Raw genomic sequence first — 113,846 nt, 5'->3', positions numbered from 1 at the left:
TTTATATACCTGTTACCTTCATCGTATAGGTCTTGAAATGCTGATCAATAAAATGTATAGGATCATGTACTTTTGACAAACGGTTACGGAGATATTAGGGTTTGGAGGATTTTTGATGACGTCATTAACCCGTTCATTCCGAAACGGATTTGGGGACCCAGGTTTGGAAAATTACTCAAATTGGTCCTAGGTGGTCCTTGTTACCCACGCGGTTAAAAATCATTGACGTCACCACCTCGTTTACAAGTTATTTGGCCTCAAAATTTTAAGTGCACTGTAGTGGCTTCATTAATTTAATATAGGATATTGACGTTAAAGTAGTGTTATTGACGTCGCGCCGTAACGTCATAAGATTTAACAAATAAGACATGCATTTTTCGGCTACATCAAAGGAAAATGAACACATCCACTTTGCCTGTCACAGACACACAAACAGACACACTTAGCTTATTATTATATTGACTAGTTGATAAGGCCCGTGGAGAAATCCACTTAGGCAGTTGGACAATGGAAAAATATGTTGTTTTAGATGTTTTGCTGACGTCAGCAGTAAAAATCAAAAAAAAAATTTGAGAAATTTATTTTCTTTCTTGATTGCAATGTGTAGATGTTGAAACGCTGATCAAAATAATGTATAGGATGATATGTTTTCGAGGAACGCCAAAGGAGATATAAGGGTTTAAAAATTGTTCTGACATCAGCAAAGGCCCGTGAAAACACAAAAAAAGTTTTTTAGAAATTTATATACCTGTTGCCTTCCTTGTATAGATCTTGAAACGCTGATCAAAAAAATGTATAGGATCATGTACTTTTGACAAACAGTTGCAGAAATAGAGTTTAAAGGCTTCTTGATGACGTCATCAACCCGTCTATTCCGAAACGGATTTGAGAACCCACGTTTGGGAAACCTATCCAACTTGGTTCCAGGTGGTCTCTAGTTACCCACGCGGTGAAAAATCATTGACGTCACCACCTCGTTTCCAAGTTATTTGGCCTCAAAGTTGTAGTGCACTGTAATGGCTTCACTAATCTCTATAATAATACGCTAGGTGTGTCTGTCTGTGTGTCTGTGACAGGCAAAGTGGATGTTTGCAGAAATATTAGAGTTAGCTAGCTCGGACTTTATACCTAGCTAAGTCTCCACTTTATACTCAACTGACCAGCTATTAGCTGCTGTAGCTAGCGTATGTTTGCTTCAATTTTGTGGAGAAAAAGTGTATGCAATATCATCAGAATAACTGATTTTGTTGTAAACTGTTTTTCTTTTTCTCATTTTGAAATATTGTTATAAAGGGCATATATCAATAGACATATGTATATACCAAAATATTTAAATTCTGCAAACTTTGATTTTATCGTTCACCTCTCATCTTTTGTATTTTGATTAAACTTTTGAGAAAAATCGTAGGAATTATTTAGAATTTGTATTTTGTGTTGCAAATTTAGTGCAAAAATTGACGTAAAATGAACTGTTAAATTGATTGTTGTTGTTTTAACATGAATTATGACTCAAACTTTGTTTTTGCATTTCTAATTTGACTAATTAGCCTAAAAAATTTGCCAATTGGTTTTACACTCTGTCCTTTTTATATATATTTTATGTGAACATAGATGTACAAAAGTAAAATTAAAAGCCACAAGTAGTTACTTCAAAAGTGAAGAGTGGAGCTAGAAGTAGTAAAGAAAAGTTAGAAGTATAAAATGAAAGCTTCGGTTTAAAGTAGATTTGGATTCACAAACAGTAAGAACTATTTAGACGTTATGTTTTTATGTCGCTAGAGTTACGTGTCAGGCAGACTCGCATTTGCCAGGAAAAAGTCACTTAAAAGCTTCAAAGTCTTTATATTTTACCGCGTTTTTTATAAAAAAATCTAGCATATTTTTTTGCACTTTTTTTGCATAATTAATGTTATCAAACAAATGTGTTGTTGACATCCTGTTAAACTTCTGTGAGCCCGCATGTAAATTACAAGGTTATATATTTTTACAAGAGTTGTGGTTAATATTTTTAAAAAGGTTGTTGACATTTTTTGGGAATTTACTTGGGTTTTTAACATTTGTGGTTAAAATTTCTCAGCAGAGAATAGTATGGTTGCCGATTACATTGTTTGTGTTGCTAACTGCTGTTTCTTAAATGCTGTGTAAACTTTTGTGGAAAAAGACCATATGCAAAATACTGAAAGAACAAATTTTTGTACAATTAGACTGTGAGCTGTTGTGTAAGTTGGATTTTTTTTATATTTTGTTTTATAAACTTTTTTTAAACTTTAAACTAACTGTAAGTAATGTAATTACGGGAATAAATATTTGGTGATGATAAAAAATTACTGAATGTTCAGACTGAAACTGTTTAACTGTTGTGAGGGAGGACCATATGCAAGTATATATACTAAAAATAATAATTTGATATTTTACACTTTCCAAGTTAAAATTAAAACTTAAATGACTGCTTTTTCTGAGTTGAATTTGATGGGTTTCATATTAATTTTGTGGAAGATTTTAGGGGTGAAAACAATATAAAACATGCCAATTGAACTGATTTTTGTTCATATTTTGATTTGCTTCTCATAAACCTTTGTGTTCTACATTTATTGTAAACTTTTGTGAGGAAGGACCATATATATATATACAATGTTTTCAAAATAATGATTTTTGTTGATTTGAAATTTACTCCTTGCTCATTGCTTTTTCGACATTTCAGTTTAAAATGTTAGATAAAGTCAGTACGGATCATTAGACAAAAATATTGTTTTGTTTACTGGTTAATTTTTACATTTTGTGCATATTTTCAAAGTTTAACTTTTGTTTTTTGGTGTTTTGTGTTTGTTTGTTTTTGATATTGTTCAGGTTGTATTGTTGTAAAAGCATTTAGGGAAAAGACAATGTTTAAAATGCATAAAGAACTTATTTCATAAATCTGTGCTTACTGTTGCAAGCCTTTCTTTTTGACATTTCAGATTAAAATATTGAAGGTTTTTCACATAATCACATAATAAGATGTATACATATTTGAGATGTGTTATTTCTGACATTATTATTATTGTTGTCGTAACTGTCTGGGTTGTTACTGTCAATGTTGTAACTTTCTACTAACTAGATTTTACACCTTGCACGCCGTCGTTTTTCATATTTTGTCTGAAGTTTTGTTTGGAGGATTTTCATGCGATTTGACATTTGATATTTTGTGTTAGATTTTAAGAAATTTTTCTTAAATTATGACTTATATACTTTCTTTTTATGCATTTTCAGATTATTTTTTTTAGTAAAAGGCATATTCAATATACTAAAATATTTCATGATGTCATCAAAATTCAAATCAGAACTTTTCAATTGTTTTTCTGCTTAAGGGGATTTTTCCACGGGCCTAATCTACTAGTCTCTTATAATAATACGCTAAGTGTGTCCGTCTGTCTGTGACAGGCAAAGTTGATATCGTCATTTTCCTTTGATGTTGCCGAAAAATGCATGTCTAATATGTCAAATTTTCTGACGTTACGACGCGACGAAAATAACACTACTTTAACGTCAATATCCTATATTAAAATAATGAAGCCATTACAGTGCATCTAAAACTTGGAGGGCAAATAACTTGGAAACGAGGTGGTGACGTCAATGATTTTTCACCGCGTGGGTAACTAGGGACCACCTAGGACCAATTTGGGTAATTTTCCCAAACCTGGGTCGCCGAATCCGTTTCGGAATGGACGGGTTGATGACGTCATCAAAAAACCTTTAAACCTTAATATCTCTGCAACCGTTTGTCAAAAATACGCAATCCTATACATTTTCTTGATCAGCGTTTCAAGACCTATACAATGAAGGCAGCAGGTATACAAGTTTCTAAAAAAAAATTTTTGTAATTGCACTGCTGACGTCAGCAAAAAATCTAAGACAACCTATTTTTCCATTGTCCTTCTGCCTAAGTGGATTTTTCCACGGGCCTTATCGACTAGTCTCTATAATAATAGCCGTATTTTGTGTGTTCAAAAGGGTTACCGATATTCCTTTGATCTTTCCGCGAATTTTTAGAAACCAGGGGGTTGTTTAATTGGAAATCTTATGATTTATCAAAATAAATTACAGAAATTAATTTATTTCCTTACATAATTTAATTAATTTTATTGATAAACCTCTAATTTAAAAAACAAATTAAGTGATTAAAATGAATTCATTATTTAAATGCGCCATTTTTAATAATAATTTACCCTCGTGACCTTAATCGCCGATTCCGCTCAGGAGCCACAGAAAACAAATAGCATGGTTTTACTGACAGTTTAACTGACTTTGTTTTGACCGCTCGCACGTGTATCCAATCAAAACGCCTGATTCTTTGAAAAACCAATCAAGACTTTCGCGGCCTAGACATGCCAACGAAGAAACATGATGGCCATTTTAGTTTTTAAAAAGTAATGGTGGTTAGTGTTGTTTCTAAGTCTGTTTCACCTTTTTGTTTTTTTTCTGTTCTATAATGTGAAGATAAATATATTGTCACGTTTTTTAGCTACGTACAGATCTTAAACGCCCAGTTTTAGGATTTTTGGCTAGGAACGAATATTTTGAAGGCTAGCTAGCTAATAGCCTTACTTTTTACTAATTTTGTTTGGTATAAGAGGTTTTTCTCCAACCCAACATTTAATTTTATGTCGAGGATATAGCCATTTAGCTATCTCATATATTTACCTAAAAAGTGGGAGTATAAAAATTCAGTTTGGCTATCAATATCGCAATATTCTCAGCAAAATCTTATGCTAAATGCAGTTTAGCTAGGTAGCTACATCTTTAATTATGTTTCCTGTGTTGTCATTTAAACCGAAGTTGTGAATTTTTTTGGAGAAGGGTGTACTGTTCACATCTGTTTAACTGTACTAAACGGTCAGCTCAGTGTTAACAATAGCCTGTTTTTTTGGAAAAGACTGTTACGCCTATGCGGGTCAGCCCACTGTGACAATTAATTTTTAAACTTTCTTGGGAATCACGCCTGTACGAATGTCCGACAATGTTTACCTGGACTAACCGCTTAGCCCTGTGCAAGAATCGAAGGACTGTTTCTTGTGTTTTCATTTAAATAGAGTCTGCAAGAAAGTTTTTTTCAAAAGGGTATTATCGCTTGGTGCGTATGGGGTTCGAAGGCTATATTACACCTATCGCGGCAACGGCCGGGAGGCTCGTGAACGATGTGGAGCAGATCAAAGCAAAGGGTGACACTATCGAGATGGAGCTACTGCTCGGGAAAGTACTCGACAGTATGGAGAACCTTACTGAAGATACTTCGTTTGGAGGACCCGAGATCTTCACGGATCGCGAGAGATCGACGGCGGGATTCGAACGATCCGGGGTCAGCTGAGGATGCTGGAAAGCAAGATACTCGTGAAAGATGGAGAGGCTTGAGAGTAAGAAGAAGAAGACGCCTGGAATAACCAAGAAACAGATAAAGATTGAGGACGGAAATATATCGTTGGCTAAGGAAGAATTAAAGAAACTGCGGGATGAGAAGAAAGCCGTACGAGAGCAACACGGTGTATTGTCCTCCATGATTCAGAGCCAACTGCTGCACATCAAAGACACTCTGATGAAGATCGCAGGGGATGACACATCACTGCTGGAAAAGCTCAAGATCTTGTTCAAGGAACAAGGCTTGACTATCGCGAGCATCGTTTCCACCGTTGGCTTGCTCGTATCCACCATCGTGCTTGCCGTCACTGGAGGAGGGGCAGGTGCCGCCGGAGGAAGTGCCGCTGGGGGTGGGAAAGGCTTCGTAGAGAAGCAGCTTGAAAGACTCGGGAAATTTTTGAAGTACCTAGCTGCCAAAGCGGGTGCCGCTTTACCAGAGATCATTGGCAGCGTGGTGTCGTTCTTTTTCAGGGTTGCGGCGAGAGTCGTCGCATTCGCAGCCAAGCACTTGTACATGACCGCTGCCACCATAGTCGCGTTCGTCGTGGCCTATGTCGGGAGGGCTGGGAAGTAGGGATCGCTGAGAGTCTAGTATGTTGATAAAACACATTAGACCTTTACTTCAACCAAATATAGACTAGGATGAGGCCTACTGCCGCCGTAACCAATGTGGCCTTTGTGTCCCCATGGTTCGCGTCGTGAGTGTCTCAATCAGGGGTGGCACCACCTCTCACAATTTCTTGCCGAGGTGATGACCTGGTGGGTTTTAAACCCCGGGGCTGCGCAGCAGCAACGCGGAACGCGGTTCCAGTAGCAGGCTTGTTGTTCAGGTCGAGCCGTATGCCAATTATCGCACTCGCAGGCGCAATTAAGATGTTGTTGTTTTACCCCACGATTTTACAGCGCAGGTTCATATCGGATGGCAGCATGTACACGTAGTGCATTACGGCAAAGTTCACTGGGGTCCTAGCATATTGGAGCACCTTTTGAAACTCGGTGATATCTCGACCTACGTTCTCCTTACGTTGTACCATGGCTTCGAGTTTCTGCAGGAGTATCTGTCTCGCTGTGAAGTTGTCAGCGTCAGAGCCTATAATGGATGCTTTGGCATCAGCTTGAGACCCCAGTAGCAAGATCACGTAGACGCGAATACTCTCACTAAGCTTCGTCAGGCCTTTCGATGTTAGACCCTGGCTCGTGGACATGATAAACTTGGCCCAATCGCCATCAGCTTGAGGCCACAATCTACCATTCGTCAATGATGACATGAGAGCTTTGAACTTGTAGAGTTCGTGGGGGTCGGCCCAATATGCCCCACAAACTTGGGCGTAACCCGATGTGGAGTAGGGGTTCTCGTACTGAGAAAAGCCGTCATCTTCATTCTCGCTAGGATGCGACGCATGTGGTAATAGACGTGGAATTTAAAGATGCTGTTGATGAGAGGCACGGAGCCTTTTAGATGTTTGGCAGAGATCCCCAAGGCGGGGCTTGCGCAATGACAGGCAAAATTCACTTGAACGTTCCAGTAGTCCAAGGCTTGGCCCGCCCAATTTACACTCACGGGGTCGTTCAGCAGGTTAGTGGGGACTTTGATGCGATATTTTACTGAACTCTGGGAAGGCTATGGGGATGTGTGATTCGGTAGACACGTAGAGGTCCTGATGCTCCAATTGGAGTACGCCGAGAGGCCACTCACCTCTTTTTGTTCATGTTTCTTGTTAGAAGAAACATGAAGCAACTGTATATCACAGACATTGCGAAGCCTACGATATTCAAGCCCCATCTGGGGGAAATACGAGGATCGCGCTGAGATCTCTGAGTATCCGCCCTACGTGGTGGAATTTCTTCACTAAGAGTGAGATCAACATATATAAGGCGGGGGCCAAGCCGGATGAAGTCGGGCCGCTGGAAGTCCTCATCTCGATTGCGCCGGGTTTGTATAGAATCGAGGATCTCGCGGCCATAGTCAACAGTCAAGCGGGGGGGAGGATCAAGCTCTTCGTACTCAGGAACGGAGTCTGTAGGCTTAGGGTTAACAAGGGGTACAGTGTGATAATCGATCAATCGCTGCAGGACATTATGGGACGGGCCTTTGATAATATTACAACGTTTACCGCTGGTGACTACGACAGCTGCTACGGGACTGACGTTCACCAGCGGCTGAAACTCGTATGCTCTCAGCTGTATCCGGATTACTGTCTTTTTAATGGTGAGAAATCCAATATACTAGCAATGCTCCCCATCAAATAGTTGACTGCTTGGGGGGACATGCTTACCTGGAGTTTCGATAACCCCGTATACCTCCCCCTTAAAAGTTCAACATATAGGTTAGAGTTTATGCTCATAGACGAGTACCAAGACGAAAAGAACCCTTTCGCGGGATTAACGATGCACTTGCTTATAGCATAAAATGACAGAGATTGCTAAGCTTTACCCGAGCTTACCTTCTGCACTTCCCGATGGCACGGAGGAACGGGACAGTTCTCAAGTCTACAGACTCGGCAAAATTGAGGAAGTCGAGCATTACCTACGTGGTGAGATTAAAGAGCGGGACAAACTCGCTAGAAAGTTCAAGATGCATGGTACGTGGGTGAGGTATACGGACCATGGGTTACTAGCTGTATCTGTAATAACCAGTGGTGTTGGTATTGGTAGCATGCTCTCAGGGATCGGGGTGCCACTCGCTGTAGCAATAAGTGGTATCACGATCGCTGTAGGATTGGGGCAAGCAGGTCTAAGAAATACCGGGAAGAGACTCGATGTCAAGAGCAAAAAGCACGAGAGCATCTTGTCGACCTCATTAGCAGAGCTGTTGAGAATGGGGTGATTAGCGACTATGAGTTCAGCTTGATTATGCAGGAGAAAAGCAAATATATGATGCTCAAGGAGAAGATACGTCAACGAACGCGAAAGATCGTAAATAGTATCAATGATCGGGAACGACAGCAGCTTGTAGCGAAAGGGCGTGAAGAGGCGAAGGAGGAGCTTATGAAAAAACTTCAATCTGTACAGCATGTCAGCGGTATTTAGAAGAGCCGCCTGTTTACACAAGGGTCTAATGTGTTTTTGACAACATACTAGACGATTTCGAGCACTTCTCCTGCGTTTTGATCGATGATAAGGCCGCAGTCATGTATAACACGTTGCTGTCTTTCGGAGAGCTCTCTCGAATATTGTTCAAGATTCCTCTGCCAGGCAATCCTGTTGCAGGGCTCGCAATAGGGCCCGTCTGTTTGACTTGGGACGTCCTTGAACTTGGTCCTGTGGATCGCCTCCATAAGAGGGGTCCTGTTCATAGTTGAATAGCTCTTAACCCCCAGCGCTTTCGCTTCTCGTTTTAGATCTGGAACCCCCATGTTTGTTTGTATGGTTGGGAACAACCATACAAGCCTTGACAAACACCTACAGGACGGTGAAGCTGTCAATATCGTCTTCATCAGAGTCACTAAGGTAGCTGGAACCATAGACCTCGATATCCTTGTATTTGCACTCTTCCAAGTAGGTTTGCATGTAGTAATTTGAGCCTTGCCTGTAGATGCCTGCGGGCTTGATAATAGCCTTGCACTGGCAGCTATCTTTCGGCATCTTTTTCTTGTGGAAATTGGTTTTGATTCTACCCTCCCATTCCTTCACCTTGGTGGTGATGTATTTCCCTTTCTTCACAGGGGGGGGGGGGGGGGTTAGTAAAGCAGTGACCTTCCAAGGACTCCGCTTTGATCAGGATGTTCTCGTATTTCTCTATCCACTCGTGGTGGCTAGCAAGATCGAATGACATGGTGAGTGCTGAACCCTCAGAGTAACGTGAGGCACCATTGGAATAGATCTTTTTGGGTGTCTTGATCAGTAGCGGGTTTAGATTGCCATAATTTTTATAGGCGATGACGAAGCGTTCATCCTTACCCTTGTTTGCTGGAATTGGATCGCTTAGTACTATATTTTCAATGTTTACATCTTCGATATTTAGTGGAGTCGCTTTAACGTAAAAGTCACTTGATTTGACAATCATATCACCAAATTTGAGCATCTTTTTATTTGGTGATATGGAAGTTCAACTAGAGTTTGGCACATGGACAGCATCCGCCGTTTTGCGTGATGTACAAGTATTAGCACGACCAACACAGCATTTTGCCGTGTATCAGGAGTCTCCGTCGACATTGCAAGCATATGTCGTAGTCGTCGAGGGTCGCTTCACAGTCGTCGCATTGTTCCTTCATCGTTTATTTGAGTACGAAACTAGCTTGCATTTCATGAGTCATGAAACGTTTCGGAACATACCCAAGTACATCAGGATCCCCGTCAACCGCCATGTTACACATTTCCTGGGTCATGAGATGGTTCGGCACAAAACCGAGTAGCCGGGGATTCTCCTTAACCGCCCTTGTACACATGTATTGGGTCTTGAAATGGTCCGGAACACGATATAGCAGCCACGGCCTCTCTTCAATAAGCCTTGTTTTGAGGTCTAAAGGTGTCAAAGGAGCGATTTCCTACTTATGTTCACTCCCTATTACTACTAAGGCTGAGAATAATTAAAAAATATAAGAACAAAGTAAAAACAATTCCAGGCTGAACACAAGTCATTTTATTGGGGGGGCAATCTTCCAGGGCAATTCTCTGGAGGTAATTCTTCGGGGGGTAATCTTCCAGGGGGCAATCTTCCAGGGGGCAATTTACTGGGGGGCAATTCACCGGGGGGGCAACTCTCCGCCGGGCAATTCACCTAGTACCGTCAAAAAAGCAGTGTTTACAAACTTGAACTCATTTTTCTACTTTCATATTTTTCTTTTGTCTTTTGCTGTGCCAGTTGAAAATAAAAAATTATTATTAACATGATTATTTTTTCTTCACAATTGGAGAATCAAAGCAAATACTCTCCCGTAGAGGATGTAATAAATCAGTAATGCGCCGTAGAACTTCCTGCCGAAACGGCTGGTTTTTTCTTTTATAAGAATAGTCATTTACCCGTGGATAAATCCACGGCTTAGCCCGTCCTTTATTAACTGCATTTCGTGTCTCGCTACTGTTACCATTTTGCGTGACAGACGGACAGACTTTTACGGGTATTATAATATAGATATCATACTGGGATATCAGGTTGAAAACAATAGGTTTGTTGTTAAGATCAATAGAGAAATTAAAATAATGACCAGCCTGGTTGGAATTCTTATAAACAATATGTATATTGAATTTTGAAAAATTATTGTGTTAAAAATTATATTTATTTAAATCTTTTATCTTTATCTCTTTATGATTATATTGTTTTGTTATTTCTTAGAGGCTGTTTACACGTACCCGACATAAAACTCATGTCGGCATGAAATTTTTTTGGTGCACACAAAGCGTTCCTTCAAGTCTTAAGGACGAGCATGAAATCACGGCGGCATGAAATTTTATGTCGGCTTTGACATGTGAACAGTAATGGGGTTTCCTGAAGACGCTGAAATGAACTTATGCCGACAGGAGTTTCGTGCCGGCATGAAAAATGCGTGTAAACGGGGTCTTAGAGAGGGAGAGAATCAACCATATAATTTAAACCCTTTAACAAATTAATTAAGCATGACAAACCAGATGCGATGTCTAATTACAAATATTTCGGACAAGTAATATGCAAAACATTGTTTGGTTGCAGTTTTTACATTTTTACAGGTAAAAAGACCTGCCTTTTTTCTTCCTATTTATTTCTTCGTACAGAAAGTTTTCTATTATTTTTTTCATGCATTTCCAAGTCCTATGAGATAAATTAAAGGGGTCTTAATAAGTCTGAAAATTAAAGTATGTCGAACATATATCTTTTGTCATCGGTTTTTCGTGCATTCTTCTTTGCCCGTTAGCATGAATTAATTAACAGCGCAGCCTTTTATTATAGAGTTGTTCTTATTATAAACTTGGTTTTTATTTAATTTCTCTACAATTGACATTAACACACTAACGCAGTTGGAATGTTATTGCCAATGCAAATTAAACTTCGTGCAGCCAACTAAATTTTTGAAAATATTTTTGAATTTTATAACAAAAATTTTTCACTCATCTCTTTGTGTTCGCTATAAAAGGGTAAAGCAGAAGTAACTGTCGGGACTTTTGGGACTTTGGTCAATTTCAATCCTCAATCAAAAAAGGTTACATTATCGCGGAAAAAAACAGGGGAAGCGACTGATTTACTTTTTCCTGGCTAAAACTTTTTATGGACAATTCTTTCCGACGAACTTTAAAATGATGTTTCAATTTTGTTCTAACGTCGATCGACTGATTTTCACGAACTTTGATAACAGAACAGATAACAAAATTTCCCGATAAAGAATTCCTTTCTGCTTTCATCTATATGTGACCGAATTTCACAACTTCCATAACACATTGTCCAAAAAAATTTCTTGCAAAAACTTTAAATTTCTTAATTAGCGAAGTTTTATCTCGCAATAATGTCGTACTTGCAAAAGATTCTCTCGCAATTTCGCCAGTGTTGCGTGTTCTTAATGCCCAAGAAACTTAAATAGTGGGAAATTACATGACGAGGAAAATACCAACATAAAACAACACATTTTGAAAATCTTGTATTGTCGCAAAAATAACCTCACATAAATCCTTTGTATAAATATTAGCATTTGTATGAACCAAACATTACATCATTTTATACTAATTTCCATCTACTGTATGTATATACTAACAACTACGGACCTTGATTGAAATCGTTAAAACGAGCTATATACGTTTTTAAAGATGTATCGCGGTCAAGTCCTAACAATTCAAGCCAGGTTTAACAAAAAAAAGCGGACGCAACATTGTAAATTTAAACAATAAAGAAATTGCACTGACAGTCACATAATTCAGCTGACAAAAAAATCTTAAAATCATTCCGACCAGATAACTATTTATCTGTCTGGGTCGTTTGAGACGTATAAGATCCTACACTAGAGAGAAACTGTTAGACTCTAAGATTGAATGTGAAGTGAAATATTTACAAATGTTCTATTCGTGCAACCGTAGCAAAAAATAGCTGTTTAAAAATTTTTCCAATGCAAATTTTGTAAAATTTTTAAAAAATAAAATAACAAAACATGGACCATTTTTCCGACACTGAATGCAAGTCTTCGCATGTAAAATTAGCTACTTTGAAAAAAAACATCAGATGTCAGCGACTTTTTGAAAAAGATTATTTTTATCTTGGAGGAAAGTTCCCATACTCCAAAACGAGAGTTATTGTTTCGCAAATCGCAAATCGCAAAAAAAATTAATCATATATTCATATTTATGTAAAATTCGCAAAAAATGAGTACACGCGAAAATTAATACACGGTGGCTATAAAAATAGGCAAATATAATAAATGTTAATATATACGCAATCCGAAACAAACAGAACATAATACGACGAATTTCCAATGAATGAATATGTAGTAGGCTTAATCAGACATTTTTTTGTAAAAAACGAAGTGTCGAGACGAGTTTAATTGAGTTAAATTACAAAGTGATATAAATAGATTATAGAAATGATAGTTAATCATGTGTCTCATGCTGACTGACAGCTGCATGACAGAGGAGAGCTTGCGGAGAGATATCGACCTAAGCTGGATTTCCACTGTAACAAACCTTTCGCTGGAACCGGTGTGATTCTATTACCTTTCGTTCCAGTCCGCGGAAAAGAAAGATGGAATGGTTACAAGTGTTCGATTGGAACGGATGCTTACCTTATCAGGTTTTAAAAATTAAAGCTTTTGCGCGAAAAAAATAGCTGGGAGTGAAAATCCTGCTTTAGCCTAGATTAAAAAAAAAAGTTTAGCCTGAATAAAAAAATATTTAAACATAATAATTAAATATGCATAAAAAATATGCTGATAATAAACTAAGGAATACGCTGTTTTGGAGCTCAAAATTAAATTAAAGGGTCGCTCAACAGAACTTTGGTAAGAAAACTAGATGCGAGATGAAATTCTGTTAGGTGCCATTTTTTTGCTTTAAAGAAATACGATGTGCCGCTATTTTTTGTTAGTTTAAAAAAATATATAAGAACTGTAAAGATGTTAATTAAGTTTAAAAATAAGAAATCAAAGACTAACAACGAGGCTTTCCTCGATAAATAGTTTCATTTTAATAATAATTGTTAAAAATATGCATAAGTGGTCCGATAATATACCAAATAATAAAAAATAAAAAATAATGTATCGACAGATTTAAAGAGAAAGGAAGAATCCCTCACTCTAATCTGAATTACACTCTCCGTATCGGATGTTGAGTTCATGCAACGCAACATAACTGAACTGGACTTAATATTCGTCCCTTTTTTTCCGATGTGTATATATATGACCGAAAAGAATCCAAACACAAAATAATAAACAAAAAAATTATAATAACATATGCTAAATATTAAGTAGAATAAAAAAATCTTCTCTTTTTTTCTTGTTACTAAATAACATATGTTTAGTTTCCTCCGCTGAAATTATTTTAAATCCTTAATTATTAAAACAAAAGCGATGCGTAAAGTATTCGACAAAAGGCGAAACTTTAAATAAAGAAGGCAAAAACGTCCTACATTTACGCATTCTTTTTCACGAAAAAGGTTCTTTCGTATCGCAGCAATAAAAAAACTTTTTTGTAAAATTAGCGGATACCGTTTTTAACCCCGACTTTTTCGGGATTCTTCTAACTAATATATGTTTCTGTGTTGACAAGAAACATGAAAAATAAAAGTCTACACATACTACCACAAGAACACGTGACTAAATAATTGTATATACTAATTATCATACTAAGAAAAAATTAAATACAAATCGCATAATATGCGCTTTTCAACTGACAATTTTGTCATACGGCTCCTTTGGAAACCATAGCGAGGTCATCACTGGGCGTAACAATGGGGGTTTCTTGTTCATCCACGTACACATTATCCTGTGCAACGACGTGTGCGTTCGATTTTTCAACATTTTCTTCGCCGGGTTTATTCACAGAACCGGGCGAAGTTGAAAAGCGATTTCTGTCTGTCGCCATTGAGATATATTCACCAGGGTCAGCGGAGGAATTTTTACCCACCATTGACCTTCCCTCATATTTATCGTATGATTCTACATTACGATATTCCGCCCTGTCACCTCGACCATCCTGCATTTCAGGTGACCGGTCTGATCTTATCTGACTATGATCACCATAATTGACGCTTGCTTTGTCTAAAAACACTGCCCGGTGAGTATCTCTATCTAGGTGAGGCACTACAAATCTTCCGGTGTCAGATTTTTGCTGATGTTTTGACGAATATCTATTTATAAACGTTGCTCGAGCATCAAATGGTTCATCCCCTCTATAACCTGTAACATCTTCCCTCTCTGATCGCGGTTGGACGACATCATTGTCACGAGGAGAGCTGACATATTTCATTGTGTAATCCGCATCTACCATAGTCCGACGGTCAGGAAATTCATCAACATCGTCAGATCTTTTATGAACGAGCGGAACTTCAGAGCCACGGCGATTGGAATATTCATATTCATTAGGCAAGCGGTGTCTGTGTTCAGGGGGCCTGGACATATAACCTTGACTTCTGGAATCTATTGCCATTGATCGGTATTCAACTGGATATCTAGGATCAATAAATCTATGCTCTGGTGGTATTCGCGGATTGTTTAATCTTACAGCACGTTCTCTATCTTGAAAACGCATCTCGCTTGTTTCTCTCTCATGAGGTGGATGGGAGTAATATGCAACAGCAGAAAGAGGTTGATTCTTGTAGTACCTTGGTGATTCACTTGGAGGATAGCCTCCTCTTTGTTCCAGTCCTTTACGATCAGGGCTAGAAGGTCGCTCCACTGTCGGTGAACCTGGTCTTCGATGTATAGCATAGGGTTGGTTGCTATCTATCTTGGGTTGAAATGGATAACGTAGATCATGTCTTGTCACTAGATGTGGCGGGTAAACAGCCTGATAGGAAGGAACCTCCGGATGAAGCAGACGGGGCTGGTGCGAGTAACTTGCTGTATTTGCTTCTTCAGAACGACGCTGCTCCTGTCTGTAAGAAACGAATATGACATTTTACTCATCCCTTATAATTTAATATAATAAAAAATGATAATAACAATAATTACCGAAAAGCGTACCTTGTTTTGATGGATGTTGTTGTTTTCGTCGCAGATTTCGTTACAGCTCTGCCCAAAACTCGACCACCATTTCGTTCAGTCTCTGACAACGCCAAAGCGATAGCTACCTCTAATGGCGGCAATACAGTGTCACTTCCAGTTGTTTTTCTTCGCCTTTTCCGAATAGGTTCTTCAATATTTACGTAATGAGCGTCCTTGCAGTGTTTCCTTAAATTATCAGCACGTATGAACTGGGCCTTACAGAGATGGCATTTAAAAGGTTTTTCTCCAGTGTGACGAGTCAAATGGCGCTGCAAATCTATCTGCTGTGTGAACCCACGTCCACATACAGTACACCTGAAGTTGGGAAGTAAATGTAATATGTAAAAAAGAGCTCTTTTAAAAGAATCCTGTTTAAGTATTTCTATTGTTTACACAACGCGTAAAACCATCGTAAATGCCGCCATTTTGAAAGAAAAAACAATAAAATAAATAGATAGCTAACTCTTTAACGAAGTTAAGCTTCGAAATAACACTAAGCAAAAAGCAAAAAAATAAGTAAAAGTAAGAGTAGAAGAAACTTACTTGTATGGCTTAATTCCTGTATGAACTAAGACATGTCTTTGCAGTTTACTTTTAAATGGAAATATTTTAGCGCAGAGAGGACAGCGATAGACTTGTTTTGCATGCTTCCACGAAGCGTCTGCGCCTTGTGAACTTGGTTCTGTGATTAAACGTTCAACAGTTGATTCGCTCAATCGACGATGTTGTGGGAGATATGTTTCAGTAGTATCTATGCAAAGAATCAAGTAGTTAATTTGGACATACTTCACACAAGAATGTAGTAAGTATAGATTGAACTTGCACAATAATTCTATCATCAGGCATCAAGTATATAAAATGTCCACGCGACTTCAGATGCCAGCCTTATTTATATACACGTTACTTGACTGGGAAAAGCGCAATATGAAACAGCTGAAAAACTTAACAAAGAAATAAAAAACTCTAGTACTGGTATATATTTCGTCTAAAAGACAGCCAAATGTTTTTAATAAAATCCTACGGAACAATAGACAGAAATTTCTGTTTATTCTAAACTTTTTTAAGTTTTAAAGTTAATGTTTGATATTTTACTTGTTTTACGTTGTTTCATAAAAATGTTAACACAAGAACATGTAAGGAAACTTGAAACTCCAGCTCTCCTTTAAATCCCTACGGTGGTAGGCTGTTACTACTAAACAACTGTTATGCAACAATATAGAATTTTTGCAAAGGCAAGAAAATGTTGTCTATATTTCATACGGAAGGAGATAACAAGCGTTTACCTGGGAATGACGTCAAACAATGCATCAAACAGTCTGGAAATGAGAACACGAGTTCAAAACCCGACAGAAAGTAAAAGAAAATAGTATGAAAAATGCAATGTGCTAAAAGTTATCAAACCACTAAAGAGAAAAACCTCCAAAGGTAAGTTATAACGAGCTTGGTTTATTCCTGTTGTTTATAGATCGTAGCTACATACTAAGCTTTCTTTAAGAGAAAGATCATATTTCGAGGATAGGTTTATTGATATAACTTTCTCCACTTAAGTCGTAGTCAAAAATTGCATATTTTACAGGATGATTAGACTAGTATAGTTTGAGATCAAATATGCAAACCAATTGAAAGCTCTAAAGTTAAAGTCGGAAAAACTTGCTGCTTGAAAATTCAAGGTTGTCCGATTAAAATTCAAAATGGTAGCAAATTTTAGTTGTTTTTATTTCTGACGGCAAGCAGTTGGCTACTCAATCTTTTAAAATGATGTTATTTTGGTGGATATCTAGTGTGGATGGGGCATGTGTAGGCTTATGAAATTGTAGTCACTAGATATAACAAATCAAGAAAGTTTATAGAAACGCAGTCCTCGTAAGTATTGGTAAAAAAGAAAAATGAATTCCACTAGAGTTCAGTAGCTAGCTACATAGAAGGATAAAGAAATACTGGGTAAAAAATGCAGTTAAAAAAGTATAGATACACATAGCAATATCATGAGAGCTAGAAACAAAGCATATCTCAATGGTGTAAAATAGTCCTGCATTAGAAAATTGTACCTAGCTCATCAAAATTTTTTGACACCTAATAAAAATTTAAGACATAAGATGCAAACCTTCCCTTTCAGATGCCCTAAATGTAACTACATTTCTCAATCATGATTTGTGTAATTACTTAAATCAACAAGCCAAGTAACTTTGAATTAACAAAGGTCAGTTTCCAACTAAATCTGGAAAAGTCAAAAAATGTTACAAAAACAGAAGTCAAACAGAAGCCAGCAAAATTTAATCAAGTGTTTTTAGGAGCAGATATACAGGTATATCGCAATTAGAATTTGTCCTGGATTTTTCTAATTTATAAGAGAAGCTAACTATATTTACTTCAAAATATGTGAAAATATAACCCATTTCATACAAGTTGTAAAGGAATAAGCTTTAAATCACTTTGATGAAATTTCATTTAGCATTTTAGAGCCTCTATTTTAGATTTCTTGATTATACCCTGGTGAGGCAACTTTTTGCTTTACTGTGTTCTAGCTATACAGTATCCAGTCACTGCCATGCTAGTTTACCAACATTTTTAAAAGGGTTTAAAATTTTTTATAAATAGTTCAAGAAAAAGGCAGGGAAAAAATAGAAAAATAATTAGTAACAATTTAATTTTTAATTTTCGCTTATTCAGCCCCCGATTTACATGTTTGAAGTAATTTTTTTGAGAAAGTCAACTACAGTCATTTATGGAGGGGTTATCCAGGATAAGAGACAGTTTTCATTCACACTTGATGTATTTAGCAAAACAGACACCACTTTTTAATAATTGAAGGATCCTTAACTAGTTTCTCTAACTGGCTTGTTTATAATGATTATTTAAAAATTTGTGAAACTGACAATTTTTAACCTCAATCCTTCCTCTATACATCTGTAATTTTTTATTAGATATTACTCTTTTCCCCTTTTATTGCATTTAACCGATGCCTGTCTGTGCATGACTTCGTAAGCATTATGGACACACACAAGAGGACATTAGGGGAAATTTCCATTTTTTCAAAGAAATTGAGCATTTTAAGACTTTATAGGTAATTCTATAACTAAAGAACACCTTATCCCATTAATTTTGTTACAAGCAGAAGGTTCATTTCCATTTGGCTGCACATTCTATGGGGCATTTTTTTTCTCAAGAGCAGCTTATCCACAAGTTGAATTCATTTTACTTTTGGCAAAGATTTCTTTTCTCTAGTGGTAAATTAGCCAATTGTCAGTAATAATTAAATGCATAACAAAGTTGATCAACAATTTTCAAAAAACCACTAGTTCTAATTTTAACTGCATTAAGAAGTATTTCTGCTTCTGACAAGAATGTGAAATATATCTGGCCTAAATAGCAAAGGCAATATAATTTCCTGTTGATTTTCTGCAGACTGGTGTCTATATTATTATATGCTGCCTGTGTATAAAAAAGTTGTGCTACAGATACACAGAATTGGAAATATGATATATTTTATTTACTTTATTCTAATGCATAAATTCCCATGGAATTTTAAACACAAAGCCCATGGATTTTCTACAGGATAACAACTAGTCTCTATAAAAATATCCCTATCCTATGTGCATGGTCAAAATGGTTGTATATACAACCATGCTAAGTAAATACATTACTTTATGCAAAAGACAAGGATGCAGAAGGTATGCATAATGAACAAATGGCTTTGTATGCAAATCTGTCACCTAGGATTTATATCTATGATGATAATAGGAAGAGGCAATTCTGACAGTCACTTTTCTCCTTAAAAGTATGTGAGAAGCTATATCTTATATGTTGAACGACAAACAAGTTATATTGACGTAACGTCACAACCTTTGCACATCAGATTGAGTTTAGCTTTAAGGCCTTGCAAGTGGTGTAAAAAAACTGACATCATCTCTCGCATAGACAACTAGGGACCATCCCAGACCAAAATTACGGCATTTTCCCAAAGCTGGGTCAACCCACCCTTTTTGGAACAGACATGGTAATGATGTCAACAGGTATACTTCTAAAAATTTATTGGTACTTTGACAGGCCTTTGCTAACGTCAGCTAAAGTTTTAAACCCTCTTATCTCCTTAAACGTTCTTTATATTATTCTGATCAGGGCTTTAAACTCTTTATAAGACATGCAACAGGTTATAAAACTTTTAAAAAAAAATTGTGCATCTATGGGTCAATACTGACATTATTAATAATCAACGCATACTTTCCATTGTTCTTCTGCCTACATGGATTTTTCCACTGCCCGTTTAATATATTAAAAATAATTTACAACCTAGTGTTATTTACTTTTTTTGACCCTGCAGTTTTTTCAATCAAAGAACAGGGCCTGATTCAATTTAGTGGTCAAATTGTAGATGGTTGAAGACGACTATCATTAAGATAAATTTAGGTTATTTTTCCCTGAACCATCATGCTATCGTGCTATCTTGTATATATTTCATTAGCCCTATAGAAAACATGATCTATATTTATTAAATTTTTATTATCAAATCCATGGAAAAGTAGCTGGAAACATTTTTGTGTTTAAGAACTTTTTTTAAAGTTTGGCATTGTATTAACATGTTGTTATTTTTACTTGTAGCGCGTCTACATGAAAGATCCTTATGGGAGGATAATTTCACGACAAAAGCTGACTGTAAACATGGATTAGCAAAATGAATAGTTATTGACGTAACAGGAATGGTTCTTATATAAAGCTGTAATTAAGAATGTGATTATAAACAAACAGTTGCCATGACAGGCATACTATTTACTGGTTTCTCTGGAAAACAGGTAAAAATTAATTCCCTATTACAGTACTAATCATTTTTTTCCTTTTCTGTAATTTGGTGGCTAGAGGTTGCAATTTTTGATAAGTTGGAATTGAATTGAATTTCAAGGTCTGGGTCTAATACAAGGTTATTCAGCATGCGTCACTAGGAGTAATTATATGTGTGATTTATAGCTTCATGATGCATTTCAATTGTCGTTCCCTGTATTTCTGACAGAACCATTCAAAGTGAAAAAACAACTGAGAACTATAATAAATGATCAATTAACACACCATTTTTTCAACAATTGGGAAGTTAAATGCAAAACACAAGCTAACAACTTTTTCAACAACATTACTTAGTATCAGTTATGATTACAAATTTTTTTTATTTAAATACTTTATAAAGCATTCATTACGGTATTGTTTATGTTTCGCTTGATATAAATTATACACCCACTATCAATAAACATTTGTCATATTCTACATGTCATTGTATTACAGCTACTACTTTGAGTGGAAGTTGGCATATAGCAAGAAGTGCTTTATCATAACATGACAGTCATGTAACAGACCTTAGTTTTTATATAATGCACAATTGCAAATATTTTTAAGAACTTTTGGAAGTAATATTACGAAAGTTGCAAATTTATAGACATTAAATTCTTTTTGAAGCCATGCAACTTTTTTATTGTTGATGTTTTCGACAACATGCAATTCACAGGTTAACTGTACGTTTTGTGTTGTAAATAATATAGTTTATGAGAGGCTTAATTTTAGGGTGAAGTGGTGCTGTATGTATTCCATTTTCAGTTTGAGAAGTTTTTTTGGCCTAAGTTAAAACAATAAAACACCCTAGTTAAATAATAACCTAAGTTTCAAAACTACATATACCTGGATTGGTTTGCTCTTGTGTAAACTCTTCTGTTTCATGGCTATGTGCGCTGTCTACTGGGCTATTTGTTTCCTTTTCAGGTGATGATAACCCTCTGAAATAAAAGAAAACAAAAATTTATCAAAAGGTTAGTAATTTTGTAACTCTATGTCACACACATACCAATGTATGTAATTTAATTCTTTAAAGTTTTCCACCTTTGCCAACATTTGTCTCATTATATATATATATATAAACACTGCATGTTAATGTGCCTCATACACATTGTTATTGACAATTAATTAATTGGTTTTTGTTGTTGTTGTCATATTAACCACAATTAAAAGTTTCCAAGAAATCATGTTATTGTTTTGTTTTTGATAGCGTTAAGAAAAAAAATCAAATATTTCTTTTGTTATTATTGGCCCGTATTACTGTTAATGGCAGTAAAGAGTAGAATAGTAGTTTGTTTTCCCACAAACGTAAACAAACAACAATGCTTTTTTCCAAAGTATGAAAGCCTTTGTACTTTATAAACTTCCTACACACTTCATAAAAAACAAATATTTTTTTTAATAACAACATTGCATGTTTTTTAAATTTTGGTTTAACATGATTTACCAAGAACAATAAGTTGGATTACAAAGTACATTTTTGGTGTAACAAATACACAAATCATTATTTCTTCCTAAAAATTTCCAGATTCCCACCAACTTTGAAATATGTCAAGGCATTTTTTATAAACCAGACATAGCATCATAAGTTGTCTAATATTGTTATCAGCTAGACATATTACAATGTCTGTTTTTTTTGTTAATTAAGCCTTTAATTAGTTGTATGGACAATTAAGGGACACAAGTTAATTGTTTTTCTTACTGAACACATTTTAACAAACCTTGGGTTAATAAAAGGAAGAAAAAAACAACTTAAAGACAGACCTGGGTAAGAGTAACAAGTATTTTCGTACACTTTCTAGGGTTATTTGGAGTTATGACATCTTAATCAAGCAAGTAATTAATTGCTAATTACATGGCATGATAAATGAACGTTTTTTTGCATTCATATTTTTTTGAAAGAGTTTGTTATAATCCTTTCTTCAAAATAAATTGCTTTAAACATATTACAGAACACCATATATAAATAACAAATTTGATATTTTAGGTTTAATACAACGAGAAGTAATCAGATATAAAATCAAATAGGATAGGTGAGTACATTTTTAATATCTTACATGGTTTAAATTCAATGTGCTAAAATTGGTAAGCAAATATTTTAGATTTTTTTAAAAAAGAATACGAACATTAGGTTGCATTTTGTCACAAATAGGAAAAATATACTAAATATTATTTTAAATATCAAGCACTCTCACCTGAGCTGATATTTTATACTGTAACCGGTCAAAAATCAACCAATGTTTATGGTTTTCTAGTTTTATAAACACGGAATTACTTATGAACTTTACCCTCCTATTACACCATGTGATTGCAATTGCACTTTAAAATAATTATGCTGGATGTCAAGTTGATGCTCTATTAAGCAAAATGAGTGTATAGAATGATTACTTTTTGCAGCTTACAAATGGGACAGAAAGGCCACTTATACCGAAAAACTCATTTCAATTCTTAAAGCATGCAACAGGTGTTATTTTAATTCATATTAGTTGCTAGTAACTGCTTGGTTACAATGTTACATCATAACGTAGTTATTTTTTAAACGTTGTCATTGTGAATACTGTTGTACATTACATATCAAGGTACACATTTTTTATTTTTAAACACTGAAACTTACTGTTCTTGGATATTATCACTCTTTTCTGTGGTTTTGTCAGTTTGAACCTCCATTGACTCTTGCAGGCTATCATGACTTGCATCTTCTTCCACTTTTAAATTAGGTTCAACATAGACAGGTGTATCACATTTTTCTAGAGTGGGTGGTGATGCTTTATCTAAACTTGCTTTTTCTTTATCTGGTAATATGCGTACTAATTCTGGTGGTTCTGTAGTATCACCTGTAGTTTCTGTCTCAATAATTTTGCTTTCCTTTTGTGACACATCCATTTTTGAAAGTTCATTTGATGCTAATTGGGGATCACTTCTTGAAATAAAGGATGGTACTGCCTTAAGGTTCATATCAGTGCCATCCAGATTGGCCATTGTACGGTACTTCTCGTATGGTGAGTATTTATTTTGTCTACTACTTTTTGCAGATATCCATGTACTAGATGTATCTGTTTCATAATATGAATGATATTTAGGTTTGTGATGATCTGGAGTATATTGTTCATACTTTGATGAATATGGCATATCTCTGTAATCGTAACCTCCACTAAACCCATGTATTGACATGATTTGAGGAAGCTTAGGTGGAACTCTATCAAATTTACTACTTCCTACTTTACTAGGATCTACTTGTGAATAATAATGTAAATGAGAATGTTCGTTCGTGCTATCTAAACTTTTCGAAGTTTTTTGTGCAAGTGAATAAGCAGTTGGTGAAGAAAACGGAGGAGCTATGTCACTGGTATCTGGGGATTTATTCGGTATAGGATAAGCAGTTGTTAAAGATTTAGGAGAATATTCATAGATGTCTTGACTTTCTTCAGAAGTCTTTCCAGACATGTTTGCAACATCACATTCTGTTGTGCTTAACATCTTTTTACCATCAAATGTATTTACACTGCTCCTTTCCTTGTTATCATCCTGTTGAACTTGCTGTACAAACATGGTACCTTCTTCATCAGGGATGTAAACTTTTGTTGGTGACTCGACCTTTTCTTCCGAATTACTTGGCGGTTTTAAACGACGAACCAAGCCTTTTCTGTGTTTCCTAAAAACAAAATTTAAGGTGTTAAGTTTTACTGCACATAAACTCAATATTTATTTCAAAGTATTTTTAATACATGTGATGGCTGGATATGACATTTTTTTGCATAACATTTTCTTGCGAGACTTTCAATTTGTTGAAGTTAATTTTTCTGAAAATAAAATTAAACCTCTTAAACTTAAAAGTGTCTATTGAAATGCCCTAGAATTAATTGATCACAAATTCATAAAAAAACTAATATTTTGACACAAATAGTTTGTTTTTTTAAAACAGAATCTGCAGTGTGTCCACTTTACACAATTTGTGTGCATTTTTTCTGTATCGTTAAACACCTTGTTTTCTATAACATATCTAAAAGAGTTTCAAAAATTTCTTTATTCGCAAAGTTTATAACATGAAATTTTACCAATATCTTCATTCGCAAAGGTTTATTGCCGCATAGTTTGCATTCCTCAATTCGTGAAAGTTTATTCAAATTTTTTCTCACTTTGCAAAAGTTTCTCTGATTAAAGTATATCATTTTGTTTCTATTTCTCTAACGGTACTATCTCTTAATTTTCAGATAAATTCCACATGTCAAGTTCTTTATTTAGAGAGTTTTTTACAGGACCTTATTCTCAGATGTTCAGATCTGTGAAATACTGCAAAAACTATTTTCCTTAAAGATTTTTCTCAAAAAAGTATTAACATGTGCTTAAAGGGAACCCGAGATATAAAATGATGTTGGACTTTATAGAGCTTAAAAAGTTAGCTAACAAGTCTTTTTAAATTTTTTAAAAAGCTCTTTTCATTCTCAAGATATTCACATTTAAAGAATTTCAAATTTAATTATGCTGCATGAATTATGGTGTCATATTTCAGTAATAGCAAATTTAGACATTTTCTTTCATCCGTAATTTTAGACGTGTTAAAGGGTGTGCATTCAAACTTTGCCAAAATGACACTTGTTTGCTCGTCCTAGGCCTCTTAATTTTTTGCTGACAAGCTCATAACTTGGGATCTGCATGTCGGTTTGCAATCAAATTTTGTGAGTAAACATATAGGGCTTATAAAAGCTTACCCACAAAATTTGATTGCAAACCAAGTTGCAGTTACTGAGTCGCTTCAGTCTAACATTCCTGTAAATGTTGATTTACACAACATTTGCAAATATTGAAATGTAATTAAAAAATCCTTGCTTGTGACAGCTGATAATGTTTGTGGTTGGACCAGAGGTGGCTTTTGTAAACAGCGTGAAATCTGGTGGTGGAATGACACAGTAGCATCTGCTGTCAAAGAAAAGCATAAGCAATGGAAAGAAAGGTAGAAGCATGGTAATAAGGACAGGTATCTTGAAGCGAAGCGGACAACTAAATCAGAAGTCTACAAGGCAAAGAAGTCAGCAGAAGAAGAGAAGATGCAAAACCTGCAAACAAAAGAAGGACAAATTATATCTTCAACCTAGCAAAAGTTTGAAATTTGAAAGCCAGGACGTTGTCAGTGAAAGTTGCATAAAGAATGAGTGGTGATATATCTTACATTGAAATGGAAAGGATGAAAGCTTTAAGGGATCATTACAGTTGGCTTTTCAATGTGAAGTTTCCTTAGAACCCTGAAGCACTCCAAAAGCAGGATCCAGTGGGAGGGCCTTCAATATTAATCTCTGAAGAAATGGTTACCACTGCAATCAACTCAATTGAAAAGAACAAAGCAGCTGGCCATTCTGGAATAGCTGTTAAAATGATCAGAGCAGCCGGTCCTTCAGTTGTGACAATGATAACAAATCTTGTTAATCTCATCATCCAAACAGGTAAAATACCTGAAGAATGGTATCTGTCTTTTCACATCAATTGTTATAAGGGTAAAGGGGACTTATTTGAATGAGGAAACTATAGAGGACTTGAGATGCTAGATCAAGTGCTAAAAATCGTAGAACATGTGTTTGAAGCTATCATCAGAAAGCAAGTTGATATAGACTTAATGCAATTTAGTTTTATGCCAGGTAAAGGCACAACTGACACTATATTCATCCTCTGGCAATTGCATGAAAAGCACATCAGCAAAAAGAAAGACCTATATTTTATGTTTGTTGACTTAAAGAAGGCATTTGATCGAGTGCCCAAGGAGGGTACTTTGGTAGGCCATGAGAAAGGTTGGTGTTGAAGAATGGGCGATATCAGTAGTCCAAGGAGTGTACACTAATGCAAGATCAAAAGTGAGAGTTGGCTCGAAGTACAGTGATGAATTCAGCGTAAATGTTGGAGTGGATCAGGGCTCTGTCTTAAGCCCTTTGTTGTTCGCAATTGTTATTGAAGCAATTTTGTGTGAATTCCAACAAGGTTGTCCATGGGAATTGCTATATGCTGACAACTTGGTTCTATCTGCAGACTCACTTCATTCGTTTTTCGAATTATTTGAACGTTGGAAATCTAATCTTGAAAGGCTTGAAAGTCAACATTGAAAAAATGAAAGCTCCTATCAGCAACCAAGATGTACCTACTTAAGTGGACAAATCTAAGTGCCCTTGTGGAATTTGTAAAAAAGGTGTTGGCAGAAACTTTATATTTTGTACACACTGTGACCATTGGATTCATCGTCTTTGTACCAAGATCCCTGTTTTAAGAGAAGATCCAACTTTCAAATGTAAAAGATGGAGTGGTGAGACTGTTCCTTTACTGCCACAGATGACAGATGTAACAATTGAAAATGGAAGATTTAATTTCCTAAAATCACTTTCATAAGCTATTACCAATACTAACACATAGAAGCATATCACTGAGAAGTAGAGGCCACGCTTACGAGACGTGTGTCAGAAGTGTGCTACTGTGTGCCTCAGAAACTTGGCTGGTGAAGACAAAAGACGCCAACCGTCTCGAACAAAATGAAAACATGATGGTGAGATGGATATGCTCTTCTAATAGAAGTTGATTGAGAGAAAATCAATGTGCCAGCTGAGAAATACACTAGGCATCACAAACATCAATAATGCTCTTCGCTACACCAGGTTTAGATGGTTTGGCCACCTAGAACACATGGGAGACGATATGTGGTCCAAACAAATAATTGAATACAAGATACCTGGGACAAACAGTGAAGGTTGTCAAAAGAAAAAAATTATAAATTGTATAAAAAAGGACCTTCTCTGTTTAAATTTGGAAAAGGGGGAAGCTCAAGATGGAGAAAGGTGGAGAAATCTGATAAATCTAAGAAAACAGCATGCTGTCCAACCCTCATGCATGGGGAACAATTCAGTAGCCAGTTATTTCTTGTAAGACCAAAGACAGTTTTTTTGCTCATTTGAAAATACTGTAATTTCTAATTTCAAATTTTTAATCACAAATTGTAGTCATCAACAAAAATATATTCCACAAAATGAAACATTTTGGGACCACTTATCTGCAAACACAAGTTCTGCAAAAAATTTCTTCCAAAAATAATTTGAACCCCTATGGTACCATCTGTACATAAGCAGAAATTTAAGTAATTTCAAGATATTAATGTGCTTTTAATGTGTGAAATGTGTTTTTCACTACTTATTCAGGTCAAAGTTGTTGCTTTGTTATGGTTGCTTAATCAAGTTTAATCATCAGGAGATAATAACTTTGTCACAATTTAACTGTCTGATGACCAAAGCAAAGGCAAGTTTTTATCAATCAAAATAGCAGTTACTGGCTTAAAATACTGATGGTTCCTGAAAAGAAGAAGTCAATACCTTTAACACTGTTAACTATGTTATAGTTTGTGTTGTTGCTGTTTCATCTGCATGAGTGTGAAGACATAGGTACTTTATGCTTACTTACTAATTTTGTTTACATATTTTGCATGAGGCCTTTGGTCAGTGGTTACATGTTCAAATGAATCAGCCACCAATGGTACAAATATTGAAAAATGATAAAAATGTTTCTTGGGATATGTTTTAAATGAGTGATTTTTCAGTTACGAAAAATTTGTTGAGTGGTGTATTACATTGGTACAAAGAACTAGGTTTAACAAATCCGCATATGTTAAAGCTAAGTTTAAAGTAAAATTAATGAGGTCAATTAATGAGTAAAAAAATGTTTTCACAGCTTGTTTAGAAATTTCAATACAACTCTTTTTCTCTTCAGATATTCACAATTAAAGAGTTTCAGATTTAATTATTAAAGTATAATAATTCAACTTTACTGATGTATAGATCCCTCATATTAATCTATATTATAATACCCGTATGCGTCTGTCTGTCATGCAAAATGGTACCGCAAGTAGCAAGACACATGCATGTAGTGTAAAAAAGACGGGCGAACTCGTGAATTTTTCCATGGATCACCGACTAGTAGTCTGTACTGATCATAGTAGACTAAAAAACTAGATGTTATGGCACAATGTAAATGCATTTAGACTAGTGTCAGTACAACATCTAAGACGTATTAAAGCCATTACAATGTACTTTAACTATGTTATCTTCTGTGTGGGTAATTAGGGACCACTCAGGACCAAAATGGGAACAATTTCCTAAAGCTTCATAAACTTACTTGTTTCAAAACAGACAGGTTAATGTCATCAAAAAACATTAAAAAACAGATATTTTTTCTAAGTTTTGTATAAAGCCTAACCTATTCTTTATCAGTGTTTCAAAATATGCACAACAGAAGCAACAGGTGAAAAGAATTTCTAAATCATCTTGTGTGTATTGACAGCTGATGTCTTAAAAATTCAAATGGTGGATCTTTTTCATAGTGAATTCCTTAGTGACTTTTTGTGTGGCTTATTGTAGCGTAGTACTTTAATAATATTCCAATAATATTGCTTACACAGGTCAGACATTTTAGGTGTTAAGCATATCACTTGAAATCTGCACATCGGTTTTCATTTAGATTTTGTTTAAATTAATATACGAGATTCTTAATTATTTTATTATCACAGCTTTTAATATAATGTAATTTTTTGTATTTACGTTTTGTCTGTTTGTTTATTTGTGCGAAAATTTGCTTCAATGGCAATAGAAAATAAATGACCCCTGGTTTTACAATCGTTTCGGAAAAAATATAATCCCTGGTGAAAAGATAGTCTGGGTCAAGGCTGAGGGGCCGATTGACACTGCAAACAAAGTGGTAGACCATTGCAGTGAATGCAATGTGGTATGACGCAGCCTCCTCTTCTTTCAGCGCTTTAATGTAACCCTGCAGTATATATTTGCTATAGTTACTTCATACGACTTAGCAATGTGTTTTTTAATATATTTATTTCACTTTTAAACCACTGTAGACTCTATAAAGTGAATTAAAAATTAGTCTCTAATATGAATTTACATGTGCGATTTGTAGCATGCACGTTGTTTTCTTCCTTGGAATTCCCTGATAGGAGAATTCTCTGAAGTCATTTCTACTTGAAAAACTTTCTGGGAAAAAGTTTTGCAGTTCACAACTGAACTTACTTCTTTAGGCAATAAAACTTTTTTTCGCAAAAACAACAAACGCTTATTTAACTGATGGTCTTTAATGAAATTAACTGTCTATGGAAAGGCTTGCTAAAAAACTGCATAATTTTTTACAAACTGCTTAACTCTTTATCAATAGCCGCATTTTTTTGGCGTGTTTAAAATGGTTGCCTACAGCTTTATTTCAAACCTTTGTCTTTTAACTTTAAATTTACTACCTCTTTTGTAGATCTTGGTTCAAATTCTTCACCTTTATATTTGACTGTAGCTAAATAGAATAATAAACATTACAACTTATCACCAAACGAGCAAAATTTTTAATTGAAACAAAATTATTAAAATACGTAAGGGAATTTCTGAGAAAAATTGTTGCACAGATAGAGATTAATTTTAAGATACAAATGTTTGAAACAGCATAGCCTTGATTTTTCTAATTCCATAGAAATATAAGTTTTGAGAGGTAAATTTAAAAGGTAAAGTATTATGAGAAATTGGAAAATCAAAACGTTAAATCAACAGGACTCTCACTAAAAAGTTCCTGAGAAGTTGAGAGGTCTTAAAGTGAACAATACTATCTATCTAATAATGTAAAGCTTTTTTAAGAAGTTGTTTTATTATGCTGCATAAATTATAGTGTCGTTATTAGTACCTAACAAATTGTGACATTTTCTGCCCTTAATTTCAGACCTATTAAGGACTAACTGCCTTTGTAATTCAAATTCACACTACTACTACTATTCTTTAAATTGATGTAAAAAAATGCGCCAAAATAGTGCTTGCGGCAGACATTTAAAATTTTTTAGCAATGATCCCATAATCTAAAATTTGCATGTCCATTTTGAGAAAAAGTTTGTAAGTAAACATATAGGTGTTTTTAAAAAGATAAATGGCAAAATCTTAACTTCAAATTAATACAACCTACCAATTGCTCTATTTCTTCGTCAGCCTCCTCTTTTGTTGATGTTTCCGGTGATGATGAACCATTTCGATCAAGTGACCATGCTGGTTCCTCAGCTGTTGCATTTTCACTCCAACACACCTTTTGTAATTTGTGGGTGATGTACTTAGAGAGATTATTAAACATAAGCTTGCAGTGCCCACATTGATGCAAGTCTGGCTCTCCTTCATCATGCTCTTCATCTAAACAAAAAACGTTATTTTTTAACTTCCTACAAAAAGTACAAGTTTAACAACTTGCACAGCAAATTTGTAGAGTTGCGCATGCTTGATTTAAATCCTACAGTTTTACAGATCACAAAAAGACTATTATGCACAAAACAGTCCAGAAAAGCTATAAACTAAATTCTTGTTAACAACCCTTTACACCTTTAGCTGGCCAAACAGGCATAAGGTTTTTGGACAAAGGAACTCCCTTAAGCTTTAACATTTTTGTATAGCATGTCCTCATATCATGATTTGGTACCCAGCTTTAAAAGGTATGACGATTTGTTCATAGAGCGTGTTGTATAGTAATGAAAAACAAAGCTAAGGATTAATATATAGCGTTCTATTCAAAATGACAATTTTGTGATGTTAAAATGCAACTACAACATAACAAATGCATCTGATAGGATATCTATATAATAACATGACATTTCAGTGTGTCTGTAACAGGCAAAGTGGATATGTTTATTTTCCTTTGATCTTACCAAAATTTTCTTTGAAGTAACCGAAAAATGTCTAATATGTTAAATTTTCTGACGTTACGGCGCGACGTCAATAACACTACTTTAACGTCAATATCCTATATTAAATTAATGAAGCCGTTACAGTGCACTTAAAACTTTGAAGCCAAATAACTTGGAAACGAGGTGGTGACGTCAATGATTTTTCACCGCATGGGTAACTAGGGACCACCTGGGACCAATTTGGGTAAGTTTCCCAAACCTGAGTCCCCAAATTGGTTTCTGAATGGACGGGTTGATGACGTTATGGCAAAAACCTACAAACCCCAATGTCTCTGCAACCGTTTGTCAAAAGTTCATGTTCCTATGCATTTTCTTGATCAGCATTTCAAGATCTATACAATGAATGCAATGTGTGTACGAATTTGTGAAGGAATTTCTTTTGGAACTTTTGGTAGGGACTTTACTGACGTCAGCAAAATTTTTAAACCCTTATATCTCCTTAGGCGTTTGTCAAAAACATACGATACTATACATTATTTTGATCAGCGTTTTAAACCCTTATATTTCATTAATCGCTCATCAAAACCACACGATTATATACATTTTCTTGATCAGTAGTGTAAGCTCTACACAATGGAGGAAACATGAAAACAAGTTTCTCCATTTATTTATTTTGAATTTGCACTGCTGACGTCAGCAAAAAATCTCATTTTTTGCTGACGTCTCAAATCTTCTTAAGGAATGCTCTTCATAGCAAAAGTAATTGCAGAGGTATAATAAATTATAAAATCAAAATTTTGAGGAAATTCTCTGCCATTGTCATTTTGCTATTTTCTTATTCACGTTAAAATCTTTACAAAATGACAGGCAGAAAAATAAAGTAATACTGTATACCTCTCGCAAATAAGTCACCATACTCTAATGAAGTAATAAGTAATCCTGTTTTAATGACTCACGAAATTATTTTTTCCAACCTTTAAAATGCTTTTTGTATTGCAGAACTTTTTATTTGTATCATAATACCACTTATAATAGTTATTTTATCCAGATAAGATTTCCATAACAGCACATTAAAATCTTAATTATTGTTGTGGGAATATTTAAATAATAATAGGAATAATTCTTTTATAACAAGGCATTTTAAAATTATTTTATTCAACAGGTCTAAAAATATAAAGACAAGCTTTAACCCTATTAACATGAATATATAAATTCCAAGATTATATATATGTAGTTCTTTATATTTAAAAATATGCATTATTGATCCGTATTGTCTTTTCTAAAAAAATAAAAATATAATGTGACATTAATGTAGCTTAGTGTGTTTCCCTAATAGGAGTACAAACTTATAAAATAATTTCCTCTTTAAATGCGGTCTTTATTTCCATCCACCCGAATAAAATGTTGTATGGTTCTTACAGCTAATAAATTTCATTCTTTTGAAAGTAGAACAAGGCAAAACTACTGTAGATGATTTATTGCCAATAACTCAAAATGTTACCAAGAGCAGAATTATATAAGAACTGAACAGAACAATACAAACAGTGTTTACATCTGCTACATATATAATTCTCCAGAAATAATATATGTTTACATTTACAAATGTCTTTATGCACTTTTATCGAGTCAATTGTTTTTGGATTTATATTACTATAGTTATCCAACTTGTCAAGATTCCAAATAGATAGAACAAGTGTGAAAAAGGTGATTCTCTTGATGACTTACCTGTAGAATATTCGAGGAGTGGTGCTGCCACAACATGGTAGTTAGTACTAACCTCTAGTATAGCCATGAAGGATTTTTTTTGCGAAACAACTAACACGAATATTTTTAGTTAATAGCTAAGTTGAACTTTTAAAATTACTTTGACATATAATGGATTGATTGACATGGTTAAAAGATTTATTGGTATCATTTATAGCTTTCCTGGGTTTCAGTGTGGTAATCATGTCAGCCATCAAATTACTGTGACATTTCTCTAAAGTTATTATGTTAAAATGCCAAGAAAGCATGTCCTTGTGTACGAAGTCTTGTTGGTATGAATAATTAATGTCAAAACAAGTCTCTCCATCACAGTTTTAAATTAGATTCTTCTTTATCATCTCTTTACATTTTTTATAGCCACACTACAACAGAGTGTGTTTGTTAATGATACTTATCAAATTAGAGATGGAACAAGAATTTTCATGTAAATAATTCAACCAACAATAAAAGATTTGATTTCAAAAATCAAATCTAACCATAACATTCATTTTTAATGAATAGGGAGGCTAAGTACAAACTTATTTGTTAAATGCGTGAATCAAAGTTCCTTTTGGCTACCATTCACTCTGTAGTGTAAGCTATGACAACAAGTGAGTGCATGTTTCATGTCTGAGGATTAATTTCATGGAAGTTTGTCAAACATGTCAATAAAAAATTAAAATTAAGAAAAATTTGACCAATGATAAAGTGTTTCATACATTTTTTGGCACAACAACAGGAAATTTCAAACGTACTTTCCCAAAATTTTGTTTCTGGTTTGGTTATAAAAAAACAGAAAAATACTAAAAAAGATCCCCTCAAGAGGTCACATGAATTATATATCAATTAGCAAAATTGTGAGTAGTTTAAATATTTTGCTAAACCAAGGTCACATGTGATAAATAATATATTTAAAAAAAAATTGTCCCTTTTTATAATTTATGGCATTTATTGCTTGGAAATGGTGTAGGAAACAGGGTTACTCTGCGTCACAACATCTTGTGGTTGTCAGGAAAGATTATGTCTCGAGTAATGCAATTCAGAGGTCAAATTTTTTTAATGTAGATTGTGGGAAACCGTGATAATCACAATGTTATAACTATTGTGATTTAGTTAAGTTTTTCCAAATTCATAAAATTAAATCCAGTCAATTTTTTTTAATCTTTATAACAAGAATTGTATTTTGTCTGTGTGTCCAAAATGGCTGCCAAATTTACTGTGTACTAAAAACCTAATAAAAAAGCTTCCACACAATAGTAATACATTACCTGTTGCTATGATGAAACAAGGTGGCCAGTAAATTTTGAAAACAAAATTCCATGACTTATCTTAAGTTTTTCAAACAAATTACCAAAAATTCCAGTTTAATTTTTTTTTTCAAGGATATTATTAAAAACTTAGGCTGTAAAAGTATAGGGTGATCGCAGAAATTTAAAGAACAATAAAAAATCCATGCTTTTTTAGTTTCTTTGCAAATAGGGTTTCTTAGTGCCAATGGCAATCCTGTACTAAAGAGATTTTTCTTTGAATTTTAACAACACATTTAACACTATCTGCTTAGATTTAATTGTTCCCTTATGCCTAATAAAAGAATTGCACTAATTAATTTTGATTAGTAGATTGGAGCAGTTTTGATGTTAATGCTGTCCAAATAAACATCTGTATTACTGCTGACATTTAAATATAATCCTGACATTTGCCACTTGTTAACATTTTTTATTGATCAGTAAATATTACCAAATCTTTAACCAAATAATATACCCCAAATTTTTTTTTCTCCTTGTGCATAAGTGCTTGCCACTCAATTCCATGAAGGATTCTTTCACAGATGGTCGTTAAACTATTTTAAGAAGTGGAAAACTAAATTCAAGGATAATTTTGGTGGTACATATTATCTTTTTCATGTAATCTGTGCTTTATATTCAGCATAAGTATGGTCAAGTAATGGTGTAACCTTCGAGAATACAGAACTAATCAATGAGACAGTACTTACCATAAAATTCAAACGGAACAGCCTCTGCACTCTTTCTAGCTTGTACTTTTTGACGCATTGCTAAGTATCCCATTGATAGACATTATCATCTGCTGGCATACATTTTTTAATTTGTTTATTTCTTTACTATGTATTATACTTTTCATGTAAATAACAAAAATTGTAAATAAATAGCACTTATCAGAGTTAAGATATCAGGAACAGGGCACATAAAGTTAAAATAAAGCAAAGTGTACAGCAGTAAGAAAGTCATCTTGAAGGTAGATAAAGATAGATATACAGAGTTAAGGTAAAAAGGTATTGAACATTCTAACGTGGACATAAGAGTAAAACCCATGTAAACAAGAGTTATAAATCTTTATTTTACCATTGTGAATACTACTTATGATTTATCAAACAATTTTTCACATCTGTTCAGTGAGAAAACGACAAAATTAACTTTTTGTTCCAGAACATCACTATATTAAATTTGAATAACCTGTAAAACCAAATGTAATAATAATGGAAAAGCCTAAAAAATTGTTGTAAACTATTGTTTTATTTTGCAGGAAATATAATAAATTGTTTTCACCAAGCATTTAAATTCATCAATTAAACAATACCAAATTGTCTCTCAAACCACTGTTTGATTCAAATTTTTCAAGGCATGACATGATTGTAAGGTACTTCACAAATAATGTTTTTGGAAGGAGAATGATGTGATGCTTAAAATCCATAATATATCGATTTACAAATTTGAAAATTTTTAGACATCTTTGCAATTTAATATTATCAACTAGAAATTGCTATTGTAAAAACAATAACTGGGAGTAGAACAGAAAAATGGTCTAGGCATCAGTAGTATCCTAAAGAATCCAGGACAGAGTCCTCTTAGCGTATTTGAGCCTTGAAAAGCATTGACTTTACCTTAAATGAACCTTATTTCCGCACCATATATACTATGTACGAACTTTTTCTTGTTTTTCTTTTATACCAAAAAAAAGTTTTCGTCACTCAGTTTGTTTAGGCTGTGCCAATTAACGTTTAGAAAATTTTCCATCCTCTTATTTTTCCTATAAATGATGTTACAAATTTGTTCTGTAAAATATTATGTACACGGTGTGCAATTGCACGCGCATTCATCTTGTATGTTTCGTCTTGGTTCTACATATTTTTAAAACGATTACTGAAGTTGTTGTTATCATCAAATTTGTACTGACCCCTTGAACTAGACATGGATCTGTTGAAAATTACTTAGACAGCTTTGAGGTACCAAGAAACCATTTTTCTTTGCTTTTACTGGCATGCCAAGAAAAATATGATATTTTTTTGGTGGGACTTATTGTGCATATCTTTTTGTCCATACTTAAACTGCTTATTTTTTGAACTGTTATATTCATTTACAAAAGAGAACAACTTTTAACAAAAATTGCAACTCTTATTATAACCAGTATAAAATCTTGCTGGAAATTTTACTATGTTGTGTAGAAAAAAACATCATCATTAGTGCGATTAATTTTTGCACACATAAAATATGCAAATTAGGCTCATATTGCACATAATGGAGCATTAAATTTAGGCAGCATTAAATATTTTTCCAATTTGTACATATCTAGACTTTAATAAAGATACATTGTCTAGTTAGCTACAACCACCATGTTGCTATATGTTATGCTAAATTTTTACATGACTGACACAAATGGTATAAAAAATCTGATGATTCTTTTATTTAAGAGGTTCAAGTTTGAGCCTGATAAGGAATCATTTAAGTTTTTAAATGATTATACTGACAAATAATTATTTATTAATATGTTATGGGTACTTTAAAGGTGGCAGTAACCCTTTTTTAGCTGTCCAAATAGCTTAATTATTTACTCAGTGTTTTATTTATACCATTTTTTTACTATTTCCTGAAAATATAGGCCTTAATACATAATAAAATGATTTTAACTTAACACTAAAATTGCTGAGTCGGCAGAAACTTCTATTTAAAAATGTACCATAAACAAGAAAAAAATTGGCTTCTATGAACTCCAACTTTTTACAATCTCGTTATTTTTCATCAGCTTCTGTTTTTAAATGAACCTTGGTTTAACCCTTTTAAAACGGTGTGCGGATTTTTTTTGTTCATTCTTATTTTTTTAACAATAGCCTTTTGTTTTTTTCAAAAGATTCTTTGTAAGCATCCCCTGCTGCATCTAACGCTGTTAAAAGAAAAATATTCTGATTAAAAAGATTTCCGCACACAGTATCATGGCTGCATGATTCACCAAGCATGTCTAAGAATTTTAAAGTAAAACGAAAATGCTATCGAAAGTTAAGCTCGTGCAGTGTAGCATAATGAAGATCGTCTTAAATTTCTATATAATGCGCCATCTTTGTTGTTATTAACGTTTCTCTTTAATAATTACGTCATTTCTTTCTGTACAATTTCGCAAGCGCGTAAACTTAAACTATATTCAGCAGAACTAATTAATCATTCATGAATTTTATTTTAAAGAGGAATTGTTGAGGCTGAATATTTTTGGTGAAGGATAATAGTATTATAGCCATAAAATCGTGACAAGTGTGTTATAACAGAAAAAATATGGATATATAGTCTGAAAATAACCTTTCGTAAACTAATTATGTAAAAAAAAAATTTCCAATTTTAAAAGGGTTACTGCCACCTTAACAGCTAACTTGAGAAAGCTGTAGAAAATTAAATTGTATATTTATGAAACTATGTAATATATTATGCAAAAAAAGTTCTTCTAAAAAAATGCATATAATTGAAGCTAATTTTGATACATTTAAAATACTGCAACCGGTAATTTTTTAATTTTTTTTAGTAAACTTTTGTTCCAGACTTGTTACACAGAAAGTAATTTTAACGTAAGGGCCTATGAAATGGCTGCTGTTCATTCATTCTCTCAAGTTACATAAAATCTTTCAACTGTGTGACATGTTTAACAGAAAGTATGTAAACTTTTATGGAGTTTTGTAAATGATAACGTACATTTTTAACAATCAATATATTTTTTGTTTGTAAGAAATTCTACGTAAGCCAGAAGAAAAAAAAGATTGCACAATAGCATTTTTGAAAGTCTAAAATAAAAAAAACTTCAGTGGAAACAAAAACAATATCGAAGTTGTATACCAAAGATTGCCTGTTCAGCCTGTGCGACTCTTTAAGCACCATGTTCATTTGAATATGTGGGATGAGATTTTCAAATTATACTTTATTAGGAGGAATTGAAAACAACTGTGAATATCGCAGGTGAGCCTATTTTTCAATTTTTTAACTGGAATTACTTTCATAGAAAAATTGATTGATTTTTGATGCATTTTTCTTACATAATTTTTTCTTGTGCATCTTTTTTCATAATATGTGCCAGTGTTTTTTTGTGCAAGATAAAAATACTTCATTAAAATTAGTATAATGTAACCATACCCTAAGCTTGATTGTGTTTTGCGCATAAGCATATCGAAGCCTGATTCAGAACATCACAAGCTCCTATATTATGAAAAAAAACCAACCAAAAAAAGATAGCGAAAAAACTACAGATGCAATTGCATTAGACCAAGTTCAGAAAGTATCGAGTTAATTAGGTATCATTGTGTCTATTGGAAAAGAGAAGACTGTTTCAATACAAGGGAATTAATATTTCAAAGTAACTTTTTGAAAATTAAATTAAATTTTTGCAAAAACTAATTTTTGCACAGTTGGCAAGTCCTAATATTTTGCCAGAATCAAATTTTGTAAATTTCTAGAAAATAGAATTTGATAATGTTTTTTTCTCAAGTTATACTGTTGCAAGGTTGTTATGCAACAGGAGACATCAAATAAAAACAAGGTGCAATTCTCATATATATTAAATGCAGTTCTAGGTAAATCAAATAAATTGTTTTCAAAAAGGAAAAAATCTAAATTTTACAGGAATTAATTTTTACAAAGTTTGGGAATAGAGTTTTCCAATAATTTTTGCATGAACTTATTTTTTTCGAAATTCACTAAAATTATTTCCTGCAAAAATAAATTCACCTAAGGTAATTAAAAAACTCATAACACAAGAAAAAACATAAATCAGAAGAATTCAACAAGGCTGAAAATATGCTGAACATGTGCCTAAGAAATTCTAGAATGGCGGATTAGGAGGACATCCATGGCATATAGCCACACTCAGGCTGGAGAGGGGGTGGGTCAGACTAAAAGTGTACAGGTTGCCTACATGGGGGAGGGGGAAGAAAATGAGCAATTTAGTACATTCGCAGTTTATGAAATCCCTTTCGTTTGAAACTTAAATACACAACCTCTTGTTTACATGTGTTGTAGATAAGCCAACGATAACACCTCCTAGTGACACACCATAAGGTCGTGGTTATGTGCTCCTTGCGACATACCTTTTTACATGTACCAAAAAGATATTAATCCTTAGTAAATGTGATGTGAGGACACTTTATGCAACAAAGAGATTCAAATGAATCAAATATTGTGTCAAAATAGCCATATTATCATTAAGTGGCAGTTACAAATAAAACTTGTTGAAAGTACAGTAGCCACTGTTCACTTTTGATTTGCATTTGTTAACTTTTTTCTATGTTTGATTATTTTAAACACAGTTGCTTTTGTAGCAGGCAATACCTGAAAATATTGCTTGCTATGGCGTAATTTTCAGCCCATCACGTTGCGCAATTTTTGAAAATATTAATGCTGCCTAAGTCACATATGTCATATACGCACTGTACTTTCTATAATAAAGGCGGATTGACTGATTGACTGAAAATAAAGTGCTAGCAAAAACCATTCCAGGAGAAATATATACACAAACAAAGACGACACTAGGAAAATCATGCATTTGGGGTATTTTGTAAAGTATAAGGTCAAGAAGATTAAAAGTTAAAGATGTCTGATTTTTTTTTTATAAAAAGCCTTTATTTTGTTAAGGTGACAATAATATTTTTAAAATAATTAACAGTTTCTCAAAAAAAATCCTTTACCTAGATAATGACCTGTATGTATAGTGTGATTTTTTATACATAAAATTTATTATTTGTTTATCATTTAAATGGAAGCAAAAACAACATTTCCTGTTTGGGTTTAAAAACCACAATACATACAAAGATGATACTTCAAATTCCACATGCAGCGTTTTTTTATTGTTCTCATTTTTTTGACAGAAAATTGATATGTATTGACTAAGATTTTTTCTTGTTACCTGCTGATGTGTTTGTCAATTTACAAAAGCCTGCCACAAAACATGCATTTATTAAGCTGAAAGTTCAAGTATAATGTACACAATTAAAAAATTAACTTTTATAGTAAACGAATATTAAAAATTAACTTTGACATTGTTATCTTATTTTAAAGTTTTCACAATCAACAATACAGATTAAGAAAAGCCAGTTAATTTGATAATTGAAATTGATTTTACCTAGTTACACAAGTTTGCTAAAAATTCTTTAAAAAAATATATAAAAACATGTTTCTCAAGTGCTTATATAGTTCCATGGTTCAATCAAACCCTATCTATCTATCTGTGCTCTTTCATCAAATACCAACCTATGTCACAATATTTTCCCACCTACTGTAAGCACTTTTTTAAGATTTAATACATTCTCAGATGATGAGTAAAATAAACAGAAAAAAGTGTCATAATGCAGTTGCTGGCGCAATGTAAATAATGCCATAAAATGTCAACCCAATATATTCCAACAACACCCATACGTCATTGGACATGACACTATAAAATATGAATATTCAAATCAAAACAAAACAAAGCAATATAGATTATATAAGAATTGGGTTATAAACAACATCTTTAATAAATTATACAGAACAATGCAGGAAAAATCTTCCAAGAATGTTAGGCATAAATATTTGTGAACCAGCAGCATAACTGTTTAGTATACATGAATAATTAATGAACTTTTTTATCATAAAACAAATATGTTTAAGAAAAAAACAAACTTATGCTCTCTCACACATACACGTTTCACTGATTTATTGCCAATTAAAGGATTGACTTTGTAATATTACAGTACATCTATTACAAGCTGTCTCCCACTCTATTTTCAGAACACTTCAAAACATAATGTCACGCTATTAATTGTCAGCAAGGGGGTTGCTTGGTAAAATTATCTTTAGGACTGAAAATTATTTATAAGTTTAAAGTGCTAAAAATCAACAGTCCTTGAAGAGGCTTCACACTCATTTTTGGTATTGCTGTCCTGAACCAATGGTGCACCTCTCAACCATGAAGCTTTGTGTATTTTTATTAAGTACTCACTTGCTTCTCACTGAACCAAGACAATTTTTTACAGCTAAAAAACAAAGCTCTTGGAAGTTTTGTTTGCAAAACAAGTTTACATGCTACTTCTCTGGTCTCGCCTAATCAATTTTTAAAAAACTAATTACACAGCAGAGTATTCTGGCAAACAAGATAAAACTAAAATATGCAGTAGAATTCATATTAACTTAATTTATTTAGGAAGAAACTCTTTTTGAGATGAAATGAAGTGGAAAACTAAGAAAGAAAGAGAAAAATCAATGTAAAAAAATTTATGTAAACATAAAAAAACTGCAACTTTGTACAGATCATAAAAACAACAGCACAAAGCAATATCCTTAACTCAGTTTCATCAGATATACCCCCTTGTTCAATTAAATGAAGCCATTCTATCTTTTAAAAACCAAGAACCATTTATTTTAGAATGGTAAGAAATTATAATTTAACATCCTATTGTACATACTTAATAGAAACATGATTTTGAACAATACACTATTATTTTCGACAGCTAATTGAACATAAAAAAACACAAAGAACTTTTAAATAGAAGTTTTAAGGAATTAAAAATCAAACATGTATGAATAATTACCATGACCTGGTTTCTATTATGTTCAAATTGTAAAAGAGCATGCTTGGTTCTTTTCAGGATTGCACAACTTTATGTTGTAAAAAACAGCTCACCAAAACACTATAGAGTTGCAGCTGTATAATTAAAACGTGATGAATAAAAAAAGAAATAACTCAACATGGTTTTCTAAGTCTTCTTTTTCACTGTACACCTGTTGAAGTGAACATGTTTGTTTTTCTATATTTAATTTCTATAACAATGTTCTTACTATTTTTTTTTTTTTATTTTTTAAAATTCCTTATGAATATTTGCATAGGTATTTTTCAAGAATACTTTTCTCATAACAATTAAGTGTGGAATGCAAAATATACACATGCACATAAAGCAACCACTTTATAAGCAACTGTAAGAAATGTGCAATATTTCTAAGCAACTTTAGCATAAATAAAACCAGACTACCAGAATTAGATCCTTTTCGATAAAACGGCCCCTGTTTTCTGATTGTGAACTAAATAATTAATTAGTTCTGGTATTAATTAAAAATCTGGCATTAAATCTACAACTGTGGGTGAACATTGGTAATTTTTCACTGGAGTTTTGATAATTTTGGAATTTATTTAATGTTCTGCTAAGCAATCATTAAGCAAGTTTTCTATTAAGTTTAAAACAATTTTTTATCAAAAGCAATAGGTCAAAATTAGTTTTTATAAAAAAAATATATGTGATTTTTCGAAAGTTAAGTGTTGTTGTTGTTGTTGTTTTCACCATGACTTAATAGTAAAATTATCTACTAGTGTTCTATTAGGTTGTTTAAAATGATTGATGTTGTATTAGTGGGGAATGTTGCTATACAACAGCTATATTATCTACTTAAAAACATCTTATATCTAAAGTTATAACAACCTGAAACAAATGGCTTATTCAATGAAAAGGACATAAAAAAAACAAAGGTTGGATTGAATAGGATTTTTAAAGATTACTGAATTATCAACTGAATAATCTGTTACCTCGGTAACAGAAAAGAGTTATTGTAAACAAAACAAAAGTGTGAGTTTACTATTAATTCAAAAAGATAGGGAACACAGTTGTTGTACACCCATGAAGTGAAATATTGTTGTACTTTCAATTATTTCATAGATGATGAAAGCCAAGATTCAACTAAAATGATGATTATGAAATTTGAAGTTATGTTAATGTGCACATTAATTCCAGAAAAAGAAACCACAAATCACTAGCCATATTACATGAATATGCAACCAGAATATTCTAGTGTTCTTAATTAGTGCACCTTCTCACATCTTATTAATAAAACATCTCTCTGCCTTTGTTTTGTTTTGCAAAAATGTCGGGTTGTGCCGTAAAAGATTACATTAAAAGTTTTTTGTTTTAAAGGCAACTATTGCGTAAAATAAATTTAAAGTGTATAATCTCCATCCAACAAATACTGTAAAAAGATATAAATAAATATATTGTATCTACGAAATCATGGGAAAGTCTTTGATTACACTTACCTTAAAAAATCAGGAAACGTTAATTTGAAAAATCTGGGGGAAAACGTATGCATAAGTAATACAGCCAAGGTCATTCGACATTATTAGCGTAAATAGCACAAAATTTCACAATTAAATGTTGCAGAATGTATAAAAAAATGTTACTCTAAATTTTATATTGAAAAGGTAACAACATTATACTACCTCCTATATCATATTGCACACAATTCAAAATGATATCAATGATCGTTTTGGAAGAGTTTTTTAAGGCAGTATTAGTTCAGCAACTTTGAAATCTTATTATCCTGCACACTAGTTGCTTTTTGATGCAGATTTTTTATAGGTTTTCAAAATCACTCTATTCATGTTTAAAAAGGTTACAGAGTGCCAAAACATAAGAACATCAAGCAGGAGAATGTAGTAAAGTAATAGAATAAAGCTGTCTCTATAAATTCTGAAGCTCTTCAAAAATTTACCAAGAAGAAAAGAGAAAAACAAACGTGCAGGCAAGTCACAAAATTTATTTAAATTAAAGTATTATTTATAAATTGGAATCTGTACAATTTGCTTAAAATAGTGCAGGCAAAATGCATGAAATGTATTTATTTGTTTTTTCAATAATTATACTAGCCACATTTTTAATCCGTGCATGTTTTTTAAATATGTGACTTAAAACAGTAGACATAATACAAAAAAGTTTATATAAACAGGCTAAATCTTGAATAAAACTATGCCAGCGCTACAAAAAGCACCCGCTTAAAAAATTATGAGTGCTATGGTGTGCGAAAAATTGCACTCATCATCATCATCATCATCATCATTCTCGGCTTAACGTCCGTTTTCCATGCTAGCATGGGTTGGACGGGGTATATTAATGACCCTCTTCCAATCTGATCTAGACTGTGTTAGATCTAAACTCAACTTCCTCTGTATCAAGTCTGTCCTTATAACCTCCTGCCAAGTCTTTCTCGGTCTGCCTCTGGGCTTTGCCCCAGGAACTATCAAGTCTCTACACTTTCTTACCCAATTATCCTCCTCCATTCTTTCCAAGTGCCCCAGCCAGTTCAATCTTCTTATCTGGATAACATCTTTAATTCTACGGAGACTTAGCCTGCTTCTTAGCCCATTTAAACTCTTTCTGTCTCTCAGGCTGGCGTTACACATCCACCTAACCATTCTCATATCATTCCTTTCTAAACGGTGAAGATCTTCCTGCTTCACTGCCCATGTCTCACTACCGTACAACATAACACTTCTTACACAGGCCTCATACAACCTACCTTTTAACTCAATTGACAAGACTCTGCTAGTCAACAAAGGAAGTAATTCTCTGAACTTTTTCCAAGCAGAACCTATCCTGCAAGAAACACTTCTTGCAACACCCCCTTCACTGCCCAACATATCACCTAAGTAACAGAAGTTCTCAACTATCTCTAACGAGCCACTGTTGTACATCATTAAAGCTGGAAATACTTTATTCTCTATAATCTCACCTTTGCAACGCTTGCATACAAACTGTATGTCAGCTCTTAACCTTCCACTAATAGTACTGCACTTCTTATGTACCCAATGCTTGCAAGTCTGACAAAAAATTGAGTTACTACCAACCCCTTTCCTGCAAACTCCACAAGGCCACTTTCCAACTACAAGGTCACACTTGGCTGCAATGCTACTAATCATGACTTTAGACTTTGCTGTGTTTACCTTTAGCCCTTTCTCTTCTAGCCTTTCTTCCACTTCTCAAACTTTTTAACTAATTCTTCCATCGACTCTGCTATGAGAACCAAATCATCTGCATACAATAACTCCCATGGACAACCTGTTCTGAACTCCATCGACAGCGCTTCTAAGACTAGAATAAACAACAAAGGACTAACTACAGAACCCTGATGTACACCAACATTTACACTAAATTCTCGTAAGCAAAATTTACAAGTCCGATGTGAATATTTGCAAGTGTGATTCACACTAACTATTTTTTGTTTACCACAACGTTATATCGAGATCCTAGAAAGCGAAAAGATCGCCATAGATCATTTAAAAATCATAAAAATGGGATCGGACACAGCGAAAAGATCGCCGTAGATCGTTTAAAAAACATAACAACGGCATCGTAGAAAGCGAAAAGATCGCCGTAGATCGTTTGAAATTTATGAAAACGAGATAGTAGAAAGCGTAAAGATCGCCGTAGATTGTTTAAAATTCATAAAAACGAAATCGTAGAAAGCAAAAATATTGCTGTAGGTCTTTTAAAAATCATTAAAAGCCTTTTTCATTGTCGGTAATATTTTAGAAAAAGAAAAATCAGGGGTGCGATAAAAAGCACTCGTAAATTTCTTTACGTGTCTGCGGGCAAGTGCGCGTGCAATCGCACTTGTCTTAAGGAATGGTCTGTATAAATTACTTTATCTAAGGCAATCTAAGGCAGTCTAATACAACTGCATTTCCCGAGTAGAATTAATCTTTACAAATCGGTGATTTGAAGATTCCCTGCAAGCACTAATATTATGTTCACTCGAAAACCCCAATTCACTCAAAGTAGAAAAAACGTCTCCCTTTTTACCTCTCGTCTTTACGCAGAGACAGACATAATACAGCTATTATTATAGAGAATATGTAAAATAGATCATTTATTGACAGGAAGTTTGCACTTGTTTTAGAAATATTTTTGAACATGAAAGTAGTAACCAGGAGATAAAAAGTAGAAATTTGAAAGAAATTCACAATAATCTTCATCAATTAGCATTTGCAAACTTAGTTCAAAATCCCTCAGCATAGAAAAATTTAGTCCCACCAAAGCAATCCAATAAAATTGCTATAATTTATTTAATTTCCTTTAGAAATTGCATTAAAAAGGTCACTAAACAATCTACCACTTAGAAAAACATAACAAAAGCCAACATGAAATCTATTAAACTCTGTAAAACAAGAAGCACTTACATTTTATTCATTTTTAAATCAAACATTACAAACTGTAAAATTAAAAAATCTTTTGTACTACAGTACAGTATGGTCATGACTTCTATATGTCTGGCCACCGTATAGAAAAAAGAAAACTGTTTGAATACATAAAAACAAATAATTGGGTTTTAACGTATTGCCATATAACTTTAACCCTTGAACTGCTTCATGTTAAGAATCTTGAAATAATAAATAAATAAATTCAGCAGAATTAAGCATGCAGTAACTGAGGCAAGCTGTACTTTTTTAATAACAAAACATGGTTGGAAAATAAATAACTTCAGTCAAAAGCTGAAGAGAATTTTAGTATACTGGGCAAATATAGAAAAAAATGAGTGAAACAAATAAGAATCATAAGTGGCAAAAATCATATTTGCAATAACACCCTAGTGATTGTTATTTCAGAGCAAGGTGGTTAAAAACAACTCTTTTAATATCCTAGTAAATAAAACAAGTTAAGTAAATAAACATGTTGTTCTGTGCATGTAAACAAGTTTAATATTTTTAATATCCTTTCAAATGCCCTCCTGGTTTTGGTTGTGTTTTTTTGAAGCCCCAATTTGTATATGGTCAGTAATACTGATTGTGCAGTAAAAAAGTTTTTGTTTTTAACATGGTTATAAATTCTGTTGAGGATATGATTGGCATTTATAAATGGTGATCCTGAATTGTGAACTTTGGACTTTACAAATTTATCAATTACCATTATTTGAAAGCTTAATGTTCATATAAAGACAGCGTAGTTGATATACACATTAAAATTAGCGTTAAAATAACCAACTATTAAAGTGATGTGACTAATATTCTAAGTTTTTCATTTACTTTTTTTATACAAAACCATAGATCAAAACAAAAACCAAATCCATCCATTTAGTGCAAGTATCCTTGCAATAATTTATAAAAGATATGTTAAAAACATAAAAGAGAGTAAAGTTTGTTTTCAAATAAACATTGACATATAATATTCTTCTAGAAACCCCATGTAATGCCAATTGGATATTTTGTCACAAAATACAAACCAAAAGCAGCAACAACAACACCAAGTAAACTAATCTATACATCTAAAAAACTTTATAGCCATGAATGTTTTTAAATTACATCAACTAATTGTTAAACCCATTGTTATCTCACAACACTCAGTCATAATTAAAATTTGCCAATATCTAATTTTATGTAAATAATGGAGTCCCAAAAGGGACATTAAATATTACACAATTAGTGTGAGTATCCAAAAGAATCACTCTCAGTTTGATGCAAACACTTTAACCCTTTATAAAATCAGGTTCAAAGGAAGTGATCTTGTTGCAGGCCAACAAGGTATAAAAACCATCATAGGTTTTTGACTGAAAAATTGCTCATTATTATTAAGTACCATTTTCTTATTAACTCTGCTCAATAAATATATACAACAGGATCCATATTTTAAAGTTGTGAAAAATTAAATAACTTTGAGGCCAATATTTTGAGGCTGAAAATGTTGTGCTTTATTTTTAGGATGCAATTTTATTTTTGAAACATTGCTCCTGCTTTTTGAAGTTTTACTAGTTATAAAGGTCATTTTTATCCTAAAAGCATAACCACCTTTTCCTTTCAAGTGTCTCCTAAACCTTTGGCATATATTCATGCATGTGGCGCTTAAGTTAATTTTTAGTATTAAGGGGGGTTTCTGATATTTTGAAACAAGCCCTTAAATTAAACAATGAGTAAATGCATACAACCTGGGAATCGAAATTTTAAATGAAATTGTTTCTAATTTATATTTTTAGATCCATCCCCAGATACATACAAAGAAGCGTAATTTCTGTGAAATTTCAATGGCCATTTATATTGTTAGACACAAGAATAACGAAAATAAAATTGTAGAGTTCTTGTTTAAATACATGATCAGCTTTTAGTTTCCTTTATTTAAAAAATTGCTACAAAAATGTTGAAGAAATTGGAACATAAACATTTACCTGATGATGATAATGATAAGCATGCATTATTTGTCTCCGACACCTATTAAAACAATAACATAAAGATCAATGTGGAGGAGTGTACAACCATTCTGCATAAAATAAAACAATGGTAATCCTTTCTAAGTGCTTAGGATCGTGATAGGGTGTTCACCAGCATGTAAATGGCTTGATTTCTATGTAAAAGAATGTATTTACAAAAATAATCTTTTGGTTTCTTTTGTTTTTTTTTTCTTAATAAAATTTATACACTTTGTAGAGTTAGAAATGTTAAAAATTTAGAAGAAACATAGTTTAAAAACGTCCACATCAGCTTTCAAAATTGAAAATGCTTGTACACAATACTTGTGCAACTCATAATAAGATGCTTTAATCAAGAGTGTGCATCCCATAAATACAAAGAAATATCTATTAACTGAGAGAAATTTATGTAAAATTCATGCTAAATCTAAAAAAGTAAAAAATTAGCCCTTGAAATATTGCAAGATATACCTGTTTAAATTTTTAAGCGCATAATTTTTCTTGCAAGATTACAGTTTCAGTGCTCAACCAAAGAAGTATTTTCAACACCCTGTGTTTTAACAAATACTTTATAAGTCTATCTGACAAGCTCGAAATAAAAAAAAAGAATCAGCTAAATTTTAAAAAGATAAAAAACCTAGTTCTAGCAATTTTGAATGAACATATTCCTAAACATAAATCAAAGAAGGTAATTAAGTCTTCTTTTTTAACAATATGATTCTATCTGGATTATTATAGCAATATGCATATTTTAAACAAAAGTAGATATAATTTGCCTCCACTTCCATACATAAATCATGTAAAACAATAAACAAAAAATATGTACGACAATGCTTTTCGTAGTGAGCTATTTATCAGACTATATTAAACTTAAAAAACAGTCACACATAGCTACTTCTTCTACCTACAATAAATGTCTTCATTTCTTGATTGGAACTTATAGGTTTTCAACACCAAATTTCCCTTAAGCAAGCTCCTTTCACAGAATCAAGTTTTGCAAATTACCCATTGATGCAAGTTTCTGGATGTATTCAGCTCTCTGAATACATGAACAAAAAGATTTTAAGATGGTCCTTGTCATACAAACTTATAATTACACAGTGTATTTAGCCCTATATTTTTTTTCAAAAAAAAAGTGGTTCCCGCTCATGAGTTTATGTTTTTTTTTCAGTGAAAAAAAGTTGCAGCCAGCACAATGATTTTTCCGCACTACTCCCAAACCGTGCTATCAAAATTTTGCACTGTGTAAACTGAGGTGAAAATCAGACAGCGGTCATGCTGCATACAAAACGTGCTTAGGAAGTATTTTAGACAGTTTTTTAGTAAAGGATAAAAGTATGATTGTTAAATAATACCAATAAGAGTTGGCATGAAACAAGTACAATATCACCATTTTTTAAGCCAACTGCAATGTAAATATAAACTCTTCAAAAACCTTATGCTTCATTTAATGGCTTTTTATATATCTTAGGGAGTGCATATGTGTCTGTTATATTTTTATGTTTAACCAGTGACAATGGTAAATTTTATTTCTCTGCTATTAAAGCTCTATGATCCGGGAAACAATGTGGTTTTTTAGGTGAAGGTCAGTGTATTTTTAAGGCAGTCTGGGATTCCTAGGTTACTATTTATACTGCTGGCAAGGTTTATGAAATCCAGTTTTTATTATTTTTTCCCACTTCTGCACCAATAGAATACTTACTAGTATAAAATATGGAGGTTTGGTTGATTCTTCATTTTTTTTCATATTCAAATAACATAAAGCTGTTTTTGCTTTTACCAAAAACCATGTTAACAAAGTCTTTATGTCATCTTTACTTGCCATTCAGTTAAATATGTTGACTGCCCATAAGTGAAGTAATTAACAAAATGCATAAATAACTGCACTCCAGTAAGGTTTAGTTAGGATACAACATGACATATTTAGACAATTTAGTTAGGGTCACCATTACTTCTTAATTTTTAGATTTTAGTTTAGCTGCACTTTCATACCAAGCGGAATATCACAACATACTAGGTTTGATTTAACATGATAACTCAATTCAAATGAATTTAATTTAATTGGTCTTGAACCTTAATTCTTAGCATACTGTATAGAGGCCCACCCAATATTGTGTACTTGGCAGCACCATGTGCATTTTGCTACAGCATTTAAAACATCCGCTACTACTTGTTTTTGAGTGCAAAAAATATCTATGAAACAATAACAAACATGTAAACATTTGTTTAAACTTCCACTGACTAAACAGACTTTGAATTTTGAACTACTGTATTTATCTGCAAAATAAACTCCACCTGGGCAGTTTTTTGCTAAAAACAATCTATTTGAGTGTGTTATGTATGTATATATTGTTTGTTTTCTATTTGGATTTTTTAGAAGGGAACTGGAAGACAGCCAAGGAAAATAAACAAGATCTTATTAACCACACTAATGTGAATTGTCAGAGGTAAAGATCAAAGAATGTTTATTATTTGTTTTTCAGTTTGTGTTTGAACCAAAACAACAGTGACCTGGCCAACTATATACAGAAAAGTGTTTTATTATTAATATACAAGATTATATGATTCCAAAAAATATAACCAAGTGGGGACGCAACAAAACCAATGAAAAATTAAATTGAAAGTGTTACCTTGGCGACACAAAAATTATTTAGTTGGAATTGTTAGCAAAATGTCTTTAAACATTGCTCATAATTCTTTTAATAATACAAACATGGATTTCTTTGAAAGTGTGACTTAATTTAAAAACACTTTCAGTTTCGAGTCTAAAAGCTTCACGTTTTCTTGGCTGTGGTTTACACAACACAGCATTGAGTAGCAGACTTGTTTACTTACGTTTGTTCAAAACAAGTTATTTTTGCTGTTTGGAATGTTATTTTTTGGTTTTAATATGTTTTTATTTTTGTCTAAAACTACTCAACTACTTCGGTTCTGACACCAAAATATTGACACTTTGTCTGATCGAACGATTCAAAACAACATATTTAACATTATTGTAACAGGATCTAGGTGTCTACTTGTATGGTCTTTGTGTCAAAACAACTTCAAAATATAAATAACACAACAAACAAAAGTAGTAGGGAAACTTTTATATATTTGGATTAGATATGTCGTTATTTTTTTATGTTTGTGTTTTTAAACCCTATGCACAGGTTATTTCTGTTATATACAGTGAAAATTAATGGAGAAAAAAAAACAATCTTTAATTCAATTCAATTTAAATATTATTGCATACAAGCGACTAAAAAACATGTGTTACAACAGTGTAAAAATGAGCCAATTAAATTAAAAAAATATAACTTAAAAATAAATGAGGAATGAAGATAAAAGGATTTCAAGCAAAGAAAAAAATATGTCAATTATGGCAGTAGATTATTTATTCCTTAAATTTATATTATTTAATTTATTTTCATATCTATGGGTCAATATTATTAGGATAAATTTTATGTGACTACCTCAGTAACATATATTTTAATTCAAGCTTATAAAGAGAGGATTACAATAGAATGAACCCACTACATGTAAAATCATGTACATGTGTGCTGTCAATATCACATGCAATTAAAATTAGTTGACCTATTTATCAGACATGCATGGATGACTAAAGTATCTGATGTGTGCTCACTAATTTTTTTTAAAAAAAGCCTGAGCATAAAATTATACATGCAAAACAAACACAAGGAATAGCAGCATTTTTCAGGATACATAAACACAAGAATACATTAAGTTATGAAGCAAGGATATATATATATCCTATAGAAAAAGCAAGAACAATTTGAAAAAACTTATCTAAAACCTTCAGTAATTAAGAATTTTGAATTTTGAGCCGCAAGAGAATGATTTTTAAATGACTTAAAATTATTATTCTTAATAGACATAAAAAATAGACATAAAAAATAATGCTAATAGATCAATCCTGAATGATTTCAATTTTTTTAAAAAAGATGTAGGATTTGAGCCTGCTAATATTTGATACTGGTGACTTAATGGTAATAAAAAGTATGCAAATGTAAAAAAAGTTGAACTAGCAGAACACAATCTGTTTTAAATATATATTAGCTTTTAGTACAGTAAGTTTGTTTTCTTAACACACTTATTGAGCATTACATTGAGTATAGTAAATAAATAAATAAATAAAACAACTTAAATATATAGATATACATAAATTAAGTTTATCAATATAGTATTAAGGAGTACAAGGAGAATTAAGAAAAGAACTAAATGTAATTGATAGAAATAATAATTGATAAAAATAATTAGTGTTGAAAAATAGATGAATGCAGTGTAGAAGTTTCAAAATATGTCAAACATGCTGATGAAATACCAAACTAGAAAGCTTTTACACAAACAACACTGCATTATTAGGCTTTATGATTGTGATTTCAAACAGTTCTTGCACAATAACTTAAAACCTGGTTGGACAAATATTAAGAAATTATGACAAAATTAAAATATTAATAGCATAATCTTAAATCCTAATTTAAGAAATTAAACATAGTGAACCTTAGATTAAAAAACAATATGCCTTGAATAAAAACATTAATGCACCAAACTTAGCTAGCTACATTAACAGTAGCTAGCTACCTAAATTCACAAATTTGTCTTTTAGATGTGGTAAAAAGAAGAGAAGTTTTGTACCTGTTTCCAGTTGTTCACTGGGTTTAAATAAAATCTTCTTGGCATGGTATGTGGCCAGTGAACATTGTCATGATTTATAATTGCACTCACTGTCATCCAGGATGGTCACCATCAAAGAGGCTCCATACAATAAGGAAGATCTTAAACGTCAGAAGTGTTAGTTTTTTGGTTAAGCTAGCTAGTTAGCTACCTAAAGCTTATCTAACTACGATAATACACCACAAGAAAGCTGCCCCTCCAATAGAATGTACGGTTTGAATGTGAGTGGATTTTGATGAATACGTCGACGATCTTACTTGCATGAGCTAGCTAGCTAGTGACAACCACAAAAACTAATATATGGATGACGTGTAAAAAAAACTTGTTTCTTTCAACTCGAGCTATCCTTGAGCAAAATGCTGTTTCATCGTATATATATACTTTTAGTGAGAGATTTGATAGCTTAGCAATTACTTCTCCGAAGAGATACGATCCGTATAAACAAACGCATTCTGAGAAGCCATATTGAAAATCATTTTGTGTAAAGTACCGAACACGATTTTTTATGTATGTTATTGTTTAACACGTGTAAGACAATGTAAAACATACCGTACAAACTTGATGTATAATACACAGGCGCCTTGAAGGCGATTCAGCGATGTTTTTTGTCTAATCTTTTCATCTCGCGCGTGTACCTTGAGCAGTGGTTAAGAGAATTACAATTTTTCTACTTAAGAACATTTTCCTAAAAACTCTTAAATTGGTAGTAAAAAATATACTGATGCAAAAATATGGATGCTAATTTAGGGTAAAAAGTAAGCCCTTTTGCTAGTTGCATTTTTAGGAGACAAGACACAAGGAAATGAACTAAAATTGTAGGGACGTGGGATAGATCTACGCGTTACAGCAGCCAAAATGCATTTGCCTTTCCGCGTGGTGGGAGGGGTTAAGATCTAAACACTACATCATTTTTAGTATTATGATTATTATTATTTCTTTTTTTACAAAAGAGTTGTGTTTTATCCCGTTAAAACTCGCGTAGCTTTCGGTTATATTTAACCGCTTTCCGAGAACAACGAAACTGTTACTTCATTCACGACAATTTTCGGTTGTATGAAACCTTGACGAAACAAAAAAATAACCGAACACACAAACACAATTAGATGTCTTAACACAATTAATAACACTTTCTAATTTCATTTTTCAAAACATAATTCACTTATCAAAACGAGACCATGGATGTAACATTGCTGATTTTTTTAATAAATTAAAAAGTTCTCATATGTTATGGTTGATGTTACATGTTTTAGCTGGCTGACCTGTTATAAAGTTTTTAAATAAAAAAGGTTAAAAAAATGAAACTAAACATAATAAATATAAGGGATTATAATCTTGAAAAGTCATAATAAAATTCGAAGGGAAAAAAATTAGTCTTATTTTTATAGGAAAATAATGGCTATTTTTCTGAGATAGCAACTTTAAAATTAAGATTGCGCCAGGAACCTAACGACCTACAATAGAATACAGAATGAAGGGTTTGAAATAATAATAGCCTTTCTTATTCTTAGCCTTCGTGCTCCGGATTGGTTCATGTACTATTGTTTTGCACTAGACTGGGATGGTAAATTTTTAGCACATTTTTGTGTTCGGCTTTGTACTTTAGCAACTATAAAAAAATTATTAAAAATGAATAAAAAAATAGTAAACGAAAATTATAACATCTGTGTACTTTTGGTTTAATAAAAAGACTCACATAAACAACAGTTAAAATACTTTTAGTGCTGAAATAATAAAAAAGAACTTTAAGTGCTGGACTAAACCTTAGTTGTGTATGGAATGCATGAAAAACTTGCAGAAGCAAATTAAAGCAAAAAAAATAGAGTATCAGGACATCACTGACCATACTGCGCACAAAAGTTTAAAGGCAAAGCGCACGTTTGTGACAAATGTTTATGAATTAAAGTTGCATTTTTCTATTGCCAACCATTCGCAATTTTGCTGGGACCATAATCTAATTAACAAAAAATAAAAATCGAGCAAAAAAGTGGTGTGCCCCACCTGGCGACCCATGTTTCGTCAAATTTTTGTAAAAAAATAAAAAGTATAGTTATTCTGCTAACAGAAAAACGTACGTGCTTTTTATTCTCCTTCTCAAAAGAGTAAATGGTCCTGAGGAAACTGAATGAGTTTTGCAATTTTATTTTCTATCTTTCAATATAGCGGAGAAAAGAAAACGCTACCTTTTTCTAACAGATTTCAAAGAAGTGAAGTTTGATAGTTTTCAAAAAGTAGATCATTAGATTTCTCTGAAACAATTTTATTAATTTTCGAATTTAAAGAAAAAACAAACTTAAAAGTTGTAAGAAGGAGAAAAACATATATATAAAAAAAACAGACACCTGGCGAAGATATCGTTTGTTTAGCCTAAACCTGCTCTTTAGATTTTAGCCTAAACCTGCTCTTTAGATTTCAGTTTTGACTCTCAATACACGATTTTTTATAAGAATAATACCGAAATTTTAAGGCTGATCTTGTTTTTCTGTTGTTCTAAACAATAGACCTATTGCTTTTAACATAAAATACCAGCCTAATATTCTTATAAAGCGTATTCTTAAAAATCTTTTTTCCAAAAAAGTCCACAGTATACGGATTTATTCGCAGCTTGCTAAACGTAAATTAAAAAGACTGAGAAATTTATTTACGTGCTTGCCCGTTTTTTATATATAGGAATCTAGTTTGCAAGAACGTTGAGGCTTAGATTTTGGCTATAATTAAGAACATCAGAACGTAGCTAGTCAGCCTGAATCTTTTCTAGATTATAAAATCAGTTATTTAGAAAAGTTATTTCTTCCTTTGTGTTAGTATACATAATGTTTTTACAAATAAGATAACTTCAACATCATCTATTTCTTCCATTCCTTTAAATATCCATCATCATCCATAAATTTGGTCATATATATTTCCCTAATTTTTGGAAGAACAACGAGAATATTTAAGGCCAAAAAAAGACGCGTAAAGTGTCATGCAAGTGTTTCCACTTAAACCCTGGTTATCCCCTTTAAGAATTAAATGAAGCTGCTAAATAGACTAAACTATCGTATTTCTTAAAAGGAAGAAATTGGTGACCGTATCTTATAAAATCACAGATAAATTTTAAAATTAGGAAATACTTTAAGTTAGCAAAGATAGACAATGTTTTAATTAAAAAATAAAGGAAAATGTTAAGCTGGTCCCGCTAGTAATCACAACATATATTTGGTACCTAGTTTATTACACTTCCCACATGAAACATCATCTTGTGATGTTTACTGTGTCTGATTTGTCATTGATATACAGTAGTCTTACAGTAGACAAAACGTCAGATGGAAATAAAGTAAGATACAATGGAAATGAAAAAAACCCAACAGAAAAAAAATACGATTTTCTTATATGACCTACAAGACAGGAACTTTGCAACTACTTATAACCGTTTTAGTAAAATAAAAAAGAAGTTCTGTATAGCTTTTAAAAAGTTTAAGTTGGTATTTTTTTTTAAAAAGGTTCTTTAGCTAAACACGCAATAAGAATTATTTCAACCTCAATTAATAACTTCTTAGTGTATTGAACAATTTGTTTGAATAACATTGTTATAAAAAATTTGGATGTTTTTTTTAAAAAAACGTGCACTGGTGCTCCACCCACTTACAGCCAACCATACACACCAAAGAAAATACAAAGATCAGCTGGTTTGATTCTTACGCACTATTAATATTCGTGTCATCACACCCAAAATCCTCCTTGATATGGTTTATATACTAAATTCGAATTCCTTATCCACTCTCACGTCAACCACACCTTTCTAGGTACAACAAAATGTCAATACTCTTGATGCTTCGGAAAAGACATGCAATCAATTATGTATTAAAAAACAGCACGAGTAGTAACAACAACAACAGTTAGTAATTATCAAATTAGATTCGATTAATAATTGCATGTAAACTGCGACTAAGGTTTTGAGGAACTAATGTCACAAGTCATGCTATTAATAAGATGTAATAAAATTTCAAAATGTCGAACACCGCAACATCGTCACAAAAGTTATCTCTCGCGAAATTTTGCCAGTCAATCTTTTACGATCCTGCTGGATCCAAGATTAAAACAGTCCAAATGCACAATATAGCTTTTTGCATGCTATAAATTAACATAAACGAATTCGAAAATGGCGAAATTTTCTAAATACTTTCTTAAATTCAGTATTTTAACCAGAAAAAGCTGGGTAGATAAATATTTCTATTCTACTTCCACCTTGGTGATGCTAGAAGCACGTATTTTTTGTGCGATGTGCGAAGCAGACACTTAAGAAAAGTCAGAAACGCTTTTGAAAGATTGAACATAGCATAATTGAAATATTTTCGTCCAGATATTTTTGTCGCGCTAAATTTAAAACATGGTTCTCACTTCCGGTGTTTATTTACGAAACGAAAACCGAAAAGAAATGTCGGCAGAGTAATTTTGACGCATTCGTTAAGTCTGAGGACCAACGACTTCCGCATTCGTTATGTTTCAGAATATGTTTAATTTTCAGTTAAATTTTTTTCAGAAATTACGAGTTCAGACATGCAAAAGGAAAAAAGAAGTATTAAGTGAAAAATTCCCAGTAGTTTTTACTTTAAAAATGTCAAGTAAAAAGGTTTTCATAATATCGTTTTTGTCCTAGTTTAGCAAGAAGAATTAATTCAGGATAGCCAAAAACAGAAAGCTATCCAGTTAGCTAGCTAGTTAAATATGTAACCAAACAAAACAAAACTTTTTAAAACTTGCTTTTTCACTGCTCCTTGGTCCTAAATAATCTGTTTGATTTTCAAAACAAAGTTTTATTATACGCTTTGCAAAAAAAGTTGGCCAGCCAACTCGATTAGTTTACACGAATCCTTCGCTTCAAACTCTTTTTTATTTTTGCACAAGACATTAAATAAAACCAGAGCATAAAACATATAAAGAAAGGGTTTTTGAAAATAAATAAACTTAACCTACCAAAAAACAACAAGCACTGGAAAAAAACTTTAGCAGTCTTGCCTTACCTCTCCACAATTTTGCGCGGGCTTTTGTTAAGGAAATTGCAAAATCGAATTCTATGCTTCGATTCGAATTGCTGTCTACGTTCGAAAACAAAATTTACCGGTTAATCTTAACGTATAAAGTGAACTTTTTGTCCAAATTAAATAAGAAAAATTAATTATAAAATTAAATAATTTTATAAAAAAAATAATTCACTAAAGAAAAATTAAAAAAAAAATATTGTTTATAAAACGTGAAGTAGCTACACAAGAAATGACAATGCATAAAAATATTTTTCTTACAACTAACAACATAATCTTTACTTTTTCTTCCTACGCAGTATATAAAAGACTTATTCTAAAACATTTGACATTCAATTTTCTTATGCATACGATGTTCACGTTAAACTTTCTATTTTTAAAGCTTCGGAAATATGTAAAATTTCTTTTCTCACTTCGTTTGAACGTCCGCATTACTTTTATAAAAAATTTAGAAACCAGCGAAGCAGCAATTTTCAAATTTTTGCAGCCATAATTAAAAGCTGGATTGTATGTCTCATTTGCGCGCAAAGCCATTATTTGTAGAAACAAAAAAAGCTACACAGATAGTTTTGTTAAAAAAGATCAAAAGCCTGATAAGTGTATTTTCTTGCAAAAATTAATTATTATCCGATTAACTCGAAACCTTGTTGTATCCTTTATACTTTTACTGTAAGCCACCTAATATGACCGGATTAAAAATGCTTTATGACGCCATTACAAGCCAAACAACACTTATTTCCCATACAAAATAGCCAGTACATTGTTTTAAAAAATTCAATTAATGGTGTAAGAGTAACATGTTGTTATTAATGTAGTATAGCCAAAAGATAAATAATCACTAAACCGTTGTTAACCAATCGCATTCCCCGTTGAGACATCGCTTCCCGCCAAAAGTGGGCATAGTTGTTAGAAGCGATTATGTTTCTCAAAATAAAACATGCTTCCAGTGAAGCAATGCGTATAGATGATTTTAGAAATTAAAAAGATTCTTAAAAAACTATGCGACACGAGTTTCTTAGTTATTCTCAATTTTTTTAAAAATGATCTGTGTTGCTTCTTAAGAAACGGTGCACAGTATTGATCTACCAAATTATTTTAAATCAAGTTAAATTTTTTTTTTAAAAAAAAAAAGTATAAACTTTATGCAAATGGTATTTTCCTTTTTGTGTGGTGTGAAATAATTTAAGAATGAAAAAAAGTTAAATGTTTTCTCCCAAGTATCTATCCAAAGAAGCGAGGTGATTTTTTTTGCTGCTTTAATTTACTTGGCCGCTAACTTTTATTTATATTTTCCCGCCACAAATGTAACCAGCTCCAGTCCTCTGTTGCAATGCTAATCAGATTAATAACAAATCGGACTCTCTCAGTGCGTGAGGCAAAAATGCCTTTGCATAAAATATGACTCGAAATTGCCTATTTGATAAACCAAAAGTTCACAGCTGCCATAAGCCCCTGAGCACTAAAGTTGCTTAAAATTTACCATATCAGCACTAAAGTGACTTATTCGTTGGTTGCGCATTAAAAAATACCAGTCGTTAGCCCGTGGAAAGTCCAGAGTTTGCCCGTCACAGCAAAGTCGATAAAACTATATCACCTTTGATATTTGTTGCATCAAGATTTTGTGCGTAGTACAAACAGACAGACGGACAACGGCTATTATTATTATATTATTGTTAGAGAAGTGTATCCCTGGAGGTATAAAGTCTATTTCTCCTAGTGTATCATAGTATGTAATTCGTCGGACAGAATATTCTCTTAAAAATCACTATTTTTGTCCGACATTATTTTTCTTTGAAAAGGTAAATCTATGCTATTTTTGTCGCTATTCTCAACCATCCTGAATATTTTTTATAAACAAAAAGCTTCACGCTTCGCTGATTTTTAAAATGTGCAACTTAATATTTTTCTTTTTTAGTTTGTTCACTGGCTTGAATTTGATGTATGATTGTTTCTTTTTTGTAACCAGTCATCGCAAACCTAACTCTTACCTAACGTCAAAAGTTTCTTGAATTTTAGCGGGTCCAGTCCTAAATGAAATCGCGCCTGTCTGTTTTTTTATGAGAAAAAAATTGAATATGCAAAGGCTAGTACAACAATTTTAAATAAGGAAAACAAGTAAAGTAAGTTTTTTTTTATTTATTATGCTTTTCTCAGTACGTATAAATCAAAAAAGAAAAAAGTGATTTTTACTGGAGTCCCCCTTTAAACCTTTTTTAATTATGCAGAAATACATAAAGAACAAAGATAAATTTGATTTTTTATTTTTTTCTTAAACTTTTATTGTTTAATTTTTACTTTTAAAAATACCTATGCACTTTAAAAATCGAAGAATTTTGTTGTTTTGAAATAGGACAAATATTCTGCTATAATTGTTTACTTAAAATACTCAAGTGTGAGGCTAAAAGAAAGGATGGTGCGGTTTTTTTAAGAATTATTATTGCATAGGACAAAATTTCAAATATGCTACACAGACACTTCTTGACTATATTTTGATTCTTTGTTGAACTCGTGCCATTTTTTAAAGAAGAGTGTGAATGAATATCCGAGAGGATATCTTAAATCAGTTCAGATTGAGAACAACGATTTGTTTACGTTTGTTGATGTTAATGTTGTTGTTTTTCTTTGTGCACAATAAAATTATTTTGTCCAAAATCCATCTCTTTGTGTCTTAGCGGGCTTTTATAATTTATTAGCGAGAACTATCAGGTTACTTATATAAACGTTCGTATATTCGTCCTGATTTTACACAATTTCCACGCATGCGCGGTGATGCTTGCGTATTAAATTGGGATTCTTTTTTTAAAAAAAAATATAATCTTGCAAAATACACAAAGGTACAAGAAACAAAGAGCAAAAAAAAATCATGTCGTTATCGTCAATGTAAATTTGTTCCAATTAGACCAGTCTATCTATATTGTGGGCTGGCCGTAGAAAGCGAGAAAAAACAATCTTGCTTTATCGACAACGTTGCTAAGGATTTTTCTCTTAAAGTGTCAGACAATCCATTGAATCTGACATCTAACATCGGAGAGTGTAAAACACATGTGTATTAACATCAGCTTTTAGTCTCTATTGGGCCACAACATTGTGACATGTCCATGAAAGAAAGTTTAAAGTTTCTCTTTTCTTCATCCATTATGGAAAAGGTTACTAACATTTTTTATAAAAAAAACAAGTTACAAAGAAAAGCAATGAGTTATCAAGGCTTGAATGAAAGACTTTAAGAATTTTTATGCCCGTTCTTACTCCACGCCGGGTTTTTATAACACAGTGGACTCTCTCTATCTCGACCACGCTTTATCTCGGACAAAAGTAAATGGTCCCTTGAACATATGTGCACGCTCTAAGCTATTTTCCTCTCGAAGAAAAAGCCTGAATGGTCCTTGCAACTTTTTCTCTCTCTATTTCGAACTTTAAAGTCTAAGGACTTCTACACAATAGCACATAAAGGTTCAAAAAAAAAATCCAAGTGCACACAAAAATTGAAATTTAAAATTTAGATACAAACAAGGAAAACAGTAGGCTTTATTTGGCTCGATTGTCATTGTCAAAAAGAAACTTGAAAACAAAACTGTGGTTCAAAAGTGCGAAGTAATTCGAAGAAATATTTCATTATGTCGTGGAAAAGCCGTCAAGATCAGAAATTGACGACGAAAGTAGCCAGATAAAAAAGCCTACTTTTAGCTGGAACGGCTAGCTATGTGAAAACGAGAGATTGAAATCTTTCGTCTCAAGCAAAGAGATATTACAGAGTTTTTTAAACATTTTAACTCTATCTAATGTATTATATTTCATAAATTTAAAAAAAAGTATGAACATGAAGTTTAATGCACCTTCCATAAACAAACCTCTGATACCACCTTTTGCTTTGTTAAAAACAATTCCAATTTTATAAGAATTTTCTCAATCTTTCTCTATCTGGAAAAAATTTTTTAATCTATTGCAAGATGAGATAGATAGAGAGAGTCCACCGTATTGCTATCTGTTGTGAAATAAACACTAAAAAATTCCTCTCTTGCATAAATTGCTTTTTTCTGGACGTTTTTCCTGTTACTTATGCTCTTGGGTGTCCTACAAGTTATGCCAGTATTGATACTAACTGTGAAACTTTCACTTTCGTTTTTTTTCTACAAACTGTTACTTTCACTTTGAAGTGTGCAGTAGTGCACAAACAGTAGTTATCAAAAATATTAAACTACAGTTAACTCCAGGTAACTCGAACATCGGATAACTCGAACTTACATTATCTTGAACCATTTTCTTGGGTACCTTGAACTTTTGTTAATACTTTTTTATAAAAAACTGCGATTAACTCGAACCTCGGATAACTCGAACACTCGCTAACTCGACCCATTTTTCGTCCCCCTCTGACACTAATTTCTTTGGATAACTCTTTACACTTTAAACTTTTTACATATAACAGATTTTAATTTATTTTTATTTTTATAACTGATGTAATCTATAGGGATAATGTTGTCTTTCAAGAAATATTTTTAAGCAACCAATCCTTGAAAATACCAAAATAGGTATTTAACAAGCAACTCACTGGGGCGTAGTCAATAGGTCAATGAGGGAGGGGCGGGACTGTGGTTTACCTTCGCCCATCAAAATCAAACACTAAACAAAGTTATTTCATACGCAATTTATTGGCATATTTTCGTTTTCTTTAACGGAATTTTATACTTTGTTTTTAAAATTTAGAGTGCATTTCAGCTGAATTTTTAAAGACATAACTCACCAACAAAATTCGACTTGTTTTCCTTGCGTCGTTGCATATTTTCTTGTCTTTGGAGAGTTTAGAAATGATGTCGTCCAGACTTTGCCTAAGTGATGAAAAAAGAGTTTTGTTATTAATGAATATTTAGAATAAAAGATTCGTTTTATTTCTATAGAACCAAATATCCTCGTATGTTATTATTGACAAATGAGAAATTGATAAGGAGGTATACTAAACTACAATGTATTTAAATGCATCAATGATAAAATAAATGACGTATACCTAAACCTGGTTTAAGCTACTAAGGTTTTATAAGAAAGCGTTATACACACTGTGTTTTAAAAAAATCAGAAATGTAGTAATCTTAGTTAGTCAGTCAGTAACTAGTAGAACAATAAAATTCTATCATTCAATTCTTATGTTCTATTTTGTGTTTCTAAGTAGTGATAGATGTGCAGAATGTGTAGCTCAATGAGATATCTATGTATTTTTAATGTGTGCTTTAACCTTGTATGGTTCTTTAGGCATTCCAAGTGCTTGGTATATGTTTGACGGATTCTTTGTACAATGTCGAATATACTGATAAGGACGTTTATTTGTAGGGCGTAAAAGGCGTTTATTTAAGAAACCAGATATTTGTGTTTTCCAAACAAACGTCTATTGTTTTCATGCACCAAGAACATATTAGTTACAAGTAACAAGTAAGTTAAGGGAAGCTTAGTAAAATTTAAACTATTTTTTCTCTGTTTGACATTAGACTAAGCAATTATTCCTACTATGTTTAAATCTTGGTTAAGAACAAATTAAAATAAAATTGATAAAAATGATTAAAAACAAATTTTTGATAATATGATTAAAAAAATTTCGTTTTTATTTATAATTTAGAAAGATACCTTAATTCACTGTTCTTGCTGCAATCGTCAGATTGAGCCACCATATTTTCAAAAAGAACTCTCCCTATTACAAAAACAAACATCGAAGCAATTATTTCTTGTAATTATACAAATAATAAACCTTGAACCCATTGGAGATTAACTGGCGAATGGTTATTCTCCGTTTGGAGTATTGAGATTATAAGAATATTTCAAAACTCCAATTTAAATCTGGTTCAAAAGCAATTATGCTCAACTAAGAAAATAAAAACTTACAGACGCAATGCAATTTATATTTAAGGGCAGCTATCAATTGATTTCAATGTATCGTATAAAATTTCTCATAACTTAGTTACTAGTAAGCAGTAGTTTCGTAATTGCTAATGAAACCGAATTGAGCAGTCGCAATTCCCGCTTTGTTTATTGTCAATAAATATTGCGAGATTGAATTTTGACGAATTATCAAATATTTTAGTCAGCATTCAATCCATCAATCAATTATTTTTGTCAGTATTCAATCCATCAATCAAGCTAATTTAACTAGAAAAATAAACTTTGTAGAGGGAAAAATCAGCATCAGACTAAGGCCAGGTTCAAATATTTAAACCCAAATAGTCAGGGAGAATTGGGTACCTTAATGTTGGTCATGAGAAGGGAAAAATACCTTATTCCATGAAATTAACGAGTCAAGAAATTAATGCGAATTAAATTAACGGTCATTAAAGTAACGCGGTTCAATGAAATTATTTTGAAAGAGGCATTTAATTAACACGGTTGAGCAAGGTTGTTTTCAAAAATGCATTTAATTAACGCGAATTTGAGAATATGTGACATCACACGAAGCAAAAATTACGGCAACAGTCAAATCCACGGTAATGAAGCGGCCCTCTCTATTACAAGGCGGTTTGGAAAGACAATGTTAAAATTTTTGAAGAAAATGTGCTTTCAGTTAATTTTCCACTTGGATAAGAGTATGATGATGATACGAAAGCGATTTTAAAAAAGATCGCTGAGAAAGAAAACACCGTTGAGCTATCGTCCGATGAGGAGAAAATAGTAAAAAATTTGTAAAAGAAATGTTTTTTGGGCTTTTATATATTATAAAAAAGGCAACAAATTACCAGTATTTTAATTAACGAGTCATGAAATTGACCGTCTTTAAATTAATACTAGCTACATTTAATTAAAGGTCATTACATTAACGCGAATTTTAAAAAACCGCGTTAATTTCATGACTTGTTAATTTCATGGAATAAGGTAATACTTTTTAAATTAGTCTTTCAACAGTAGAAGTTAGTCGTTTTATTTGGTCGGCGGTCATCATAAAAACGCTCAAATATGCCATGTGTTAAAACTGTCAAATATGAAAATTTAAATTTCAAAAAAGGAAAAAAGAGTTCAGAGACATTATGCAGATTATCAAAATTTTGCCAGATAATGGCACATTTAGGGCGCAAAAAGAAGAAAAAAAACATTTTTCCTAATATTTCAAGTTAAAAATTCTGCCATTATCTCTGATGTATACTTATTTTGCAATTAGATGGCACAAATTATTCTTTATTCGGAAATTTCTTATTTATAGTTTTTGATGATTTCTGAACTCCATTAGTGTCACATTTAATAACATCTCCTTATAATTTCCAAAAAAAAGGAACGAACATAAAAAAAGTTGCTTATTCAAAATTTTTACGAATTAAAATTAACAGTACGCATGCGCATGTCTGATCTCAACAAGAGGTCAAAGCATAATAAAAACAGGAATTTGATTTGGGTTCTTATTTTTACGTATTATGTAGCTGATTTAGGCTTTTTTTCTTTATTGTATAGGGATAGGTTTAGTAAAAAAACTACTCATAAAGGTTAAAAAGAAGACTCCTCCTTCGTGTACTTTTTTAAACAGTCCTGTATAGAAGCAGCTAACAAAAAGCTTATTCACTTTTTTCAGCATTCCTTCTTTACAAGAGCCGCCACATATGTTAAAAAGAAACTATATAACTAGCTAACAGAAAATCAAAATAAAACGAACAAAGATTTAGTAAAACGTTCTGAAACAAGATGTAAGTAGTCGACATGCAAGAAGGGCTAATTCAAACAACCAAAAATTTCAAAATCAACAATTATTAATTTTTTTTCGAGGCGAAGAGTTGATTAAGGGGAGAATTTGACCTAGAAAGAGGGTCATCTGACATTATGCAAACCGTAAATGCCTTATTATAAAACTTTATTTATTTTTGGCAACGAGGACCGTTGCATCGCCTAACTCTGAATACTAAGTAAGGCTTTTACAACAGGTGCGCCTACCAAACAGAAATTCCAGGTAGCAACGAAAGAGGAGACTGTATTAAAAAAAATCGCTTGTGATGAGTCATCACTGATTTGACTACCATGTTTGTTTATCGAATGAATCCCACATTTTTGGTTAATTAACGATTCAAGTGAAACAATTAAGTTCATTGCACCTCACCATAGTAATGTATTTTGACATTAAAATTAGAAAGGTGTGTATGAACTTAAGGATTATTTCAAGCATTCTTCATCTATAAAAATTTAGCCAGTATTATGAGACGGAAACCAGGTGTGATTTTTTTAAAAGTTACTTGCATTTTCCGAAACATGCATTATAAAGTTGTACTTCCAAAGTAACATTAGTTTAGACAAATTTCTTGTAACTCAAAAATCCCTGTCGTAGGCCCTGGGAATTTATCATCAGCAAATGCAACTGATGTGGCTGGACTATCGCAGATTTATGTACACGTTTCGTTACAAGTACAGCTTTCATAAGCAAGGCAAGGCTGAAATCCGAAGAAAAACTCTCTACCTTCGTTTAATTAATTCGTTTAATAAAAGATGGATTGTAAATATTTGAAGGTTTTATTCATGCATGCAAAAAATGTATAAAAATAAAAGCTTTTAAACCAATTTTTTATATCGCAATTCCTTTGACGATATAAACAAGTCATGACATTCCTTTGTGAGCGTATGAGCTCTTCCCCGTTTTTTATAATCCCGGTTTATCCAGATTTTTTATGCAAGACTTGTTAATGCCTTTTAAGCAATAGCCTAGCCTAAAATTGCTTTAATTTTAACCAATGCTTATTGGACATAAAATAAAGTGTTGTTTGCTAAAAACGATGTATAATCATACTCCTTTATTATCGAGGTAATAAAAAATTACCTTTTCCACCCTGCACCCACACTGAAAACAATTTGTGGTCCGCCTAAGGTATTTTCCTTTCTTTATCTCCAAATTTCTCTATCTCGAACAAATTTTTTGGTCCCTTGCGAGTTTGAGATAAAGAGATTCCACTGTACTTATAACTTTTACAACTAAAGCCAATATGATGACCAATACTATCGCAACAATCGTTATAGTTTAGGCATATAGGAATAGTTTTAATTATCACGAGATTAAAGAATGTATTCTATGTGTTGGCTCATTTGTTGTCGTGGGAAACAACCACAATTATCGGACGAGAGAACAAGAAAAGAAAAACGCCAACGCCAACGCCTTTAAAAAAACGCCAACGCCTTACGTTGACAAAAAACAATTGTTTATGTTCACACATCCATAAAACTAAAACGATATTAGTATTTTACTTCATGTCACAAATCCAAGTAAAGTCAGCAAAAGAACTGTTAATAGAAGTATATGATTTTTTATAAGAAACACAAAAATTTTAATTGGTGATCAAAAGTAACAAAAAATTTCAACTGAAGCTCAAAGCTGCTTCAGTTTCTCTCTTTTACAGGACTAACTATTGCTTTCTTGTTGGCTATAAACTATCTACTTGGCATGAACAAATTCAAAAGTTGAAGTTCTTTTATAGATCATCATAATTTCTGGGTTTTTTTTTTTTTTTCATATAAATATAGCAAATAGATTGTTGCTTTAGTTAAAGAATTTAAGCCTAACGTTTCTAATAAAATGTTAAATAAAAAAAGGGTATTATAATTTTAAATGTTTACCAGCTGCCCTTTCGAACGTCCCTGACATCAAAAAAATGTAGAGAGGCCCTGGTTACAAGGTTGGTTTCTAAAGATTCTAGTCATAGCTATATAATCTCTGCGTCGTTGCTGCACCATGCGGCACTAACAACGGTCAAGAAAATGCTATTTTTATTGCGAAAGAGTATTTTATAATCTTGTTTCTAGTAAGTTTTCCCTTAGTGAGTTTGAGGAAGGACCTGGAAGTGAAAAAACAAAAACATCATTTTCGGTAACACTTCACTGATATCCCGATACTTTTTTGAATCGTGGGAAGTAAAGGAGCTTTGGTGTGAGAAAAACCGGCCTGGCCGGTTTTTATCAATGCCAGATCCCGGCAAACCAGGCTACTTTTCTATTATTGTGCATGTTAAAGTTATTGAATTAGAGAAATCACATGTATTCTGTACATTAATAATAAAAATAGTAAAGAACAAACTTTTATTAACAAATTTATTTTAACTCGTTGATGAAAATAATAGTTTATACATTAGGAACAATAAATATATGTAAAAAAAACTTTATCCCGGGCTGAGAAAACTTCACGTAATAGTGAGGTGGTTCAGTCCAAGCCAGGTCGGCTAACCGGAATCGTGTCCTCAAGTTACAGAAACACATAAATTATCAAAATATGTTGGTTAATCTAATTTTTCATTGATGTTGAAAAAGTATAGGAGGGACAAAATCTGTCGTTAATAACTAAAATATCTATCCAATAATTTTCCCAAAAGATAACCCTAAATAAATATTGTAAATTGGCACTCCTATCTCGTAAACCTCGTGTCGTATACCCTAATTCTAAACTCTAGAAGTGACTATGCTCAATAAAATGCGCTTTAAGGGTGCGTTTCTTTCAGAAGAAAGGGAAAATTAGTAAAAGCCTTTCCTTTTTTCTTTTCTCATAAATTCTTTGCCTCATTGTTCTTATACCACTTTACAGCGTTCATTCGCTCTCTGTAAAGCCGAATCTCCACTGGATGACATTCGCGACAATTTTTGTGACGAAAAGTAGACACCAATTTAACTTTTCGTCATGACGAAAATCGCGGCCAATAAATTCGAGTATTGATGACGATCGTCGTAAAAATTGTCCCGTGGAGATCCGCCTTAACACAAGATGCACACGTGGTATAAATCACAGGCTCCAGCAAGTGATTCAGAAAATTGCGCATGCTCAATATGCTGTATTGAGCAAGAAAAATAGAACTGTTTTGCCAATAAGTGGGTTTTTTCTTTTCCCTAGCAACTATACAATTGATAAGATTTGTAAAATAAAATTACCCTGCCTGAAGCATTTATTTCTTCGATTTACACATGAACAATCCAGAATCTCTCTAAGGTATTCCAAACTCATATGCTTTCCAAACTCAATATCATAAACACATGTGGGTACACGTGCGTTTCAAAAATATCTTAACCAAAGTTTTCAACGACTGATCACGTTTTTCTTTCTATGTAATAATCCAAAACGTTCTGCTTGGGTTAATCACACAGAAATAATTTCTTTCGCAATCTTTGTTGCAAAACATGTTACGCAAACGAAAGACATTATTTCCTAACCCAAACACATTCAAAAGCAAAAAAACATTTATTTCTGCACAACAATTTTCTATACTTCCTTTCGCGCCATTTGAAAAAATATAATTTAAACCAATCACATTTGACCCTTTAATCGAAAAGTCATGTTCATCCGGGACTTTTTTGCTGCATAACCAGTAATATTCTTTGTATTTAAAATATTATCAAACCTGATAAGCTTTTTGCACTCCTCCACGCAAGTTCTTTAATAATATTCTGGACGCGCATAATTTTTGTTTACATTTGAGTTTAGGCAGTAGAGGGAATCAAAAAGGGTCTGAAATTTAATTTTCCATAATTTTTTTAAAAAACAAGGCATATGTGAACATTGGAAATGCTGATTTGGTAAACAACTTTTTATTAAAAATTGAGATCTATTTTTCGCACATTAACACAACTTTGTTTATTTTTTTAGCAGACATTTTCGACGCGCTCTAATTCATAAATTGTGACATCATCACATCTTGTTTCTGCGTGTGAAGTCATATATTTTCGTGTTTGATGGGGGTAAACTAGCAAAGTTACGGGGCTGACATACAAAGCGCGGGGTGAAAGCTCTTTTAAAAACGTTCTCTAAGAATTACTGTAATTATTGTAAAAGATTTTTTTTTATTTACACGTAGGTAATTAGGTACTAATTATGTATCCCCGCGAGAAACAAATGTAATTAAACAAATGGAAGTCAACAGGGGGTCAAGAAACAGACTAGTTATAAATCTCCCAGCAAAAATTCTACCCCCTTTTTAATTCTACCCCCTCCCTTTTTTAAGTTATTTTAACAACCTATATTTATTATTTTGATGTGTTTTTTGTTTTTGTTTTCAAATTTCATTTTTTCAGAAACAAACTAAAATTTTAAAAATTACAATTTATAAAAGGAAGGAAAGTTTGAACTGGCAGTCCTAGCTTTACACAATTTTTTTTAGCAATATATAGTGCAGGCAAAGATGATCAAAGCTGTTAAAACCTGTTGCATAAAGTGAAAAGTTAAACACTCTAGCTGACAAACTATCAGCATGGTAAAGCTGGTACCCTAGATAGTAAAATTTTAAATTTAAAAAAAAACTAATAAACGGCTTATAAAGATATTGAGATTAGATATTGGATATACTAGCTACATTTGTAACAACATGGACATCTTTGGTAGCTTTTTGTGGGCTTTCAGATCGTTTACGCTTGTGCTGTTATCAGGTAAACATTTTTAATTTATCATATGTTTGTTCCAAACGTATTCATAGCAACATTATTGACGTTTTAAGATTTTTATGTTTTATAAAAAGCAAGTTAATCATTCTCATTTTGAAAATTCACCTAAAAGGGACGAAATAAGTTTACTTTTAACTCAATTTTTGCGCAGAAGAAAAACAGATAGAACTAATCTCAGAAAATCAGTTCTAGGTGCCATAACAATATTTAGTTCAACTTTGAATAACCACACAGAGGACATAAAATGTATTGTAGATCAAAATACTTCACGACGCCATGTTTGTTTTGATTCCACATCCAAACTTTCTTTCTTTTTGATAAACTTTTTCACTTTCCAAGATTAACAACGAAGTCTAAAGATCTCTAAATTTGATTATTGATAACTTCCAAACATGTAAAGGATGCATAAACTCGGACAGAACTGCTAAAGCGCGTAAACACTATTCGTGAAAGTTTACGAAAACCTCCATTTGCAATTTGCACGTTTTGTCCTGCTGAAAAACAAACCTCCCTCGGAAAAGTAGTTCCCAGACCTTTAAAAACCTTCTGTACGATAACATGATTTCTTCGTAGTAGAAAGTGTTGCATAAAAAACTTAAAATTTTGCGTTTTAATGTATTTCTTACCGGTTATTTATTGATCCTTCGTGATTGATTTCGCCATCTTGGTTTCCGTGTAACATGGTTGTGTCATTACCAGGTAGAGGCATGGGTACTAACCTAGAATTTTCTTCTCTAGAAAACATGTGACAAACAGGCCAGAGTTGAGAAGTTTGGAATTAAGAAATGAATTTATAACATTTTGTGCTTGATTTTTCACAACTTTTTTAAAATCGACCTCCTTAATTTATAACCATGTTTTTTGTATGTGTATCCAGTTTGAAAATTCCTAGCAGGGGCGTTTCTTGTCACATGACAAACCAAAATGAGGGAAGTTTGAGACGAGTGAGAAAAAACATGTAAATGGCGAAAAAATAGAACGTCCTTGTCAGAGGAAAGTGCTTAAAATTTTGTCCATAAAAGTTTAAATCACATTGAGCTATGGTTATATATATATATATATATATATTTATTTATTTCCATATCTGTTTGGCGATGCTGGAGTTACTTTAAACTATTTTATTTTTCTGTCAAGCGAATAAAAAAACCTGTAAACTTGGAAAAAAGATTTTGATAAATATGGGCTGGCTTTTTAGCAACTGGGAAAGATTTTCAAAGCTTTTCTACTAAAACATGAGAATACAGCCCACCTATTACAAATAATATCACATAAACATTTAGAAAATATATAAAAGATTCATGAGGATCGAAGTTTTAATTTTTATATATAATCTCATTCTGAAAACGAGGTTAAATTAGGACAATGAAAAAGTTCAGAGCTGTATATCCCAACTGTAAAAAATTAAACTGTAAGAAATAAAGTAGCTTTTAAATTTTTCTAATTCTGTCTTCTTTAAAACTGGTTTTTAGTTTAGCTATGTATATAAAAGATGTGTAGAGATAATTTAAAGTAAAATGATGTGTAAAAAGTCCTTCGTTTGTTGGCAGGAAAGATAGAAAACAAAAACTCAAGCTTGTAACTAAATTATAAAAACAATTAATGAACTAATAAATGGGTGAATGAATAAAAATGTCCTCTCTACTAAATTATCTGATTATTTTGATTTATTACGATTTGTAGACCTTCTTTTACATGAAAATGATTTAAGGACTGATTTTTGCCTTAAGGCATAAATTTTTATCAAATAAGTAGAAAAAGTATACATTTACATGGATTAAAAAGAAATTATTGAAAAAAAAAATAATATTTTTAGATTTTACTTTCGTAGGTAAAATGTTTTTTCTTGTTAACTAAATTTTATAAAGTTTAGAATTTAAGCGATTTTTTGTATATATTTTCTTTGGTGTTTAGCTATAAATAAATTCAATTTCCCTATTTAAGGAAAAAAAAGAAAATATATATCTATTCAGTCAAAATATATTTGAAAGGGGTTACTTTAATGAAGGAAAATTCGAACGTTTTAGGTCTGAAAGACTTTTAATAAATTAAAGAGTAACTGTGAATTTTACTGGTTGCCAGCTTTTAGAAAACGTGTAGTATGTGCCTGAATTCTTTACAAAAAAAACCCTCCAAGAAAAAGTAAAAACTACACACTTAACCAGTAAATTTAATTTTTAGGTTTCTTATCCTTTAGCTTTTTAAAAAATTTCTTTAAGGCTAAAAAATCGAGTAAGTAATTCCCCTCTAAATATTTTTTTTGTATGAAAAACACGTACTTATTAAAATCCAAAAATGATGTATGTAAAAAGAAAATATCTGGTAGAATGTTTAGTTTAAATATAAAATTAAAATAATCTTTATAAAAAAAATATATTGTTTATTACAGACAGGGGTCTTCTACATAGCATAACGTAAAAAAAACAGCAGAATAAAAATTAATGTATTATATACACAATTATTTAATATTCTTGTCTGGACACAAACAAACAAAAAATATATTGCCTAATATTTTATCCTTGAATTCCAAACAGTAAATAATTGAACAAGTTTTTTCAGTGGAAAAAAAATAGGTGTGTATTAAAAAGAGTGAACAATAATGTTGTTTTCTGTACAGTTTTTCACATCTTCTTTTATGATTTTATGATTTGTTTTGATATGTATATATATATATATAAATTTTTAGTTGCATAGTTATAAACTTGACATAACATTTAGGAACAAAAAACTTGTCGGAAATTGGTTGTCTCATCATCATCATTCTCGGCTTAACGTCCGTTTTCTATGCTAGCATGGGTTGGACGGGGTATATTAATGACCCTCTTCCAATCTGATCTAGACTGTGTTAGATCTAAACTCAACTTCCTCTCTATCAAGTCTGTCCTTATAACCTCCTACTCTTTCAAAAAAAACTGAGTATGTCGGTATCAACAGGAGTTCTACTAAACCTCCTCTCACTTAACGTTACGGTACTGTGTACTTTTATAAAATCCAGCATGCTCTGCTGGATGTTTCTAAGTTTCTCTAGAAAGCTTGACAACGCAATTTCTCTAGAGACTGTAAATTGCTGTAAAATAGACATATTTTGGGATAAAATTTGACGAAACATTGCTTTATAACTTGACGCGATAAATTCCCGGATTCCCTTTTTTCTTATCAGGGTTAAAACATGACAATAAAAGTTTGAATAATCGAAAAGCTTTTTTACTGTTTTACATTTTGACAAAATAATTAACAAAATTGGCGAGCGAACTAAGCTTCCTAAGGCATTTAAATTTGATGTGAAAAATGACGACCTATGATTACAATTTCTCGGGAGAATATGAAGACTTAAAAAAGATTCTGTGTTATTATTTTTTAGTTTCCAATTGTTGTCACATGATAGCCGCTTGTTAAAACAACACTCTTACCAATGTGCAAGGTGGTTTTGAAAGAGGAGGGGCCAATATATTAAAATAGAATATCTCACTATCGTTGGTACTGGCTTAGAAGACTTTTGAAATTCAAAACCTCCATATTGGCTCTATTCAGATTCTAAATTTTGAATTTACCACACATAACATGGGTTAAGCATTTGCAGTGGTAGCGACACTTGCTAAACACCTGTGATGTGGACCCATGTTTCTAACCACACAGCCACTTATCTTTTTTGTTAAGTATTTCAAAAAATATGCATTACTAACACTGATCCAAAATAATTCTGAATAAATTTGAATCTCCAAGAGGAGATGTAGAAACGGGCGATTTTTTCCGATGCGCGATAGCATAATATTGAAGCTGAAAGTAGCAGCGGAAGAAAATCGCTTCACGAGAAGTAGGAAACATTTTTACCTTTCGCTGGTCACTTAAAAATACAACCAATCAAAATTCACGAAATTGTAAACAAACTTATTTTCAAACACATTTTTTAAACTTATTTGAAACAAAGAAATAAAACTTTAAAAACTTTCAAGCATTCTAATGTTTTAAATGTCCCAAAATTAGGCCAACAAATCGTAAAATTAAAAAAATTTTTCGGGGCAATTAACACCAACGCTGATAACACCAAAACGTTTGTTTGAATACTTCAAAAATTTCGGTCGTGGTTGAATTCGTTACCCTGTCAAAATATCGTCAACATTCCATATTTTTTTAATGTGACACCCCTGATTCTCTTTCTTAAACGGTTGTCTACAAAACGATTGTTCAACCTTCGGAGGATAGAAATACCTTAGCCGGTTTTTGCGTCGACGTCAAGCAGAATACGTCACTCTGCAAAAAAATTTCTCACGTTGAAATATTAAAAGCAGGTTGACGAATAGAAAGCAACGAATTTAAAATATTTATGGATAGGTATTTTTATAACTGTTTGTACCAAGACATTTTTGTACTTTGCTCTAGAAAGTAGCTAGTAGAAAGAATTTTGAATTTATTTGTTAAAATTTAAAACAAGCGCAAAAAATAAATGCAAAACAAATCTGTAATTTCTATGTTACACAATGTGGAAAGGACTCTTGCATGTCACTCCTATCCTACATCTAAGTCAGTACTATTGACTGCTATCTATTATCTTAGGTTATCACGAAAGGACTTTAAAAAAAGAGGTTTTTAATAAAGATTGCACCAAGATTTATAAATCAACATCTGATTTCAGATAATACGGATAATTTTCTTTAGAAAAGCGGCTTCCCAGAAATGTAGAGTGATATTTGATTCGGCTTGAAATTACGATAATGTAAACAAACCCTTATCAAGAACACTCCTACCTGTCTTCTAGAGGTGTACTTACATTAGTATAATGTTATTTTGTTCTTCCACACCGTGCATTCCAGAAAACATGAGCGACTATTAAACATTTCTTTTTGTTACAAACAGTGTATTTTTCTCTGATTCGTAAAGTAAACAGCAGTTCCCACTACTAATCTACCATTTTTGACCACACACACACACATACGTGATAATATCTTAGCGACAAAAAGTTGTTGTTTTTCTCCAATTTAGTGAAATTATTTTGCGCGCTTAAATTTGTGGTGAGGAAAAAAATAAAAATAAAAGAAATATAGACACTATGGAATAAAAGAAACAAATAAATAAATGTCAATTTAAATGTCAGGGTCGCATAATTTTTACTGGAGACTTTTTCATTTCCGTGAAATATAGCAGTAGCTTTTACAGCACTCTCTTGACAAATTTTAAAATTAGAATGCTGGCCAATCAGTCAAAACTACTTGTTTGTACTTTAGTGCAATTTAGGAGGTGTAATCGAGTGTTTTCTATTAACAGTATCTATGGAAACGGGATGTCAACCGTTGTCTCGACAACCCTTTACACATTACGACTCTGACTCATTAGGGATTAATTAATACGCCTTTTCCAAGATTTTTTCTCGAAACATGAAGACGAGGCCCGATGTACTTAAAATGTAAACAAAACGATAGTTAGTGGGTAGAGCAGCTGCAAAATATAGATCTCGTTGTAAATTTTATGAATTCACCCGTAGTAGTTATATATTTCGGACTTCAGATTTTCGTCAGCCCTAATAGCAAATTTCGTGAATTTCCATGACAGAGCAACAGTTTGGCAACTTTTTAAACAAAATTGGGTATTAAAATAATCCAAATATATTTTTAGTTTCAAATCTAGCTGGTGCTACTTTTTGTGGCCATGTAATTTAGATAAAAAATAACAATTACAGTTGATCAATTATTAAAAATACAACAATAATATTTGGATTAAACCACAGGTCACGTGACAGCCTACATTAATATTTTATCAAATGGCATAACGTGGAGCCAGGGTCAATAAAAAACAAGTTTAGTTTCGTCCAATGAAATGTCAATATTTAATTATTTATTTACTTATTCATTTTGATGTTATTTTTTTTGATAGTTGGAACAATAAGAATAAAAACAACATTCTGAATGACAAATATTTAAGTTCTCACTTTCTGTTTCAATACAAGCCATGACGTCACAAAAGGGTTGTTTTTGTCCCTTTTCTTTCTAAACAAAGGATTGAAATTGGCCAAATATTTTGGTTTGCGATTAGTCCCAGTGCTTATCTTTAACCTGTGATCTTTGGTATTGTTTACAAGCAGCCACTTATAATCACTGTACTGAAATCAGCAACAATAATGTAAAGAATATTGTTGATACATGCAACAAAGTTATATTTGGGTTGCAGTTTTAATAATGAATTGCCAAGCTTACATTGATGTTGACATTGTGTAAATTGTTTTCGTGTCATCGTTTATAGTCTTATCTGACCTCATTTTTGATTTGAAATTAATAATAATACTCCCTTTACACTTAAGAAAATTTATCCGGATTCATAAGTCAGGTAAATGAAAATAGAAATTTGTACGGATTGCGCTTAATACAGATTCAGCATAAAAAAGATAAAAAAGAAAAAATGAAATGTTTTCGAAAAGTTTTTCGTAAACGCGCATATCTAAATAACTTTGGTATGATACAAAGGTGATAATTCAAACTTTAACGTTTTCGTACACGAGGGTGAACAGATGAAAACGGATTATATTTTCTTTTTCAAACTATTACGTTTTGTTTGAATACGTTCGTGTGTAAACGCAGTATGAATGAAATAATTGTGGGTATGGGAGATTTTTCCTTTTTCCGCTACAATTTTTCTATCAAAATTCAGGCAACATTTTACCATCAGAAATACAAGGTCGAAGTTAAGTTGCTTATATAACTAAAAAAATACGTGTAATTTCTGGAAGCTCATTTTAAATAAGCTAAGACGGTACCAAAATTTTCGTATTCCAACAAATGCTGGAACTAAAAATCATCTTAATCTTATTTCAAGTATTTCCAGGTTGAAAACTAACCTAGTCTGTTTAGACAATCCCTATGATCTCCTCTTTACTCTTTATATTCTCTCTGTTATAAATTTACCTAAAAATTAAATTGATACTTGGTACCAAAATTGATATTCAAAATGTATTTATATTTACAGCTTGGTGTAATGTCGATTTTTATTTATTCTTAGCATTAAATTTGCCTCGCATTTACCTTTTTGAGATATTTAAACTCGAGAGTTTTCTTGTTTATTCTTAGCATAATACGTGTAAGAAATGTCCGAATTAAAAAGAAAAAGATGGCGGAAAAAGTGATGACGAAACGACGTGAAAAGCAAACGATGTTGCATACCAATTACAAATTAGAAAAAAAGCCAGTCCTGCACGACTAGTAAACAATAATGGAATACTGGTTGATCAAGTTGTTGTCGTTAGTATAAGTACCTTTTTTTGTAAGAACAATTTTATAAGAACCTTTTTATGAGAACAATTTTATAAAAACTTTTTATGAGAACAATTTTATAAAAACCTTTTTTATATTATAAGAACAATCAGAACAATTTCTTAAACAGGATCGACGGAAATCAAGGAGTTGTCCCCCCCTCCCCTCCTCACGACATGACAATGCGCATCTTTTTTTTCATTTAAAATCAAAGTCTCATCGAACTAATTGCAACAAAACCATATTCTAAATCTTCTGTTATGAGTCTTGGATATGTAGCATTTTTATTTACTTATTGATTTCATTTCATTGTTTTGTATATTCTTGATGCTAATTAGTATAAAGACACTTATTTCTTTGATTTTTCATAAATAGAATAGCCTCATAACAATTGAATTTAGATCATCTTTAACAAAGTAGAGCAGCGTAACTTTAAAAAATTTTCTGGCTCGGCAGCGGCAACCATGGTGGGGACTCCTTTGTCACCGCACATTTTAACCCCTTACTTTCAAAACTAATTCACCGACCCTGATAAGAACAATTTTATAAGAATCTTTTTTCCTCCTTGTTTTTTAAAAACACGATAAACAAAGGGAAGAGAAAAATTTTCTACGAATCAATTATTGCGATTTTCTCAAACTTGTATACTATATATGACAGATTAAGCACCCCATGCCCAATAAGCGCCCATGTCGAATAAGCGACCCGGGGTTAGGGAAATACAGTGGAATCTCTCTAAAGCGGACATGGTCTAGGGCGAACACCTCTATATAACGGACACTATTCCTTGGAACGGACGGATTTTAGGTCAAACTCTCACAAGAAAATCTGTATAGGACGGACAGTTATAAGGCGGACACTTTATAAAACAGACAATTCTTTTCGTACTAAATAACATTTTCCTTTGAAAAAGCTCTGTGTATAGCGGACACATAAAAAACCACTTGTTAAATTTCGATTTTTATCTTTATTTCGCACATTTTTTAACTTTGTTATTCAAAATCTCTAAAATCTTTCTTTTAATTTTTTTTTCGACCAATTAAAGCTTTTATCGACATTAACAAACTCGTATAGAACTTGAATTTCCAGACCATAACCAGCCTCTCTGTTTATACGCTTTCCTGTGACCCGACATGTTATTTTGCAATTGGGGATTTTTGTAAATTGGTGGAATATTTTGTTGAGATTTTTAGGGACATGTACTACTGTACGTCCCTCAAAAATAATCGACATGGCAAATTCGTCGTGAACGTTTTCTTCTTCGTGAATCAATGAAAAGTTTTCATCTCCAATATCCGGGTGTCCATGTAGGCATGATATCCTCAAGCTTGAAAACAATATTTTACCAAGAGTATTTAATATTATGTTTCAGAAGATACAACATAAATATCCATCCAGATTTTCAATTAACAGTTTTTTTCAACCTAAGATAAATTATACACTCACAAAGTTCTCTGTAACTAGCAGAGGACCTAAATTATGGTATACATTTCTTGATAACGACATGAAAACTATTACATCACTTAACGAATTCAAACATAAACTAAAACATAAACTATTGACTACTGACATCTATATTTATTTTAGAACACACGACAGTTACAACGTACGACACATATAACACAACTCCTCATCATCTTCAATGCTAACCTTTTATATAGGTTCGGGGCTTGGTGATAAGGCTATTATAGCCTTCTTCTCGCTCCTGCCGTTTTTTACCTCTTTAGCTAATATTTTTAGCATATGCAATCCTATCTTTAGATTATACGATATAATAGCTAAAGATTTGTATTTTGTTTTTACGGAAAACTGTAAATTCTTCAACGGCAAAAAAAAAACAAAAAAAAAAACAAACAAAACAAACAAACAAAACAAACAAACAAAACAAACAAACAAATGAATTAAAGGCAAATCTTTGAACAAAAAAAAACCCGTATATAACCAAAAAATTTTGTTCTGAAAGTGATTTTTGGGAGCAATCTCTATAAGCGAATACCTCTATAAGACGGACACATTTTTTTGCACCAATGGTGTCCGCTTTAGAGAGATTCCACTATATTTGTAATTATTACCGAGTAAAAGGGCGGCATCAATATTTTCAAAAATTGCGCAATGTGATTGGTTAGAACTTACGTCATAGCGGGCAATATTCCACGGTAAAGTTTAAATATGGTAGCATTAAATCATTGGGGAATAGTTTCTATATGGTTTCTACTTCCTGCTTTTAATGTTATATTTTTTGTCGTAAAATGCAGTAACCTGATAATAATGCATATAATAACTTTTTATTTCGCACAATACTTCGAATATTGACCTCTGTCACGTACACGTCGGTCAATATTCTCCGGTATTGCCCTTATAAACAGTTATTATAGGGTTAATAAGCAACCCTGCAATAATAAGCGCCCCCACACACTATTATATATCTTTATTTTTTATTTGCATTTCTTTTTTTTATTCATAAAAGTTATGAAAATAAAGTTTAAAAAAATTGTTTTTTAAAAAAAAAAGAAATGAGCACTCCTGGTGAATTAACCGCTCCTGCTCAATAAGCGCCACCTGTCAAAATGAAATCTTTAAATAAGCCCGGGGCGCCTAATCCGTTATTTACGGTATATTTTAAATTATGATGACTCGCAATTTGAGAAGTGTACAATAAACGTCAATTATTAGAAAAGGACAACCTCGATCCCAGGACAAGTTGTCTCTTTTTGAATATCGGACGGCGAGACGAACATGGCCCTGGTGGAGGCTGGTCAAAAATCTTTGATTTTCGCAGATTTTTAATTAATGCACTCGTGTCTCGTTTATCAGGAATTTTATACTTCCTAGTCTTTGGTGAGCGAGTTTCAATTTAATTATTAGGGTCTGGATTTTATCGTGATCGATGGAAATAGAACTTTTTAGTGAAGACTGGACCTTGAAGGCTTTAGGTCGTGATGGCTCTAACGTATATTGATATTTTAAAGCGAATATCTTTCGCATTAAATAATTACATTTTTCAGTTTTGCCTGAAACCAAAGCAAGTCATATGTTTGGAAGCTTTGTTAAAGGGGAATGATGTGGTGGCAGTTCTGCCTACTGGATTTGGAAAATCAATTATTTTTCATTTACTTGCTGATCTCTTCCCAGTTAAAAATGAAAAGAATATTGTTTTGGTCATCAGCCCTTTAACTTCCATTATAAATGATCAGGTGAAATACTTGAATGGGATTGGTTTTTCTGCTGCTGTATTGAACTTGGAACAGAGGAAGTTTGAGGCAGATGAGAGCTTGTTTGGAAGTAATGATGCAGTGGAGGACGACCATGATGGTACAAATATTACAATTGATTGTGGTATTAAAAACGGAGATATTAAGATTTTATTTGCCCATCCAGAATCCTTTGTATCTGATCAAGGGCGTTCAATTTTAAAGAGCAAATATTATTATTGGATTTAAGCGCTGTTTCCAGTTTTAATTTTTGCATTGCTGGTATATTGTCTCCGGGAGAAACAATATTGCGTGGTTGCAGTTGTGTGGTAGGAACTTCAGTTAACTCCTTGTTTTCAGCAAAGTTAAGTTGCTTTCTAGATTTTCCTTTTTCGTTCTTTTTCTCACTTTCAATAGTTTGATTTTTCTCGTTATGCGGAGACAATATGCCACGTTTGACAGACACGTTTTGTCGTAACTGAATTTGATTCAGTTGAACATTTTTCCGAAAGTCTGACATTTTCTCGACAAAGGTGACACAAGACTGACATATAACAGTTGGAAGAGCATCCAGTTCCGTTGTTCTTAACCCACATGTTAGACTTATTTTGTTCTCAATGTTTTTGTTTTTTCCAATATTGCTGAATATTTTCATAAACAAAGATTTTTGTTTTAATTTGGCACATAACCTGCAGAAATTTCCATCATTGGAAGTGTTACGAAAGTAAATCTTCTTAGGAGTAGCTGGCTTAGCCATTCTTCTATACCTTGAATAAAAAAAGAAAATTTTTATATTTAGCAATATAGATGTATATATATAAATGTATAGATAGCTTTGTGTTTTTATCTTATATATAATCCCTTACCATTTTAAGAGTTAACAGAATTCTTGCAATATGTAAAATCTGCGTAATTAGCATGGAAAATACATCCAATCCTTTATCTGTTTTTGCGTTGATGTAGCTAACTGCGCTTACTTTGTATTCTGATGTTCAGTAGTAATAATAATAATAAATAACTAGTAGCTATCTATCTGTAACTATATATATGTCTACACTTCTTGTTTTATAACTAGCTAGCTCTAGACAATCTCTTGGTCAGTTGCTAATATTAATTTGAGCATAAGTAGCATGTAGTTACATACAAGCACATCTGGACTGAGAGTTAACTAGTTAAAACTAATTGAAGCCATAAAAGTTTCTTGCCAAAATGTATTTTTCAAATATTTTTTTCTGATACAAAACATGTATGCGAATTAACGGAAAGGCAGTCATTGCCCCATTTTTTAAATAACCTCTCAGATGAAGATATCGTTACACTCCGTTGTAAGTTTAATATCAGAACACCAAATATGGAATCAAGGGTTCAAAGTCATAGGCTTAAACATCAAAACAAACCCCACGTGCGCGCGGGAAAATCATATCATCCAAGGAAATTGAGTTAGTACATATTTGAAGCTAGTCCATTTTTTGAAATATTAAAAATTATATATAAAACGTTTATTTACTTTGTGCTGGGTGCTTGTTCTCGGCTAAACTATTTGTTGTAGATAGTTTGTGGAAGAATTAGTATGGAAACAGAAAAGACAGGTGAGAAAAACTGTATTTTCTTTATGAAAGTTGTCTCGCCAAATGTTTTACCTTTTTTTCAATGAGTGTTTTCTTGTTTGTAGAAGAATCAAGTTCGAACGTTATCGGGGAAAAGCTTTTATACAAAGCCATTATAAGGGAAACTAGGGAAGAATTAGGTAAGGTCTCTAAAATGTAATTTTTTACTTCATAGACACTGTCACAAAATGTTTTAGTCTTTTAAAAATATTTTTCACAAGGTTGCTTGAAGCAAAATATAAACAAAGCAAAGTACTCAATAATCGGTGAGTGAGTAAGATGAGTAAAGTATCCTCAATGTTAAAAAGTAATCGCCAAACTGTTTCCAATATACAGTATTATACACTTTTTTTTAGTTGACAGTTCTTCGGAAGATGAATGCAACACAGAGCTAAATAAAATATTTTCAGATGTTGAAAAAGAAGTTTCTAGTAAGTTATGTATGCACTTCCCAACTACCTTTCGTTTTTGTAATACGTCTAGAAAGTAGCGTCCTTGCGAGAAAATAAGTAAAAAATTCTGAGTTTTTAGGCAAGGCACGTTTTTATTATTTTAGAGCAAACTAAAAGATACAACCGCAGAAGAGAAAAGAAGCTTCAAGCACTTCAAGATGAAGTTATAATTACCCATGATGAAAGATCGGGTAAGTAAATAATACGATAAAGATAAATGTTTTAAATGATAAATATTTTCCTTTTTTTCTAACCTTTTTACTCATGTTTTCAGATTCACCTGCCGAAAAGCAAAGTGATGGAATTAATACGGAATTCCCTGAAAAGGTCATCACAGAAAATGTAACCACCTTTCAATGTGATGAATGCGACGCAAACTATACACGCAAAAATAAGTTAAAAGCGCATATGTTGAAGAAACATAACACTACGTTAACTGATCAGGGTAAGCGTTCAAAATGTACATTCCCTGGTTGTGAAGAGACTTTTTACCACAAAAGTAGAATGATATCACACCTAAACACATTCCATGGTACGAAGACAAACGTTCGTAACTTGGTATTTGAGGACGAACAGATGTTCATGGAATGGAAAGAAAAAGAAGAATTAGATAAACACATATATTTTTCAAAACAAAGAGGGGATGGCGACTCTAAATTTACGAAATACGCTTATTACGTTTGCCAGCATGACGGGGACGGAAGATCGCATAGAAAAGAAGGTGAACCAGCTCGAAAAACAAGCTGGCAAGCTAACTGACAAATGCGATCCAATGGGCTTTAGAAGACATATATATAAGACGATTGTCGGAAATTGTATTTCATCTGCACGTACATGGAAGAATATTCAGAAAGAACATTCAATGTGTCGGGTAAGTGCATTTATATTCATATTTATGAGTACACAAGCAATCAATTGTCGTAATTAGTTCGAACTTTTATGATTCTTCTTCTTGATTTCAGGCATGTCTAAAAAAACCCAAAGACAACGAAATTGACTGGGTGCAATGTACACGATGTCCGCAATGGTATCATTGCAAATGCGCTTCTTTTACGGCGGAACAAGCCGATTTATGATGACATTTATCTGTTATTTCTAGTTATTTCTAGGGACCTTACACTATTTTTAATTTTTTTAAATGTTTTTTAGATCATCATCATTTTGTTGCTTAACTGGAAATAAATCAAAATAAAATAAAGTGATCTACCAACTATCTAGTTAAACTTTTTAAAACACAATATAACACAAAATGCTTTGTTGCTTTTATATCTAAACCTATGGGAGTGCGGTGAAAAGAGAGATTCGTCTTATTATTATAAAAAGAAAAAATTAATTTTATTGTAAAATGTTTCAATTCCTTTTTTTTCTGTTTTTCTTACTACGCGCTACGCACGCATTTGTTTAAGGCCCCTAAAGCGCATCTGACCAAGCCCACGGTGCGTGCGTCCAAAAAAAAATTAAAAAAAAAATGGGGCAATGACTGCCTTTCCGTTAATTCCATGTATGCAGTGTCGGCCATCTTTATTGTTTACAGTTAGTTTCAGCGTGAATATTTCACGGACCGAGTGACGTTTTATCTTTCGCATAATTAGGTGAAATTCTCGACCAATCACGGCTCGGAATAAAACCAGCCTCCTCCAGGGCCTTTTTCGTCAGACCTATCAATAAGCGCAGCGCCGATGAGAGACAAAAAGCCCTGGGAACGAGGTTGAGAAAAGGAGACAGGGGTGGGGTGGGCAATTTATGTAAAGAGTAAATATTTTTTCATAGGAGTGAATATCTCGATCATGTACTCCGGCTTTTAAAATGATTATAAAAAGTAACAAACTTTCTTGATATAATTCGTGCTGGGAGGGGGGGGGTGCTTATTGTTACACCTTGATATTTCGTTACCTGTCCTAACTTTTATTTAGGGGACTTCTTAGTATTGCTCCATGATTTTACATTATTTTCTGTTTGTGACATTTGCGTGACTAAATACAAAAATTGTACAAATATTTTACAAATTTCAAATTTAAGTAAATTTTTATCCATTTCTGCAAATTTCATGACGTAATTAGCCAACTCTGACATCAGCATTTTTTGACAAAGTTATTACTTAAGGCCTGGGCAACACTTGGGGTAATTTTAATGTCTTTTGAACAACAACTTAAGAAAGTACGAAGGAGAAGCATCAGCCTCCCCAGCATTGAGAACCCTCCAAATAGCCCAGCAGGGTTGAAACATGGCATGGAAAAAGATGGGGAAATAATTAGAATTTACCTGGTATATCGAATCTTGCTAATGAGAACAACGGCAAAGAAAACCACCTTGATTAATAAAAAGAAGTTTAATGTCAAAGTTATGTGAAAAAAAGAAATACATTTTTAATACTTTCTTGTTATCTACGCCATGATTCGAGTTAGCGCCCAACACTAGTAAGCGCCCCTCTTAAAAGACTAAAGAGTGCAGGCAAATTTATGCAAGTGTAAATAAAATCAATTGCTTCATGCAACATATTTTATTTGTACAAGGACAGCTAATTTAGTGTTTCTTTTGTGTTCTGATTATATGCATCATATATATCCACATTTGATTCCCGTCACATGCTATGATTGATCCGCACCTTGGCAGTAAAATTTTTTAACTACTCAGCCACAAGCCACGTCAATTAGTTGTGTGTTAAACAGTTCAAATAAGGTGTACCTTCACGTTTTACGATTACTCTGTCAAAGTTTTTAAAGCGATTAACATCTAAACCTACGTTACGAAAAGGCGGTTTAAAATGTTTTCTGTTCATGCCTGGGCCGTCGACACTTGGAAATCATATTTTTTAGGATATCATTTATTTGTGTCATCAAGACTGGTAACGAAGTTTGAAACACGTGCGTTTGAAACTTCGCTGTGCGTCTATAACAAGATGTGAGTGACCTCCTAAGGTTGCACGAGTTGATTCATTGTGTGGTTGCTTATCATTTTTGTTTCCACAGGGATTAATCCGTAGCTTGGTAAATATTCACATGCAATAATTAGTCACGCAACACTGTGGTCTATTTAATCACAAACAACTTATAAAATGTCAACTATGCAGTTGTCATGGCGATGATAATAACGTGATTGTTGGAGGGATGGTCAGGAGAAGGAACTACGAGTTTTACCGGTTTTTATTTAATGATCATAATCCTTGACATATTAAACTTTATATTGTATACTCCGCTGACTCAAAGTCCCTCAACTTTCCAACGATTTAACACTTTTGCTTAGAACAGGGAAAAGTTCTTTATCACGGAATGATATTAGTTTTTGAATATTTAATTTTTTTGTTATATGAATTATATTATTCTTATAAAAAATGATACAATGAAACAATCAGACATATCCTACAGTTTCTTCATCAAACTTTCTAAGTTAACTTAATTACGACAAAAAGTATTTTACAATGCAAAAAGAAATAAATACGATTATGGGATGGATAATGTGCTACACGAAAGATTTTTTAAAAAAGTATTTTGAAGCCTCTTCAGGTTTAGTCGAATCCAACTTACCCTGTTAAATTTAAGTGACATTCAGTGGACATTTTTTTGTATATATATAGAACCAATATCATCAATCACTCTATACCTTTCGAGGACTTTTTTTGTGCCTTTTGATTTTCTGAAATGGGCAGATATTATGGATTACAAGCGTATGCGCTGATGTTGACGCTAAGAAGCCGTTCCTGTCAGACCTAAAATAACCCCTGGAAAACTTTGTTGTTCCACATTCTATTGGTGTAAAAATAACTTCATAAAATCGCTGTTACGTCTAACCGCTTAGCAAGTAAACAGTATGCCTATTTCATAGACATAGGGTGTCTTGTGTAAAGGTTAATTTTACGTGATCTTGATGGCATTATTGTATTCAAGAAGACAGAATAGTAGAAAAATAGAGTTTATATTCCACACCACAAATAAAGCAACAGAAAAGAAACATAATGTTATTAATCAAATATAAAAAGTAAATAAATTTATTGATTGAAATCTGTTTGAGGTGTCCATTAATTAGACAGTCGACTCCTAACTCATGATCAAGGCTAAAATTGCCAGGAATAGGGTACAAAAAATTTCATAAAAGTAGAAATAAGTAAAATAGGAGTGTTTTTAAAGAAGATTTGGGCTACAAAAATATTACAAAGCGAAAAAAACATGGGAACGAAATTGAGTAACTATAAAAACTTACATGTAGTTTGAACAATCGAGACAATCCATATATCTTGTTTGTAGCTCTTAATAAACGGAAATATCAACATTTCTTAAAAAACTTGTTCAAATTGTCCTTAATTAATTGCGGCGAAAAACAGGTTTTGGAAAGGCTATCTTTCTTCCTTAAACTAACTTCAGTCCTAGGACTCTGATATTTTTTTGATTCAAAGGTAGAAAAGGGCTTGAGAGCGAGGCTGATAATTAGTACTTTCAACATGCTAAGCTTACATCGCATAACGAGAGGAATTGAAAGATAAATATTTTAATTACAAATAACTGCAAGCAATTAACTTAAATAAGACTTGACAATAATTAAACATAATTATGTATTGCGAAGAATTTTAAATTATTTTTTTTTTCTCAAAAAAATAACAAAACGGAACAACTAGTACGTACGGTGATTTCTATCTGTCAACATCATTTACACGCACCAAAAAAAAATTTGCACACACTGAAAAAATATTTGCACGCACCAAAATCAAATGTAAATTCCATTTTACATTTGATTCCGGTAGGTTGTTTTATCTTGCAGAATTGCGAATTGCACTGTAGGTAATTTTATCGTGCAGAATTGCTCGATATGGAATTTACATTTGATTTTGGTGCGTGCAAATATTTTTTCGGTGCGTGCAAATATTTTTTCGGTGTGTGCAATTTTTTTTGGTGGGTGCAAATTATGCTGGCAGATAGAAACCACCGTACTCCTGACTAACAACAGGCGCCAGAAATCAATTCTGACAATTTAACTTTGAATGCTCACTAACACCCACTCTGGAAACAGTGACAGCATACCGGTAGTTCAAATTGAGACGGGGTATACAACAAAACTCAATCCAATTTTTTCAAGTGTGGGAAGGTAACTAACAAAATTATTATCTTCTCCCGGTTAAAATACAGCACCTTGGAAACGAGGTTGTCCTTTTTGTGAACCATGGTTGAGCAAACCGACGTGAATAATCTGATGGGAAAAAGTATGAGAACTTAAACAATAGTTTTTTTTCCTTAAGTTTGTAGTATTTACAAACGAAACTAATTTTGCAATAAAATGATGAAATGTGCAATACTGTAGTTATAGTCAGTAAATAAATAGTTCGTTGTTTTTATTTTAAATGTGCATCAAACGTACAGTCAGAATTACAATCTCGTTAAATTTGTTAGTATTCTACAAGGCAGATAATTTAGATTCCCTATTCTCCCTATAAAGGGACCCTGTTCTATTTATTCTAGGACTTTATCAAAAAAATTACCAAAAATTTCAATTAGTTTAGACTCGAACGGTGCTAAAAAGCTGTCAATGTGAAAGGGTTTAATAACTGATATAAGCAAAGCAGCTAACTTATTTTTAGAATCCCGCGAATTTAGCTACCTTTGCATGTAATGAATTTGAAACAGTATACCAGAATGCAAGAAGTCTGAAGAAGAGAACCAAGTGCTGCGGTGACATATTATTTAAATATAAACATAAAACAACCGTAAGTAACCATCCTTTCCATTTTCCACCCCTCAGCTGTTTCAACACTTAAATTATAAATTTTTAATACATTTTTTCAACCCACCCTGTAAATTTCTCTTCACCCCCTATATTGGGTACACAAAAGTAGTTACGTTTATTTGGTAAATAAACGAGAATTTTGAGAGTTTGATGGAAATACAACCTCATCCCCAGGACTCTTTTTTTCTTCTAGTCGTCCGAGATTGTCAGAGGGTTTTTTTCTGGCAATTCTGACAATCAATTGCGTTGTGGAAAATAGTCATTGTTCCTAGTCCTAATCTTGACTACCGTTACTGACAACTTAACTCTAAAACTCTGCCCATCTTTAAGCCCAATTTCTGGCCACATGCTACCCTAGAGGTGATAAACTTAAGCAAAGCTAGATGAAAAATTTAATTCTCTTTCATATAAGCCTGTATTTTGATATTACAACGGTGTGTGATCACGAGTTATGGGTCTTGTCTTAAGTCTAGTCGAGTCTAAAGGTTAAGATTTTAAAAAAGTTTTTGTGTCAATCTAAACTACAAGGACAATAAGAGATCCTTCTAAAACTGAATGGTAAAGAAATAAAAATTAAAAAATGTTTTTTACGAAAAAATGGATTTGTAAATTGGGGAAAGCGCGTTAAATACCCAACCTCATCCCTAGGGGGCTGCTTTTTTTTGGCTTTTTTTAATATTAGGGATAGAGCTGTCATCTTGGTTCTTTTCAAATTATCGCAGTCAATAATCACCTCTAATTAGTAATTTCCCATGAATACTATTTTCATCGCTTCACTGAAATTTTTAATTTTATATAGGCTACGTTTGTCAGGCTTTCAAACACCCGGAGAATTTCTTATAATAATACGGAGTGTATGTGACGGTCATAGTGGATATCGTCATTTTCCTTTGATGTCGCCGAAAAAAGTGTGTCTCAAATACATTTTCTTCATGAGCGTGTCGAGCTCTACACAATAGGGACAACGGATAAACTGAATTTCGTCAATTTTTTTCGCATATGCATATGCTGACATCAGCAAAAGGTCTAAAATAACCAATTTTTACATTGTCCTCTTGCCTAAGTGGATTTTTCCACGGGCCTTATCGACTAATCTATATAATAATACGCCAGTTCCGTGTCTCTGTGACAGGCAAAGTGGATGTGCTCATTTTACTTTGATCTTACCGAAATTTTCTTTGAAGTAACCGAAAAATCATGTCTAATATCTTAAATTTTCTGACGTTACGGCGCGACGTCAATAACATCACTTTAACGTCAGTATCCTATATTAAATTAATAAATTAATGAAGCCGTTACAGTGCACTTAAAATTGTGAGGCCAAATAACTTGAAAACGAGGAGGTGACGTCAATGATTTTTCACCGCGTGGGCAACTAGGGACCACCTAGGACCAATTTGGGTAATTTTCACATACCTGGGTCCCCGAATCCATTTCGAAATGGACGGATTGATGACGTCATCACAAAACTTTTAAACCCCAATATCTCTGCAACCGTTTGTCAAAAGTACATGATCCGATACATTTTCTTGATCAACGTTTTAAGACCTATACGATTAAGGCAACAGGTATACAAATTTCTGAAAAATAATTTTGTGTGTTTTCGCGGCAAAAATTTTAAACCCTTATATCTCATTAACAGTTCATCAAACTTTATCATGAACGAACAATAGATATCACTTCTGATGAAGTCTCCTTTCTTTAAGTGACAAACAACGATCTAAACTTTTTCCATGCACACTGCAAACTGGTCAACGGAATTTTCTGGCTCCATTACAATACAATGAGAAAAACCTTCGTATAATTCTGTAAATATATAAGCTGAGCGACATATAAAACAGCGATGAATTCGACATATTTTAACAAGGGCTTCCAAAAAAACCTTGCACATGAAAGGTCAAAACTGCACCAGCGGTAAGCACAGTAAATTCCGATGAACTGGAATGGCGGCTGCAAGTACAGGAGGAGAATTACAAATGTTTGTAATTATTAATTTGGTAAAGACAAGATGTTTTAAAAACGTCAAAAGTGCCGTTATCGATCGCAACAGAAATGTTAGATGAACAGTCGTAAAGTTACTCTGTTACGTTCCCTAAAAGCGAAATATCCTAAAAAGATCATTCAAAGGCTGATCAGAGTAGTATATATATATATTCATCAAGGACTACCATTGAGTTTCGAAATTTATATTTTTGTATATCATATTATACGCAATGCTTATGATATCTATTTCGCTTATTTATTTTTTTAATTTAAAAACAATACGTTCCATCAAAATACATACGATAATTAGGCAAAAATGAAATTTTATTGAAAACTCGTATAATCCAAACATTTTGTATTTCAAACGATTTTTAAATCCCCCTGGTAGAATTAGAAGAGTTATAAATTAAATTATATGTATTTTGGTTTTTAAATCTGTTTTATCGTGGTCAAACTCTCGTTAACAAACATTGAAACTGTGCGTTTTTAAATTCATTGCAATGCAGGGTGGGTGTTAAGCCAACAAATTATTAGCAAACAACCTCGTATCAAGCATCTGTTATTTTTACATCGAAATAAAATTGGAAAACACGACGAAGAATTCTAGGTACGAAATTGTCTTTGTTTTTTGTGTCTAAGTAACAAAATCAACACGCGTAAATAACTTGTTTTACTGATCCGTAGTACCTTGTTTATATTATAATCGATATCTCCTATCCTGCTTACAAAGCGAAGACATTTGCAATGCGTAACGAGGGAAAACCAAAAAATTACAAGGATTACAACATTTATCGTTATAAGAATAAAATTAAATCTAAAAATCATGCTCAATCCGGGTGTAAATGTACCCTCGTTGGGGTGGAATTTTTAACAGATTTATCAATAAAAGTATAGGGGAAATTGATAAGATCTATTCGGCTAAAATTGATACAGATATGTATATATATATATTAAATTTCCACCTAAGACCTGTCGTCTTTGTGCTCAAAATGGTAGCTGCAACAGTACTTTGTGCTCAAAATGGTAGCCGCGACGCTACTTCGTGCTCAAAATGATAGCCGCAACGCTACTTCGTGCTAGAATTGCACAGAATGAATACACCCGAAATATGTATGATGAGCAATAATTTGAGAATAAGAATGCATATGAGGACGCCCAGTGGATATTTTTGACGACTCAACGACTAGTCTCTATATTTATAATGCCGTTAGTCCGTCTCTCTGATTGTACCCGTGTTAACCACGCACGGAATCTTGAAGCTACAAATACGTACAAATAAGCGCCAATCAGGACCCTTGATTATTACGAATAAACGATCATCATTTTTTAGCGGCTTTGACATACTGAGGAATGAAGGTGAAACGACAGAGCTAGAGCAACAGCCATTTTGAGTGTTGTGGTGTTGAGGTTTACACGTCTTTTTGTTGTTGACCTTTTTATTTTTGTATTTCATGTTAAAATAAGCATACCATCGCATTTTAAGCATATTTTGTCTACACAAAATATTCGCGAGGGAACAGAACATATTTTGCTAGCTAGCCACACGGATTTTATATACGTGGTTTCTCTACTCTTAACGCAGTTAAGTTATTCGTCAAATTAAGAAAAACCTGAAAACTTTTTTTTTTTTGCTAGACGTGGTGAAAAACAGATTGTATAGCCTGTGTTCTTGTTTTGGGCGAAGTTACGAGTAATTTAATTTTTTGAAGAATATTTTACACCCACCAAACACTCATAGCTGTAAGCACTTTACTAGTTTTGCGACATCTGTATACCTGTACTAAAGCGCTCAACCTGGTTGTGCAACATGGTTTATCTGCATTTAAGCGCTCAACCTGCGGTTTAACGCTTGGTCTTACGGCTAGTCTATATACTAAATACCCGTACTCTATCCTCCTAGGTCGGAAAGAGACAGAGTTGCAGTTTACCTCCCCATGAACTGCTTTCTATTTGGACACAAATATTTCATCTTAAGGACTTATTTAACTTTCATTGTTGCCTCGAACTAACATGACTTGTTTCATCCTCCTCTTTCTTTATCTCCTTTCAAAACAAGATCAAACCAATATGTCAGGTTGCGTGAGATTAAGCGTAAATAAAAAGATGAGATAGTTAAGTTGATGGTTTTTGTAAAATAAATGTCCTTCAAAAATGCGAAGTCAGAGAAACCTTTAGAGGTCACATGACAAAGTACACATTGTTTTGAAAATATAGTTGTTTCGAATTCTTTGTGGTAGAGTTTAAGCAAGGAGGTTTAAGAAAGTTATTGCGACTTTGAGAAAGTCATTTCTCATTTGAATTAAGTAACATCAACCACAGAGTTTAATCATTATATTACCTCAGAAATAAAATCTTCTGCGGGTACTAATTTCGCAAATTTTGCAAAAGTATATTCCTTCTTCCTAAAAATCCTTAAGCCATTAAAATATTTTTTGAACCTCCAGTACAACAGGAGTCGCTTCTAGCTGTTATAAGCTGTAAACTGTAGCTTTCATAACGCTCTATTTAAGATCTGCAGGCTAAACATTTTGACACGTAAAATTTCGGAGATCTTTTCCCCTAGTTTTTGTTGAAAAAAGCCATTGGAAGTTTGTATCTCTTTCGCTATTTAAAGCCATAAAAAAGCTAGTTTCTCTAGTTTTAATGCTCTTACAAAACAGCCATGCAAACCCGAGAATGTCCTAAACTTTGAGCGATTGACCGATTGATTAACTTTTAAACAACAAACCTTTTTTTAATAATATAAGTTTAAGTTCCGTCTAGTTCCAGGCAAAAATATTTCAAACAGTAACATTAAAACAAAAAAACAAAAACAAATATATAATATACCATATACCTTACTCTCATGTTTATCAACTAACTTTTTGTCACTCATATGCTTGTAATTTCTGCGTTTTAATATTTGGTTTTGACATGTTGAAGTAATTGCATATCCAGTACTCCCAAAAGAAAAAAAACTACTTAAAAACAAATTCGTGCGCCTTGAATTCGTGTAACATAATTTCACCCCTGATAATAATCAACACACAATATAAACAAAAGCTAAAAACCAATAACCCATGCGATAAACCAAACTAAACGACATCAAATATAAATCTTTCTAACTTAGTTATAAAATGCTTTTATTTCTTTCATAATGTTATACATTGTATCTCAGTTTTGTAAATGTCATATGTCATACGGATGGAATGTAATAAGTAGGCTTATAAAATTTTTACCGATAAGAAAATAAAATTCACGCGATTTGTTGTATACGATTAGTTTTTTTTAGGTGAAGTCTCTTTATTGGATCATGACCTTTAGAATGTGTTTTTATAATAACTTTCATCTTAGTACTCAGGTTCTCCAGGCCTAGTTTCCAGGTCACTTGGAAGTCCTTTTGGAAGTCGTTTTCAGATTTCTTTTTTTATTTTTTAGGGAAACAGACTTTGGACTTACATTAAACCCTCTAAAACTAACAATATCACTATTTGAATCAGAGAAATAATAATATATATTTTATTGCACTCTTCAACACTGTTCAATATGACATTATTTCTCCCAATACGTTGACTGTTATTACATACTTGTAGGAGATTGAAAAATTGAGAAATATGCCAGATAGGCTGTTAAAGTGGAACTGGCGTAAGCCAGGTGTAGTGACTTTTTATTTTATAGGGACAGAAAAACCTCCGAAATTGATTAGTATATAAAGTAAAAGCAATAATTTTTTTACGGTATGGAGAATTTTAAATATGTTTTTTAATTTCAATACCGAATTGTTGTTTATGATTTACACAATTCATCCACCAAAAAACTACGAAGTCGTTTTGTTAGAAGGATTTTGTCATTTTTTGCCACAGCACCACGTGGTGCGTCAATCGCCTCGAATACGGTGTTTTGATTTACAAAATTCTAATTGATTTATGATATGTGAGGCTGTACCATAAGATGTCGACACTAATCGCTGGTTAATAGTTTCCCTTGGCAGGGAGGTGGCTAGCAAAACTGGAACGACTAAAAGAAACTTTATGTTGCGTGACGTAATCCTGACAAAAGCAGGCTAAGGGTAAACTATCACTCACCCAAGGTGACCACGAAGGATATTAAAAGTCAGGAGTCACCCTATGTCTTTATTCTGAACCTAGGCTTGACTTCAGTCACTGCCCAATTCTCACATATTCTCTTTATAACTATAAACTCGACTAAAACTTTTCTCTTGATCCCAGAAAACGTTTCTCGAATTAAGTCTTCAAAACTGACTACCTGGTATTAGAATTTAAAATAATTAATTATTAATTATTTTAAACTTATTGTATCTAATAGAATCCAGAAGGCGCATAAAAGTTACCTCACCCTGTCAACGTCTTTTCAGGAACAAAAACGTTTATGATTTAAGGTGGGCCTAAAGGTACCAGGAATGGGCAGTTAAAATTAGTTTAAGTTTTATTATAAATCCAAGTATCAGTATAAAGAATGACTCAAAAAATATCCTATAAAAAATTCCATTTTTTACGACACGCAGCATATGATGACGAAGCAATAACAATAATTGATTTGTCGATATTCTTTTATACATAATATTTTTGTTATTTATAAAACATATTACCCTATTCAGTCAGGGGTGTTTTGAACTGTTCTTGAAACAACTCACCAAAATTAGAAAAAACTGTAGCAGGAACGCCATGAACATGAAACTAAACCTCACGACAAACCATCTTACGAATATTAACATCAAGATTCTCCAATCATGGACTCCTGTCTTATTCTTCCTTTTTGTCAAATACAACAGTACCTCTGAATTAGTTCAACAAACAAATTCATCAATCCTTACCCGCGCAAACAATGTTCGCTTCACATTTTTAAATACCTTCACAATCAAAACACATCCAAGCGAGAGAAGCTATCTTCGACGTTTAAAACAAAAGTCTAACTTTACTCTTCATAATAACTGAAATAAATATAACCGCACAATAAGAATGCATTGAGCTGTACAAAATGCATGAAGTTCAACAAACAAAATTTCCCTAGAATCTACAACACAATCTAGAACACAGTTAAATTTCTACTTCAGTAAATTTTCAAGCTTCTCAAAAAATCACACCACACGCTTTAAAAGACGAAAGGACTGTAACTTTTCTCGCGTGACTGTTCGCTTAAAACTTCGCTCCAAAAACAAAAATCTTGAAACACAAAAAACAAAAATGGCCGCATAGCTAGCCCACGTGACCTGAAACAATTAATTGTTTTTTTCTGAATAAATTTACACACCCTCTTATCAGAAATTACATTTTCCCGGTCAGCTCTTCCTGTACAAATGGCCTAAAAGATCATCTTAATCTGAGCCGTAATTGGTGACATAACACTAAGAGGGTCATTTATAAAGCTGACAAACTAAAATGTTTCTGAAAACTTTTTATGTTTACATAATTAAAAAGTCAAGAAACTTATGGGACACGACAATTGTCCAACTACCACCACATACCAAATGTATTGCAAAATTTTACAAACTTTGTGTTTAAAAAACAAAGTAAAGCGTGGTTAGACTAACTTTAAATAATTATCCTTGAGTGTTTTTGCAATGAACTTCAACTTTCCCATAGTAAATTTCGCTAATTTTGTGGCGTTTCTTCAAATCCGAGGAATAATTTTTTTGTGATCATTTGCTAAATTAAGCCCCCAAATTCCCTTAAAATAGTTTTTCCATCTCCTTGATCCTGTAACTAAACTTTTTCATATATAAGGCCATGTAGGAAAATATTGACTGTCCAAAACAAAAATGTTGGATATAAATGTTGTAGCACGTAACTACACTATGCAAACTTCAAAATATAATCTTCTGCAAAAATCTATTGCAAAAATGCGCATTGTTGCAGTGCTTGTGCAACTTTTTTTGGTGTAATTTTGTTGCATTGCATGTAAAAAAAGTGGTGTAGTACATGCTCTTTTTTTAAGGGGATGCAACGCAACGTATAGCATTGAATCTCCATGAAAAAAATTGCTCACGTCTTCAAGTGTTAAGATATAACTGATCAGAATACTTATCCCTTTTGTAATTGTCCTTGTTAAATGCCTTCAAGCAAAAGTAAAATAGCCTTATCCTTTGATTACTAGTTTGTTAAAAACCCAGCAAGTTTTATGATATGTGTGGCCTCTTCATAAAATTTAGTAGGTTTCTCAAATGTTTGAAATACTGTAATTGAATACAAATTTTTTATGTTATTGCTTTACAATTTTTATAAAAATCAAGGATAAACCTTTTATTACCTTTCTAGGCCTAGACAAACTAATTCCTATAATATGAAAATACCCAGCTTTACCAAAGTCTTACCATAGAAAGTATAAAAAATTCAGATGTTGTGAGTGAATGCCAGTTTTCAAAAGTGTTTAGTGGTCTGACTCCTCTCACAACAGCTCTATAAGGAAGTTAGTGCCTGAAAATCAAAACTTAGAATGGTACGAAGTTGAAGAAACTTTATTATACTGGTATCACTCCATTCAACTGGCTTAGCCAGATTGTTTAAGGTTGGCAAAAATCCATTAATTTGAAAAAGGTACAAAATTCTCTTTCGAATGACACATTTTATATTCCATGAAAATATTTGGAACTTCCCATTTTTCTGGAAAAAGCCTTTTCAGAGGTGTTATATCCTTCACACCTTCGAGAAAATATGTGCAAAATGAGTTGAGCATATTTTTTGTAAACATTATGCATGATACGAAACTACCGTATAAATATATGCATAATAATATTTTTTAGATAGTTTACTTTCACCATCGACATATATATATATATATATATATATATATATATATATATATATATATATATATATATATATATATATATATATATATATATATATATATATATATATATATATATATATATATATATATATATATATATATATATATATATATATATATATATATATATATATATATATATATATATATATATATATATATATATAAATCTTGTCGTATAAAAAATCATTAAAAAAAAATCAAAGTTAAGGAGTATGCATATAAGCTTTCTCTTGTAACCCTGACTTCTGTCTGTTAATAATTCTGAACGCGTGCACGCATATTCAGCATAAAGAAAAAGTTCACACTTCCATCATCTTTCTGCATACTAAGTTCACACAATTTCATAACACCTACGAAAATTTTTAAAAACAAATATCTCGTTAGTAAATTTTTGCATACATGCCTTTACGTTTGTGGTCTCTTTTTCCGAAAGCTTCCTATTGGCTCATTAAAATTTTCGGTAATGGAAAGCTGAATAAATTATGCACAAAAGGTTCCCGGATTTTTTTGTATAAATTACTGATTAGCGAATTATGACGACAGAAAGAAAAAAATATGCATTTTTTTGAATGATTATATATAATTACAAATAATTTCATAACGACGTTGTTACAAAAAAAAAAAACCGGGAACCTTTTTAAATTTAATTTATGCTGAATATAATAGTGCAAAAACGAGAAGTCTGCGACCACGCGTTCGGAAAAAGAAGCGATTTTAAAACGTACGGTGAGAAAAAAATGGTGTGTGTTTAATTCATTATATTTTCTTTTTGGAAAATTAACATCTCACGAAAATAACACCATCAAAAAAGTCTTTCATCAAACATTCAGAAACAAAAAAAAATAAGAAAAAATATAAAAGTATTGATAAATTATAAGGGTTTTTCTTTACAGTAACCTTAAAACCAAAATTAACGGCAGTTTGCATTGAGTTCTGGTGATAAATTATATGGGGTATTGAAACTCTATTCCCAGCAGTTTTAGAATTCGTAATTTAATGAACTTAATGAAGCTATACCCATGATAGTCTTTCGCCTGAAGGAGCGTATGTTAAAAATAGCCCCTTTTGAGAGCACGTCTTACCATAGAAAATACTTTTGGCGTTGCAGCTGCTCGCTTTAAAATACTTCGACGACTGACAATTGACAAGTGAGCCTTGTGATAAGTGTCAGAAAAGCTGTACCACTGCAATACTTTCTAATGCTTTAAAGATTATTCGAAAGAAGAAACAGTTTTGTCCGACAGGGTACACTAAAAAAGAAACCTTTTCCCGGGACAGCAAAGGAAGGATGCAGATAACATAGTTGGTTTAATCAATAAACAAGGTTCCATTTTACGCTTCTACAGAATAAGACATTTGAGTATCCCTCATCATTTGTTTTTCATTCTCCACGTCCTTTTTACTGGTTGCGATGACTACTTCGTTTAAAAATCTGCAACTTCTTTTTATCTTTTTTTATCTTTAAACGATTGCGGTGTTTCTTTATAATAGAGTTTAATCTTGACAATCGTGCTGACATCCAGACGGCTGGGGGTGTTTGCTATTGTGAAAATACAGATTTTGGTTACATTTCAGCGAATTCTTATATGATCCGCCTCTACATTTGATACTAAACAGACGAGGTGGCCGAGTTGTTAAGGCAATGCACTGCTAATCCATTGGCCTCTGCAAGCGTGTGTTTGAATCCTATCTTCGTCGCAACTTCGGTTCTATGGTTTAATGGTTAGCACTCTGAATCTAGCGATCTGAGTTCAAATCCCGGTAGAACCCGACTTTCTTTTTCAACTCTGATTTAATCTTTTGTTTAAGAAAGACGTGAGGGAAGGGATGATTTATTTAAAATTGACTAAGCCATAATTTGGATGCTTTCAAGTCATTTCTGTCACTTTTGCCGGGTTTACGGCAGCACTCATGCTTATAAGGAAATTTTGCGATTTCCACGGCGCGTTGGTAATGCAATCCAAAGTCTATCAGAATACGCCCAACGTGGGGCTCGAACCCACGACCCTACGATTAAGAGTCTCATTCTCTAGCGACTGAGCTACCCGAGCTGATGCAATTTTTGGTGCCGCCACTAAAGCCGTCTTAGACTTACGCGATAATTGACCAGAATTAAGATTACTTAAAATTGGGTCACTTACGTAATCCTACTGTTTGGGCCGGTAAAAGGTTACGTGACTCAAAACAAGTTTAGCAATGTAAGCATTTCTATAAAGTTTATTGTAAAATAAAAAATTGCACAGTACCTTGATATTCTTTTAAAACATTATACATGACATTCGATTACTTTAATGGGATAAATTTTCGCGGAAATTAACTTTTGTGGTTGAGCTCATCTGCGAAATTTTAGCATTTCGCGGGAACTTAATTTTGCGGATGAGGGATGTTCTAATTTTTCGCGGGGACTTAATTTCGCGGATGAGGTCATGATAGCAATTTTTAAAGAAAGTAAAAGAAGTTGTCAAAAGGGTTCAGGGACGAATAGCACTGTCTTATCGACCCTCGTTACACCTGTCATTTCCACACCGACCGAGACAAAATGTAGTTTTGCATTTTAGTTCAAAGCTTCTTCAACACAACTATAACATCAGGTAGATTAACACAATTAGATAAAAACGAATCGAAATTCTAATTGAATTAAAAAAAAACTGATTCTTTATTCGTTACATCCACTACTACTATTTCATTTCGTGGGGATGAAGAAAACTTTCAATTGTTCATAGGTAAGGCTGGAAAGAGAACTCAAATTCGGTTGATCATCTGCATTAAAAGCTGGGAGCAAAGGGTCGATACCCTTAAAAGGGTCGACTGATTTGAGACCTTTGTCAGTTTTCCCTTATATTTTCATCTTCAGTGCTAGGTTGAAAAACTGGACCTACAAAAAAGGAAGCCTCAGACTTTGAAAACAAAGAAAAACAAAAATTTAAAATTTCGCCGATTGAGCAATTTTCCCAAATTTTCGCGGGGACACATTTTCGCGGATCGCCTGTTTCCAAAGTTTTTGAAGTGACATATTTTCGCGGATAGTACCCAAATCCACGAAATGCGTGAAATTTAATCCCTGCGAAAATTTATCCCATTAAAGTAATTGATTCGAAGATTTGAAAGAAAAAAACATTTTTTTCAACAAAAAAAGAAAGTTAGAACACGACGCATGCACTTTAGAGTAAACAATAAAAGAATGTTTATACAGTACACATCTGTTAATTCGAACACGCAAGGTACCAAAAAATTTGTTTAAATTAGCGAATGTTCGAATTAATAGGGAAAAATAAGAATTTTGGTATAATTTCTTAAAATTCTTTACTGAAGACTAAGATGTATAAGAATTTGTTACAAATTCCAAAAACAATAATTTATCTTTGATTGTTTCTTCGCCTAGACTAAATGCCTGTCGAGAATGCGGCCAATGTTATTTGTATATGATTGAATCATCCCCCTCTTCATTTAAAAATCTACCATTGGCAAAAGTTCACGTCGGTCGGGGCACTTGAAGTAATCTTCTTCAACTTTGACTTCGCAATCATTTCCATCATCATCTCCATTGCCCAGCATCTTCCTTATCCAATACATCTGCTATGATTTCAGTGTCTGGAAAGAAAATTAGCTGCACAGCTCCAACTCCATTAACAACGTCAGTGAAGGAAGCGACATCAATGGTGTCAAACAAGATCAGGTTGGACTACACGAAGATTCTCTACTTTCAATTCTTTAAACGGGTTACCATCTTCAGCAATAGCAGCGTTTGATTGATATCTTAGACCTTTGAGCACGATACTGTCTTTACCGTCACTGCATTCTAAGCCGAAACTAAAATTTGCATTCCTTGAAGTAAAGAAACATTTAGAAGTGATTTATTTTTTTGAATAGATTAGATGATCTCACGAACAACATGTTTACGATAAATTGCTTTAAGAGAGCGAATCAAGCCCTGGTTCATTAGCTGGGTCTGGAAAGTTGTGTTTGGTGTGGAAAAGAATAATTTTGTGGCTTTTACATTTTAAATTTCCGGATTTGCTGTCAATTGCCGATAGTCAATTCAACTTGTATTCCTTCCGCATAAAATTTCTTGCCCTCTCTTCGACTCACTCTTAAAAAAAGAAATCGCATTCCATCCAGCTTTTGCGTTGATTTCTGTAGCGGCATCGTAAAAACTTGATGTTCTTGAAGTACCGTGGATTTCTGGTCCTTCCAATAAGGGGAACATTAGTAACTTATCTCTAACTGCATTAGTTGCTGCCACCCCAGTAACGCGAATTTTACTCCACTTTCCACCAGAACATTTTTCAGACTTGAATTGATATGTCTTATTTGGAAGGCATTGAGAAAACAATTTAAATTCTTCTACGCTATAAATGTCCTTAAGAGGTTTTCAACCGAGGGTGATCATGTCTGGTATAACTGATTTTCATTAACCTAATACGGTCTTGAATGTAATGTGCTTTTACTCCTTTCAGCGCCGTAGCCAACCATCTGATGCGTGGATTTTTTAACGTCCAGTTGCTCGGCGAATGCAATCGCTTTTTGTTGGGTTATGGCTACAGGTAACGGGACATTTTCATTTCGCATGTTCTTCTTAAACCAGTTCAAAACAGCCTTATTTACCAATTTAAAGCTACCTGTTCTCAACCTCTGTCGTTTAGCGTTGGCTCTCATTCTCAAGTTTCTTTTTGTTCTTGACCCAAGTTGACAAAGTGTTTTTTAGTACATTAAATTTTGCAGTGTAGAACTGAATATTTAGTAGGACGAAATATTAAATCGGTACCGTAAAACTCGGCAAAATCGTCCAGACTCGGCAAAGCACTTAGAAAGATGACAATAACAATAAATCTTAAATCTCAATTATGACGCGCTTGCCAATGTGTAAACCAGCCCCTGCGTTACTATAAATCGTCCACCATATTTGTTCTTCTTGTTTACTATTTTAGCAGGGCAATTGACGTGCATAATTTATTTTGTAAGCATAATTTTCATAAGTTATAAGCAATCATGGGCGAGCGTTTCCAGCTTTTTTTCGATGTTTTCAGATTCTTAAAAAATGCAAAATGCCCCCGGGAACAAGGTTGGTTTTTTAGTTTTTTTTGGTTCTGTCAAGGAACAAGACCAGCTTTGTTTACAGACACATGTCTTGAGGTGCATAGTAAAAGTGAAATTAGAATCCTTTTTGGGATGTAGCTTGCTTTACAGTGATTTATTTGAAAAAAATTGACTTATAACTTGACGTTAAAAAATAACCAAACTGCCTTAAACGTCACTCTACAGTTTAAAAGTCTACATGCGAAACAAGATTTGAACATGATGATACTTAATGGTAACACACAATACATAATACAACAATGAAATAATTGATCAAAGAGAAGTGACCGCATAATATGCACAATGACCACTTGTTATCACAAAAAAAAATCACAACTTGTTTTCATAAAAGAAACGAGTTGCTCCAGTTACAAAGCGATCTGGCAACACCGAAAATATTTTATGCTACAACTCAGTACCGCAAAACCGGATTGAAACTGCGAAATCAAACCTTTCAAATTTCACCCACAAGACCTCAAGCCGACGAAAATGAATTGTATTTTAAATTAATTTGTCGTTTTACGGAAGCGTATGTTCCAATGCTTTTAATTTCAAGTAATGAGGATGCTAAAATATTTTTATTTTTTAATTTTGATCTTAACATTAGATTAAGTTTTAGCGTAGACTTTTTGATTTGCGGGTAATCCCTAAAGTCTTCGAGAAAAACAAATATAAAAACACTACATTAAAATATAAACATTTGTCACGTACTATTTTTAGCCTCGTGGACAAAAAATTATTACAGCAAACTCGTTTTAGTCCGGTAAAACGAGTTTTAGTCGGGCTAAACAATGCATGCGGCAAAGTATTACACGAAAATTATATACTTGAGTAAAAATAAACACGGTGGTAAAAAAATCAAGAGAAAAAAGACAATCTTTTTAAAATTTTAACATCGTACTTTCAAACATTAGGTATTATGCACTAATTCTGTAGAGCGTCGACCAACGGGATGGCTGTCAACAAAGTGTAGCTACACTTTGTGAGGTAAGGCAAAGTTTTGATATAAAGTTTTTGCATGTAACTAATTACTCTGAAGTACTGAATTTACGTGGGGGAGGCGGCTAAAAAAAAGGCACTGGAAACGGAGAGATAGAGAAATGTTCCTTCTGGCACAGTCCCTAAAACGCACACGCGCACGCCCACGAACAAGTCCCTAATAGTCACCACCTAGCCAGCACAATCCCTAATATTCACCACAGTGACGTCATCAAGGTTCTAGCACAATTCCCTAGTAATCAACGCGTATATCAAGGGGGAATTCCCCAATGATACTAATATTCATCAAAAATCCAACGGATGCGCAGTAAAGAATAAAATTGTGTTAGTTCAGCAGAATGAAATCTTCCGACGATGTTAAAAATAGTATATAATAAAGAGAGAAATGGAATCAAAAACTGTCAAACAATTACGTGATATTGCAAAAACCCGTGGATTAACCGGGTATTATAGACTACGTAAGGATGAATTGGTTGCCCTATTGGAGAACATACCACAGAGGCCACCCAGAAGGGCCGGACAACGAAAGCCGGTCAAGTCCGTAACTATACTACCAACGCCAGAGGCCATGGATATTTTTGAGAAACAGGAGCTGTCAAAAAATCGCTCGATTGTTAAGACCAAGATGAGGGGATGGTACAACTGGCTAGTTAATGCTGTCCCCAAACCCATAATGGAGGGGATCAAGAGGACCTATGCGGCCTTCAAACGTACTGTTATGGGACTCTATGGCAGGGCAGCCGGCGCGAAACCTACACTGCATGATGAAGTCGAACAGGAGGCCGAGGAAGACTATTTGGAAGATATCCAAAATCTATACAATCGGCTGGGACACGAATTCACACCCCAGGAACATAAGCATGCTCTCCACAGGACCTTCCGGAGTATCCGAATATCTGGTATGGAAGGTGCCGACGTTTGACGGGTATATCGGGATGGTGCGACCAAACGTGAAAACCTTGGTTGAGGGGCAGGTAGAAGATATGGGGTCAGCGAAGGTACAGCTGTCACTATGGATCATGTGGAAGAAAAAGAAGATGAACCTGGAGGAGGCCAATGATGAGGAGTACATTGAGGTTAAGAAAGTTTTTCATAGCAATATGGCCTCGGTATTTCAGGGTAACGATGTAGATGACGTGCTGGATAGGATGTTTGCCCAAGTTAAAACCCATGTGGAAAATCCAGCGTTACCCCAAAGTGGCTTTACAATATCTCAGATACTATACCTCGACGTAGACTTTCACAAATTGAGACTAACAAGAGGCTCATCGTACATCGAATTACCCAAATGGGTAACATCCAAAAAGGCCGTCATTAATCCGGTAAATGAGGATGAGGAGTGTTTCAAATGGGCCATTATAGCATCACTGCATCATAAGGTTATAGGGAAGAATCCAAATCGAATATCTCAGATGAAACCCTACGTGGACTAAAAAGTTGAGTAAGCACATATCGTCCGGCTGGTGTACCTATAGTACCTTTGCCTATAGGGATGTACCAGATCCCCTAAAAGTATACAGGCGAGAGGCCTGCGTAACCCGTTTTGTAAACCGCCTAGAGGATGAGGTGAAACGTCTCTACCATACCTACCCGCAGAAGAACATGCGACCTCTAACAGAGGTCATAAAAAGAGAACATAACGAGGCATCGAAATGCCATGTCTGCCTAAAACCCTTTGATAACTATGAGAATAACCGTAAGTTTAGGGACCACTGCTACTATACAGGGCAATATAGAGGTGCGGCACATAACAGCTGTAACCTCAAATACAAGATACCCGGTCACATACCATGATATTCCACAACTTGTCGGGGTATGATGCCCATCTCTTCATACAGGAATTGGGCGAGAAGTACGACACACAGGACATTGAGTGCATCGCCGAGAATACAGAGAAATATCTAAGCTTCAATGTCAAAATCAAGGTACCCCTTGGAAGTATGGGATATGGTGATGGTGAGACCTAAAAGACCACAGAGATTAGGTTCATCGATTCCTGCCGACTAATGCCTTCAAGCCTGGACAAATTTGCAAGCAACCTCATTGGTACAAACGCCGCAGGTATGAAGTGTAAGCAGTGTGCAGATACATGCCTGGAATTCCAGGGCATAGACGCTGAGTACATAGCAGTACCACCGACAAGTACCACCAAGTAGCTTCATCGGGACAAGGTAAAGGCAAATATACCATCAATGGCCAAATTTATCGACATAGATGATACCTTCAGGCTGATGCTGAAAAAAGGCGTGTACCCCTATGAATATATAGATGGATGGCAGCGATTCGAGGAGCTGGAGCTAACTCCCAAGGAGGCCTTTTATAGCAAGCTGGATATACAGGGCATCAGCGATAGGGACTATACATATGCGAAAGAGGTATGGAATGTCATTACCCCAGGGGGTGATAACGTCACCATGGAGGACTACCATGACATCTACCTGACCATAGACGTCCTGCTGTTGGCCGACGTGTTTGAAACGTTTCGAGACGTCTGCCTGGACAATTACAGCCTTGATCCCACCCATTTCTACTCCGCACCTGGCTTGGCATTGAAGGCCGCCCTGAAATTTACGGGGATTAAGTTAGAGCTCCTCACAGACGCCGACATGCTCCTGATGTTCGAAAAAGGCATCCGCGGGGGTATGACTTAGGCCGTACATCGTTATGCCAAAGCCAATAACAAGTACATGGGAGAGCAGTATAACCCGGATGAGGAGTCCTCCTACCTACAGTATTTGGATGCCAATAACCTATACGGATGGGCGATTCGTCAAGACCTGCCCACGGATGGTTTCAAGTGGGTGCGGAATGTCGAGGTCTTTAACGAAAGGCGGATCGGGAGCTCGTTGAGGACAATAAGCATGGGTACATATTAGAGGTTGATATTGACTACCCCAAGGAGCTACATGACAAACATAACGGGCTGCCGTTCATATCCGAACGCAGGACGGTCCACAAGGTTGAGAAATTGGTACCGAATTTGGAAAACAAGCTGAAATATGTGGTACATATTAGGGCCCTTCACGAGGCTATAAAACATGGCCTTAAGTTCAAGAAGGTGCGCAGAGTGATTAGATTCAACCAAAAGGCATGGCTAAAGGGATATATTGATCACAACACGAGGCTGAGAACGGCTGCCAAAAACGAGTTCGAAAAGGACTTTTATAAGCTGATGAATCTCTCGGTGTTTGGGAAGACCATGGAGAACATTAGAAACCACCGCAATATTCAGCTGGTCACAAACGAAGACAAGTATACGAAGCTTGTGATGAAGCCAAATTTCAAGGGTGGAAGCAGGTTCAACAAAAACCTGATAGTCGTTGAAATGGGCAAGACCGAGGTGAAGATGAATAAGCCCATATCCATTGGACAGGCTATAATAGATATGTCGAAGCTGGTCATGTCCGAGTTTCACTACGATTTCATGCAACCTAAATATGGTAGCAAGTTGCAACTCTGTTACATGGATACGGACTCGTTCGTATACCACATTCGAACGGAGGACTTCTACAGAGATATAGCCGGCGATGTTGAAGCACGATTCGATACGAGTGCGTATAGCAAGGATGATAGAAGGCCCCTCCCCATAGGCAAGAACAAGAAGGTGGTGGGCTTGATGAAGGACGAATTAGGTGGTAAAATCATGACTGAGTTTGTCACCCTGAGGGCCAAACTCTATGCCTATGAGAGCCTTACCAAAGGAGGCGGCGATCGCAAAGCGAAGGGTGTGAAGCGATGCGTCACTAAAAAATCAATAACCTTCGACGATTACCGGCAGTGTCTGGAAGAGGGCGTTGACATCCACAGGAGTCAGGTGCTTGTTCAAAACAAGGGTCATAAGGTATATACCCAGGAGGTGAAGAAATTGGCACTTAACAGAGCAGATGACAAGATCGTGCAACCCGATCAAATTACGACGCTTGCAAGAGGTCATTACCGCCTAGCGTCCGCAAGGGAATAAAATGGAGGTGTGTACACTAGTTGCTATACTCCTACCGTATGCTCTGATTGCCTATGTACTTTTTCGATATCGATGTATAATAAAGATGTCGTCCGATATTGCACAAGTGTTCGACAACGCCTCTGCAGAAACCTATGAGCATATAGAGAAACCTATCGATAAGCGCCAAATTTTAAAGGAGCCTTTACGCAAAGGCAAAGGGCACCTTCTACCCAAAAAATGTACCGATTGGTTTGTTGACAAGGCTCCGGAGGAGGCTATCGATAAGGTACATACTGAGTATGTACAACGGGAACCTTAGGAGAAGGGTGAAAAAACAGCAAAAGCACTGTCCCCACATGTTATCAGCCTATATGCTAGCATAATAGGGAACTTTGTGGATATTGACTCCGTTGAGGAACTGCGTCGGGATATTGAGGAAGACCCTATTATCAGGGATAGCATGACCGATTTTGGAATACTCGTGTACTGCACTATTGGAAGGTGTTTAACCCCGCTGCTTGTGGCGGGCCATACGGCCAGGCACATGGGTAAAAGGAAACGGGAGGTGGATACCGTGGAGGAGGACCATGCTATAATAAAATGAGTGAAGAAGAACAAAAACAAGAGGAGAGGGTTATAACAAAAAAACCACCGAAGAACGAAGGTCGTGTTGCCGCAGGCAAGAGACTTGCCGAATGGAACCGAAAGAACAAGGCTAACTTACAGAAGAACGTGGGCAAAGGTACCTCACAGGATGATGCAATGAATTTTTTCAAAAATTGACACTTTATAAAATGACAACAAGCAAACATGATGAAAATATGGGTCCTACGGAAACTATGATTATCGATGCTTTATGGGAGTCCTTGGGGGTTTCCAGTCCCGGCGCCAAGATGGACATGGACGACGGTGTACTTGCCGGCTATATGAGTGCGGCAATTTTTTTCGACGAGAGATATGAAATATGGAAGATACCAAGCAGTGTTTTAAATGCTCAAAAACATGCATTCCCTGCCTTGATCTCGGGAGAATTTCAAAAGGTAATGCCAAACGTCGCATTTACATGCAACCCCTATACAAGTTAATAATCATCCTACAGGACCATATTCAAGCCCAGTTTTCCGATGGGTACACGTGGGAGAACTTCGAGAGGCACGTGAATAATAAAGTACGCTTCAGGCACGACGAAACGTGTAATTCTCCGACGCTTGCTGACGTCACTAATGCATTACGGCGGGCACAGTATGCTATAACAAATGGAGCTCAGATGCTGTAGGACATGCAAGGAGATTTTGCCACCAAACAAGTTCAAAATCAGGGGAAATACTTTAACAAAACGTTGCATGGTTTGCCTGGACAGGGTGAAGGAGAGGCGGGCCGTTAAAAATGATATCGAAGACGTTGAACACGAGTTGGATCCCATTGCTTTTGATGCGGAAATTCGAGGTGTTCAACAGAATGAGAATTACCTCATCCTGTATGACATACTCACATATAACATTATAAGTCAATATACCGAACTCATCGGGGATAGCCCGGAGAAGGCAAGGCTCGTTGAGAGGTAGCGCAATGCACTGCGGTGCCTGCAAGGAAAATTAATATATACTCCACTACCCCTCGAATATCAGGCTCGAGGGACTAAGCCCTGCCCTGCCTGTCGAGGGTCCTTGGAAAACAAGCATGGAGGTGTATGGGCATGTGTGGCATGCTTTGGAGCATACCCCAAAATTCACGACAGGAAGTGAAGCAACTATTAAAATAAAATGCTGGATGTCGTAAGAGATCCACATACGGCAATCTTCACCGGCCCGACAAGCTGTCGAAAAACACAACGTGTATTGGATCTACTGGAAAATGAGTATAGGAAGCACTTCCACAATATTGTCATTTTGTGTCCGCCCATATGGTGGAACAGTACCTACCCCGAAAGGGCCTCATTATGGAGGGATAACTATGTATTTATCATAGACCCCGGGAATAAGTTGTTTGAATGGATAGCGAAACTATCCTCATTGCTAGCAGGTGGGGGGACCTTTTTGTGATTGATGACGTCATAGCCGATGAAAGCCTCGATAAACGTCGACAATCACTACTTGAATTTGCTATTTCGGGTAGGCATAGAAGGCATAGTTTGTGATTATTAACCCAGAGCTATTCCGCTCTCCCCAAGAACCTTCGTCGTCAAAAGAAACAGCTCTTCCTCTGGTACCCTCACGAACGTAGCGACATGAGGCTAATTGACGAAGAGACGAACCTAATAACAGACTGGGATCAAATTAAAACCGAATTGAAAAAACGCAAGCATGCCTGCGTGTGGGTGAAATTAGAACATCCTAGGACGTGGAAGATTCTTGGGTGACCACGGTGAAATCCTCCGGCCAGGCATCGATATAATAAAAAGGTGTCGTCGCAAGTTTCGCTATTCAATGCTGTGCCCGCAGGAGTCATTGAAACCCTGTTTGACAATCAAGATCAATCTCTGTTTAAAAGGGTAGGTGTTGGACGTTTTCTGGGTATTGCTAATATCAAGTCTAATTTTCAATGTTTGACCGAGGAAAGGGATATTTCCATTGCTATGCTCGAGGATGATCTTGATGTCCTTAAGCAAGACAACTCGGAACTACGGCAGAGGCATGTACCACGTCGTCATCAATATGATACCGTGCTATGTGTGGTTGATAAAAACGACCCCCACGAGCTTGGAAAAAAGGGCATACATGAGCACTATATGATACGATGCCAACACAGACAGCTCAGCACGAGAATAAAGATGTTAAGGGCAATGTATCCCGACATGACTGTGAGGAAATCGGAATGCAACGACCCGAATGCCGTACATGCTTGGTGTCGATTCAGAGACGATTGTCTTGGTATTGAGAATTGCTACCTCAACCATTTCACGTTACCCGACGATGATACGCGGGAGCTATTCGAAGGTATGTTTGATATTGATATGTCGTAAGCAGGCGCTAATTCTCACTACTCTTGTGGGTAGTGAAAATTATATGCAAATTGAGGGTGTTTACCACTCTTTAACATGTTCCGGAGGCACTTCAATATCCTTGGGAATAAGCATCAACTCTTCCGAAACGAAGCTGCAATCAGGACCATCCTTTAGGTAGTATAAAACGCGGCTACCCGCCACAATACGATCCAACCTATACATCTTTTTACTCCAGAAAGCATCAGTTGCACGTCGTCTTGCATTACCGTGCTCTTCCCCGGGTTGTAGCAGATACAAGTACAGCCCATCCTCGGGCAGGCGTTTTTCTTCGGGGTATTCTTCGCTTTTTGCGAGTGGTACATCATCCACTTTGATCGCTTTGTTAGGTTTCATGCCAATCATGGTAGTTTTGCTATTGTTTAGACCCTTCACTATAGTATACAAATGTTTGACCCAAATGATAATAGTCTCATCAGAAGCCAGCTCCTGGGCATCCTGAGGCTTACAAAGCCTTTCCACAAGGACCTTGTTGTAAGATTCCACGAATGCCGTGAATGTATGGCAATACTTTGTGGTTGCCCGCCTAATTTCGACCCCCTTGTCCTCCAGCAGCTTGGTTATATCTGACTTGAATTCGGAACCGTTATCACACTGAAAGGTTATAGGGTAGTGTAAGGGTCCTGCCTTGTATATGCCTCTCAACATGTCCGCGACTTCGCTGGCTTTTTTCGTTCGCAACGGCCTTGCTACTTTGTATCTCGAGGCAACGTTAATACCTGTCAATATGTATTTGTAGGTGTTCCCATACAACCGATCATGAGGCATATAGAGCAGATAGAATTGATGCATCTCATTCGGTGTTGTAATGGTGAAGTGTGGATAATCGATACGTTTTGGGCCCCGGCTGTGCCTCAGCCATAAGAGCTGCCTACTCAGCCAGTGAGTGACCAGCTTTTTCGGGAGATTACTCTTCTTTGCGAGTAATCTAACGGCTTTGCGACCGGCCCACAAATGTTCCAGGGTATAGTAGATATTGCTACCGTTTTCAAGCCTCTTCCTCCGTAACGATATGTGATGATTTTTCTGACATGTCTTTATTATATGTCAGAAAAACGTTCTTACAGATACTTGTAAGCCACGAAGCCCAGTAGGGATAAGGAGCCAAGGACGAACGTTAACTCACCATCCTGCTGCTGCTTTGAGGGTACATAAAAGTCCTTCAATTGCGGGGCTTTTTTATCCAAGGCCACATAAAATTGGTATATGTCGTTGTCCAATTCACGAAGGCTTTTGCCGGCTTTTATTTGTTTCTCTCGTTCTTCGTTGAACCAATCGAGCTTGGCTTGACGTGTCCGTATCCAGGCAGCTCGGGGCGCATTAAGCCTTTCAATGGCCTGGTTATGTCTTTTCCGTTCCGCTTCCCCGTGTCCTGCAAGTTTGCTAAATAGAAAATTCGTTCCGCTGAATGCTAGGGCGTTGATTAGCGCGCCTACCGCCATAATCATAAAAAGTAGCCATGTCTCTTTATTTCAGTATTCCACCCTATCCAGTCTAACATCCAAAATATTTATTTGCGCATCCATCAGAAGGTATACATAACATTTGAACTCACCAGTTCCATCGGCTTCTTTGGCGATGTGGAGGGTGATCCCATCACTCAGTCTTTGTAGGGGCCTTCCGGAGCCATGTAGAATATCATCGGTGGGGGGGGGGGGGGGGCGGGGTCCGGAAGTCTACAAACAGGGCATACCTTTCGTTAAAAAACTGTTCTATTGTGACACTTGAGTCGTGAGCTCCAAAGATGTTGACTACCTGCTCCAAATGGTCCTTCGGAAGCATGGCATGGCTGTATAATTCGTTAGGCTCCCCCTCAACCGTAATGCTAATTTTTTCAATTTTTGGTTTGTAAAACACCTCGTTTACGCCGGCATAGGACTTCACTTTCCCGGGGTCTATAAACAGTAGCAAGACGCCTTTGAAGGACTTGGAGGGGGAATCAATTTGTAAATTGTGGCTGGTGTGTGATTTTTTCATGTCAACAACCTTCATCCTGAGTATGCGTTCGTATGGCAAAGCCAATCTTGCATAACGGGACATCAGGGCACTTTCCAGGCCTTCATTAGTGATCCTATCAAATTCAAGCCTGATATTAGTAATCTTGTAGGCAGCATCAGCCGCCCTGGCCGCTTTAGACTCTGAGGCTGCCGTGCATCCTTGATGACGTCACCGTAGGGCGCGAAATTTATGATGAATTGCAATCTGTCGTATAGTCCCGCAGGATAGATTTGGATGTCCCGGCTCAAATCGAACATCTTTCCAAGGGGTATGCAAAAGGTGTTCCCATAGGCCTTAACGATGGCCTTCTCCTCATCTGTCCCTACATGATCGCTAGCCTTGACCGGTAGAGCCCTGATGGTACCATCATTGGGATTAATACCTTGCAAAATAAGGTTGTTATCCCGGTCAAATTTCGGTAACCACAAGTCCCGGTACAACGCCAGGATATTGTAATCCGATATATTCTGGACTTCTTTGCCATTCAACGTTATGCGTAAATTCTACACCAGACTTTTGCCTATGTTCGACACGATGGTACGTTTTGTATGTCCCCGTCAGCGCAAGATCAAATAGGAGCTTGAGACTACCAGGGATAATGACATCGTTCTGAGGCATGTTGGGTATGTCAATATAGAGGTCCTCATTCTGGCTGATGGTTGAGGGTGTATGGGAGATTTGAACCCTCTGTCTACTACCTTTCATGCCCAGGAGCTGCTTTGTTTCTACATAGGGAACCATTAGGGTACCGTATGCATTCATTGTTGTTTATTATATGGGTGAAAATGTTGTAAATAAAGGCTGATAATCCAGTATTTACACCGGAGGGGGATTTTGGCAGAGATGATAAGGGTGACAAAGAGGATACACAACAATCAACGCAACTCCCTGGAACATTCGGGACTTCAACGCCTGGACAACAACAGCAGCAGGGTAGTGCGATAGATAGAATTACCAAATCCGTGTTAAAAAAAGAGGTAGATGATTTTTATCTGCATTTACATAATAATTGGAACCTGGGAAATCTGGATGAAAACCGAGTAGATATAATTGTAATTAATGGTAACTTTGAAATTGAGGAGGGGCAGCTTTTATTTAAAAATATAAGGCTTACGAAGGAGAATGGGACCGGGTTCCTAATATTAAGTACACTAAGAAAAAATGACCTTACGGCTCAATATATTCGAGAAATGGGCTTTACCGAGTATGTCTCTACGCCCAACAAGATGGAAGCGGTCCGGAAAATCGCTATGGATGTTAATGTTATTGTTAATGAGGGTGTGGAGGACCCTGGCGAGGTAATTCAGATAAAAACTATCAACAATATAAGGAGAATTATGCATGATGTTGAAACCCTTACGGAGGAAACCTCATTCTCTGATGCGGGAACCCTTACGGAGGAGCCATCATTCTCCAGTAAATTCACCGAACGTGAAATTAATGGACTTAACCTCGAACTTCAAACCTACCAGGGTAATATTAAAAGTCTTGAACATAAAATAGCCTCGTACAACGCAAATATCAAAAATTCTGAGGATAGTCTGAAAAGGATCAGGAATCAGGTAGATGCCGATGGTGAAATTCATGAAAATGCTAAGGAGGCCATCAAAAAGCTTGAGAAGGGCATTAAAAGGATGAACGATGAAAGATATGCCTTGCAGGACAAGGTAAAAGAATTGAACCGTTATATTTACAGCCAACTTCGACATATAAGGGATACGTTATTAAAAATCTCTGGGGATAATACGACATTGCTTAAGAAGCTAAAAATATTGTTCAAGGAGCAGGGTTTGACCATAGCTAGTATCATATCCGCTGTTGGTCTACTGGTTTCCACCATTGTTACAGGAG

At 33.9% G+C, this 113,846-nt stretch overlaps 3 protein-coding genes and 1 long non-coding RNA gene across 11 annotated transcripts; 3 read left to right on the top strand and 1 right to left on the bottom strand.

Moving 5' to 3' along the window:
• Positions 1–11,926: 11,926 nt before the first annotated feature.
• Positions 11,927–86,726, bottom strand: LOC130625771 (uncharacterized). 7 transcript variants are annotated; one of them, XM_057440873.1, is made up of 11 exons: positions 70,633–70,982; positions 63,260–63,323; positions 62,388–62,472; positions 47,934–47,976; positions 30,270–30,487; positions 29,566–29,615; positions 22,918–23,955; positions 21,150–21,244; positions 16,032–16,239; positions 15,468–15,803; positions 11,927–15,379 (listed from the first exon to the last, which is right to left on the bottom strand). In XM_057440873.1, exons 2-11 carry the CDS (start codon positions 63,301–63,303, stop codon positions 14,185–14,187), a joined length of 3,312 nt encoding a protein of 1,103 aa, XP_057296856.1. In that variant the 5' UTR covers positions 63,304–63,323; positions 70,633–70,982; the 3' UTR covers positions 11,927–14,184. The 7 variants fall into 7 exon arrangements, with proteins under 7 accessions (XP_057296856.1, XP_057296857.1, XP_057296855.1 ...); XM_057440874.1 differs by lacking the exons at positions 63,260–63,323; positions 70,633–70,982 and adding an exon at positions 86,689–86,726; XM_057440872.1 differs by lacking the exon at positions 63,260–63,323.
• Positions 16,233–53,230, top strand: LOC130625775 (uncharacterized). Of its 2 annotated transcripts, none has more exons than XR_008981758.1 (7): positions 16,233–16,913; positions 20,088–20,278; positions 21,231–21,277; positions 22,291–22,336; positions 27,473–27,712; positions 50,332–50,401; positions 52,564–53,230. It is a non-coding gene; the product is annotated as an uncharacterized LOC130625775 (long non-coding RNA). The 2 variants fall into 2 exon arrangements; XR_008981759.1 differs by having other exon boundaries at positions 47,745–50,401.
• Positions 79,752–88,153, top strand: LOC130625774 (ATP-dependent DNA helicase RecQ-like). The gene is made up of 2 exons (XM_057440880.1): positions 79,752–80,761; positions 88,058–88,153. Exon 1 carries the CDS (start codon positions 80,181–80,183, stop codon positions 80,679–80,681), a length of 501 nt encoding a protein of 166 aa, XP_057296863.1. The 5' UTR covers positions 79,752–80,180; the 3' UTR covers positions 80,682–80,761; positions 88,058–88,153.
• Positions 81,529–83,853, top strand: LOC130625773 (uncharacterized). Its single transcript, XM_057440879.1, has 6 exons — positions 81,529–82,179; positions 82,261–82,305; positions 82,396–82,470; positions 82,596–82,682; positions 82,766–83,362; positions 83,454–83,853. The coding sequence occupies exons 1-5, from the start codon at positions 82,083–82,085 to the stop codon at positions 83,248–83,250; spliced, it is 789 nt and encodes a 262-aa protein (XP_057296862.1). The 5' UTR covers positions 81,529–82,082; the 3' UTR covers positions 83,251–83,362; positions 83,454–83,853.
• Positions 88,154–113,846: the final 25,693 nt, after the last annotated feature.

The sequence above is a fragment of the Hydractinia symbiolongicarpus genome, chromosome 14 (assembly GCF_029227915.1).
Source record: "Hydractinia symbiolongicarpus strain clone_291-10 chromosome 14, HSymV2.1, whole genome shotgun sequence".
NCBI lineage: Eukaryota > Metazoa > Cnidaria > Hydrozoa > Anthoathecata > Hydractiniidae > Hydractinia > Hydractinia symbiolongicarpus.
Note: the sequence above shows the minus strand (reverse complement) of the source record. Positions and strands in the feature narration are given on the sequence as shown.

Coding starts and splice junctions, on each gene's coding strand:
- LOC130625771 (XM_057440872.1), bottom strand. CDS start 70,751: ATGTTTTCTAGAGAAGAAAATTCTAGGTTAGTACCCATGCCTCTACCT. Junction 21,245..22,917: donor AGTGATAATATCCAAGAACA/GTAAGTTTCAGT, acceptor CTTTTATTTCAG/AGGGTTATCATCACCTGAAA. Junction 16,240..21,149: donor ACAAGAGCAAACCAATCCAG/GTATATGTAGTT, acceptor TTCTTTGCATAG/ATACTACTGAAACATATCTC.
- LOC130625774 (XM_057440880.1), top strand. CDS start 80,181: ATGGCTCTAACGTATATTGATATTTTAAAGCGAATATCTTTCGCATTA.
- LOC130625773 (XM_057440879.1), top strand. CDS start 82,083: ATGAGTGTTTTCTTGTTTGTAGAAGAATCAAGTTCGAACGTTATCGGG. Junction 82,306..82,395: donor AGCAAAGTACTCAATAATCG/GTGAGTGAGTAA, acceptor ACTTTTTTTTAG/TTGACAGTTCTTCGGAAGAT. Junction 82,471..82,595: donor TGTTGAAAAAGAAGTTTCTA/GTAAGTTATGTA, acceptor TTATTATTTTAG/AGCAAACTAAAAGATACAAC.